The following is a 144,179-nucleotide window of genomic DNA, read 5'->3' as shown; positions in this document are numbered from 1 at the left end:
TTTAGTGCCGGTTCATCAACAGACGGCCTTTGCCGGATCTGTTTTTGTAGAGAACGGGGAATAACACCGTCCTGAAACAAAACCACAAGCGGTTAGATGAATAACTAGCCAAAGCAACAACATAGCAACGCATATAGAGAAGGTCAGGCGGTCTAACCTTTTTAGCCGCTTGAGCGGCAAGTTCTTTCTCCAGATTCTCCTTGCGGATATCTGAAGCCTTCCTTGCGGGTGTCTTGGCGGAAGGTAGCATCTTCTTAGCTTCTTCTGCAAAACGAAAATACATCCGGTCAGAAATATGGATCTTACATTGCAATAAAGAGAAAAAGTACAGCCGGCGACAAATTGACCGGCTAGGGTTCTTAACCTTTGGTTTTCCACATTTTGCTAAGCCCGCAGGCGGACAAGAAACACTCGTCCTTGAAAAATTCGTGTTTGGGCACCCAGTTCTTGGGTACCCTTATTATCTCTCCGGATGTGAGAGAGGTAGAGGTAAGTTCGAAGAAACCGGAGTCCAGAATGGCCACCCGGTCGGTATTAGGGACAGAGGGCAGCCGACACTTTTTCCCTAAAAGCTCTGGCTTACGGTTGTAGGTCCGGTATTCTTTGTTCTCCTCTTCAGACGGAGCTTTGACCAGGTAGAACCGGTTCTTCCAGTCCGACCACTTGGACGGCTTGTCCAAGGTCATCATATACTTGGGGTGAGTAGTCAAGGTATACCAGGCCCTCCAGCCGCCTGGGCTCCGGCTCAAATAGTGCATGTGGGCAAACGCCTCCCAGCCGGGGTTGAGACCCTGCATCTCGCAGGCGGCGATGTACCCTAAAATATTCACCCAATAATTTGGGGTGAGCTGCCAAATGCCAAGGCCATACCCCCTAAGTATAGCCCTGATTGTGCTATGAAGAGGGAAGCGAACGCTGGCTAAGAAAGCCGCCTCGTAACATCCAAACCAGCTGTTAGCATTAGGCTGGTCATCCTCCCATACAACCGTCCCAAACTCCCCCGGCACGGTCATCTTATATCCTTCACCAAGAGGCCGCCTGGTGACAAAGTCTTGAAGGGAAGACCGCATGAGGGCACGGTCCCTCAAGGAGACGGCGATCATGAGAGGATCGTTTCTGCTTTGCCATGAAGGCCTCTCCGCCTCCTCGCTATCTTCTGATACGGTTAAGTAGCTGGAGCTACTGCTTTCGACCCAACCGTCATCAAAGCCGGCTGGGGAGTTGGGAGCGTCATTGGCAGCACCTGGCTGCTCAGCCTCCTCAGCCGGAGAGGTCTCCTCGTAGGAGCCTAAAATGCTATCGCTCGGGGGGGCGGGGGTACCGCCGGATGGTTCTCTAACCTCCCCGTCTGGTCGTCGAGTTTCAGGCGATAACTCGTTCGAGTCCCCGCCTCTGTAATTGGGGTCCATTGCTGTTCCCCTAATTCTGGCCATGGTGTCCTGCACAGACACGGAGTCGGTCGATACAGGCGTTGAAAAGGGGAAATCCCAAAGATCAGAGGCGGCAGATCCAGTTCTAGACTCAGCCGTACTAATTGACCGGCTAAGTTCACAACTATGGTCCGGGTACGGGTATAAAGGGTCCATCTACCTATGGAACTTGTAAACAAAAATGCAAGCAAAAGACTCAAGCGGAAATACATGGAAAAACAAGAAGGGAGAGAGACGGTACTTAGAGAAGAAAAGTGTTGGAACCTCAAGAAATTTCTTGGGGATGCTTGCGAAGACACAGGCGGTTTGAATACCGGCTGGGTTGTTTGAAGTACCCTCTCAAAAATCTTTTGCTTGCTTACTACTGCACAGGCGGTCTAAAACCGGCTGCTCTTAAAACAATCAAGTCTCCGTGTGCTCTGAATTTCAAGTACCGGATGCTCTGAAATGCCGGATGCTCTCAAAATTCAAGAAATTTCACGAAGTTTGTAAATGAGGCTTCGTGTGCTTCCTCCCCTATTTATAGGGTTTGTCCCGGAAGGCGAAGGGGCGCGACTCTTCCCCTTCTGCTTTTCCCTCTTCCTTCAGTTAGAATTTGAAGGGGTTTCCAAAAAAAAATAAAAAAATAAAAAAATAAAAAAAAAAATAAAAATAAAAAAAAATATTTTATTGCTCCGTCAGCTCTCTTCTCAGGTGCCACGTGGCACCCTGCCACGTCAGCACCACCTGAGAGGGGCAAATGTTTGGGGTAATTTAACCCTAGCCACGTGGCCCAATGGCAGTGCGACACGTGGCATCTAGCCATTGGTCAGCAGGGCTCCAATCCCCTGCTGACACGTGTCCTAGGAACCCTAAATGGGGAACCAATGTTCCCCACTATAATTAGTGGGGGAATCCTCATTAATGGGCATTAAATTCCTTAAAAAAAAAAGAAGAATACACTCATAAATACAATTTACACTAAACCCGAGCAATCTTAATTGCGGAATTCTCCCATTACGTGAGAAGTAATTGCTCTTTTACGCACTTTCTTCCTCCCGTACATCACTGACTTTATCGTCGGAGGCGGAGCTCCACCCAACCGGAGTCTTCGTGGTTTTGCAGGTACAGGCGGTCGAAGGGCATTCTTGGAATAGTAACTCTCCCGCAGGACACATCAAAAAACCCCGAAACAACACTAATTATTTTTTATTTCCTAAAAAGTAGTGGGCCCATAGAGAGTGTAGGAAAATAATTTTGTATTAATGGTCCCATTTTATATTTAGTAACGTCCCACATATTATGGGACGGACTGAATTGAGAATTGTGTCAGATAATGTGAGATGGAGGGAGTACGTTCGAGTAGGGGTGGGACTTCGGTATGGCAGTTCGGTTTGACCTCAGTTTGAAACGGTTTCGGTTTGAAACGGTTCGGGTTAAAACGGTTTCATTTAGACGCTGGGTCGGTTCAGTTCGGTTTTGATTAGTCACAGGTCGGTTCGATTTCGGTTTATTTTTGTACGATTTAAATTCGGTTCGGGTCATAAACGGTTCGGTTTATAAACAGTTCGGGTCATAGTCAGATCGGTTAGAAACGGGTCGCTTTAGAGGCGGATTTACTCGGGTCAATGCCGGTTCAGTTTTTAAACGGTTCATGGGGATACCGGGAGGGAGGAGATAAAGGCCCCGTCTTACTTTAGAAGCAGAGACAGGCCGGTTAATAATCGAGTCGGTTTGAAACAGGTCGGTTCAGGGGCGGGTTTACCCGGGTCAATGCCCGTTCGGTTTATAAACAGTTCGGGTCATGATCTGACCAGCTTGAAACGGATCGGTTCAGGGGCGGTTTTACCGGGTCAACGTCGGTCCGGGTTCATATCGGTTCGGGTCATGAACGGATTATTTTGAAATGGGTCGGTTCAGGGGCGGGTTTACCCGGGTTAATGCTAGTTCGATTCATATCGGTTCGGATTATACTCGGTTTGGTGCTAAAATCGTTCGGGTTAGTTTAGTAATCAGTTAAATTGGATCGGGTTGAAATCGAGTTCTAAAAAGTGGTTTTGACCAGTTAGCGCGTTTTGTTTTATATCAAGTTGGGACTAGTATTTCCATTTCATTAGCGGGTCGGCATAGGTTGGTGAAAAAAATAATGGATCGAGTAGAAATTGGGTTTTAAGAGATTTTTGACCGGTTAGCTATTTTCGTTTTATATAAAGTTGGGACTTCGTCACTTTATTTTCAGACATCGGATTATATACAATTACACAAATCTTCATTTATTCAATTATTCTATATCATGTTAATATGTTATGTTTCAAGTTTGGTTATACTCTTGTTGTTGTTTATTCGATATTATCATATTAGTTTATTACAAATTTATAATGTATTAATGTATTATTGTTTCATTATTAAATATATATTATTAGGTTATCAGCTTCTTGTTGGATTGTTTTAGATATCGTGTCATGACCATGTTTTGATGAGTTGCTACTTTGAATACGATAAATCGATTCAGATATCAGATTATATAGAATTACAGAAATTCTCATTCATTCTATATCATGTTAATGTGTTATGTTTCAAATTTGGTTATAGTCTTGTTGTTGTTTATTAAATATTAGTCTATTACAAATTTATAAGGTATTAATGTATTATTGTTTCATTATCAAATATTATCAGGCTATCAGCTTCTTGTTTTAATTGTTTTAAAGATCGCGTCATAACCATGATTTGATGAATTGGTACTTTGAATACGATAAATCGATAATTGATATTGTAATAAACTAATAATTTAATGTTACAGAACTATATTTGGATGTTTAATTAAAATCACGATTATTCAATTTCCCATTAGTCTAATAAAGTAATAATTGACAATTGTTTGTAACTATTCCATAATTTTGGTGTTAAAGTTATATTGCTGAATTATTCTGTTGTCTTACCCTCTCTAATCACCTTTTAAGATTACGTGCCTACAAGGCTGCAACATATATATGTTGCAACTTGCAAGTTAAAGAAAACGGGTGGGGAAGTAGAAGTATTCAATTAGATCGATCATCAACTGTTTTAAGTTTTAATAATCAGATACATTTATCGATTATCTATACATACCAATGATAGTATGATACCAATCGTACCATACATTATTATTTATTACATATACTGATATACATATAACTAATATACATTAAATATGTCATATTGAATCAATTCCAATTTCCAAACATTTGTGTTTCTTACAATTTATAAGTTACATAAAGTTAAGAGTACAGTAGTGTTTTTATTAGTACGTAGCTATGAATAAAAAAAACCATACTATCCAAATCCATTATCCCATGATCCGTGTCACCGTCTTATATTAAATATCAGCCATTGATTTGCATGTCATCTAACGGCCTATCATCGCACACATTCCAATTCACGATCCGTGTGTTTTCTTTTCCACCAATCAGATCACTCTTACCATCGTCTCTTTAGTACTCTTTTTGATTTCTCTCTCGTTTTCTTAATCCTCTTCTGTAATATTATCAATAATATGCTCACTGCTCTCTCGTTTTCTCTCTCATCTCCTCTTCCTTCTTCCTTTCTTCTTCTTCCTTCTTCTCCCTTCTTCCGTCTATGTTCTCCTTTCTTCCATCTCGTTTCTCCGTCTCCGTCCACCGGCAGCACGCACGACGGTTTTTATGGTCAAATTCGACCACGAAACTCTAGATCTAGTTGTTTCATGATCAAATTTGGCCTTTTAAAACCAAATTCGAGGCCAAATTCAGGATTAATATATAAGGTGTTTTCGTTCTTCCTTTTTTTATTTTAGTTTTTCTTTTTAATTTTTTTTCAAGTTGTGGGCAACGGAGGGGGCCGAGTTAGGGTGGGTGCGGCGGCGGTTAGACTGGGTTCGGGTGGGTGGGGAGGGAGGATTTTTCGAGGGAGAGAGGGAGTTTTATGGTGGGTGAGCAATTAGAGTGAGTTGGGGGGTTTCGAGGATGTTGGGTTTCGTGGGGGTGGGTGGGGTGGGGTTACGGTGGGTTTGGGTTTTTTTTCGATTTTTTTGTATGGGGTGGGGTGGGGTGTGTTACGGTGACGGTGGTGGGTGTGGTTGGGGCTGGGTCTGGTTTTTTTTTTTTTTTTTTACAGTGACGGTGGTGGGTGGGGTGGGGTGGGGTTTGTTAAGGGGGTGAGGTGGGGTACGTTACGGTGATGGTGGTAGGTGGGGTGGGGTATGGGTCTGGGTTTTTATTATTTACGGTGACGGTGGTGGATGGGGTGGGGTAAGGTTTGGGTCTGGGTTTTTTTATTTACAGTGGGTGGTGGGGTGGGGTGGGGTGGGTTACGGTAATTATGGTGGGTGCGGGGGTGGTGTTAGGGTGGGTCTGGGTTGATGTTGGTGGGGTGGGGGTGGGTTACGGTAACGGTGGTGGGGTAGGGGTGGGTTACGGTAACGGTGGTGGGTGGGGGGTAGTGTTAGGGTGGGACTGGGGTGACGGCGGGGGTGGTGTTAGGGTGGGTTACGGTGGTGGGTGGGTGGAGGGTGGTTGGATTGGGTGGGTGGCCAAATTTTTTCATTTTTTTATTTAATTTATAACTCCTAATTTAGTTATACAAGAATATAATTTTAATTTTATAATAGCAAAAAAATTTACAAATTTAAATCAATAATTATAGTAAAAAAAATTGTACTGTTAAATTACATTAAACATCAAATATATTTCGTGGAATTCTAACAAATTGTTAAAGGCTGTAAATAGTTCAATTTGAATGGAACGGGTTGTAAACGGTTCGATTTAAATAGTTTGTAATCAGATCGGTTTAAACGGGTTGCGGTTTGAAAATAGTTCGGTTTAAACGGTTTAATGGGTTATAACAGTTCGGTTTAATCGGTTAGCGGGTTGTAAATGGTTCGATTTAAACGGTTTTTTTCCTACGGTTTAAACGGTTTCGGTTTATAAACGGTTCGGTTTAAACAGTTAGCGGGTTAACATTAATCGGTTCAAACGGTTTCGGTTTATAAACGGTTTGGTTTGTTATTGGTTTATGGTTCGTAACGGGTTAACATTAATTGGTTCGGTTCGGTTTCGGTTGACATTATACGGTTCATTTCGGTTTTCGGTTTAAAATTAGCGGGTTATAAACGGTTCGGTCCGTGATGGTTCGGTTCGGTAACGGACGGTTTCACAGTTCGATTTGAAAAATCCCACCCCTATGTTGGAGTGATGACTAAAACTTTACATTCGTTACTTACCACGTATGTATGCCTATGTCATAGTCTACTATCATGTGATGGTGACACATGGAGAGATGACAGGCGACTTTGTCTTGAAATTTTAATAATATATAAAGATAGGTATAGATATACAATAACATATGTTAAATGTTACAAGCGTGTGGATAGAGACGATCAATACAAAGTATCCCAGTACAGGATTAGTTAAAACAGAGTAGGAAAGAAAGGAAAATAAAAATTCCTATAAAATTATGTAGTTATCTCTATACAATAGAAATGTGAAATTAAATTTAAGATAACCTAAGAAAGGTACTAAAAAAGTCAGTTGTTAGATGCTTTCAAAAAAAAAAAAGTTATTTATTAGATTATTTTTTATTTTGGCAAATAATAAATTAGCTAATAAAGACACTTAGGTCCCATTCTCACCAACTAATTAACATTGTTGGTTTTTGGACGCAACAATGAATTTGATGAAGACAAATACAAGCAATGATGTATAACACAAAATTTTAAATTTTTGTCGTTGACTGATTGGAGAAACTTCACGAGGAGATCAGATATTACATTCCCTCTTCAATCGCACCATACAAGCAAAAACCTTGCGTTAACCATATTATTATTCACATGAGGTTTATACACTTAGACGTTATATTGAATATAGTGACATTAATTTTAACATAATAACTTTAATTTTAACATAGTAGACTTTATTAAAACTTGTGTGACCTTGAATATAATTGTGAACTTAAAGTACGACGTTATGTTGAATATAGTGATCCTAATTTTAACATAGTGACCTCTATTATTCATATCGACCAATATATAAAAAATGTGATTGAAAAAAAAAAATTAACTTCTTATAGTCTTTATGATGCTACAATGACTTTTATTTCAACAAAATAACCTTTGTTTTAATATAGTAACTTTTTTTATTAATAAAATAACCATATTCTCTCTAATATTAGTGGTACATAATTATCAATATAAACCAGGTTAACTTAAGAGTTTGTAACCATACAAAAAGCAAAAATCGTTGAAGGTATGTTGTTCTAAATAGGATTGAATTAAATGAATTTGTACTATTTTGGACACTTCTAGTGATGTGCATATTCTATGAAATATGTGCAGTGTATATATGTAATATAATGATCCAAATATTGACTAATCAATAAGAGTACTACGTAGTACGAAGTACATATGTTCACACACACACATAATATCATATGTTCACACACACGCAAAAAGATATTATGTGTGTGTATGAACACCCTTCGTCATTATTTGCTTGCCTTATTTTTTATTTGGACGGTTTCTTAAAAAATGTCCTTTTTATTAATAAAATAACTTAATTGATTACTATTATATCATATAGATATTAAATGTAGAGAGAACAAATAGAGACAAAGAGAGTAAAATTTTAGTTCAAGTCTTTAACAAAGTTACAAATTAGGCTCTATTCACTTCATCTTAAAAAAATTAATATTCAGTAAAAATAAGTTTCGTTCAGTAAAAATAACTTTCGTTCAGTAAAATTAATTTCATTTCAGTAAAAATAATTTCAGTTCACTAAAAATCAGTAACTTTAAAGAAGAAATATAATAGAAATTCAGTAAAAAATAGTTTCTATTCAGCAAAAATAATTTCAATTTAATAAAATTAATTTCAGTTCAATAAAAATAATTTAAGTTTAGCAAAAATCATTTCAGTTCAATAAAAATAATTTCAATTCAAAAAAAATAAGATGAAGTTAACGGGGCTTTAGATATTGCATATAGAAAAAAAAACAAATAGAGTCGGAGAAAGTAAAATACTTGAATCGAAAAGTTATCCATCCCTAATTTGTCTATAAAAAGATTATATTACATGTACATTTTCAAGCTCAAGATATTCTAAAACACGATTTATTCTATTTCTCAAGGAGAAATGAAGAAATCAACAGTCCTGAAGTTTTTTCTTGTCCTCCTCTTGTCACATGCAACATCAATAATAGCTCAAGAAGTTGGTAAGTCACATACTTAAATGAAACTTGTTGATAGATCATCAAATAATTCATTTGTCCAAAATGTATTGTCACAATGATAGTATAATTTTTAATATTATATTATTACTATAACTAATTTTAGACTGAGATTGTACATATACGATTCCCTATTATGTTGACGATGTTTTACAAAGTTTTATTGAACAATGGCAGAGGACGAGTCGGAATTCAACTACATTCCAGGGGATAAAAGGGGGCCGGAGAACTGGGGAAACATCAAAGAAGAATGGGCGAAATGTAACACCGGCAAAAAACAGTCACCCATCTTCATATATCCCCAGCTACCGGAAAGAATCCCGGAGTCGGAGAGGATCCTAAGGTTTTATCAACCCGGTCGTACAACTCTCAAAAATAGAGGCCACGATGTTAAGGTTAGCTCAACTTTCTCAATCTTAGCAATCAATAATCGGGCTACGTTATAAAATCTAAGGGTTAATTAACATACGAAGTACAAGTTTATAAATTGAACTAAAGCTCATGTTCATGTACTAACCACCTTCCTTTCGAGTTTCATTGAAATTGCGCCTATGGTATTAGCCTATTGCCCCCTACCTCCACAGCTTCATACATGTAACGTTGTCAAGTAGGCTTATTGAATTGCCTTCAGTAAACAACTAACACAATAATATCAAAAGTAATAATTCTCTTATATTGAGTCACGTTACATAAAAAATTGAGTGGTTAAAAAGTTGATTTGCAGGAAAAAAAAACAAAAAAAATGTGTTTGGTATTTAGCTTCTCACTAACTTTCATTTAATGTGGCCAACGATGGAGGTTACTTCGTTAGTGCTATAGGAGTTACTCTGTTAGTGTTACAGGGGTTATTTCATCTATGTTATAAGGTTTACTCAGTAAATATTATAGGGCTTTTTTTGTTCTCTGACAAGAGGCAACCATGGCCAGCCACTTACAAAACGTATTGATATATAGCTTCTAAGAATAGAAGTTGATTTCATTAGTTAAATCAACCCTTATGCATAATTGTATCTAATTTAAATTTTTTTGTATTGCTATAACTCTTCTTGTAGCTTGACTGGACGAACGGAGGTGGAAGGATTCGAATCAATGGCACCGATTATATCCTACAACAATGCCACTGGCACTCTCCGTCGGAGCATGCTATCAATGGAAGGAGGTTTATGCAATGCATTGGCTAACATATTCTTTTCATTCGGAATTAGTTGTCATTAAATAATTTAGCTTGACAATTAAATCCAAACATTTATTTTATTTCTAATTGTTTAACACGTAATTTACTAATATTTTTCTAACAATACAAGTTCACTTTCTTTTGTTAAATTTTTATTTAACATAGGTATGCTTTGGAGGCACACTTTGTACATCAAAGCTTAGACAACAAAATCGCAGTAATTGGATTCCTTTACGATTTTGGGAATCCTGATCCTTTCCTTTCTTCGGTAATCAATTCATTAATAAATAAACATACGAGTAGTTATTCCTTCAAAAAAAAAATAAAACATATATAGGAGTAGGTAATATAAATTGTATTTCTAATAACCAACAAATAAATATTACTAATCGTTCTCTTGACTAGTGTGAGGTTTATATGATCACAGATTGAAGAAGAATTAAGTTTGATCTCAGATAATTCATTGGACGAAATAATGGCTGGTACAGTTCATCCATCAGAGGTTCAAATGGAAGGAAGTAGTTATTATAGATACATGGGCTCACTCACAACCCCTCCTTGTGATGAAGGTATCATTTGGACAATTGAAACCAAGGTATGTGCCTATTTAATATGAAAACATTTTCGATCGTTCCAATATTAACATTTGTCATATAGATATATTCTTTTAACTCTGCATATACCTTAATTGTTTGCTCCATATTCTTATTTGAAGTCAAAGTTTATCAACTTTGACCAATAAACTTTGACTATAAATTTTTGCTGATTTATAAGAAAAAAATATGGTCAAAATTTTTATTTTCAAATTATCAAACGATATACCCGAGCTCAAACTTGAGTACTTGTTAATGACAAGCTAAGCTCAAAACGAACTTCTAATGAACCAATACTGACTTGTTAGCCAGTGGCGGAGCCAGGATTTATAATTCGGGGGGACAAATTTTGGAGGTTAAAGTTTCGGCAAAAATCTCAAGAAAAAAATTGATAACCTAAATTGTTTAATATTTATTTGAAATCACATATGCCAATTATTTCTATATGGAAAAAGAGGGGTAAAAAAGTTTTATTGTATATTAAGAAAATTATCCAACAAAAATGAATAAATTTATATTTGTAAATCCTGTTATGTAATCACATAATTGATAAATACGAATTAATTACCTTATCATAAAGTCAAATAATTATCGTTAAAACAAATTGATGGTAGATATGAAGGGCCAGGGTTTGAGTTACATTCGAAAAAATAAACTCAACTTTTTCAAATCAATCATATTATTAATATGTATTTCGTTAAAACACAGTTACAAACAATTAATTAATAGTAATCTATTTATTAGAAATGTAAAAAAAAAATTGAGTTTAAGCACACTTAGTTAAGCAATAATTAAAAACAAGAAGTAGGAAATAAGAAAAAACATTAAAAATCCTAAAACAAGAAATAGGAAATAAAAAATCAAATTAAAAAGGTTGTTGAAAATTAGAGTATGTAATAAAAAAAACAGGAAGTAGGGGAAAAAAAAAAACAAAAAAGCTGAAAAACAGTAGAGTAGGGAATCGAACCTAGGACCAAAACACAACCTTACTAAGGACTCAACCACCAAACCATATTCAATATTGTGATATCTACTGTAAGTATATGTTATTTATAGCCTTTTACTGTATTTTCTTGATTTTTTTTTTTTTTTAAAAAAACTTTTTTTCCGAAAATGGGGGGACAACTGTCCCCCCTTGTTCTAATGTGGCTCCGCCACTGTTGTTAGCTAGCCAATATGGCTCAGCTCGGGACCACCCCTTACACTTGGGGTTAAAAAAAATGGTGAAATGATCATAAAGACTGACAATAAATAAAGAAAACAAAATACTTCGTACAATTATAGTTGACCTATTCTTTGTCATTAGGAAACAATTTGAACACAAGTTGATTGAATAGATAGAATGATAAGGAAATAACAGAATTCAACATTTTATTTATTTATTTATTTTTTTTTAATTTTTTTTTTAATTTTTTTTTTTGACGTATGCAAAATGAGACAAGTATCAAGTATGTGTAGAAAGAAATGTGAATAAGAATTTAAGAGAACTGAATGCCATACAAATATATAAAATAATTAAAAATGTAAACCTCTCTTTATTTAGGAACTCTTTTTGTATTTAAATAAATAAAACGTTTTGATTTTTTACATTATTCATCTAATTCATTTTAACAAATTTTTGTGATTTATACATAAGAATAAATATAGTCCTGAGGACACTTGTTTAAATCGTTTTAATGAATAGTTTATTACTCCCTCCGTTTTTGTTTTTTTATTCTTTTATTTTTTTTATTTTATGCTAGAGTTGGAATTGCGAGGAGTTTTAGGAGGTTTAATAAAATAAGATGTAGTGGGGTAGATAAGGTAATTATTTTATTGAAAAGTAAAATGGTATAGAGTAAGTGGGGACCATTGAAAGAGTGAGAAATGATAAAGAGTGAGTGAGACCATTAGTGAGTAAAGATATACGTTGTAATACAGAGGGAGTAACATTCAATCGTTATAATTTTTACTGATTCATAACTAAAGATATGACTAGTCAAAGTTTTACATTGACATATATATGTGTACAAGAGAAACATTTCACTTATTTAAATACGGAGGGACAGAGTAGATTTAAATTTGATAGATTGATAGTCGTACAATACAAGAAATAAATTTTATACACTTATATATGGTCTTCAACATTCATAATGAAAATGGTAAAGATGAACAAGGAATGAACATAGATAATAAATCTAATGACCGGTTCAACTAAACAAATTAAACAATAAAGGCTTTGAGAGCGACTTTTTTTTTTATCAATCCTTCTCGATACCTTATAAATTAAGTTAGTTCGTGCAGAATTTAATGGAGAATAGACAAAATAGTCTTTGTTATACGTTTTTTATTCTTTTTTACTTGATTTGTTTCTTTTATAAAGTTTGTTGATGCACAATTTTAACCATTAATAACTTTATTTCTCTATGAGTAAAAAGTACAAAAGTTACAAATTCTGATAATACTTATTGAGACGATTCTAACAAGATCTCAGATAAATATCTTTTTCCTTACGTATAATTCATAAATACGGTCAAAGGAGTAGTTAATAGTGTAAAAGTCAAAGCAGCCAAGTAAAACAGAACGAAGGAAGTATGTTATACCATACCAAATCATCTTATCACATATTCACATTACTCCCTTTTAAATAGAGGTTTAATTATTATTTTATTTCATTTTCACCAATTCGTTTCATAACATTGTAAATTGTCAATTTTTTGTATAAAAATTAAGGTAAATGAAAGAGAAACTAGTAATGTGGACTGGTTTAAGGAAAAAAGAAAAAAAAAGGAGAATAAATAAGAGAGAAAAGTGAGTCATTAAATGTGGCCAATGAGAGGGGCAGGTTTCCTTTTAAACTCGCCCCACTAATTAATATCCCTGCTAATTAATAATCATATATATATATATATATCCTTAATAGAATGTGCTTAGCTAATGTTGTTATTTTTTTTTTTCCATATTTTCCCATAACTTTATTTCAAATATACATAAGAAATGCATGTATTCAATAATTTTTCACAAAATTTTATACGTTTTGCTATTATTTAGCCTATTCATCACTCAGAAGAAAAAGCTAGTGAAGTTACATTTAGTACTCCTAGCTTGTGTCCATTTTACTGGGCCGATTATCCTTTAATTTGGAGTGTGTTATTTTATTTGTCATATTTTCTTGTTAAGATACTTTTTTATTCATAAATTTTCTCTAGATTTACATCTAAAACAACATTTTTTTTTTCTCTAATTTTTTACTTGCATGAAGTATCCACATTAGTATGGGGTTAGTGTTATAAGTAGTTTTCAATGTGTAAGTTTTTTTAAGTGGAAATATTCTCCAACATGGAAAGCATAATATGTTTTGGATGACTTTGTTAACTTGTGTGTGCTATGTGTCACTGACATGTTTTTGGGTCTATTTGGTTGGACTTTGGTCATGGCTTTGTTAGTGGATGATTAGTAGTATATTTATCAAAATATTTACTAATCATAGACTATCACGTGGCACGTGCGCGGGTTAACTATACTGGTTATGTTAATTTAATATTTTTAATTAATTAAATTGATTCGTTTGGATAGGATCATATATGACAGTTATTTTGAGATGAATAACTATAATATATATTAATCTCTATAAATATATCTTTTGCCAGTGTTAAAAAATCAGTTTTTATCTTCTTCTTTCACTTTCAACGTTTCTCACAAAATACCATGTCCATGGAGAATGATGAATTTATGTTGTATTTTTCATTCTAAGTAATAGGAGAATCGTGGGGTAAATTAGCATTATTGTTCCCAACAACATTATATGGGAGGGCTAATATTATCCTAAGGACAGAGTAAACTCGTCTTATTTTTTTTTTTTAGATAGTTTTAGTTTTCTGATTTGTAATTTTTATAACAGTAAGTAAATACATAGGAAATGGTGTAAGATAGAAAATATTAATAGAGAAAATTCTGTTCATGTTGAATAAAAAGATTGTTTATGTAAAGCATGATGCCTAAATTAAAGATTCATATGGTCAATATTTTAAAAGTATTGTGTTTCTTTTAAATAAAGGCCGAGTAAAATAATAAATGCTTCGTATCTTATAAATTTCTGTAATGTGAGCAACTCGGAAATCACACAAATGAGCTTCAACTGTATGTATGTACGTCTGTATAAAAGGCGTGTACATTGTACATAGCATATTAGTATGTGGCAATTATTCATTGATTTTGCTCTAATGGTTTACTTGTCACTAACACAGCTTGGAACTGTTTCAAAAGATCAAGTGAAATTGCTGCGAGATGCTGTTAATGATGTAAGTTCAAACCCTCACAAGTTAAACTTATTCTACTGCTCTTTTCTTTTGGTGCATGAAGAGCCTAAAGGTCATCAACTATTTTCCGCAATAAAAAGACTCAATAATGTAGACGTGATTTCATTATCCTAGGTTGGTCTTTTTGATACAATCACTACACTTTCAATTTGATATAAAATTGTCTCTTCTTCTACCCCTTTTATAGAATGCAAGAGAAAATGCAAGACCATTGCAGCCTTTGAATGGTAGAAGGGTGCGCCTCTTCGATGCAAGACTCCGTGTTGACGACAACAAGACTCTCCGTACACCATATGCGGCATCTATGTAAATAGGTCTGCTAGGCTAGCACCTTCCATGAAATCTAAATGGTTCAAAATGAAAAATGGTATTTATGCTAATTTTACGTATGGATAAATAAAAGGGCATTGGTTGATTATAAACCCTATGCCGAAATATCAATAAGGAGACATCCTCTTCATGTATATAAAGTGTTATTGTGTACTGCTACAACCATCTTTGTACCTAAGGGAAAACTTGTGGGAAACTATTTAAATTTTACTCGCTTTGTTGTTTATTAAGTGTCTTAATTTGACTTGCCCTTTAACTAAAGTATTTTGCATTACATATACTCATAATATATAAGCTGTGGCGGATTCAGGAATTTAGCTATGGGGGTATGGAATTAGACTTGTTAAAACAATTTATAACACACAAAATTGGCATATACTAGAATTTCAATAACTTATTAATTCCACACTCTTTTTCTTATTTAGCATTGCATGTAATCCATCCCCCTTAAATTTTGTTCATAATTGAACAAAACAAATAAACCAATTACTAGTATATAAATTAAAGGTTACCCTTATATAAAGATTTCAGCCATATAATTTTGAGTTAACGACTATACATATACACTTAGTATAAAAGAGGAAATTTCCTTTCTTTCTCTAAAAAATAAACGCTCTCCCTTCTCTCTTCAACAAAGAAAACTCCTTTTCCCTGTTTCACATGCCGCCGCCGGCCAGAGCAACGCTGCTCATCTACGGTCGTCGGCGAGCATCCTTAAAAAGTCTTTGGTCAGGTTTAGCGACGCTTCTTCCCAAAGCTAACCCATACCAGGTCTTAAAGAAGCAGTAAGCGAATTTTAGTTCGCCACCATCGTCACTGGTTATCGGCAAAACTAGAAGGTCATGGGATTCGACAACCTTGGGTCCTTTTCAAAGCTTTCCCAATTGCCGCCATTGATAATTTCACCGGTAAAGGTAAAGGTTAGGGTAAGGGTTTCTTGTTTGGATTAGGATTTTTTGCTTACGGGCTATCGAATTTGGTTAGACAAGGGTTTTGGTTTTAAATCGGAGCTAACTTCATCACTGTCGTGTGTAATTTCGAATTGAACGAAATTAGACGGTAAAGGTAAAGATTAGGTTAGGGTTTCTTCTTTGGTTTCTTAGCCTTTTTTATCTTAGCCTACCTGTTACCATGTTTAGCTTCTTGGTGTGTATTAGTCTTCTTTTCAGTTTGTGGGAGTTAAGTTTATGGTTTAGTATGTACTGTGGCTTTCTTGCTATTACGTATTGCCGAAAATGTGATGTGCTTCGATGCAACCTTCTTTGTTCCATTTGGGTTTGGTCGTGTGTACTCTTGTGGTTTTACTGGGGTTTAGGGGTGTGTTAACCTCTTCTTTCAGTGTTTTGGCATTCGGGCTCGGGTAATTTTGGCGTTTGTGGTTTCTTGTGGACTGTTTTGGTTTGTGAGGTTGATCTTGGCTTGTTGTTTGTGTTGTTACCTCTTTTGATTTCTCTAATCAAAAAATATTTGGAAGTTTATCCCTTGGTATCCTTCATTTCAGTTTAGCAATGGATTTTCAATCCATTACTTTGAAAAACCTTTTATCTCAACCCTGCTCCCCAACATGGGGGCTCTCATAAGTTTCTTGTGCGGGTTTTTAGTGTGGTAATGATCTTTTCTTTAGAGAAGAGATCAAAGATATCCACAATTAAAGGTACCAAGTCCCCTTTTACTTGTAAAAGTGACTCAGTTTGAGCTGTCAAGTCAGGGTCGTCTTGTTTTCCTACCCTTTTTACCTACTATTCAGGACTATTCGTTTGATTTGGGGCTTGTGTTGTTTTTTGCCAAAAACTATGTGGTCTCTGCTGTTTCGTCCATTTTTCAGGTTTTATGGAATGAGGGATACGAAGCCAACAATGGTAAAATTTGGTATCTCCTTAAGCAAGCTCGAAGTCTTCTACTGGGTTTTTTGGTTCAGCTGGTTCTTGTAACGATGTTGTATTGTAGTTGTATCTGTAATGTTGGTACCATGTTGGTACCATTGAAGCTAGTAAGGCTTCATTGGGTTGTTTACCAAACTTGTAAGTAGCATAATTTAATTCAGTTTAACTAATCACATACACTTAGTATAAAAGATTTGTAAACAAATGAAATAACATCAAAAGTAATTACTAGTATATACTTTAAAGTTTCAAATTACAAAATTTCCACCTTTCAAAAAAAATTTCAAAATTGAGAGTTAATGATTGGTTATCTTTCTATGATGATCTACTGATTTAGATTGGTTCTTCCATGTTCTCATATATTTACTAGCCCTATATATGCCAAAAATCATGTAATTTTTACATTTATTTTCTTTAACTATTTATTAAATATTGTCACGCATATACATTGAGAGCTAATACACGTTAAAAATTAAAAATTAGACAAAAGAAAAACTTAATTTAGAGCTTAGGGACATTAAACCTTTTTAGTATGATACGTAAGATCGGTTAAATTAGGATCTGAATCCTCTATCCAACTATTGTATCCCATTTTATATCCCATTGAATTTAATTGGTCCAAACCATTTACATAATTTATATACTAGTTCTTATCTCTCTCTCTTTTTTTTTCCCGAATACAATTATGTTTAATTCAACCCTTTTTTTTTCCTTTATACAATTACTTTTTCCCCCCTTACAAAATTAAGACAAAAATATTCTCAATTTTTTCTTGTACAAGTATGTTATATACCTTTAAAAAAGGTGTTGATCTTCTTGATCATTATATGTTTGTTGGGCTCCAATTGTTGACATTTGTCCCTATTGTTCCGTGTGAGTTCCGGTAACTTGTGTCTTGGGATTGACAAAGGTTTATCGGCAATTAAGCACCTGCACTGGCAACGTGAATTAGCTAACCCGGGGAATTATTCGGGGATAACCGCTCCGATGTTAAAGTTAGCAACTGATGAGAAGAGTAAGAAAGGATCGGAGACGAGAAAGTGTTTAAGAGATAGAGAGAGAGAGTGTGTGTGTTAGAGAGATAAAGATCGTACCTTAATCATGAATTATGCTTGGGTATTTATAGGAAAACAACCAAGCTGGTGCCACTTATCGACATAGGTGGCATATGGACTTAGTAAGCAGCAGGTGCCTACTTGGTCATAAGCAGCTCTCAACATGGATATAATAGGAGCTGTTATGGAGAGTATGTCGATAATAGTAATAAATATAGTAATAATATTGAGTAATTCAGTAATAATCATGGCGGTGTTGGAACCATCCTGTACAACTAGCCCCTCAAGTGATGACGTCTGTGCAAATAACGTTCTCGCTTGTCGGCGTCCCAGAAAGGATTGGTGGACGGTGCAAACATCGCAAAAATTTTATGAAAGAATATAATTTAAACAAAGTCAATCATTTCATCCTTAGGAGACTAAGTTCTCAGTGAACTCAATCATTTCAACCTTAGGAGACTGAGTTCTCAACGAACTAAATCATTTCAACTTTAGGAGACTGAGTTCTTAATGAACTCAATCATTTCAACCTTAGGAGACTGAGTTCTCAATGAACTCGATCATGTCAACCTTAGGAGACTGAGTTCTCAATGAACTCAATCATTTCAACCTTAGGAGACTGAGATGTTGCATTAAAAATCTCCGATTTGCCCACCAAGTGAGCATATCCGAAGTGGGATGTGCTCAATTGGAATAGTTAGGCTGGCATTAAAAAATCTTCGATTTGCCCCCCTAGTGAGCATATCCGAAGTGGGATGTGCTCATTTGGAATAGCTAAGCCGACATTAAAAATCTCCGATTTTCCCCCCAAGTGAGCATATTCGAAATGGGATGTGCTCATTGGATTAATGAGTTTGAGAGTAAAAAAGAAAGGGGTATAGTGGGACAGTGAAAAAATGAGCGAGAAAACGTTTGAAATAGTAAGGCACGTGTCAAGGATCTAAAACGGGTTGTTGAAAAGGCACTTTTTCCCAGCCGTAGGATTACTTGTAACAAATGTCACATCAACCACCACTGTTTATTGATGTATACATACCCAAAATGAATAATTTTCACACATTTCAACTCTCTTAATTATCGTAAAAATTTTCTCAAATTGTACCAGAGATCAGCGAGCATAATTGCGCACCTAAGGATCAAATTTTAAAAGAAAAATCCTGCATTATGATTGATGCCTATTCACATGAAGTTTGCTAGTGGCTTGATTTCGTCGTATAACGAGGAATCGGAACTTTAAGAGGTAAAAACCCTAACTTTCATTTGTGTTTTAGTCAATGCTTGCCATTTGAGACAAATTTTTGCAATTATTCCTTTTCTTTAATAATAAGCCTGGATCCGGAAAAAATTCGAATGAAGGGTAAAGCCGAAGAGGCTGCCCGTTTACACCATTATCCTCAGCGCACGAGAAGGAAGCTTCCTATCGGCATAAATTTCTTGGCAACGCTGAAAAGTCTCTACGTCCTAATAATCCTGAGATTTGAAAACGTGGAGATTGTTAATATTAAACCTCTAAGTGTGAGGAGGGTAGCCCGTTGTTGGGGATCTGACTTCCTCTATGCCCATGGCCCTTTAAAGCCTAGGACTTTATACTTTTAAAAGTGTGCTAGGATTTGATTTTCTGACTGTTTAAGGGACCTTGAATTAGAATTGATTCTATCATTACGCTTTTTTGTAAGAAACTAGTAAGGAGTCGCCAATGAGTTTTAGGAAAACTCATAAACCTCATTTATGCCCTTCTCCCAAGTAGAGTTCAAGGGATATTCAGCATGAATCATAAGTTTACCCATGTCCAACTTGGTCTACTAAACAAAAAATGAGTTCGGGAGCGAGGGTACTAAAATAATGTTCCCTTTAAGGGGGAATCTCTATCCTAGCCCAAGTGTGGGCTCTACTATCTCTTCCTTTTTCACAATTTCATCACCAAAAAATATATGCAACTTGATACCTAAAACTTAGTTAATTGATTTTATTTACAAGCATTAATAACATAAAGATTACATCACAACAAATATCATTATTCTTTGTTATTCAAATTCGTGAAAAGAACAAGAAATAAACAATATTCGCCTTGACTTAGGTGATAAAACAATCAATTAATTATTCAAATTCTAGTCTTGATTAACGCAAGAATACTATGTGAAATTAATTAATTAAAGTTTATTTAAGGTAATCAATCATCACTAATTAATTAATTAAAAGTTGTTTAAGCAAGAAAAGAAAGGTGGTTTATCTAAGTGCTCAGGATTTTACCACTTCTCCTTGCTAGATATTCGTTTAGAACACTTATGGACTGCTTCTTGTTCGAGAACCTCCACCATAAGAACAAATAATTAAAGGGGTGAGTGTTTGGGAGAAGGGGATGATTAGTGCATAAGCTCACAAGTTCCTGCTGACATGTTAGGTTAATTTCTGTGTCTTTCAAAGCTCATATTGAATTCCTATTTTTAGGGAATGGGTGAGTTTAGGGTTTTGAACATTCTGCCGCAGCAGGTGGCGCGCGCAACTCAACAGGTTGCGCAAGGCTACTGCGCGCAAGTGATTAAGCTGCGCTGATCATGGCAGCGCAACCTATGGTCTTGCGCGTGCCTTTAGGTAAGATTCAATTCTGTATATTTATGAAATTCTGAATCTTCCGCAAGCACACCACTAGAGGTTGCGCTTGGTGTCACGCGCAACCTTCTGAGTTACACGCGCCGGGCCAGCGCAACTCAAGGAGTTGCGCGCGGTTTTTCCTGCGGCAACCCTAGATTTAACCTAAGCGCTTTTAATTCTGTCAAAATTAGGTTTAATCTCGGGATTAGGCATAATTACTGATCGGGCTTAGTATTAACAAGCTTTAGTTCATTTTGTTTTTGGTCAGGCTAGTTGGGTTATGTGTTTAAGCTTTAATCAGTAGTCCATAAGCATTCCTCACTCCAATCCAACACAAAGTGGAATTATTTATCGCCATAGCACTTCTGGTCGGGACAGAGGACCAAAATTAGATGTCTACAGTTAGCCCCCACTTTGATCGAGTCTAGAATAGACGATGATCAAAGTAGCCAAGGAAATAAATACAAGACTTATTCTGCAAAGTTACTTAAGGGTAAGGAATCTTTCAATAGTGTTGAGAATGTCGAGACTATTTTCGATTCGCTAAGTGTTCAAGACAAGTAGTTGCTAAGACCAGAAAAGGTATCTTCTAGTTTTAGTGCGCTAAAGAATCTAGATTAACCCTTTGCTAATGTAGAACGCTTTTACAAGTAAAGGCTGTCCTGGGTGATGTCATGTTATGAGAAGGTACCGGGTTTAAAAAAGAGTAAAGAGGATGATACCTTCTCAATATGTCATCGGTGGTCTAAAGTCCCTCGATATGTCATTGAAACTTTAGTCCATGATTTTAACAAAGTAAAAGATGATAAAATGAGAGTGTGTCGTCATTTGTAGCCTAGCACTTGAATAAAAGATTGACATACGCTGCAAAAACAGATACTCGACGTTAGAGAGAAATACATGTTTCGTGTTTGGAGGCAAATATCCAAATCTAGTGAGAGAGAAAAAAAATCAGCAGCTTTCTCAGCAGTTTTGTCCACAAGATGAAAACACGCGTCTTAGGACTCGGGCACGTGTCTAAATAGGTATGGCTTTAGCAGGGGCGAATTCTTTATACAGGGGGTGGACGGACACCCTAATTGTCCGGTAAAGCTAGAGTGCTTCCTAGCTAACCGTATTTGCTTCCAACGAGGGGTGTTTGACCATGATGGTTCGGCGCGCTCGTCTATTCGTTTAAGCTAATGCCTAATGACAGAAATAAAAATTTTACCGTTTTCGAACGGAAGACAGATCACGTTGCTAGTGCAATTTTACGCAGCACATACGCCATACAATTTTACGCTGTACGATATGCCATACAATTTTACGTTGTATGATAACGCGGTATTTTTGTTATGGACGCCAAAAATACGAAAAACGTGAAATTTCTAAAAGGGCAGTATAGGAAAATGCCAAATTGTCTATGGGGGCTTTTGCGTAAAACACCACTACGGGACATTTTAAGATGCTTCACAAAAAACATCCAAAACGTATGCTTGGGGAAGGCACAAAGCACGATGTGCATGCAGGATGATGCAAAAAACTATCAAAGAAGAAAAGAAACTACTGGATGCAAAGCAATAAAAGGTTTTTGAAGGTTTTAAAAACTTCGCGAGAAAGCTTGTCGAGGCGCGAATTAAACGAGCTAAAACGTTTGGTTTGGAAGACTAAAAAAAAACCAGAAAAATGGTCCTTTTGTCTAACCAGTATCCGCGCAACTTTGAGGGTTGCGCTGGGGGTGTCGCGCGCAATATTAGAAGTTGCGCGTAGTTGTCTCGCGCAACTTTGTGAGTTGCCCGCAGAACTTAAACAACGAACAATTCTGAAGAAACATGATCCGCGACTCGTGCTCTTCTTCGTCATTCGCCATTTTCGATCTCTTTCTCTAGAGCTTCATTTTCGCTATCGTTTTGAAGCTAAGGAAAGTAAATCTTGCTCCTTGTTCATTGTACCAAATTTTGAATTCAGTCAACAAAATGGGAAAAATCGAAATAAGAACCCTAAATTTTGAAATTGGGGGTATTCGATTCGACTTGTTTTCATGAATTAGTTTGTTCTATGTCGTTGTGACATGTTTAAGGAATATATTGCAACAAATTTCATATGAAGTGGTCAAGTATCGAGTCATGTATGATCATACACAAGCATATATGTTTTTTCTTTATTTGATTTCTAAATTTGTGCTTGAACTTATTTCTTTTTGCTCATATGGACTATACTTGTCAATTTTTATGTAAATTGAAGTGTTGGAACGACAATTATGCATTAAAATTAGGATTAAAGCTTTGAACTTTTATAATGGCATGAAATAGTTCTTGTGGCTCATGCTTAAGTTTCAAAATTAGTTTTATCAATGCTAACAATAATCGATAGTTATTATTATTCACTTATAAAACTATGATTTCAAGATTTACATAAAACTAGTTAGTTTAGGAAATTCTTGAAGATATCATCGAACTGGTGTAATTTGGTTATATTTCGGGCTTATGAGCCCCGTTTTCGAGTGTCGTAGCCCTTAATATTGGGTGGCTTCGATGACTTGTCTGTTTTTAAAAATTAGACCCTTTCATGTTGCTCAAAATGGGTCTAGAAATCCCGTGTTTCGTCTTATTATGATAACAACCACTAGTAGAAAATAGTAAATGGGAAGCGGTTCAAAACCATAATTGGAAGCGGTTTTGAACCGCTTCCCATTAGGGGGCTTCCCATTGTCGCATTAAATGGGAAGCGGTTCAAACCGCTTCCAATTTGAAGGGAATTGGAGCGGTTTAATGTTGAACCGCTTCCAATTATGACTTTAAAAAATAAAAAAAAAATTTGATTTTTTTTAACAAAAATTAATACACAAATAAAGACATAAGTATAAAAATTATATTTTCATTAATAATTAATTGTAATATTACATGATAAATATTCAACACCAAAAAAAAAAATACAACCAATATTAAAACCACCCTAATCCGCCACTACCGCAGTCGAAGCCACCAGCCCGCCACCAGCCGACGCTAGCAGCCCACCCCCGCAACCAAAGCCAACAGCCCACCACCGCAATAGACGCCAGGATCCCACCACCGCAACCGACACCACCTCGCATCCAACCTTCAAAAAGCAAAATTAAATTGAAATACACATAAAAATTACAAACCCAAAAACGTAAAAAATTAAAATACCCATAAAAATTAAAATAGCCATACATATTGAAATACCCATAAAAATCAACATCTTTATCTATAATCAACAAAAAAAAATAAAATTAAAAAATTAAAAAATTAAAAAAAAACCCAGAAAAATTAAAAAAAAAACGCATAACAAAATTCATACCCAGAACAAATTAATACGAACCCAGAAAAATTAGTACGAAGATTACAAACCCATAAAAAATTAAAAAAAACCCAAAAAAATTACGAACCCATATCCAAATTAATACGAACATTACGAACCCAGAAAAAAATTAAAAAAAACCATAACAAATTTGAACCCAGAAAAGATTAATTATGGACCCAGAAAAAATTAAAAAAAAACCCAGAAAAAATTAAAAAAAACCAAATTTAAAAAATATACAAACATTAACTAGATTAAAAAAAACCCAGGAAAAATTAAAAAAAATCTCAAAAAAAATTTATATGAATCTAGAAACAACAAAAATTTAGATCTAAATTCTAACCTGAAAAGCTCAGTGGTTGCTCGGTGGGTGTTGAGGGCTACTCGATGAAATCGGAGAGATCTGGGTAATGGGAGGATGAAGAAGAAGAAGAAGATGAAGAAAGGAGAAGAGAGAGCAGACGTGAGAATGGAGGGGAGAGAGGAGAAAGAAATTAGGCATGAATGAGAAAGAAGATGGAGATAGAAAAATGAGACGAGAGAGAAGAAGGCCGTGAGAAATGAGAGGAGAGAGAAGAAGAGCATGAGAAATCGGGGGAGGGAGGAGAGAGAAGAAATGGGATTTTTATATTAAGCATCTTTTGGAAGCGGTTCACTGTACAAACCGCTTCCAATTACACGATTTGAAAGCGGTTCACCCATAACCGCTTCCCATTTGCTTGATTTGGTTTTTTTTTAATAGGTGTTTTTGGAAGCGGAATTCCATAACCGCTTCCCATTTTTGGCTTCCCATTTACTTTAATCTACTAGTGAACTAGGATCTTGGAAACGATTAAACGAGTGTGTTTGAATAGTTTTCGACCATTTATAGTTTTAACAAAGGAAACTTGCTAAGTCTAGTATTATTGGCCATTCGTTAGAAAAAGTAATGAAATGTTGTTCAACTTTTTTCTCTATTCTCGCTACTTTTGAATCCTTTCCTTTGAGCTCAAATATTGTTACTGATTGAAGCTTGAGAAAGTAGATATTATCCTCTTTGCGAAATTACAATGTTTTCAATATTTTTCATTCGTGCAACAATAGAGAATTTAAAATGAAGACCCCTCAATTTTGAATTTAGGAGTCTTTTATGTTTTAAATCATAAATTTGTTTGTCTTATGTTAATAAAGTGTCTTGATACAATTTCATGATGAACGATTGAGTATTAAACTTTCGTATGAGCAGGCATGTTGTATGCGTTTGAATTCTATTTTGATATGCATGATTTTGTTTCTTTTGCTCTATACTAGTCATACTCTCTAATCTTTAGAGTAAATTGAAGTATTGAAACAACAGTTATGCACTAAGATTAGTTATTGAAGTTGAACTTGAAAATGGCTTGAATGTGATATGTTTGTAGTTTGTCCCATGGCCAAGTTCAGTTGCAAACTTAGTTTTCAAACTAACATAATGATTTTTGAATAATTATGATGCATTTGAAAATTATGAGGCTCAAGATCTACGTAAACTATTTATAGTTTAGGTGATTTTCGAATGTAGCTCGAATGGCATGAATATCTCATCTTGTTTATTGTGGATACTGGAGCCCCCATGTGTCGGGTTATGCGCATTCTTATTATTTCTCAAGTCATGGAGCCCCCAGTTTGGGGTAGTTCTAATGACTTGCTACTGTTTAGATCAATCATATCATCATGATGTGGGAATGGGCCTATGTATCCCATGTTTTGTGTTTTGAGAACATTTTAGGATAATGACATGGCTTATGCATTTTTAGCTAAAGTCATGTTTAAGGAAGCAAGTTAGTTCTTTGCTTGCTTATAAACCAAAAACAATTGTAGTTAAGGTTTAGTAATCTTTCCTAATGTCAAAACGTTCGTAGAGATCATTGTGGTGATATTATTCTCAAAGTTGATTTAGAACATCAAATATTTTCTTCGCTCTTATCAATCTTTGATTTTGGTCTTGTAGGTGGTTCATTTACCATCCCTAAGCCAATATTCGCTGGATAACTAGGCGAGAACATGTTCGAGTTAAGAAGAAGTCGAATCTTAGTTCATTATTTTTGGAAATATTTATGTATATACATGTATTGTCCAAAAGGTTATGGAAAATCTGAAAATTTATTTATTTTGAGAAAATGAAACAAAATTCAGAAAGGGAATTTTGAACACTATATATATATATATATATACATATATATATATACATATATACATATATATATACATACATACATACATACATATATATATATATATACATATATATATATATACATATATATACATATATATATCTGTATATATATCTTCTTTTTTTTGAGAGAGTAGGAAACACATTATTTCGAACTAGAATTCAAAATTTGGAGAGGGTCCAATAAATTTAATGAAAGTTTATTTTGAAAATAAGGTGAAACTACTATTTCTAGTATGCAAAATACATAAACATGTTATTTTCGAAACTGGACTCGAAATGGAAAGAAAAGCCTAGCTCGTAATTGAGTGTGACTTTTTTGTCCAAAATTGATGAAAGTAAGTTATAATTTGCAGCTTATTTCAAAAATGATATGAAAATATGATCAAACTTTTTAATCTTGTTATCTCTTGTTTTTAGTGTTTGTCATCATTGTCATATTTTGTTAATTGAAAGTGAAGTTCTTCCAATTAAACAGGCACCATGGTTTGAAAATGAATACTTATCAAATATAGGTTTGATGGAGATAATTTATAAAATCATTCGAATCACTTTCCAAAATATGGTCTTAATACAAAAAAATGTTAGAATAGACCTATATTTTTGTAGCCCCCAAGTGTAGACTTAGGTGTTTTTTGCAATTCATGTATACATATACTGGGGATGTTTCTCATGTTCGAAGCCCCTGGATTTGTATTTCCAATTTGTGAGATTTTGCATATGTTTATCATGAATTGTTTGATCAAGTAGGAAGCAATGTTCTTCCCTTTGTCATTTAAGTTATTAAGATGGTTCGTAATAAGCTTTGCATGACATTGATTTTGTAACATAATTAGCGTGTTAAAATCTGTAAACATAGAGAAGTAGGGATGTCCTGGCTTTATTGAGCCCCCATTGAGGCAAAGAGCAAAAAAAGTTACCATTTTTGGAGTTTTTAGTTGCCAATGGGAGGGATCATCCTGACTTACCCCCCAAAAAAGAAATGAACAAAAAAAGACGGATTTGCATAAAAAAGGAAGGGGAATCCAACTTTCCTATAGAAGAATAAAGATAGAAAAGTAGACATGTTTTCGAAAAGCAAGGATTATTGACTTAATAGTTGTCATCGTGATGACTTGGCAGAGAGGTATATGGGTAATAGCGATAACGATCATTTTTTCATGTAGCGATTATGTTAATCACTACAAGAAAACACCTTATTTACGACGGAAAAAATCCGTCGGTACACCTTATAATTCCGTCGGAAAGGGCTGTTTCCGACGAAATTCCGTTGGAACACGTTGACGGAAATCACTTTGTAGGAATTTTGGCTTATACCGAGGGATTTTCCGTCGGAAAAGTCCCTACCGACGGATTACAATTTGTCGGAGCCTGAATTTGACCAGAAGTGGAAGTCCGTCGCAAGGTTCCGACGGACTTAATTCCGTAGGAAGAAATATGGCTTCCGACGGAAATTTCCGTAGGAAGGAGCTTCTCTTCCTACGGAATTTCCGTCGGAAATCAAAGTAAAAAAAAATAAAAATAAAATTCAGTCCACCCACCTAGATCCACCACCTCCCCCCTCCCCTGCTCAACACCGCAATCCGCCCCACAACCACCCCTAACCCACCAACGTTGCCACAACACCACGACTCATACCAAACCCCACCGAAACTACCCCAACAACAGTCCACCAAATACCACCGACACCACCACAATCCCACCCACACCAAACTGAAGCCACCACACCACACCAGCCCCCACCACCACCGACACCACCACACCACACAACCACGCAAACAACATACACCAATTAACCCCAAAAAATCGCAAAAAAAATTAAACATCGAAAAAGAAAAAAAGAACGAAAATTAAACATCGAAAAAGAAAAAAAACCAAAAATCAAACGAAAATTAAACATCGAAAATTAGATCTACAAAAATTAAACATCGAAAATTAAAAAAACGAAAATTAAACGAAATAATAATTTGACCACTTACCTTGAATTCCATCAAAACCCCTAAATTAGCTTGAATTTGGGTTTTAAAGGTCAATTCGACCATGAAAACTCTAGATCTAGGGTTTTCATGGTCGAATTTAACATGAAAAACCGGGTGGTGGTGTGTTGTTGCGCAGCGGCGGTGGTGGCGGCTTCGTTGGGCAGTGGTGGTTGCGAAATGAAGGGGAAGGAGATGGAGGACAGAGAAACGAAGGCGGCTTCGTTGCGCAGTGGTGGTTGCGAAATGAAGGGGAAGGAGATGGAGGACATAGAAACGAAGGCTGCTTCGTTGCGCAGTGGTGGTTGCGATGGAGGACAGAGAAACGAAGGGGAATTGAAGGAGGGAGGAGGAGAGAGAATCAAAGGGGAAGGAGGGAGGAGGAGACAGAGACGAAGGGGAAAGAGGTAGGAGAAGAGAGAGAAAGGGGAAAAGGAGTGGAGAAAGAGAAAAAGAAAAGGAGGAGGGAGAAAAGGAGAAGAAAGAGAATAAGGGGGGGGGTTAAGGGAATTCCGGGTTTTTTTTTCCTTTTTTTTTATTTTTTTATTTTTTTAATTAAAATCCGTCGGAAAGGGGTAAAATCTGTCGCAATCTTCCGACGGATTTAATCCGTAGGAAATAAATATGTTCCGAGGGATTTATTTTCCCTTGGAATTTACAGCTACCTACGGAATTTTCCGTCGGTAGATATTTACCGAGGGAATATTCCGTCGGAAGAAGTAAATTCTGAGGGAAAAAAAATTCGTCGAAATATTTCCGAGGGAATTTCCCTTGGAACTTATCTTTTCCAACGGATATTTCTGACAGACCAAAATTCCGTCGGAATTTTCGAATTTTCCGACGGAATTTAAGTCCGTAGGAACAATTCCGTCGGAAAACGACCTATTTCCAGTAGTGAATCAATGTTCCTTGCTTAGAGAGGATGAAGATATCCCACGCAGGCGGACATATTAATTGCTTATGATAAGTAAGATGGCCAATGCTCAAGAGTTGTAAAAGACATCTAAAGTTGACGTCAAGATTGTCGATATATCAAATCAATTTACAGTATTCACTCGTTTTCTTTTTAGGAAATGTATATAGAACTTTGAATCACCTTGGTAATAAATAGCCCTATTATTAAAAGAAAATAAGATGATTGTTTTTGTAAGTGATAGTCATCTTATTTTTCTTGGTAAAAGATATGGAAAACATCGAATTTAAATTGATTCAATTGCTTTATCAAAATGATGTAATCAAACTAATCGCTATCAAATCATCCAAATTATTTGATTCTTTTATTTTTATTTTTTTTTCGATTTTTGCTCAACACTTCATGCACTTTATGTATGGGCATAACTACTCAATAGTAGGTCTATATATGCAAAGGCCTAAGGTGGGCCATATTTTCGTAGAATGATGATTTTTGTGGTACATGGTTATGGGCTACCTCAAGGACGGCCTTTACAAGGTTGTAACGTGGCTAGGCTCAAAGTTATATAAAAAAAAATGGACAGAATCAAGTATACTCCCTTAATCCCTTACTTTTGGTGCTTCCCAAATTAAAACCTTTCTAGTTCATTTAACAACACATACATTAGGTACCTTTCTCTTGCCTTTTTTTTTTCTTTTTTTTTTTTCCTTTTTTTGGCAAGTTTGGTTTTGGGTTTAGAACGATTTTTTTTTTTACTTTTGCATTAGATTTTTCCTTTTTAGGTTTAGACTAACCTTGTGTCCCCCTCTTATATTCCGTGCCCCCAAATTTTCATTTATATCTCTTTGCACCATTCCCATCCCAAGGTTTGGAATAATGTAGGTTGAATAAGTAAGGCTCAATTGAGGAGGCTCAAAAGGGTTGCCAAAAATGGGTTTGTTCTAAGGTTAAAAAACATGGTATCATCTTCGTGGAGTTTCAAGTTGCCTCCTATGTTCGTGTAATCATCATATCCTTTATTTGTGGGCCAAAGATGGACCTCTTTTCATTTGATAAATCTTGTAATCAAAAGCTCATCAAGATTCTTAAAGTGTTGAGTATGTATGTCTGTTTTGATATTGCCTGTTTGCATATATATTTCATTAAATTCGAGCGAATAACAACAAAGTGATCAAGAAGAGAATACAATAGACGTACTTGAAAATATAATTTTTATTCATTAATTAATGAGAGTACACAATAAGTAGATTCGACAGCATGAATCTCTTAGTCTATCATAAAGAAAACAAAAAAGGAATGAAACAAAACAAGACCTAAGGTGCTAAATCTTGAATTATTGACAACTTCTTGAGATCGTGTCTTCGAGCTTTGTCCGTTTCCAACGTAGGTGAGATCCGCTCTAGATATCTAGTCCATCAATATGATTCATGGTTTCATTTATCAAGTCCCTTTCAATTAATGTCCCTATAGTATAGACTTTACGAAATGTGTCTAAACCAAGGTATTGTGGCACTTGTATGGTGGAGACATATTATCTATGAACTTTAAGACAAGTTCATGATCTAGAGGTCTTTGTGAAAGAAGAGCAACCTTTGATCGCCACTTGGAAAAGAAGTCAATAAAACCTTCTTCTTCCCCTTGCTTGAGCAATTCAAGATCGCGTAAGGTAGTTGTGAGCTCGATGTTATCTCCATATTGGGCTAAAAATTCTTTTACAACGTCCTCCCAAGTGGAAGTTTGTTTTGCATCGAGGTTATAAAACCATGATCTAGCAGTTGGGTCCAATGAAAGAGGGAAAATACAAGCATATAAGCTATGCTCGACCCGTTTCAATGCCATCATTCCAAGAAAAGTCATTAAGTGAGTCCTAGGATTGTCCGTAACCTTAAAGGTTGGTAAATCCGTAGTCAAGAACTTTTCTAGGAGAGTCTTGCCACTAGGTTGTGGTGCAAGCTAATAATTGAAGAACTTAGTCCCTGAACTAGCTCAAAGGAAAAGTTTCTCCAAGGCCTCTAGTCTTTTGGCTCTTTCTTTTTCTTGCAGAATTTTTTCTTTTTCTTTCTCTACTTTTATTTTAGTCTTTTCTGCTTTTCTATAAGCCTTCATTTGGGCTTCTTCTTCTCGTAGGGCCTTTAGGTTTTGGAGTTCTTCTCTAAGTTTCTCCAATGCTATTTTGTCATCCATGATTGGACTAGGATGCGGATGTGGAATATGCATGATCTAGTAATATGTATCACGAGAAATTGAGCGCGTTCACTTAAAACCTTTTCTGCCAAGCATTCAAACAATGAACAAAAGTAAAAAATGTTTGTGTTTTTTTTATCCTTCTAATACGAATTCACTTTAAGCAAGTTTGTTTATGGAAAATGTCAATAAATTCACGAACAATCATCAATGGAATGTCATGATTTATGTTGACTTCAACAAGGTAATCATCTAAGGATTTTACTTTAGGTGAACTGTTTTCGAAAAAGGTAGAAGAGAAAGAAAAGAAAGTTGGATTGAATATGCTCATCAAATTTTTAGAAGTATTAATCAACCTGAACATACTCCTTAAAATGATCAATGTACTAGAATATGATACTTGATCATTTAGATTACAATAAAGATCTTTATTTTTTAGATTCTCATATTGCTCATGTTTAAAGGATAACTACTATAAGTTTAAATAGAATGGTTGACTCCGAACATAAACCCAAGTAATAATTAAATCATTTTATCGAATTTATCATTCATTATTCTCTCTTCTATTTTTTTTTTTTTTTTTTTTTGTTGAGAATAATAATTTTTTTTTTCAGTTTCTCTTTTGCATCATACTTTCTTTTTTTATTAGAACAATTTCTTGAATTTTTTTTCCGCTCTATTAATCATTATTTTTTTTTTTGTGAGTAAATCATCCCAAGTAAGGTTCTCGGGATTTTCTTTTTAAACCATAAAAGAGGTAAATAAATTATACTCTTAAATCAAGGTTGATTAATTACAACTAAAAGATGACGCCCACGAAAATAGACACGTTTAAAAATGGGAATATTGATGACGTCCTATTAAGGGATGCGAACATCTAATGACGAACCTTATAAGAAGTAATGTCATTAGTTCGATTAAAAATTACGTAAACGAATCATCATAATCGAAAAGTGTATCGCGCGCAATTTTCCGTCTTGCGCTAAGGTGGAGAGTGCAACTTCGAGAGTAGCGCCTGCCACATGCATATTTTTTTATTTATTTTTTTTGAAAATTAAGGATAATACAAGATTTTTGAATTTTGTAAATAAGAGAAAGATGGAAGACATATTTTTTTAAAAAAATAAAAATAAAAGAACGATTAAAAGACCTTTTTTTGATATTTTTAAGAAAAGAAAAAAAAAAATTAAAAACAACGAACTAAGTTACACAACATTGTTATTAGCACCAACTTAACAATTAACCTTGAAGCGGTAATATCGTTTTCTCCGTAGGACGTTGCTCGTAACGAGTCAAAGTTAACATTGAGCAGTAGGCTCGCGCAAGACTCAGAGTTGCTTGGAAGGCGCGCGCCACCTGGCAGGTTCGACATTTTTTTTTTCAATCGAAACGATTTTTTTAAATCCAAAATTTATTTTTTTTTAATAATTTTTTTTTGTCAAACCACATTTTTTCGATTTTTTTTTTTTTTTATCTCTAGGTAACAAGTTGGAATTAATTAGATTAGACACGAAGCATATAAGCACATAGACATGTAGTCACTTGAGCACATAAAAGGAACCGTCAAAGCATATAATGTGGTTCTATGGTCAAGGCTTGGGTGTCCAAAGGTACCATATCTTAAGAACGAAATTATGAATCAATCACTCAACGTGTTGACCCATGGCATGGTTCTCCCAACATATTGTTAGCAATATGGGTGGGATTATTGTTATTGATTTCGGGATAGAAGCCTAGTGTTGGCGACCCCTAGTCAATGAGCCAATCCCCAATGATTAGAAGGTGTTATGATTATGCATGATGCAATGTTGCTTGTTTGGCTTTTACTTTTGTGAAGAAGGAAGATATTATGCGTTCAAGTCTCGCTCTCTAACTAGAGATTATCCAAGTTAGCCCTCGTTACAACTCATAGGTAACCTAAGTTGAAAACCTTGAACCATAACTAAGAACTAATCTTGTAACCTCTAAGTCTGAAGTTGAGTCGCCATTGCGAGGTGGGTAGCCCGTCATTGGGGATCCCACTTCCTCTATGCCTATGGCCCTTTAAAGCGTAGGACTTTAAACTTTTAAAGGTGTGTTAGGATTTGAATTCCTGACTGTTTGGGGGATCTTGAGTTTGAATTTATTCTATCATTACACTTTTTTGTAAGAAACTAGTAAGGAGTCGCCAATGAGTTTTGGAAAAACTCATAAACCTCATTCATGTCTTTCTCCCAAGTGGAGTTCAAGGGATATTTAGCATGAATCATAAGTTTACCCATGCCCAAATTGGTCTAATAAACAAGAAATGAATTCGTGAGCGAGGGTACTAAAATAATGTTCCATTTAGGGGGGGGGGGAATCCTTAACATCCTTAATAAAACCGTCCCTGGCCTTATCAAATACATTATTTCCCCTCCCCCAAGACTCGGCAAAAAAATTCTCAAAGCATACATTATCAAGCCATGACTCTTTACATCGAAAGGGAAAGTTTGTTGGGTTTTGTAGTGTCCAATACTACCCGGAAGGAAACCCGCCCAAAGATCCATGCATAAATTAAAGCAACTAAACATACATGCTAATAATTAATTAACTAAACACATAATTAATTAACAATAAGAGAGAGAGAGAGAGAGAGAGAGAGAGAGAGCGAGAAAGAGGAAAATACGATCATACCATTGATGCGTGTTTTCCACTTAGCACAAACACGAACTCACCAACGGAGAAAGAGCCTCAAATGCAACCCCTCCAACGTAGTCAACCCGTGCGCCCAAACTTGGCTAATATTACCGGCTTGAGCAATATTAACACTACTAAACAAGACGATCTCTTTATAAGGTTTTCTCAATGGAGATGCCTTTTATAGAGTTCAATCCTTGCAACAATTTCCAAGGGAGACCTTGGGTATTTATAGGAGAAGCATCTTCATCCCTTTCATTTCCAATCAATGTGGGACTTTGCAAAGTTGAGAAATAAATATTTTTAATATAATTCTAAAATAAGTTAAAATGCAAACAACAAATAATCAAACAACAAATGGCAATCACAAGGGAGTGGTTAGGTGAGGATCATAAGGGAGAGCCAGATGGCCTCCTAGTTACCCAAGTCACCAAACCCACCAATCACAATAGCCATGACCGGTTAACACCCTTGGGCACCAAGTTATGGCCGATCAAGGCTATTTGACTTAGCTTGGGCTTGCTAGCCATACCGCAATCCCACTCGGCTAGGCTGCTCTTGTGCACTGCTCGGCATGGGCCTGCCAGCACGCACCGCAAGCCCACACATGCTGCTAGGCTGCTGTGCATTGCTCGGCTGCCATGCCGGGCTTGCTAGCAGGCCTCACTAGCTACAGCTCGCTACAAGCTTGGTGGCGTGCCGTGCTAGCAGACCTGCTACGAGCTGCGAGCATGCAGGCTTGCTAGCCACGCTATGCTGGTACTTGCGGCTTGCTTGCAAGCATGTGCTAGCCTAGCCCTCGTACGGCTAAGCCGATACGAGGTTAGGGCTATGCACTTTGACTTTATAATTCGTTGTTTGACTTATTTGTGCGTCTCGTTAATTCCTAGAATTTAACTCGACGTTCTGGTTTGACGCTCCAAGCTCGGAATCCGACGTTGGAATACGTATCCTCTAGTTTGACGTATTAATGCCTTCGGCTTAATTCGTCACCTTAGTTTGGTTGCACGTTTGGGTGTGACCCGGTGACTAGAGATGACCTCTAGCCCGACTTTCCGATCACTTAACTTCATTGAATAATTAACTACGTAATTAATTTTGAACCCTCTATCGGAATAATACACTTGTTTGAAGGACACCAATCCTTTCAATCTCCCACTTGTCCTTCTGGACAAGTGTGCTGATTGTGTATAGCCTATTTCCTATGTCTCTTCATGAACTATAAGGTAAGATTCTTCGTCATCCTTATTACGTTCAGAAGTGTTTCTCGATTACCAAGTTTGACTGTCAATAAGCAGATGATTTCTAAAATCCATCTGAGCACGACCATGCATTTTCACATTCTCGCTCTTCGAGAGGCCTTGTAAACAAAAAAGCCATGTTCCCTACTGTTAATAGGGGGACATTCCCAGTCTTGCATTGTCAGCTTCCCTTACTAAGAGGCCATAACCACCTAACTGTTGCCTTTATAATCCCCTTGTATGGCAGACGTTTGACAACATCAAAACGGACAAGTACTCAAACAAGAGAACTTACAATACTCATGGTTTAGGAAAGAGGTTCCGATAGCCATAATGAGTAATATACTTATGAAGATTGTTATATCTCTTAAAGTATTCTCATAGGTCGATCCGGTATAGTTCCAAACTAATACCTGTGCAAATGATTTATGACATACTTGTCCTCGTAGCACAAGAAACGATGCTATAAATCATACTACACATTAATCTCTCGTGGTCATTAGTTGTCCAACTTTTAAATGATCTCGATTAGGGATAACTTCGATAAGATATTCAATGTTCACTTAATAGGTGTTTCTTTATCCAAGACATTGTCTTGATACCCTATTTGAATATCCTCAAATCGAATGGACTCATTATTTAATCCTAAACCACAATTAAATAGAAACAGAGTGATAATAATTTGCGAAAAATTGAATTACTCCATAAATGAATGGTTCAACATAGTGTTTTACATTAAAATCTCCAAAATTAATTAAAACACTTATAACAGGAAAAATCAAAGCCAATCTCCAATATGCCTAATTCCCATTGCCTCAACGTGCTTGTTGTGTTTCACTTGAGGCAAAGGTTTAGTGAGTGTTTCGATTACATTGTTCTCTGTTCCAATCTTACAAATTCTAATTTCACCTTCGGACTTTCATTCCCTCATCATGTGAAATCGCCTCTTGACATGTTTGACCTTCTGATGTTCCCTTGGCTCCCTGGCCTGAGCAATAGCTCCATTGTTATCGCAATAGAGATCTATTGGACCCTTGATTGAGGGTACAACATCAAGTTAACCAACGAACTTATGAATCCAAACTGCCTCTTTAATTTCTTCTAAAGCTGCCAAGTATTCGGCTTCAATTGTAGAATCTACAATTGTGCTTTGCTTATCACTCTTCCAACTGAACGCTCCTCCATTTAGACAGAATATGTACCCTGATTGCGACTTGAGGTCGTCTCTGTCATTCTGGAAGCTTGCGTCGGTGTATCCTTCAACAACCAAATCTTTACTCCCTCCATAGACCAGAAATGTATCCTTGTTCCTTTTTAGGTACTTTAGGATATTCTTGGCCGCAGTCCAATGCGCCTGTCTTGGGTCTGATTGGTATCGGCCCGTAGCACTCAAGGCATACGATATATCCGGCCTAGTAAATATCAAGGCGTACATGATCTATCCAATAAGCGAAGCATATGGAATATGATTCATTCTTTCTCACTCATCAGGTGTCTTCGGACACTGATTCTTGCTGAGAGTTACACCATGAGACATGGGTAGGTGGCCTCTTTGGCCTCCGTCATACTAAATCGTGCCAATACCTTATCAATATAAGTACTTTGGCTCAATCCAATCATCCTCCTAGATCTATCCCAATAGATCTTGATGCCCAATATTTACTGTGCCTCTCCCAAGTCTTTCATTGAAAAACACTTTCCAAGCCAAGTCTTTACAGACTCCTACATCAGAATGTTGTTTCCTATGAGCAATATGTCATCGACATATAAGACAAGAAAAACGATGTCACTCCCATTAACCTTCTTGTAAATACAAGACTCATCTGGATTCTTAATAAAACCAAACTCACTAATGGCTTCATCGAATCGCATATTCCAGCTTCTGCTTTCCTGTTTTAGTCCATAAATGGACTTCTTAAGCTTGCATACCTTCCCAGCATTATTTGGATCTACAAAACCTTCCGGCTATGTCATGTACACAATTTCTTCCAAAATCCCATTAAGGAAGGCGGTTTTGACGTCCATTTGCCATATCTCATAATCATAATATGCAGCAATCGCTAGGATAATCCGACGGACTTAAGCATGGCAATTGGCCAAAAGGTTTCATCATAATCAACGCCGTGAATTTTCCTGTAACCTTTTGCCAAAACCAATCTAGCTTTGTATACATATACATTTCCATCTTTGTCGGTAGATAGGTATGTAACCTTTGGTCAAATCAACCAAGTCCCAGACTTGATTTTCAAACATGGAGTCCATCTCGGATTTCATGACTTCTTGCCATTTTGCAGAGTCAGGGCTCGTCATAGCTTGTTTGTATGTCGCTGGCTCATCTTCATCCATAACTAGGATGTCTTGATTCTCGATTAAGACAACACCGAGGTATCTTTCTGGTTGAGATCTTGGCCTTTGCAACCTACACAGGGTAATAGATTAAGCATTAGCAATGTCATTTTGACTTTGAGCATTGTCGGTTTGACTCTGACCATTGTCAACAGCTGCTTCTAAAGCACTTTGATTGTCTGTTTTGTCAGTTTGACTTTGTTGCTCACCTTCCCGAACTTCATCAAGTTCGATTTTCCTCCCACTTATCATTTTGGAAAGATGCTCCCTCTTTAAAAAGATACCATCTCGAGCAACAAACACTTTGTTCTCGGATTTGTTGTAGAAGTAATACCCATTTGCTTCTTTTGGATATCGACACAAAGAAACATTTGTCAAATTTTGGTGCAAGCTTGTTGGACATGAGTCTTTTAACATATGCTTCGCAACCCCAAATCTTAAGAAAAGACAACCGTGGAGGTTTCTTTATCCATAATTCATATGGAGTCTTTTCGACAGCTTTTAATATAATAGAGCACGGTTCAGTGTAAGTGTCGCGGTTAGAAGTGCGTGTCCCCAGAAAGAGATAGGAAGATCGCTAAGACCCATCATTGATCGAACCATGTCTAACAGAGTTCGATTTCTCCTCTCGGACACTCCATTCCATTGTAGAGTTCCAGGAGGTGTCAGTTTTAAGAGAATTCCATGTTCTTTCAGATAATCGTCGAATTCGTAGCTTAAATACTCGCCACCTCGATACAATCGAAGTGCTTTGATTTTCTTGCCAAGCTGATTTTCCACTTCACTCTGAAATTCTTTGAATTTCTCAAAAGATTCTGATTTGTGCGACATAAGGTAGACATAGCCATATCTACTAAAGTCGTCCGTGAATGATAAAATAGCGATAACCATTTCTTGTGGTTGTGCTCATTGGTCCACATACATCCATGTGTATAAGACCCAATAAGTCACCGGCCCTTTCTCCCAACTTGGAGAATGGCTGCTTTATCATCTTGCCAAGTAGACATCCTTCGCAGTTTTCAAATGACTATAAGTCAAATACATTAAGAATACCTTCTTGTATAAGTTTCTTGATGCGTTTGATGTTAATGTGGCCAAGACGACAATGCCACAAGTAGGTTTGATTCAACACCACGGTCTTAGCCCTTTTGGTGGTATCATTAACATTATAAACCTGTTTGTCTAGTGAAAGCACATAAAGACCATTTTCTAAATGTGTCGTACCATATAAAACATTATCGAGATAAAACAAACAACTATTGTCTTTTATCCAAAATTCAAAACCCTTGGCGTCCAACGCCGAAATTGAAATAATATTTTTGGCAATGTTTGGAACATGATAACAATTTTCAAGTTCTAAAACAAGCCTAGAGGGCAAAGCCAAAGTGAGTGTCCCAACGGATACGGCTGCAATCCTTGCTCCATTTGTCGACCCGCAGTTCCACTTCTCCCTTCACTAGCTTTCTACTTTTCGTTAGTCCCTAAGCATTGGAACAAAGGTGTGAGCCACATCCGATATCTAATACCCATGAAGATTTTCTAGTAAAGTTAAGGTTTATAACATATATACCTGATCCAGAAGCAACGGTGTCGTTCTTCTTATCTTCCTTGAATTTGAGGCAATCCCATTTCCAATGTCCCTTCTTCTTGCAGTAGAAACATTCAGAATCGGATTGAGAAGAGGCTACCTTCTTTTCCTTGTTGCCCTTGGTAGCTTTTGACTTAGGCAAAAAGGTCTTCTTACCCTTCTCCTTAAAGCCTTTCTTCTTGCCCGAGCGCTTGAATGGCTTGCCTTTCTTGACCATAAGCATATCATGCTTCCCCTCATCCTTGAGCATTTGCTCGGCTTGCTTCAACATTCCATGAAGCTTGATGAGGGTTTTCTCCATGCTGTGCATATTATAGTTCATTTTAAACTGATCATAGCCTTTGTGCAGCGAGTGGAGAATAATCTCAATTGCCATCTCTGTTGAATACCCAGCATCAAGCCTTTCCATGTTCTTAAATAATCCAATCATTTTTAAGTACATGTGGGCTAACTGGCTCTCCTTTTTTGAGCTTGCTCTCAAGGATCTGTCTATGGGTCTCAAACCGCTCAGTTCGGGCCTGCTCTTGGAACATGTTCTGAAGTTCAGAAATGATCTCAAAAGTCGTCTCCTTTCTAAAGGTCTTTTGGAGATCCGGAGACATTGTGGCCAACATGATGCATTTGCCATCCCAATTAGCAGTGTGCCATCGATTTAGGGCAGCCTGAGTGACCTCCTCACTAGGAGCGTCGGGAATTTCCTCATCAAGGGCGTATTCCTTTTGCTCCTGCATGAGAACTATATGTAAGTTACTTTGCCAATCAAGGAAGTTTGTCCCACTCAACTTATCTTTATCGAGAATTGAGCGTAACGAAAATTGGTTGTTGTTGGTGTTAGTTGCAGACACGTTTCTACAATTAAAAGAATTTGAAATGAAAAACCGTTCATAAATAAGCTTGAAATTTAAAGCATTCATCCAAATTTTCAATCTTATTAGGCATTTTATCCACACAATAAAATTTATCCCTTTTAGACGAGAATAAAACGATTTCAAGACCCAAAAAGTGATTAAGCATGCTTTGGCTTGTCTTAGCACTTAATATTTTAAGGTAAACAATCCAATGGCTAATAGCTCTAAGCTACTCTTGGTTCGATAAAACGTCGCATCTAATGCTTCCTTGATGTTTATCTCCATTGCCACGACATCAAAGAACTCTTTACTGATATCGTTGAGTTTAACCAACTAACGTGTATATGATAACTTGCTTTGGCAAGCGCACCAACATACCTTACTTCCCTAGGAAAATAGTTATGCCTTGCTTTGGCATAGCTCATTACTATTCTCATTAGTTTCGTAAGTGTCATTTTGGAATGGCAGATTTACCTCAATATTCTTTGGGACTTAGGGTTTCTATGTTGGTTGATTTAAGTGAACTAAACTAATCATTCAACATTCGAAATCCTAAACATGCATCTAACATAGCAATCATATATAAGCACAATTATATAAAACATAAGTAAAGATGCATTTAGCAACTAGCATGACCCCTTGAAACTTGAATCTTCAAATCTTCAAGGGCCTTCATTGCATTTTCTTGGCTTCGTCTTCTTAGAAAAGCCGTCTTCGAGACATGACCACTAATTATGCAACTACTTACAAGACTAGGACTAATCTAAACTTTGAGTTACAAAAATACTCAACGGAACGCAGTCTGTATTTAGATTTACAAAAATACATAACGGAACGCAATCCGTATTTACTATCCTAGTCGGGCCCCACTAGTTGCCAGTTTGTAAAAACTTGTGATAAAATATCTATTCCATTCATCCATTCATAATCGTGAATGGCCCATGCATTTTACAAAATAAATCAAGTAACAATGCAAAACACGCGCAAACTAGTAACTAACTTAGGTGGTTAATCCAATTAACTTGCCTAACTAAAACTAGTCAAAGTTGTTATCCGATTATGTGAATTAACGCAATAATAATGGCTCAAACAATTAATGAAGCTCCCACTAAATTCTACATCCAACTTAATTAAAATTAATCCAATTAAAATAAATTAAGCGGGGTAACCCAAAATTTTGTCAAATTATTTTGCAAGTGCTGGGAAAAACCGAGGCCTAACCTCGTTTTAATTAAATAAATAAATAAAAATAAAAATAACGCAAAATTGCAAAATTAATAGCCAAACGACGGCCGAGTGCCTGGCACCAAGCCAAGAGGCTCGGTTGCTAGGCACCAAGCCCGGCTGCCATGCGGGGGTGCTGCCCCGCACAGCCACCTGCTAGTGGCTGACAGCATCGCTCGCGCGTTATGTTGGCCATAGCAGCGTGCTTGCAACGCACGCTAGTGCTGGCCGCGCAGGCCAAGATGTTGTGCAGGCTGGTGCTGCCTAGCAGCTGCACACCGTACCACACGCAAGGCCATGCCGCACCAAGGGGTGCCTGCTTCCACACTCCAGTGCACAAGCACGGCACATACTCTCGGCAGCCACATGCGGCTGCGCAAGCAGCCTAGCAGGCCAAGAGTTTATGCTCGAGGCTTGATGCCTCGTTTTGCGTGCTTATGCCTCGAATTTTGTTCCAATTTTGTGTGACATGAAAAATTAATTCTAAATTATTTTTAGAACTAATATTGAGCAAAAATAAAAATAAAACAAGTCCAACTTAAATAATTTCAATTTTAGTGCACAAACCAAAATTAATTCAAGAACCATTCTTCTAATTATTTTTTGCTCAACTTGATGCTACAAAATTGGGGATTATTCTCACAATTAATTTAATCAACATAAATTAATAATGAGATTTGACAAAATATAGTTCAATAAATAAACACAATCATTCAATGAAAAATTTATTCAATACTAACTTGTGTAAATTTTGAATATTGTGATCTTCCAATATGAAGAACAATAATAATCCAAGCACAAGTTTGAACATTTAAGATTTTAATCAACTCAAAAATGATTAAGACCAAAATTAGTTCATTATGGAATTTAGAAAGTTAAGATCCAACCAAATAAACAATTAAAGATTGAATCTTTACCATTTTAAGGGCTTCAAAAATACATTTTGCATCATAAACAACTCCAAGCAATTATTTTGCAAAAATGTGAAATTGCAAGTTTATGTGAAAAATGAGCTCACCAAATTAAGCACCAATTACAACTTCATAAACATGCTTAATAAGGGTTATAATTGCAGTAGATTATTGGTATAATCAAACACATAATCCAACAATTGCATGCCATAATTAATCAAGGTTTAAAGATTTAAAAATTTCCGCAAAAACGAAAAACCCCTCAAAAAACATGTTTCTTGGTGGATTTTGGCCTCTGGAACGTTTTTTTTAATCACTTTGTGGGTAAAGAACGATGTAGAACGTTGATTCTATCCAAAATTCACTATTTTTAGGTCCAAATCAGGGTTCTTTAGCCAAAATTAGCATAAATACGAGATCGAACTAATTAAAAACGAGATTCTAATCTAATTAGAAAGCAAAACCAGAAATCTAAATCCATTTAAATCACCTTAATTAATTATTAGTCACAATAATTAAATGTACGCGGCTCCGATACCACTGTTGGGTTTCGTAGTGTCCAACATTACGCGGAAGGAATCCCGCCCAAAGATCCATGCATAAATTAAATCAACTAAACATGCATGCTAATAAATAATTAATTAAACACATAATTAATTAACAACAATAGAGAGAGAGAGAGAGAGAGGAAAAGACGATCATACCCTTGTTGCGTGTTTTCAACTAAGCACGAACATGAACTCATGAACGGAGAAAGAGCCTCAAATGCGACCCCTCCAACGTAGTCCACCCGCGCGTTCAAACTTGGCTCATATTACCGGCTAGGGTAATATTAACACTACTAAACAAGAGGATCTCTTTATAAGATTTTCTCAATGGAGATGCATTTTATAGATTTCAACTCTTGCAACAATTTCCAAGGGAGACCTTGGGTATTTATAGGAGAAGCATCTATCTCTTTAATTTCCAATCAATGTGGGACTTTGCAAAGTTGAGAAATAAATATTTTTAACTTAATTCTAAAATAAATTAAAATGCAAACAACAAATAATCAAACAACAAATGGCAATCATATGGGAGAGGTTAGGTAAGGACCACAAGGGAGAGCCACATGGCCTCCTTGTTCCCCAAGTCACCAAACCCACCAATCACTATAGCCCATGACCAGTGAACACCTTTGGGCACCAAGGTATGGCCGGTCAAGGCTATTTGACTTGGCTTGGGCTTGCTAGCCATACCGCAAGCCCACTCGGCTGGGCTGCTCTTGTGCGCTGCTCGGCATGGGCCTGCCATCACGCACCGCAAGCCCACACGTGCTGATGTGCATTGCTCGGCTGCCATGTCGGGATTGCTAGCAGGCCTCACTAGCCACGGCTTGTTGCGATCCTGTTGGCGTGCCGTGCCAGCAGGCCTGCTGCGAGCTGCTAGCATGCGGGCTTGCTAGCCACGCCATGCTACTGCTCGCTGCTGCTGCTCTCGCAAGCACCAGCAGCCCGTATGCTGGTGCTTGCGAATTGCTTGCGACAGCATGTGCTAGCCTAGCCCTCGTACGGCTAAGCCAATACGAGGTTAGGGCTATGCACTTTGACTTTATAATTCGTTGTTTGACTTATTTGTATGTCTCGTTGATTCTTAGAATTTAACTCGACGTTCGGGTTCGACGCTCCAAGCTCGGAATCCGACGTTGGAATACGTATCCTCTAGTTTGACGTATTAATACCTTCAGCTTAATTCGTCACCTTAGTTTGGTTGCACGCTTGGGTGTGACCCATTGGGTTTAGTATAAGGAAAGTTGTGAGATTAATATAATCAATCTCACTGATCGGAGATGGCCTCTAGCCCGACTTTTCGATCACTTGATTTCACTGAATAATAACTCCGTAATTAATTCTAAACCCTCGATCGGAATAATACACTTGTTTGAAGGACACTAATCCTTTCAAAGTTACAGTTAGAAACTAAAGCGCAAGTAGAAACCATAATTGGACAATGATCAGAATATGTTTTTGGGAGATGATATACCTAAACTGGGGGTGTGATAGAGCCAACTAATCAAGGCACCAATACTCCAATAGTGCTATGAAAAGATTTATGACTAATGAAGAGGATGACAATACATCTGACCTATTATTTAGGCAGTTCCAATGTGTAACATACTAACATCTCTTAACCTGTAATGTAACCTCAATTACCTATTACAAGAATCATTTTTGGAATTCAAGGACGGCGAAGAAGTAGTCAATGTGTACTGCCCTGAAATGTGGAAAACCTGCAGCGATTCCGAGCTGTCGGTACTCTTCCTCCATCCGGTGCCTGCCTTTAGCTCCATAGATTGTCATGACAAATATGTCTCCGGAAAGAAGGGCTCGTGTCCGATGACTGTCATCTGAGGTATCAGGTAACACTGGTTCACAGGCAATCAATTTCCCTCCTGCAGGAAGAGCCTCGTAACAGTTTTTCATGATCAGCTTGATTTCGTCGTCACTCCATGTTGTTAGTACCCACTGCACAACATTATACCATATTCATATTCCAGGCCAAGTTTGATCCAAATTAGGAGTATCTTGCTTAAAGCAGTTATATCATGCCGAAACAAGGATCATATATGTGCATTCTGGTGCATCTATTGCTTAAAGCAGGTTATATCATGCCGAAACAAGGGTCATATATGTACATTTATTTAAGGGAGAAGACAAAACTATCAATTGAGTTACAGAGTAGGTGAGTTTGTACAAACACTAAAATTCAGAAACCAAATCATACAACAGAAATTTGGTGCCTTTTCATGGAATAAGCTAAATTAGAAATGTAAGAACAGTCACATAAGTTAATCACCGCTAAAAGTACAATATTTAATACAGATTTGTGGTTCTCATTCCTACATCATGAACTCACTACTACTACCATCAAAACAAGCAGCCGCGAAGATAAGATATTAAAAGGCAACAATTCCAACCAAAACATGTGATACTTGGCAAGATTTTCATTTTTCTGGTCTCTTTTTGTCAGATACTAAAGTGTAAGATTTAAAAAATGCAGGCAGTGTAAGTTTAAGCATCTAGTTCACCAACGTTGTTGTCAAACAAACTGGTTACACACTTACACTACACGTTCTGTCAAATCGAATATCCTATGTTGATTGCAAACGATAAGCTCAAAGTACATAACATCACTACCCCAAACAGCCGAAAGATTCAACATATGCTATGGTTGAACTTACTCAAAGGTTAAAGAGCAAAGAGCATTATAGCCAGAGCAGAAATATAGCAAATGGCATCATCCTCACAGAACTAGACTCGTTTATAAGGAATTCCTTCTACCATGGACACGTTGCCGAAACTCCATAATGTCTATGATAAATCAAGAGTAAAAGAATTATCCTACATTTAGACACCATACATCATACAGTAGTGGTAATAAGTTTTGAACAGATGAACATAAACAATACACCCTATAGATAAGTAGTCCCCAAGACCCCAATAATAGTAGTAGCTTGTCTTTTTATCAAATTGTCATACACATACACCTCACCAATATGCATATAAGTCTATTTTCAACAATAAATGTTGCAAGGACCATGTAATAGAGGTAGACAATTCATGTGAACAAATTTGTGTAGATGTAGAAAATTATACAATACAGATATTACTAGTCTGTAAAAGAAGGTTGAAGAAGACAATTGATACCTTCATGAAGATTGCATCACCCAAAGGAATCGACTTGAACATGTCTCCGCCTACATGAGTCACACCTACAACTCACAAGTAACAATTATCACTTCTTTCGTCGCTTCAATATAGTAACAAACACCATCATAATAAGGTATAACTATAATGTATAATCTCTTCTTAACACTGCACTATGACACTAAATTTTACTTTCAATTTTTATGATCAGTAAACCCGAAAGCGAACTAAATGATTCTGCCATCTGATTAAGACTCAAACGACTCCTTCAACATACATTTATCAACCAAGATTAAGACTTATTATCAATATTTTTTTTTTCTATGAATTCAAAGAATAAAAATTAGAGAACTAACCTGGGATTTGAGGAGCTTGAGCAACAACCTCAGGAAGTTCAAAGTTAATCCCTTCCTTAATACAACTATACTTACTCATAATCATCTTCAAACAATCACCAGCACTCCCACCTACATCCACCAATCTCACCACCCCATCAAACCCATCATACCCACCACCAACCACCGCCTTCATAAACGGTACCGACACCCCAGCCATTGCCCGTTGCATCAGCTCATTCATCTCATCATTCCTCCCGTAGTAATCATACGCCGGCTCCCCATTCGCAACCTCGAACGGGGTCTTCGACGTTGGCCCCACCACCGCATGATCCACCAACGTCCACGCCCGCACCAACGCATCTTGGTGGTGCTGCAGCACGTACTCCCCGTACGACAACCCATCACCGCCGCCGCCGGCGACCAAAGTCTGGCTGACGTCAGTCAAAGAATATCTCCGGCGACCATCGCCGGCGAGTGATGGGTGCTCGGAAAACACGCCGTAGGTGGTGAGAAGGCGGAGGAGGCGGCCGAGGTTATCGGCATCGGCGTGGGGGTTGTTGGGGAGGATAAGGGGGATGATCTCGGCGGCGGTGAGAGGGGTGTTGGCGCCGGATGACCAGATGGCGGCGGGTACTTTGAGGCGTACGACGGCGTTTAATGCCATGGGTATGCTTATCATGTTAGCTAGCTCCATGATTTTTAGTCTTGCTTCGTTTCGAGCCTCGGATGTTTCATCGATTTCCGGCTGCGCTGCGGTGGTTGTGGATTTTTCAGGCGACATTATCTGTTTTGTTAACTACTCCGTATGATTTGAAGCAATATATAGCATTTGAAATGGTAATAATTCCAAATAGAAACTATTTTATTTAATTGCAACTAAATAACGTTACCTGCTTCCCATTTTCTCCACTAACTATCTTTATATATTCGATTATTCGCTATCTTAAAAAATCCATACTAATCTATGACTTACTATAGACAATAATAAAACCACGAACTTAAGAAAATCAAACAATTATTCAAATCAATAATCTATTTGTAACATGAATATCAGAATATGCCACCCTTTGTCTATATAGGTGCACGAGTGAATATGCCACCGTAATAATAACACATATAATAACGTAAAAAATTCAAAGAGTGTATCCTCCGTATGTAACCACCCTTTATAACATCTATTTTTATTATTTAATATCTATATAGGAAAGAAATATTACACAATACTGTAAAAGATTTTCCTTAAAAAAAAAATATTAGAAAAGCTTTAGTGTATCCTTCCAAATATATATTGATACCATAAACAAGAATATTCTAATATCTTATTCTAAATTATTACGTAAAATATTATGCAAAAAAAAATGTAATTTCATATTTAATTAGTAAAGTCTAGCATAGTAATAATGGTAAATGGTCAGAGCATAATTTTGTTAGTAATATTATGGTAACATATCACCCGTGCATAAATATACTCCCTTAATTAGTAAACTATTATGCCACTTATTATGGTAAACTATTTCCTTATTTCTGTTAAAAGTTTACTTCCTTAGTTCTGTTAGTAATATTATGTTAACATAGGACCTGTGCTGCCTTGCATATATATATACTTCCTTAATTACTAATACCTTAATTAGTAAAATGCAATTTCATATCTTATTTGTAAAGTCTAGAAATATTATGGTAACATGATACGACCATCTTTTTTTTTTTTTTTTTTCAAAAGTGATACGAGCATCTATATACATAATGATTTACATAAATTAGTCAAATATAATATTTTTAATAAAGATGATGACTATATAATTAATTATGCAATCTTAGACTTAACAAAGATAAGAAAAATTGAATAAATTTAAGAAAAGTCAGTTAAATCATGCAATATTCTTTTTACCTTTTATTTTTATCTCAATTTTTCCAAAACATCTTACCTAACCATTATAAAAAGTATTAATCTAAATTTTTGAATCACAAACTTTAAACGATATTTCTTCTAATGGCACAAAATTATACACTTATACAAAATTTCAATCCGTCAAATGAAAATATTACTATACAAGCTAGGGTTATCTACTTATGGACTATTCCATCTTTTAATAATGCAAATGATGTACATTCTCTAGAGATGGTTCTATTAGATGAACAGGTATGTAGTATAATGTTTGTCATCATTTTTTTTTTTTTATATGTGTATATGTTGTGCTAGCATTTTATGGAGTTTCAATATTTATGTTTTTTTTATACTTCTTATTATTTTTTTTATATAAATTAGGGAGGAAAGATCCAGGCTTCCGTAAAAAACTCCTTGCTTGTGATATTTCAAACTATTCTAGCGGAGGGACAAGTTTATAATATTTCAAAATTTGGAGTTGGAATTAATAATGGATCATATAAACCGACAAGACATGCGTACAAAATTATTCTTAAACACTTAACTACAGTCAATCAGGTGGAAGGAACAAGCATTCCCATTTGTGGTTTTGATTTGAAACCTTACGATTCAATAGTTTCAAACAAGCTGGACACCAATATTAAGTTATTTTAAATAATTTATGTTCGTCTTACTTTATTTTTACACATATTTGATTATTTTTTTTTAATCATGAAAATAGATTATATTGGATAACTATATACTAAAAGATATACCAGCAATGACACGTGCCATTTTCTGGTGAGTCCAAAAAAAAAATTAGGAAACAAATTTTATATACAAATTGAAGATTAAAAATATTTAATGTATCCTTGCACTATATATATTGATACCATAAGTTAAAGTTAAAAAAATAAAAATCAACTTCTTAACATAATTTGTGACATACATAGTGCTATATACTACTCTTACCATTTTTACAACAAGGATTATTTTTTGTAAAAAATATTTGTATATTTAATTATGTTTGAAAAGTTTGCTAGGAAAGATATGAATTTTTTTCTAAGCCAGTTGATTATTGAGAAGAAAAATAAATACCGCGTAAGAGAGAGTGGATTAATAGTGTGTAAAACGTAAATCTATTTACGAATTAGATACATAGTTGTAAGATATTCATTTGGTTAAAAGAAGAAATGATATAAATTAGATAGTGAAATATATATAAATATCCATATATGTGTATTTTAAATTATCTATTTTGTTAATAATAGACTCTTTCATAATTAATTCATTTTACAAAGTAGTAACTTAAATATATTTTTTTTTATAATTAAGTATAAGGTTAATAATTATAGAGTAGTTATTGAAAATTACCGTGCATGGCGCGGGACCTAACCTAGTTAATAATTAAATAACAGTTAAATAAAAAGCAAAGGTAAAAAAAAAAAAAAAAAAAAAAAGCAATTTAATATTGTGGGTCTTTTTGTCGTAATTTGTCCTGAATTAATTGTTACTAAGTTAATCCCGTGCAATGCACGATTTAAATAATAACTTTTTTTTTTTTGCTTATTTGTGTGTGATACATATTTAAAAAAAATAATAAATCGTGTGATCATATTAAATAATCGAGCTAACAAAATATATGATGTTAAATACGGAGTATTATAATTATATATTATACTATATACTTCACAATTTAAATAAAATTTAAACTTAATTCTAAGATGTTAGCATTAATTTACTGGTTTATCTTTCATTAATTTTTGTTTGAAGAACTAATAAAGAGTGAAAATCCCAAAAACATACAATTCACTATAAATGTATAGAGTAGCTACAGAAGGAGATAAAAAGTTTCAAAAAAAATGAAATAATTCAGCCACTTATTTATATATTATATTTTTTAATCCACGAAAAAATGTGTAGTTAGTCAATTTAATCATAAAATATTTTAGAAAATATGCAATTAATCTACCAATTTCAAACCTTTATTTATCTTGAAAAAAAAATGATGTCACCAAAAGTCTTGGAGGGAAATTTTTGTATGAGAAGTTGACAAATGGACAGTGATAATGTCAACGATTATTACTTTAGCTATATTTATAGATAGATTGCTTACCGTGAAAATCAATCTCAAATCAGACATATAAATTAATTTATTACTAGTATTCCACTAGTAACAATATGATAAGAGTATTTTGTTCTTGCAAGAAGCAATTATATGTAATTGTTTTGAACAATACTTGAGATTATTGTCTCTATTTAAAATAATTCTTAATCTTGTGATGATATTATAATGTTGTCAATATTGATGGAAATCATGTAATGCAAAATCTTACGGTGATTATATGATCGATAGTCGTCTTTTAGGAGTGACTTATTGCTATTTTGAATGATAATTTTTTAATGTTTTCTAATTCTTAAAATCAATTAATAGGATGAATATATATATATTTATTTAATTATACCTATGAGTCCAATACTTCTTAAAAGAATATTTTTTATATTTAATTTTGATCAAAATAGTTTATTATAGAATTTAATAAGTTTCTGTAACAAGTTAAAAAAAATATTGAAAGGTGCTTAATTTTTTAGCATTATTAAGGAGAACAAAGAACTTACTTTTTTTAGTCAATTAGAAAATAGGTTTTTTTCTTTCTTTCTTTTTTTTTTTATATGTATATAATTAGAAACAGATAACTTAAATTATTTTAAGCATTATATTATCAAGGAGGAATTGTAAAGTTGTACCTTGTTACATTTGTAGAACTAACGACTACTTATTTTTAGATACTAGGGGCGGAGCTAGGATTTTTAATCTAGGGGGCCGACTGTTTAATCAATATATAAATATATAGCTTATTATTACAATATTTTTTTTTTCTAAATCGCAAATTTATGATTTTTCATATTAAAAAAAATTCAATAATAAATTACATGTTAAAATTGTTGGCAATCTATTTTCCCATGTATAAAACTGGTGTAAATCCACTTGTTGACTATCAACTACTCACTATAAATGCATAGAGCAGCAAAATGAAATAGTCCGGCCACCAATTTTTATATTATTTTTAATCCACGGAAAAATGTGTAGTTAGTCAATTCAATCATAAAATATTTTAGGAAATATGCAATTAATCTACCAATTTTAAACCTTTATTTATCCTGGAAAAAAAAATGATGTCACCAAAAGTTTTGGAGGGAAATTTTTGTATGAGAAGTTGATACTTGGATAGTGATGAAGTTAGTGGTTATTACTTTAATTAAACTAGATGGAAGCCCGTGCGATGCACGGTTTTTTCATCTAAGATTTTTAATTATTTAATTTATTGTATTTAATAATTTCAGACAAAATTACAAAAGTTTAATATTTATTTTTTTTCTCTAATTTATAATGAATTTATTAAATATAAATAAATTGTAAATATGATATTTTTCCGTTATATAAAATCTTTAATGTGAAATGATAAATTTTTAATAAGTTAAATCCTAAATCATTATTCATTGTTTTACCATATCTTTTATTTCGATAGAATCACCAACTTCATCCACAACCAATTTACTACATCAATGGATAAAAATGTTAGCCAAACTGAAATTGATATAAATTAAATCTTTATATTTATATAAAATAAATCAATATATTTACCAATAAATGAAAAATTGTTGCGATATAAAATCAAATCTATGCATTGGAATTTTTTCATCATCTCCAAAAATAATCAAAGTCATCCATATATAAAGTATACAACATCTAATCGTATGTCACTACATAAACAAATAATCGTTAATTATCCTAAGTAAATACAATGTAACTAATAATTACATATATAAATTTAAACATAAGATTTTAAAAATTACCCGGACATTGATGACCTAAAACTAACACAAAATTACTAACACAAAATTCGCTTGATGGGGTTTTGCATTGATACGAAATTTTATTTATGTCGTATGATGTGTTAGATCTGCATGTAAAAAAATATTTAGTAAATAAAAAATAAACATAAAATCGTTAAGTATCCCAAATTAATACAATGTAAGTAATAATTAGAAATACAAATTTAAACATAAGATTTTAAAATTAAGCTAAAAATTACCCAGCCACTAATGACCAAAAATTAACACAAAATTCGCTTAATGGGTTTTTTTTATTGATACGAAATTTTGTTTGTGTCGTATGATGTGTCAATTTATAATGGTAGGTATCACAAATTTTAATTTAATTATAATTAACGAATAATCTGTATTTCTTATCATAAATACTATCAAAATTTATCTTTTAATGATAGGTATCAAAATTTATTATAAGCATTTATCATTAAAATATTTTTTAGTATATTTTTTTTGGATTTCTTATACTCGTAGTATTGAATTAATAAATTTATCTTTTCCTATATTTTTACTTTATTTTTTTCATTAAAATAATTTAATTCGTGGATTATAGTCTACGTGGCATTAAAATTTTAGATGTATCAAATCTAATTCGTTACTTTTATCTAGGTGGCGACATAATTTTTTAATTCAAAAATAAAATACAAATCTTTCTTCTTATTGGTCGAAATTAGTATATTTCTTACGTGGCGCTCCGAATGCTCTCCAAAATGCCTACTTTATTTATATATATATTAGATTTTTGCCAAATTTATTCATTCTTTATTCCCCCAATTCACAAAATTCTTTATTCTTAAACTTATCTCCAATCTTTATTCTGTTTTGCACACAATAAATTACCAGAATCAATTTAATCATTTTCCATTCAATTTCTTGTAATTCATGTTTTTGAATTTTGTAAAATAATCTTGCGAAATTCGTTGGGCCTTCGGTTTGTTGTGTCGTTGGGTAATTATTGTTCCAGATCTAGAAGTTGAAATTGGTGAATTGGTTCTAGTTGGTATACTGGCTTGGAGTCGAATATGGGTAATAGATTTTCTGGAATAACTCCAACAATGTCGTTATCCTCATTATAGTGTGGTAGTTAGATTTAGAAGTGGGACAATTACATTTGAGTTAGTATGGATACACTAGTTATTTAATAATGAACTGCTTTCATTTCATATTGGTCCTCCTCAACGACATATTATTAACTCATGTTGCAGGGGTCATGTTACATTAGAGTCTCCTAAAGAGTAGGAAACAACAACGACCTTTGTTGGTATATAGTTACATACCATTAACTTGGTCTATGGTATATATCATATTATCATTCAACTATATATACCACATTGAAGTATATATATATATACCAGCAAAGTTTTCCATGGTATATAATGATCTTTGTAGTACTACCAACACATTACAAAAATCTTACTAGGGTGAACTAACATTAGCACAATTGAACACAGTTGTCAAATACTGCTAATGGTTTTAGATTGTGGGTTAAGATCGAGAATAAAGGGGATTGCATCAATTTATGACATTGCTTTTGTAGTTGTCAATGAGGTGTATGATGAAAAAGAAATAGATTGTTGTCAATGAGGTGTAATTAGTAATAAGTATGATAGATTTTGGGAAAATACTACTTGCCACGATGTCAACCTAGTAGGACGTCGATGTATTTTCATATAAAAGCCAAAGGCCTTGTCGATCCTACATATGGAACCTCAACATCCTTATGACAAATATTTTGCATCCGCAACTGTTGTAATGTATGAACATGCATATAATAATAATAATAATAATTCCTTAATAGGAAAATATCATTTACTTTTTATGATAATATAGTTTACAAAAGTGTGCTATACCTATAGTCAAACTGCAAACCAATAGCCACTCTATTGGTATGTACCCAAGGTTTGATATACATACTAACAAAATCATTAGACTATATTATGGTATACCAACATGATCTGAAATAGCACCACCGAAATAGCAAAAGATAGTGCTTAAACGTAAAGTACTAGCATCACGTACTAGCAGCATCACCTACTACCATCATCACCTACACATGTTTTTTCAACCATAAAAATATTTACAAACTGGACTGTATTGAGGTAAATCATTTCCCTTGCCCTTTATCCCATGCCTCCATCAACTTATTAATCTCCTCCCGGCGTTCGTTGGACGAGCATAGTAGGTCACCCAAAACAGCAGGACTACTCTTCGAAATCACCAGAGCTCAAATCGCAAACAGGTGTTCGCAACCTTTAAATCGCCACCTTCGAATCGCAATTTTCGTCGACCTTTTACTCTATAAAACCCTTATGTTTTCTCTCTCCTCTAACAATCCTATTTTTTACTTTACAATTGCCTTTTCATTTACCCTTTTATTTTATTTATTAAAATTCATTTCTAACACCACCTAATAATGTGTAAGAGGGGGGGCCACTACTTTTCTCTTTCTCTTCAATTAACAAGAAAATTACCAATAAGACCTTCCCTTGAGTCCATAAGGACTAAAGGTACTATACCCTGAGAATTGCTCTTAAAAAGAAAGATTTTCGCTTGTGTAAGTATGTGAGATGTGGTAAGCAAAACAAAATGTTGGGCTTGTGTGTGTGAGATTGTCAATCAATAAATGTCACTGATTTAGAGTTGTTACAATTTATCCAAAATCCAAAAAAAAATACTCATAACTAACAGCTTAATTTCAAAGAGCTTAAAATACTTCTTCTGTCACACAATATTTGGAACATTAGAGCAGACACGTAATTTAAGAAAACTATAGATAGGTCCATTTAAAACATTTGTTTATTGTATAAAAAAATTTCTTTTTACATTTTATATTGCAAGAAAACAAGTGGGGGGTGGGGTAGTGAGGAGAGAGAAAATGTGGGATTTAATTGGGTTTTGAGGTTTGTATGGGGTGGGGTGGTAATATTCTATTGTTTTACAAAAATTTATGGGCTCAAAGAGAGTATAGGAAAAAAAAATTCATTAGTGGTGGTACCATTTCATATTTAATAACTTGTTAAAATGTCAAATATTATAAAACGGACGAAAATGGAAATTGTGTTAAGTATTTTGGGTCGGAAGGAGTAGTTAAGATGGTGCATTGGCAAACGTGATAATAAAAATGTATCAACTAAAAAAAAGGAGAAATCATATTATTTTTTTTGTTTAGAGAATCACAAAAGCGTGTAATGAGCACTGATTTTAGAGTCTCTAAGCTCTAACCACTACTCTTTACTCTCACGAATTTAAATATTGACAGAATGAAAATGTAGATTGTGGAAAGACATAGAGTGACCCACTAGTTTTGGACTTTTGGTGGCTGTCAATACTTAAAACTAGTTAAGAGTACAAATTTACAAGGGAAATTGTCATTGGTAGCCATCAAATTTTGCTAATTATCCTTGGTGGCCAAAAACTTTTTAAATTATCTAAATTAGCCATATAATATTGTAACTTTATTAATTATAACACTATGATCATTATTAGCCACTTTTAAGACTAATAAGTAACTATGGTTAACTTTTTTTTTAGGGATAACTATGGTTAACTTAAGTGTCATTAAGTAATACGATTACTATTAACACCCTTACTTATTACTTTCCCTCCAAATCATTTCCCCTTCTTTATATAACCCTAAATCAGAGAAAACCCATTAATCTTGCTTCTCCGCAATTCTTATACTCCTCCATTCTCGTAGTTCTTCAGTATTGAACCTCAACACTATTGGGTCATTCATTCTGCAACAAATACATCACAACAGGCAGGGGCGGAGCTAGAAGGGGAAGAGTGGGGACACTTGTCCCCCCATTTTCAAAAAAAAAATTAAAAAAAAAATTTTAAAAAAAAACAAAAAAAACGCAATTACAGAATGCTCTGTGCGACATTTGCAGCCAAACCCTAAGTCTTTCAATTTTTAATTTCTCTCTCTTCGATTCGCCCTCACCTCGCCAGAGTCGCCTGACGCTGTCCACCGTTCTCCGGCAGTTCGCAGCAGTGAGGCCAATGACGAGGTTCGACAGACGACAGCGCACAGCGGACAGCCTTCAATTCGTGTGAATCGTGTCTTCGTGAGTTCGTGTTTGCTGTTTGCAGCAGCAGCCCAGCAGCCCAGCACCGCGCCACCGCAACACAGCCAGCAGTTTGGACGTTTGGTGTTCAAGTGTAAAGTGTTTGCAGCAGCAGTTCGCAAGTCGGCAACTTCGCATTTACAGATTTACTGTAAGGAGTAAATCTGAATTTCAATGGAGGTATGATTAATTGATTATGTAATTATGTAAATCTGAATTAAGTGAATTTCATTACTTGTTTAAATGTTTAATTGTTTTATAATTTATATTTTTATTGTGAATTTGTCATTTGTGGCCTTGTGGGTATTGATTATTGATTTATATTTGTTTGATTGTTTGAATGTTTCCCCTGTTTGAGTGTTTGGCTGTTTTTGTGAAATGTGAATTTAAATTATTAATTATTGTAAATTATTGAAATGTGTAGTTGAATTAGAAATTTAAAATCTTAGGTTTTGTTATTATGTAATGATGTGAATTGTGGTCTTGTGGAAATTGATATATAATTTTCAATTTAACTAGGAAATATCAAAAGATTCACCAAATTCAAACAAATCCAAGGCAACTAAACAACCCGATCTTCGACAATTCTTGTTTAAAAGAACGAGACTCAATGAAAATGAGTCCAATAACTCACCTTCAGTTAGCTCCCCTCAAAGTCAAGAAAATAGTATGGAAATGGGTGGTTCAAGTAATAGTAATGTACCATTAGAGGAAGATTTGGTGTATGATGTTGAACTTCTTCCTCATGATCCGGGAAAAAGAATAAACATTATGGATTACCCCGCAAATGAACGAAATGCTGTTAGGAGGGGTTATATTCTTAAAAAACCTTGCCAACCAAAAACTCATGACTTCCCTACAAGACAAGTGTCTGGTTTGCGTCGCTTTAGTGTTCATTGGTTCAACAAATGGGATTGGCTTGAATATAGTATTGAAAAAGATGTTGCATTTTGTTTTGTATGTTACTTGTTCAAGAATGAAGTTGGTATTAAACCGGGGGGTGATGCATTTGTTGATGGAGGGTTTAGGGCATGGAATAAACCGGAAAGATTTGAGAAGCATGTTGGTGGAATTAAAAGTGCTCATAATCTTGCTTATGAGAAATATGTGAATTTAAGAGATGAAAAAAAGAAATCAATCTTGAATGTGATTGACAATGCAAGTGATGTGATTAAAAGTGAATATTTTATCCGCTTGAAAGCATCTTTATCTTGTTTAAGATTTCTTTTGGGGCAAGGTTTGGCATTTCGTGGACATGATGAAAGTGGGGAGTCATATAATAGGGGTAATTTCCTTGAGCTTTTGAAGTGGTTAGGAGAAAAGGTTGAGGAAGTAAGGATACATACTCTTGAAAATGCACCTAAAAATTGTCAAATGACTTCCCCTCCTATTCAAAAGGACATTATTAACTGTTGTGCCAAAGAAACAACTAGGTGCATAATATAAGAAGTTGGTGATGATTACTTTGCTATATTGGCCGATGAGTCAAGTGATGTGTCCCAAAAAGAACAACTAGCTCTTGTTTTGCGTTTTGTTGATAGAGATAGTGGAAAGGTAATGGAGCGATTTTTAGGCATTGTTCATGTTGCTAATACTACCGCTTTAACTCTTAAAGATGCAATCATGTCTTTACTTGTTGAACATTCATTGAGCCCATCTATGATAAGAGGGCAAGGGTATGATGGAGCTAGCAACATGAAGGGTGAAATAAATGGCCTTAAGACTTTGATTATGAATGATACTCCAAGTGCCTACTATATACATTGTTTTGCTCATCAACATCAACTAACATTAGTTGTCGTTGCTAAAAAGAATGATAGTTGTGGTTGGCTTTTCGAGATACTTGGAAATTTGTTGAATGTGGTTGGAGTTTCTTGCAAGAGAAGAGAAATGATTCGTCAAGATCAAGCTCAAGAAGTTGCTCGAGCCTTGGATGTTGGGGATATTGTGAGTGGATCGGGTTTAAATCAAGAACTTGGTTTGAGTAGGCCCGGGGATACTCGTTGGAGTTCTCATTACAAGTCACTTTTAAATGTCATCCTCTTATTTCCTACAATTATTAAGGTGCTTGTACAAATTGGGAAGCATGGTGCATCGGAAGATAAGTTCAAAGCTCAAATTGTTTTAGGACAATTAGAGTCATTTGACTTTATTTTTGTTGCTCACTTGATGTTGACTATTTTTGGATACACTAATGATTTGTGTGTTGCTTTGCAAAGAAAGGAGCAAGATATTGTAAATGCCATGGAACTTGTCACTTATACAAAAACGGTGTTGCAAAAAATGAGGGAGCGAGGATGGGATACTCTCTTAAACAAGGTAACTTCATTTTGCACTAAACATGGTGTTGTTATTCCCACTATGGATTATCTTTATGTTCCTCATGGAAGATCAAGACGTTTTGTTGAAGAAGCAACAAATGAACATCATTTTCGGGTTGGAATTTTCTTAAGACTAATTGATTTGCATCTTCAAGAACTTGATGAACGATTTAATGAGAGGAATATGGAGTTACTATTATGTATGGCTTGTTTAAGTCCTAAAGATAACTTCTCATCCTTTGATAAAGATAAGGTACTTAAACTTGCCTCTTTTTATCCCGAAGAATTTTCAAGCTTTGATTTGATGGCTCTTGAATATCAACTTGATGTATTCATGGAGAATATGCTAAATGATTAAAGATTTCAAGGTTTAAATGACCTTAATTCTCTTTCTATGATGCTTGTTAAAACCAATAAGCATAAGACTTTTCCTCTTATTCATTTGCTTATCAAGTTGATGTTGATTCTTCCCGTTGCCACGGCAAGTGTTGAAAGAGTGTTTTCTGCAATGACATGTGTCAAAAACAAGTTGCGAAATAGCATGGGTGATCAACTTATGAATGATTGTTTGGTCACTTTTATTGAGAAGGATGTCTTCTTACGAGTTTCCGACGAAAAGATTATTGATCGATTTCAAAGTATGAAGACTCGAAGAATGAACTTGTAATTTTAATGTAATGTTTATGTAATTTTTTTCATCATTTTGAATTGTATGACTAAGTATATATTTGTATTTTGAAATTTTAATATTAAGTATTAACCAATTTGTGTGTGAGTTTTTTTTTTGTTTTTATTTTTTGTTAAGCTTTTCGTAAGTTAAGCATTTTGTCCCCCCAAGTTGAAAATCCTGGCTCCGCCACTGACAACAGGTTAATATATATCAAATATGCTAATAATGACCCCCTAATTCTACATATAATTAATCCACAAAAAAACTCATTAAACATTATATAAAAAACCCTACATTCCAATTGAAAAACACGACCTACTATCACAAAACAAAGCACAAATCAAGAACATGAAATCAATTAACTCAATTGAAAACTTTGAGCTAGTACATACCTGAATATTTATGCAATAAAGAAAGGATCTTTATGTGCAAATTCAACCACAACCCACACGTTGTCCATCATATTCAATCGCAACCCAAAATTTTGTAAACTTCAATGGTTGAAAAAAAAAACCCCAATTCTACTCCGATCCACCTTTGTTGTAAATTTCAAAATAAATCTCGAATCCTAGTTCTAAGGTTGAAAAATTGAAAGGTGGAAAATGGTATTCGAATTTCAAATTATGGTGAAGAATGGAGATGGATGGTTTCTGAATATGAGTTAATGGAAGTGATGTTTGTAGTTGGAGAGAGAGGGAGAGTTAATACCTAGGTAATAATTTTATTTATTATTTTTTTTTTTTCAATTCAAAATTTAACCATAGTATAATTACTTATTAATTGTAAAAGTGGTTAATAATTGTCATTAGTGTTGTGATTAATAAAGTTACAGTATTATATAGCTACTTTAGATAATTTAAAAAAAAATTGGCCACCAACAATAATTAGCAAAACTTAATGGCTACCAGTAACAGTATGGCTTTTTGTGCAATTGAGCATTTAAAACATGCACGGTCCACAATTTAAGTCTACACAGCATGCATATACTGATTGAGACATTAAGTGATACAAATTTGAACCTTTGAAGTACACACTATACCAACTAATTAAATTCAGTGGATGTATATTTATTAACTATTACTAAAACAAAACATTGATCTAATGACATCATCTCCTCTCAAAATTGCATATGTGTCGCTTTCTTAAGAAATTTTTTCTCGCATAAAACCAAAGATGATGTCATTATTTTGTGATACTTTTTTTTTTGAAAGGATTTTTTTTTTCCTTTTGTGTGATACTTTGTAAACAAGCTAAGTAAATTCTTTCAACAACTTTAATCTAGAAAATCGAAGTATAGTAAATTGATGAATAGCAACTGTATTCCTTTCTTTTGATTTAAAGATCTATCATTCCCTCTCCTCAATTCCTTAACACTAATATTCAAATGTCTGGAAATTTCCTGAAAAGTCCAAACTGTATTTCTTATAGGAAATCTCCTTCCATTGAATTTATGACAAACTTGAAAAGATTCATTATATATACGAGTTCTATACTATAATTTTTTTATTATAACCGTGTATCGCACGGGGACAATCTAGTTCATCTCTAAATTAAGTTTTTAGTCATTAGCTCAGAATATTTGAGATTGGTCTGAATTCATATGAGAAAGTCCTAATACATCACCGTTATATACAAGTAAAATTGCATAATAGTCTTTTGTACTACTGAAAGTCTTATTAGTACTACTGAGATGTTTTTTTCACTACTGCTCAGAGTGTCTTTTTTACGACTGAAATCATATATAGTACTACTAAGAATGTTCAGTAGTACTCGCAAAATGTCTTTATCCACAAAATTGTCATTGTTATGTATTTGCTTGTGTCTAACTGTGAGGGCCTAGGAAGCGCTCGAATTCATACAGAGTTTCCGATAAACAATTGCATCAACTCCATAAGTATATGATGTATATAAGGAAAAAAATTTCAATATATTCCAGTTATACTTAATTTATGAGTCTATATTGAAGATGGTGCCGAGGATTATAAGTTCTCTAATACGGAAAAATTCCTTTACATTCCAGTTATACTTAATTTATGAGTCTATATTGAAGATGGTGCCGAGGATTATAAGTTCTCTAATAATTGCATGAACTCCATAAGTATATGATGTATATAAGGAAATGACCCGCTTGTATATTATGATAAAAATGTAGCTTTGCCTTGAGAATATTGGAGAGCAAAATAATTAATCTGCTTGAAAGCAACTATAGTTTAACAAAGCTACAAGTTTGAAAAAAAAAATTAAAAAAAAAAAAATTAACACGGATCTTTACATGCAAGCTACAAGGTATTGTAGTCAACTAATGAGAGCATTTGTAGCTTAAACTACTTTAAATATTTAATGTGGCAAGCAAAGACAATACCTTATAGTCGAATAGTCGAGTTGACTTGAATGTGTCGATAAGAATGGGCCTTGTCATATAAGTTGGCGTTTCATTATGAAAGCTACTTGAAACAAGGAAAAATTGTAAGGAATTACTCGCTTAACAGGTCAATTTGTGAACAACTACTCGCTAAAAAAATTTATCAAAAACACTACCCCTCAAATTTAAAAACTTTGGGTAGCTGTAGACATCTAAAAATTTCTCCTCAAAACCAAACCCGATGATGAACAACCTTTAACCACCATTATTGCTCGGGTCGGGTATTTGATCTCGGGAGTGCTTAAAATCCACATTCATTCAAACACATTTTACAAATCAGTCCACAGATCAGTCCAAGTGTTTAGTCAAAGCATTGTCCAACCCTCATTTTAGCCCAAACCCTTTTTAATCCATTTCATTTTATTTATTAATTAAGCCTGATTAATAAATATTAAAACCCAAAACCTGAAATAAATTCGGAACAACTTAAACGGTGCCTAATTATCACGTGCTTAATCTTAAACAAAAAGATAGAAATAAATTTTGACAGAATTCCAGAAAAGAGATTTGTCGTGTCATGGCAGAAATGTCGTGCCATGGTATCTCTGCCGTGTCACGGAAAATGCGCCGTGTCACGAAAATTTCTGCAGCGACGCGGCAATTTTCTAAGGTTTAGTGTTCGCGACACTTCAATTCTAGGGTTTCCGGACCTCACCCCTCTCATTTCCTGTATAAATACGAGGTTGATTTCTCAGTTTCGGGGGATCAAAAATCACTCTCTATTATACTCTAGCGTAAACATTAGCCTTCCATATTCTTTCACAATACATCCCTTAAGCACTCCTCGAAGTCCGTACTTTACTCAAAGCTCTAAACTTAAACCAAGGCGTGAAAGGTAGAAATGTTTGAGGGTTTGGCCCCAAATCAACTCTACTTTAATTTAAATTAATTTTCATTATTTTTTATTAATTTTCCTTGAAGTTACTAATGCGTTTATTATTTTATAGTTGCAAGCAAAAGCAATCAAAGTAAGGAATCATGTTCCTTTTATATTTCACGGTTTTTATTATTTTTTCATATACTAATCGTTATTTTTATGGTTAAATTACTTCCAATGAAGATGTTATTCTTCTTATATTTATTGATCACCATATTGCATGTTTAAAGGGAATATGTAATTAAATATAACGCTTAATAAGATAATTTGGACGATCGGTTTAGGTTCCTTTTTAATCTTATTGTTTAATCAAGTTATCACGATATTTAGGATTATGTGAGTGCATTAAGATTCAACCAATTTAGCTAATTTAGTTTGGAGCAAATTGAATCTTTGTTTGTATGCCTTTGAGATCGCAGGAAATACTTTTCGCAATAAGAATCGAGTAGAGGCCAATACGGGCAAATGTGACTCCCTGACTCACTTCGTACCATCATCCCCGATCCTCCTTTCGTGGTTCTGAACCATATGGAGTTAGTAATCTCATGGATTATGAATGGGGTGTAACCTTCACGGGTCAATCGTTGTTACCTATTGTTGTCCCTTATTCGTGGTTGCCTTTTAATGATTTGTGAACGGTTTACAAGTTCCTTAAAATCTTGTTGGCGGCACCCTACTTTCCTTATCCCTAATCTTATATATCAATTCCCACTTGCTAAGAGAGCCAAGCATATTCACAACATGCTTACGTAGGCGTGCTTTGAATGACGCCTACAATTTGGCGACTCCATTAGGGAGGATTTTTGGTTACTTATCGATTTGAGTGATCTGTATTTAATTAAGCTGAGTGCATGAGACTTGAAAGATTCTTGAATTGTATTCCTGTGATTAATTTGGCATTTTTTCATATGCATTGACATTTTAACGTCGTATTTAGGTCCGCCTCGTAGGAAAAATTGAATAAACTGATCGCGAACGAAAAAACAGAGGCACTGGATTAATTTCCTTACGACCGCGCAACGTCAATTTTGCCATGGCACGACACAGATTACTGTGACACGGTAACTTTTTCTGTGTCGCAGTAGTCTTGAAATTTTTTCAGTGGTTTTGTATTTTTCTCGTTATTAGCATCCTTCGTTTTTTCGAAAAACCGTATGTGTTCTACATACATTTTAGCCCCTTGGATTTAAGCTCTATCAACCCAAAAATGTTCATGACAATAAGGGTTCATCCGAGTTATTAAATTCACCCAAACCATGGAGTCGAGTTCGATTTCATCACGAACTTGCGGAGCCGCCCGTTGGCATACACCCTCAAGGGAGGCTGCCTTGCTAACGCGTCCAAACTCTTAACCATGGTACCCTTTTGACACCAAAAGCTTGACCATACTGGAACATATAACTTGACCTTAGGTTGCGAACTTCTCATTGCATCATCGTGACTAAGTGTTACTTGGCTTTATTGTTGTTTGCTAACCCCAAGTATGTTTGTTCATCTTGTTATTTTGACTAATGAATGACCGAGGGTTTTTATTCTACATAGTATCTAGTACGAACCTTAAAATTGAATAAAATCTGGAAAAAATCATAAACTGGACCTGGAATTGGTTACCGTGTCACGACAGATATGTCGTGTTACGGCAATTAGTGTCGTGTCACGGCAGAATGTACCGCACAACTGTACAGTTTGTCGTGCCACGATAGTTGTACCGTGACACGGTACCCAGGGAATGTTGTTGTAAGTCCTGTTTTGGTCTTCCGTGCGTAATTCTGTGGTTTGTGTGTCTTGTCTAGTGTCGCGTCTAGTGGTACGGTCATAACACAAGTCTCATAACCTCACTTAATCACTCGCGAGTCAAGTCAAGTCATGCACCATGTAGTTCATGACCGTACATTAGGTTGGTGTCATTTTTTCCGTTGTTTTTTTTTTATGAATTGAATAAGTCGAATGGTATCCTCCCATACACACTTTTTTTCTAATTTTTTTTTTTTTTTTGTTTTCTAAAACTCTTTTTATTTCCTTTTTTTCTTCTTCCTTTCTGGATGGTTCAAGATTGAGTCGAGTCATTAAAGGTGCGTTTATTTCAATATCGCATCACTTGGTTAAGAAGCAGGGGTCGATTGGTACAGCTCGAGACATCCAAGGGAACCTCCATCCTCATTACAAGGTTCATCACCGTCATATCTAGTCTACTTTCACTTCACTCCAATGGCTAGCAAGGAAGATATCAAGTAACTCAACAAGTCCATTGAGGCACTCACCGCCATGATACAAGGCCTTACCACTAAAGTCACTACCATAGAACAAAATATTGTCACTCCTACCACAATTGAAAAGGTGCAAGAAAAGGTGAACAAGATTTATGAAGTTTTCACCTACGTGCAACAACCTTCATGTAGACACCTGATTGTGTCTCCCCAAAAACAAAACCCAGTGATGAGTACCTTTCACATCTTTGATTATCGAGTTAGGTGAAAAGTTGAAGAGTCTCGTGAATTCCCTTTAGCCTTAACCATTTCTAACCTTTTTTTAAATTTTTTTAAGCCAAATCATTTATTTCGTGTCTTTAAACTCAAAATAATACATTTCGTGTCCGTTAAAATCATTCATTTCGTGCATCTTTATAAAAACGTCCAAACCAATTTATTTTGATCCATAATCTGGGTCTAATAATTGTGTAATTTGATGGGGTTTGAAAATATCTTTTCAACGATATATTATAAGCCCAAATCCGAGTTATAACGAGGAATTTATGGCCAAAATACTAAACTGGGCCCAACCCGAGTCTTACCTACGGACCCAATGATCATGTGGAGGGTTCATTAACCTTAATTCATTCCTAATCCCATTAGGATTTATTACAAGCTTCTAGAATTATCTAGAAGGTTGTTTTGAGTCCTAAATCTCTTAGGATTTATTATTAGCTTCTAGAATCCTCTAGAAGGTTCTAATTTATCCTGTTTTTGAAAAGATAAAATTTAAGGATTTTACTTTGGATAAAATACTTGTTTTTTAATAGGTTTAATTCTGATAAAACTAGAATACGTACGGAAACACGGCTAACCCGATTTAATTGGAAGTCAAAATCCGTACGGATTCTATCTTCTAAAAATATCGCTGGACGATGAAAATATCGCGGCGTGATGCAAATATCGCGCAGCGATATAAGCATCGCGACGCGATGGATCCATCGTCACGCGATGAAAGCTGTCTTACTCCGAGTCGAATTCTGACTCTTTTTCTGATCTTTTCCCTCTTTTTTCCCTATAAATAAGGTTGTTTTCCTTCGTTTTCATTCACCAACAATCATCATCTTAATCCCTCTCTAAGCTATAAGCTTCTCTCTCTCCCTTTCTTAGCCTTAACCTAAACACATCACACATCATACGACCTTTGCGAGACTTGGATACTCCAATCCCTTCTCGAAGTTGCCTTTGACCTCGACGTGAAAGGTTGATATTTCTGAGGGTTTGGTCCCTAATCTATATTTCAATTCTTATTTGATTTGTTTGATTTAATCTTTCTTGAAGTTACTAACGCGTGTATTGTTTTAATAGAAAGAGATACGAGGCATCAAAATGAGTAAATCTACTATCTTTATTCCTCGCTTTTGATGTAGAAATCATGCTTAGAATATTATTTTAATTCCTAGTATCATGTTAGGATGTTGATTTTGATTTCTAGCATCATTTTAGGGTGTTATTTTAATATTTCTAATATCATGCTTTTTAGTATCATGTTCAGGCTAAAGTTTTGATTTTTATTGATATTTGGTGACATGCTAGAGTTTGTTATTAATCCGTTTAGTATCATGCCTAGGATCTTGCTAATTATACTATTGATGATATGATATATTTATTATTATGATGATTGTTGTGTCATTAATTATTACATTTCTTGATTATTTATGATTTATTGTTATTGCTTTATCACGCCCTTTCTTGCAGATTTAAGGGGAATTCGTACTTGAATCACGCCTAATAAGATAATTAATAATTTGATTTGGGTTTAATATGATTTTAATTCAAGTGATCACCAATAATAGATTTATTTGTGCATTAATAATCAACCAACGTAGATTAAACAAGTTTAGGATTATTTGGTTGTATGTATGTTGATCGCAAAGCGCACATGAATATCATAAGAATAAAGTAGAGGTCGATGTACAGCGGGTTCAATCTCTTTTAGGTTAGATTTGTACCATCATCCCCGAATATCCAGTCATGGTTCTGGACCACTATAGAGTTAGCGACCTCTATGATCGTGAATGGGGTGTAACCTTCACACCCGTGAATGGTTTACAAGTTCTTTTTATCATTTATTTCCCCTTCCCCCTATTTAAGTCTAGCGTAGTATCTTTCCGAGTTTGCGCGATTCGTTAGTTTGTTCACCCTTTCTTCCACAAATAAAATGAGCATTCTTTCCTTTACATCTCGATCATGTCTTTTTTGTATTAAAAAAAATCAATTTAATTGCTGAACCAAACATAAAGTACACCAATGACTTGAGGCACCTTTGCAACCCGTTCATTCCCCTTACACCATTCACACATATATTCCATTTCTTCACTAACCATTTTTAGCCTCGTCTAATGTTTGGCTTTCATTTCTTCAACCCACATTCACCTAACCTTTGGATGGAAAGGTGTGCAATTTGTGTAACATTCAAAAGCAAGTTCAAAAAAAGAATGATAAAAATAAAATAATATCTAAGGACAAGTGTTCCAATGTCTTTCATATGAACATGTCTCGAATTGCGTCTCTAATCGAGTACTTGGCACCGTGCCTTAGAAACATAAATGCTAAGTCAGTGATGGACCGCATGATCCGGGATTTTTCACATTGATTAAAAAGAAAAAAAAAATTCAAAGCAAAATAAATGCAAAAATATATAAAACTTGCAAAAATTTCAAGTTCCAAAACACGATTGCACATCTTGGGGGTTTCTCTCGGGTCTTGAGCCTTTTCACCCTTTCTTCTTCAAACCATCAACTTAACCACGTTACAACCCTCAAAAGACCTCTTTGAGGTTTACATACACTTGTGCTAAGTTCGTTTAGAGCTACGTTTGACCTAATTCCTAATGGATATGTATGCAACCTCACATCGAGGTGAGGCCACATTCATATTCATGCATGATGCTCATCCCTATCCATATAGAGCTAGACTTGGGGACTTGAACCCACATCACTTAGCCTACCTAGCCTATAGAGTCATTTGACTCTTCCCACATCTATTTCCATCGCAATAGCCTTTGCAGCCAGCCTTAGAATCACTTTCACACACTTCATTCACACATACATAGTCATATCACTCTTCCCTTAGGAACCCTTTGTCATGAAATCTTGTTTCAACACTGCGCATACATTCAGCAAAGTCATCATCATTCTATGGCATTATCACAAAATATGCTTAGCTTCCTGACCTAAGTATATTTATCAAGACTTATACAAGATGTGCTTAGCTTCCTGACCTAAGTACAATTATCAAGACTTATACAAAACGTGCTTAGATTCCTGACCTAAGTACATTTGTATAAAAGGGTATCACATGAGGTTATTGTTCCTAGCCCCTTGGCCTAAGAACATGCGTCATGCAAAACTTGAGAATCTCAATCTGACATTCATCATTTTTTCTTTTTGGGAAAGTTGTAAAACTTATTCCGTTTTTATTTCTTTTTAATTCTGAGGAAGTTGTAAAGCTTGCTCCATATTTTGGGGAAGTTGTAAAGCTTGCTCCATTTTTATCTCTTTTTATTTTGGGGACGTTGTAAAGCTTGCTCCATTTTTATCTCTTTTTATCTTTGGGGAAGTTATAAAACTTGTTCCATTTTCTTTTTATTTCTTTTTATTTTTAGGAAGTTGTAAAGCTCTTTACATCTTTTCCGTTTTTCTTTATCAGGAGAAGGTCGGTACCCTCCACTTATGAAAAATTACGGAAATTTTTCGCGTCATTACATACACAATCACACACAAATAGTCACATGCACACACTAACATACACATCAAATAAATAAAGTGTCAAATGCATAAAGTATGAATAAAATGTACAAAGTGAGTCAAAATACAATAGTAATGTCTAGTGTCATCAACAAGTACATAATAAAATCCCTCAGTAAAAAATTTCCAGATCCAGATGAACTAGGAACGAACTCCGGGTCAGGCTCCCTCTGGCTTTGGTAAGAAAATGGCGCGCCGAAAAGTCCTTTCACCATCCGAGTACGTGGAGTTGCGTCCCTACCCGGCTCCACAACTCATGTAGAAGTCAAAGTTAAAGAAGGCCCTAACCAACCGGTGAACTGCATAGGCTGGGATGGCTGCCCCCACATAGGCATAGTTGAAAACACCGAAACCGAGTGTAAGCCCTGGTCCAGAGGAGAATTGACTGGCCTAAACGTGGGCTGTGTAGGCTGGAAAGGCTAAGTCGACTATGGCTGCTGCCAATGAGGCTGAGAATGGCGCTGAATTTTCAGAGATCGCCGGCGACGGCTAGGCTCTCCCTCGCCCGAGCCTCCATGCCTCGGACGCGAGCGAGACCTCCGCCGCTCCTAAAAGACAAAAATGAGGAAATGATCAGTGATGCAAAAGGCAAATTACAGAAATGAAAACATCCAAGTATAAACATACAACATGGACGCTATCCAGACTACTTCGACAGCTCGCACCACGCCACAACTTGATAATACAGTACTTTAGGGTGTAAATAGCCCGCATCATGCTCATCATGTCCGGACGCTGAACTTGGAAGCAAAAACATCAAGTCAGTAACAAGTAATATCAAACAAAGCCAAACTTCACCCGAAAACTTACTAGATCCAAGTCCTCAGGACAAGACTCCTGGTCCTGTCTATATCCCTCTGGCGCGTCAGCGACATGCTCCTCGACCATACCGATCGGCCCCGGATAGCAAACTGATTGGGATGGGATATGAAGCCTCCCACTACGACGAGTGGTCACCTAAAACATGATTGAATAATCAGGTTATTCGACGGTTTAAAAAAGTGACTACAATAAAAACATATCTCCCAAAGATCAAACCTGAGGAAGACGTGGTGGTGGAGCCAAGTAAGGAAGTAACTCCCGAGAATAGTCAGCATCCATATGCACAAGCTCTCGCCAGGAGATCCGAAGGTGACCTTCATTGTGTACAAGTGCCTCCAGCGTACGCACATGCAACATCGATGAAGGTGGAAGTACTGGCACCACAATGCGATCAGTATTATGTTGCCGAGTCACTCGCTTCCCCAAATACCAAACAGGGCGCGCAGTGCCAAAGAAGACAGCACAGTACATCGAGAGATCCAAAGCCTCCGGATGGCCCTTGAGGTTAGCCCAAGGGCGGTATGCAACCTCGATCGGAATATAAAAATAGATAAAAACAAGGTGAATGCCAAGACGCAGTGTCGTGATGGGAAAAAAAGACTAAACAATCGATCCTTACACAAACAATGGAGGTACCCCGACGCAATAGCCCTCAGAGGCTCGCCACCGAATCATCGCGTGACTCGCCCTGTCGGCGCTAGCTCGCGCCGATGGAAAAACCGCGAACTGCTCCCTGATGTCGTCGAGGAGCCAATCTCGGGAAGTACTCGTAGAACCACAGCTGCAACAAGAGCAATCTATTAGTTCATGAGCCAAAAAAGTAAAATCAAAACACAAGAAAAGGGATTGTCACCTCTACAACCCTCCAGAGACCGCAGATTGTAACAGGGGTCTGGTCGTCTAGCTGCCGACAACCCTCCTGCAGCAACAAAAGCAAATTAGCATACCCTAAGTTGGCCCAATTAAAGGACCCAATCTCAGCAATCCTGGCCAAGGACGGCAAGTAGCAAAGAAGTGCACGAGAACTCTTCTCCGGAGAAAGAGTCCTACAGATAAGAATCAAGACGAAAATCCGCACACGCTACTCAAGCGTCGTCCCTGGCATGTCAAGACCTCGAGCTAGAGTAGATACTAACTCTGACTGCTGACTCCGACGATCGCTCCGAGGCTAATAGCCTATACAATGGGGCCTAACCAAGCCCCTACATCACTCGAAGACCAAGTAAGCTCAAGTCTCTGTTGAACGGCTCGATCTTTGAAGTGTAAGCCGCTGATGATGCTAAATTCTAGGGGGGGTCACTATTATCTCCCCCCAAGCAAAATGAAAGGTGTTGGTAGTATCCCAAAAATACTCCAACAAGGTTCGAACAATGGTCGAACTGCAGCCTCAGGGGCTATAAAACCCAGAAACCGCCGTGTAAAAGTCACTCAGACCGGTGGACTCCCACAAAGCACGGGTAGCAGGATCCCTCGTGATACGATCGTGTAACCTGGGGATCAAATCTCCTGATCCCGAGCCGTGATGGCGAAGCACACCATCAACTAAACCAACATGCGGACTGTGAGAAATGTGGTTTTCACGGCAGAAAACCAACTGGTCTGGGGTCCACTCAGGTGGTGTCCACCTGCTCCTGCTGGTAGAAGCCCGTGGCTTGGGCTGTAAAACCTCGTCCTCCTTCTCCTCAGCAACTGAAGGAGTGTCCTCTCTATAGGCCCGACGCTGGCCGCGAGCAGAAACGTCTTTATCTCGTCGTCGAGGCATGCTATTTGGTTCAAAAAAGAAGTAAAAATCTAAATACTTAGCATCACTTCCTAAGTTATTTAGTCATTTGCTCAAAGACAGCTTAGAGGGTAAGGCTATATTTTCCGTTATACGCTAAATTTTTACCTCATGGCTAAAAATTAGCAAAATAATGGAATCATTTTTAGTATTTGGTTTCTCCATGACAAACTAATACTACAGTTCGCCTAGCTGCATGATACTATGTGCTCCATGGCAATGTAGTACATGTACAAAAACAAAGCATGTTCAAACATGCACCAAAACAACAGATCTGCATCAAAGCATTTTCTACAAGATCTACAGCAATTATATTATCATTTCAAGTGCAAATCAACAAGAGAAACATGAAGAACACCAAAAATCGTGCTTACAAATCGTGCTCACGTACAAGGAGTGCCCAAAAATGGTGGTTTGTCCATTTCTTCACCAAATCAAGCAAAATTAGTCTCAAATTTCTCACAAACCAATATATATTCATAAACAAGCAAAATCATAGCATAATTTCATCATAAAACCTCAAAATCGAAAACCCCCAATTCCATTTTTAGGGTTCTTCACGCGAAAACATCATAATTTTCGGCAAAAATCAACATAAATGCTGAAAACTTACATGGATTTGTGTTCAGATGTGAAAATAAGAAGCTATCCAAGAAATTTGAGCAAGTTTGGTGAAGATCCGAGCAAGAAACAGCAACAGCAGTCGCGAAAAAGGTCGAGCAGCGAAAAAATGAAGAAAATCGGGCTTTGCCCGAATTTAAACTAATGCCAAATTTGTCGTGTCACAACAAATTCACCACGTAACGGAAAAATACGCTGCGTGACGGAAAAAATTACCGTGTCACGGCAATTTGCCACGTGACGCGGCAAACTCGCGTGTTCTGTACTACTCTGCAAGCTTTCAGCGAATATTCCCGATGCTTTTTGACCAAGTTTGAATGAGTTTGTGTAATTATTTGGTAGTTATTTCTTCGCCGAAAACACGCGAGAAATTCCAACTGATATTTAAATGGAATCAAAATTACCATTTTACCCTTAGCAAATATCAATATCATGATTTCATCATTTTCTGGCACCTATATGGTCGAATATGCCAGCCTTAAAAGGCTCACCAATCATCATCAGACATTTTATCAAACACCTATTGATCATCTCCTGAGGCACGGATGATTCACGTTGCAAGGTTCTCGAGGCATAGAGACTTGTAATTTTTCATCATCAGACAAGTTTTTCCCGAGTCGCGGAAAATTGTCGATCGTTGCACACTTCTCGAGGCGTAGAGGTAGGCGATTGTGTCCCGAGGCGCGGACACTTAATGTTATTCCTGGAGCATGGAATTTCACTTGTAAGTTACTCGATGCGTAGGAGCTCACGATAGGGTTAACAAGGCGCGGAAACTATCACACGTCAATCTTCCCGAGGTGCGGAGGATCATAATTCAGTGAGTTGTTCGAGGCGTAAGAGCTCACAATAGGGTTACCAAGGCGTGAGGCGTGGAAAATCATCATTCAGTAGGCTGCTCGAGGGGTAGGAGTCTACGACATGTTGCCCGAGGCGTGGAAACTTGTCACCTTTCACTTGTGAGTTGCTCGAGGCGTAGGAGCTCACGATAGGGTTCCTAAGGGGTGGAAAATATCTCATATCAGTCTTGCCGAGGCATGGAAAATTATCATCCATTGGATTTTTCGAGGCATAGAAAACTACCAAACGTGTTTGTTGCCATGCGTTGGTGTCAGATACGCGTTCTATACCCTTTGCTCTTTTATCTGTGGAACTAACGCTATTCTGCAGGTACCGGCGTATACAGAGTGATTTAGGATCGCAAAACGTCTTAAATCATTCTCCGTCCCAATCGACTACTTTAACTATCGTTTTCGAAACTCACGTTTATACAAACTCGGTCAAAGTGGGGGCTTATATAGACATCTAAAAATGTCTCCCCAAAACCAAACCCGATAATGAACAACCTTTCACCGCCATTATTGGTCGAGTATTTGATCTCGAAAGTGCTTAAAATCTACATTCAGTCAAACACATTTTCCAAATCAGTCCACAGATTAGTCCAAGTGTTTAGTTAAAGCATAGTCCAACCCTCATTTTAGCCCAAACCATTTTTAATCCATTTCATTTTATTTATTAATTAGGCCCGATTAATAAATATTAAAACCCTAAATCTGCCATAAGTCCGGAATAGCTGAAACGGCGCCTAATTATCACGTGCTTAATCTTAAACAAAAAGATAGAAATGAATTTGGACGGAATTCCAGAAAAGGGATTTGCCGTGTCACGACAGAAATGCCGCGCCACGGTATTCTCTGCCTTATCACGGCAATTTCTGCCGTGACGTGGCAATTTTCTAGGGTTTAGTGTTCGCGGTGCTTCATTTCTAGGGTTTCCGGACCTCACACCTCTCATTTCCTCTATAAATACGAGGCTGATTTCTCAGTTTCGGGGGACCAAAAATACTCTCTCTCTTATACTCTAGCCTAAACACTAGCCTTCCCTATTCTTTCACAATACATCCCTTAAGCACTCCCCGGAATCCATACTTTACCCGAAATTCTAAACTTAAACCAAGGCGTGAAAGGTAGAACTGTTTGAAGGTTTGGCCCCAAATCAACTCTACTTTAATTTAATTTAATTTTCATTATTGTTTATTAATTTTCCTTGAAGTTACTAACGCATTTATTATTTTATAGTTGCAAAGCAAAAGCAATCAAAGTAAGAAATCATGTTCCTTTTGTTCCTGTTATATTTCTAACGGTTTTTATTATGTTTTTCATATACTAATCGTTATTTTTATGGTTAAATTGCTTCCAATGTTGATGTTGTTCTTATTATATTTATTGATTACCATATTGCATGTTTAAAGGGAATATGTAAGAATATAACGCTTAATAAGATAATTTGGACGTCCTGTTTAGGTTCCTTTTTAATCTTATTGTTTAATCAAGTGATCACGATATTTAGAATCATATGAGTGCATTAAGATTCAACCAATTTATCCTAATTTAGTTTGGAGCAAATTGAATCTTTGTTTGTATGCCTTTGAGATCGCAGGAAATACTTTTCGCAATAAGAATCAAGTAGAGGCCAATACGGGAAAATGTGACTCCCTGACTCACTTCGTACCATCATCCCCGATCCTCCTTTCGTGGTTTCGAACCATATGGAGTTAATAATCTCATGGATTATGAATGGGGTGTAACTTTCACGGGTCAATCATTATTGCCTATCGTTGTCCCTTATTCGTGGTTGCCTTTTAATAATCCATGAACGGTTTACAAGTTCCTTAAAAACTTGTTGGTGGCTCCCTACTTTCCTTGTCCCTAATCGTATATGTCAATTCTCACTTGCTAAGAGTGCCAAGCATATTCACAACATGCTTACGTAGGCGCGTTTCGAATGACGCCTACAGTAGCACTACCCTTTTTCATTTTCTGGCAACTAATTCCGGTGAGTGGGGCCCATTTATTATTTTTCCTCCCAAAAAACATCGTGACCCTCGTGTATATTAACCAACCCTCCTCTTCTTTGCAAAAACTCAATCCAAAAAACCAAATGTTTGTGAAAATCGCCAATTAAAGAAGGAAAAACAATTTGGTTTTCACAAAAATTTGGTGTTTTGGGTTGAGTTTTTGTAAAGAATAGGAGGGTTGGTTTATATATACGAGGGTGAAGATGTTTTTTTGGGAGGAAAAATAACAAATAGCCTCCATTCACCGGAATTATTGCCGGAAAATGAAAAAGGTAGTGCTAGTCAAACTTTTTAAATTTTGGACGTAGTTTTTTTTATAAAACTTTTTAGCGAGTAGTTGTTAACAAATTAACATGTTAAGCGAGTAGTTCCTGACAATTATTCCATTAAACAACCCATTGAAAAGGCATTTTCATGTAAGTGTAGGAAACAATCACCGTGAAAAATCACTGCCTTGATCTTTCTACTAGGATGAATCTGCCACCATAGCCACGAATTGTGTCTCAAATCTTTGTCCTTGGTGAGTTCAAGTTACTTTCATTGTCTCACTCCTTTGTGCTTAGTCATTATAATTTGAGATCATTTGAACGAAGATTATTAACGAAGAATTTTATAATGTACCCTTTATGTCCTTAATTTATACGAAGCACCAAGTATGTCACATTTCTTTTACGGTGTGTTTGGATTGAAGGAAATGGAGGGAAAGGAAGGGAAGGGAAGGAAAATGGAGAGATGGAGTATCTTTCATCTGGATAACAAATGAAGAAGGAAGGGAATTGAAGGGGAGAGAAATAGAGTAATTAAATTGTAGGAAATTGATCCCTCTAACAATGGAAAGATTTGGAAGGAAAACTCACCATTCTTCCCTCCCCTCCTTTTCTCTCCCGTCCTCTTCTCCTCCCTCCCCTTCTTTTCCTTCCCCTTTCTTTATCCAGACATATTGTTATGCTCCTCGACTTAAGATAGGTATTACGGAAGACTCGCATAGTCGCATATAATTATGGCTGAACTATCAACTATTATGTATGTAAAAATATGTGTACAAGAATCTTATAGTTGTTTTCTATTTTTTACACATCTAAACCCGTTTGAGGGGATGTAATCGATCTCTTATTGTTCACTGATTCAACAGTTGGTAATTGAGGTTACTCCGCTTTGCAGCAGCAATTGAGATTTGAAAGCTTCAAACTGTCTTGACAACACGGCAGAAGATCGCTTCAGTTTGTTAGATGGCACAACAAATGCATTCCGCAGCATGAAAAAAGCCAGCTCATTTGATGAACACCTAAGACAATGACAAGCTTAGTAGCTATAAATTTCCTTATAGCTTTTCCCCTCATATTGGCAAAAGAAGCAGCTTGACATATACTGATCTTCAGCAGAATTGAAGAAAGCAGGGAATAAACAAAATAAATGAAATGAAGAGAGGAGGGGGGGGGTGCGGGGGGGATAGCACCATGGCGAAAACTATAGTTCTAAAATGTGAGGTGCAAAAAATCCCATGCATCTCATAAAACGTAACATACAAGTAGTTACACAAAAATCACAGCTGCGATTGTTACATATATATGGAATAAGTATATGACTGAACTGCCCATGCACAAATGTAAACATCAGTCTAAATATTATGGAATACTAATCAGCTTCATACTCCGCAATCGATACTCTTTAGCAGATCAATTGGCAAGGATTTTTGAACTTTTGTGAGCATTAATGAATCCAATTAAGAAATAAGTGGAATCAAGAAAGATCTAGTGAAATATAACTACAAGCAAATAAAGGCAAGGAATAAGTACATTAGGATTCCAGAACTTTTTCCCTAGACATATGCATATTGATTACTATCATGCAATCTGACATTTATACACTCCATTACACAGCAGTATGTTCTTACCTATAATCATGTAGCAAGTATGGGTTCTTTTGCACGTTCAGTCACCCTCATGTACAAGCCCTGCAACAAAATCAAATTACGTGTATTAGTCCTAACGCAAATTCTAGGAATATCAGGAAAAACCACATGGTTGTAATGAGGGGTTTACACCGAAACTCCACGTAAAATTTACTTGAATTTTTAAGATCTTATGAGCTCTTCTATAGATCTAATGCGTCAAAATACAATAAACTACTTTAATACTCTTTTCCCAACACCAGCAAAACAATAAGATCCCTTATGTTGAGTAAGTGAATACCATCCCACATTTAGATACAAGAATAACATTTTTTGGAAGGCAGTCACAGACAAGGAAGAGCATGATGCTTTATAGGTTACACTGTTAACAGACCATAATATTTCAGTAAGATATTGACCAATCCATGGAAAGGTAAGATACAAACTGATTTAAATAACTGGATAAGATAACGCCAACTTACAAGGTTTTTAGATGCTGTAACCAGAATATTATGGACATACACATGTGTAGAGTGCCAAATTCAGTGTCTTTCACTTAGCAATATTGATACATATCAAGCAAACGTTAAACTAAGTTTTCCACAACAAAGATAAAACATCATCATGCAACTTGTGCATGGCCACAAGAAAAAAAAAATCCTCTGAAAGATAAAGAAAGTAAGGTCATGCATGAATTAGGTTTTTTAGGACAACAAATGTCTCAGTCAAAAAATTCCTGTCTCTTTTGAATATGAAATTAAAAAAAGCAATTTCGCAAAATGATTCCAGCATGAAAATATATCTATGGAAGAAGAGAATTACATTTGTTGTATGGATAGTTGCTCCAGTGGTCATAGTAATGTCCTGATCTGGGATCAGCTCAAAATCCATGTTCTGAAGAAGGATTGCAAGAGCTACAATTGCTTCCAACAAAGCAAACTGATCACCTACACATTTACGAGGTCCTCCACTAAATGGTATAAACCTGAAAAGAAATCAGAAAATGTAATTGCCAAATGTCATCTGTTACGACCAGCGGATTTTGATGTGGAATATACTATTTTCTGCTAGCTATTTTTTCTGAATTTCGAAAGCTATAAGCATTAGACTCATTTCAATAAAACGGCTAACAAGATGTGTACCTGAAATCAGTGTTTGTTTCATTAGGAACTGGACCCTCCAAATCAAACCTTTCTGGAACAAACTCTTCAGCCCTTTCCCACACCTTTTCAGACAGAGCACATGAAACAAAACCAATAAGCAGGAATACTGGATTGCTAAGGAATAGCTACCCTAATACAGTATAATTAGCACAAAGTTATACAAAATCATAATTTCACATTGATACCACACATTGTTCAGAAGCAAAGCTGGTAGAGTGATAAACGTGACCAACTGACCACAAGGAAACAGAAGTTCATGTACAAAGGAAGTACTTAATTCCTATACAGATAGTAATTGTTTACACAGCAGCTAAAACTTCAAAAAAAAAAATAATAATAATAATAAAAGTGCTTCAAATTGGTTCATATACATGGGTTTGAGAGTGTAAATATGAGAACAAAAAGGAGGTTAAGGCTGAATGAATTCTTTCATGATTGAAGTTATAGCTTATCATGCTGAATGTAACTAACTAAAACTCAGATCTGGAAAGGCTTGATATTTTGATTTCTTAACATCCACAGAAATGGTGTAGCTACTACTAAAACAGTTAAAGATAGTCCATTACATTAAGTGTACATTTTCCGGATAAAAAAGAAAAAAATTATTGCTTAACCATGAAAAAATAAAAAAAAATAATTAAAGCGAAAAATTAAAATAATTGTTACTGTGTACCAAGAGTAACTGGGAAAGCATGGTCCGCAAGAAGAGTAATGATCTATACCTGAGATGAATGATGGATATTGTATACTGATATCATTATATCTTGACCAGGATTGACCTTGTAATTTCCAGGAAGGGTGTCGTCAACTTGAGCTCTTCTTATCAAAACCTTTACCAATAGTGACGCAGAAAATTCTCTAAGTAGCCAATTTACATATTAGGAATGAGTCTATATTGCATGACCAAGATTGAGGACCTACTGGAGGATGTGGATACAGACGCATTGACTCTAATATGCAACGTGTCAAAAACTTGAGTTCTTTGGTATCTTCGTAGGAAGGAAGCCTTCCTTGGAGAACATTGTCGACTTCTTGTTTTGCTTTTGACAAAGATGAAGGATCCTGAAAAAGTTTACCAGAATAATTTCTTGATTGACCCCTCATCCAAGTTCTGTTTATGAAAAAAATTTCATGCCAGATATGTCTTAAGATAAACAGATGCAAGTTAATACCTTACTTAAAAGATACGCTGTCCATGTTAACACTGAACCAGTGGTTTCATGCCCAGCAACTAGCATTGACAAGAGGTCATCTCGTAGTTGTATGCTTGATACCTGCAGTCATGTATCATACATGAAACTTGAGAAAGATTGCAGTCCAAAGAAAATGGATTAATCAACTGATGCGGGCTTCCAGATGAGCTTGAAAGAACATAGACAAATAAAGCGCTGTCCTTAGTCCATATATCCAAGAAACTAAAAAAGTTTCTTTATAAAAAAGATATCTTACCGTACCATTTAAAATTGTCATACTCACATTCACCCTTCAACAGGAAAATATTAAATCTATTAACCTTAAGCAGAGTGATGACATGACAATGAAATTATCTACTGTGAGGAATCCAAACAAAGTAATGATGCAGCCATGCCTATAACTTTAATGCTCATAGATAAGTAATATGCGAGAAGGGTGGGAAATGAAAAAGTAGTTTACACCATTAGTTGGCGGCTTTTCTAGGGTATATGTATCAAGGAGTTGAAGAAAGAGCAGCATTTAGCAGTGAATAACTTTATAGTATGTTTGGCTCCTAAAGTAATCACAGAGTTCTGAAAAGAAGAAACCACAAGAAAATGGCATATCGCCTCTAACATTGCACTTATGCCTAAAACATTTCAAGCAACAAAGGTTCTTGCCATAATTTGGAAGACCATAATCTGATGCACAAAAAAAAATTTAAGCTTCTACACAGCAATACAGACGTGCCAAAAGTGGCATAAGCGTGCTGCACGAAATAACAATGCATTGGGGAGTTTGATGCCTTGTTATATGTCTGAAATTAGAGTGTATTTTGCCCTTTTTTTGAGAGACTCAACCTCTTCAGACCATTATTTTCTCTAGGCATTTTGTCTTAGTTTGTGGTAAGAATACTTATACTTTCACTAATTAGTTTGGGAAACTTGAATTTAATCACTATAAAAGACAATTTCAGTCATGATTCAAGCTAACCCTTCTAGCTCAATAGGGTAGTTTGGGTATCTTAAATGATATTTTCTAATCTATCCCCTATAATCTTCTTTCCCCTATACCTAATTGCAATCTTGTGATCAAATTAAGTGGTGTAGCCCTTAACTTAGGCTTTCTTATCATTATAATTTACATTTTTTTTCTCTAAAAAATTGCTTTGAATTTGTACTTAGTATTAAAAATCCTTTTCACACCTGATTTGAGTTGGCTTTTTACGCAATTGTGTTTGGTGGTTAATTCAATGTCTTTCATGGGTTCGACCCTATCTTGCCCTTACTAGTTAGTGAGACCAAGTTAGGTTATTATCCACTATGTTGGCGATGCTCTATCAAGGAAATAGTATTTTAGAAGCTAGGTAATGTAAGTATGAAAGTAATTTAACATCAACAAACCTCCTCCCTGCTAGCCAGCAAGAAACGTAATATACTTGGATCGGCTTCATTGACATATTCTTCATTATCTATCTTTTCACCTTCAGCTTCGACGATTTCCTTACACTTTGCAATAAGCTCTTCGACAGTGTCTCTGATGATTTCAACTGCTTTCTCAGCTTTTATTTGTCTGGGAACAACTTTACACAAGGCTTTAACCTGTTAGAAAACAACATTAATTTATGGTGGCATACAGTATCCAGGACAAAGGCAAAAGAAAAACAAGTTGCGCCAACAAGAACTTACCTTCCAATATGGTAGAATATCAGTAGAACGATTCTCTGCCTCTTTTAGTGCAGTGTAAACAGCATCAATGACTGGACTATCAGTAGTCAGCGACTCAAAATTGTAGTTGAATAATGATAGGCCAATGACATCGAGCGTAAGTTGTGAAAATACGGCCTCCATGTTCACAGATGTACCACTGGCTGCACTGGCTTTTAGCTTCTCCACCATCCTTTCAGCACATTTGCAAAATACCCGCTCAACTATTACTGATAGATACCTCTTGTGAAGTGACGGAACAACAGCCCTGCGCCTTGCCTATGAAAAACTTAGACTACCATGCTCAAGGGTTTGAAAATTTTCTAGAACCAACATTGCCATAATAACATGACTATATATTAGTAGCTACCTCAATATCACTCACTCAACAAACCTCAAAAGTAAGCAGAAGTTAAATGAAATCAAACAACATTAAATAGCATTAGCCGTGCATGTTAATTTCCATACCTAACTATAGTATGCTTAGACAAAGGACAGATTAATAATTTCAATAACTATAGAAGCTAAGTTGAGCAATGCTGGTTAAGAAAACGAAATCCGTACCTTAAAGCCAACCTTGGAAAAAATATCAAAGGAAGCTCGTGGTTAATAGGCTTTTGGACTCTTTAATTTACCCAAGTACCCGTGTCAAATCTACAAACCCCGACATTGGTATGAACACTCAACACTTCGATTTAGACCATCAAATCCTATATTATCTGATTATATACGCAGCATTGTAATGTAAGTCCAAAAAATGATCACAATTCTCATTTACGAATTACTAATACTAGTACATGTAAAGAAGCAACTACAGGGAAGGTTTTGTATGGACCCGGTCTACAATAAATTATTACAAATTAAACAACAACATAAGATAAGCAACTTAAAATCATCAAAAACATTCAAAAGCAGTAAAAGTTACCGTCCAAAGCGAGCCTTCGGCAATGGCGAAACCGGAGCCAAAAAGGAACTCAGAAACCTCAGCAACAAGACCTTTAGCATACTTGGTCCCATAATTCCTCAAAACATGCTTAGCAATAGCAGGATCACTGACAACCACAAAATTCCGGGGGCCGGCAGCTAAACGATAAATGGGTCCATAAGTGTTCATCCATTTAAACAAGGGAAGAAAGAGGGCACCACCAAGAAGCTCAGAAACATCCTCGAGCTTAGCACTGGCAATGGGTATGCCGGAATCGTCTTGGGTGAAGGTTAGTGTTCGGGTTAAGGAAGTGAGCCAATCTGGGCTGACCCATGACTTAAATTTGGGTTCGGGTTTGGTGGGTTTTGGGTTAGGTGGTGGTTGTGGTGGTTGGGAGAGGGAGAATTTGATGGGGTGGAAACGAGGTGAGGTGGGTTTGGGGAGGAGAGAAAAAGGGGTGAAAGAAAAAGAAGACATTGCTTGATTTTTTTGTGGTGGTCTGGATTGGGTTTGGCGGGATTACATAGTACGAGTAATATTATCACTATCTTTTTTTTCTTTTCTTTTTTTTATAATAAAAATCGATTTATAAATAAAAAGTCATACGACATATATAAAGAGATTTGAATATAAAAAATAAATACTTGTACATGATAGTTGAATCAGATAAAAACATTCATTCAGCAGAGTTATGATCGTTGTTGCAAATCGTACCTTCTTCATATCCTCTTTCATATCGCTGTGATTTACAGCCTATTTCAACGAGAGGGTCTATCGATCTGTTGTAGTCGTGAAGAAAATTTTTGTCTGATTCATCTAAATGTAATTGAATGATTAACCTCTTTCTCGATCCCGCACAAATCTTTACCCATGAAACAACTTGTACCATACTAAACTAGAAAAACAAAAACAAAAACAAAACTAGAACGAAGCCTACTATAGGGGCGTTTACTACACTCAAACCCACTATAGGAGTACTTACTACCTTCAAAAAATGTAGATTTATTGAATTAATAACAAAAATATAAAGAAACTAAAGAGAAAGGGTCGGAAATAGCCAAATTTCCGAAGATATTTGACTATTTCCGATCTATGAAACACTTTTTTTTAAGAACCCTAGAGAGAAAAAATAGAGAGAGGACGGCTATATTATCATTATTTTTATCAATCCGAACATCTAAATATTTATATGGGGGTTGCCCGGTAGGACATTCATCTACCACCAACATTTCGATTAGAGCATGCACAACCATAGTTGGACATTAATCTCTCCTATCTATATCCCCTCTAAGCTCGGGGACACATTCAATCTTAGGATACGGGTTGGGCTTGTCGGATTATGACTACTCAATGCATAATAAGACAACTCACTCAGACTTGACTCTTCAATGCATAATAAAACAAGCCACTAATTATGACAATTTATTGGTTAGGAAAAACAAGTCAATAAAATCTTCAAACTTACAAATTATACGGATTACGAAATAAAATAAGATTGGTGAGTGACTTGTTGAAATATAATTCTTAATACAAATTTTACTTTAACATCTATCCCTAACCTCTAAAAGCCCCAACACAGTGAGAACTTATAGGTGAAATTCCCCTAGTAATAGTGTGAAGACAATAATGTCCCTAAAAAAGTCTAATTACTATTTTGCCCTAAAATTGCAATTGGCATGCTCCTTTGATTATGGAATTCTTCCCATTATAGCCTTTAAAAAAAATTAAAATAATTTAGCTTTCTTCTGTTTTGTTGTTCCTTCTTCACTTTTTCTCACACAAATAAACACTTTTTCTCTCCTCCTCCTCACTTTTCAATCTCTCTCTCCTCAGTCCTCACATATAAGAGGTGAAAGAGTAAGAGAGAAAAAGAAAGAGAAGGACATTGCATGATTTTGGGGTGGTTTGGATTGGGTTTGACAGTTACTTAGTACTATACGAGTAATATTATCACTATCTTTATCGGTTCATCTAAATACTCCGTATTACCAAGCTGAGTTTGATCTAGTTGGTAAGTTTGTGGGATCAAACCCCACTAGAGACACTTTGCGGTGAGATTCTTTTACCCTTCACCCCCACTCTCAAAGTGCCTAGCCCATTAACTCGGGTTTAGAGGACCTGTGAGATGTTTCGGCCCGGTATAGCCCTTCTTTTTACCAAAAAAAAAAAAAAATCTAAATACTCCATATTTGTAATTAGAATAATTCTCCCTCCATTTTTCTAAGTGCTCCATTAGTAATGTTGGCACCATTCATTGGATCTTTTATCAATGTTTGTGATTTATACGGAAAAAATATAGTCTTCTTAATAAAATCACCTCAAAGAATAGATTATTAATATTCAATTATTATATATTAAACTTATAAAAAATTAAAGATATTATTAATCAAAATTTTGTATCGATATGCGTGTTATGTCACTATAGGGCAGTTTTAAAAAAAGAGAGAGTAATTTTTTTTGCGTAAATGGAGAACAAAAATAAAGTTTTACTTCGTATGTGATGAAAAGAGATGTGAATCGCTAAACCACACGCGGTATTTACCGGATAATGCCCGTATTTTAACATGAATTTACGAATATGCCCCTTTATAAAATGTACCCCATTTCAATTTCACTTTATTTGACCACTCTCTAACTTGTTACCCCACCAGCAACCCAACATTCATCAATAAACAACCACTAGCCACCGAACATCCACCACCCACTGTCCACCACTCCACTTTCTTAATCAAGAAAATTGATGTAATACCCTGAAAATTCCTTTCTTTTAAAATACACTCTTACTCTAAATAAAACTCATTTTTAGGAAATAACCAAAATATTACCGCTACTGTGAAAACGACTAAAGCTATTTTAATTCAAAGTCACACAGCGGAAGACTAACTTTTAAAAGCTCAAATGAAATAAAGTTTAATAAAATCAAACTCAAACTTTAAAACCAACTTACATTAAACCAATAACTTGGAGTCATTAATGGCCCTTTTTAAAAACCAAACTAAAAATCAAAGCAATAATTAATGTTAGCGTCAACGATTACATAAATTGTCCAATACAATTAATAATAAACAAAGAAACATATAATCCTCTTCACTCAATCCCATCATGCTTGATATGCTCCTTCTACCTGTACTTCTCTCTATTTCAACCTCACTACTCGCCATATAAAATAGGTCATAGTAGGGCCAATCCAAAGAAAAGCTAAATACAAACAACAAAGTACGAATCAGCAAAAGTTGAGTACATATGCACTAACAAGAATAATCACACTAACATGAATATCCTAGCAATAGACAATGAATAATTAAATAAATAAATAAATGAAACATGTTTGCCATACAACACAAGTCAACTTACCTTTGACTCATGACTCTACTTTAATATATTAATATATAGTTTTGGATAACGCATCGAACGAGTTTCCTTCCTTAAAAATAGCCCATCAAAATATTAAGCTTCCAATTAGGGAGCTACCCCAATTGACACCTACTATGTCACCTTGTGACGGAATTCCAGCGCATAAATAATAAAAGAAAGTACAACGTTCTGTATCCCTGTAGAAGTTATGGTTAAATGTAAAACCCCATAACTCCCCCCCATATGTTCATATTCAAGGTATATACGTTCCAAGAGTTTTGGTGCGTATCCTCTTACACTTTACGTGATTTACCAATTTAACTTGTGATGATTCAATCAATCAATCAAGAACAAACATAATACAATCAACACATACTTCTAATTCATTCTTGAATTAATTAGTGAGCACATACTATTTATTTTAATTATTGTTTCTTTGCCTAGTTTTAGGCACAAAATTGCACGATTACTATATTGGTGCATAAAATGCACAATTAAACTTCCTTGACTCAATCTCAACTTATGTGAGTGAGAAATAAACTAGCTTCTTGACTCGACCTCAACTTATGTGGGTGAGCAAATAAACAAACTAACTTTCTTGACTCAACTCCAATAATAAATGAGTGAGAATAAAATCATGAATCATGCTTAATAATTATAACTTTAACCCTTTTCAATAAACATAAGCCTTGCTTATTAAATACTAGCTTTCTTGATGATGAATAATAAATAATACAACATGATTCAATTACTTTCAACTTGTATCAAGTTCATAATCATAATTTCAACATACTCACATGCTTACATATAAGACATGAATAATCAAGCAATCATTCCAGGTATCACAACAACAACTTAACACGATACTAATCTCATACTTGATACCAATTTAACTTCCTATCATGGTACTACGCATAATTAATACATCTTAGGCGCATACGTACCTTAAATCATCTATCCAACTAGCCACAATGCTAGAAATCACTTAACTTAAAGTCTCCTACTATACCAAATATATAAACTCAATTACTCCCTTGATTACACAAATTTCCAACAACTTTTAAACACTTTAAAACCTCTCTAATAAGTTAAAATTTTGGTTTAAAACCTCTAAAATTCTTTCTTTAAGTGGGTAATCAAAACCACAAAGTAAAAACTCAGTTATAGTGTTTATATAAAAATTTCAGCATATTTTTTTAAGGTTTAAACCCCTCAGATAAATCCGAAAATTCCATTAAAACCAATTAAAACCTTCTCTACTTATGGGTAATTAGACCCTTTTTATTAGAACACAAAAGTAGTACATAAATAAAAGTTCGAGCATTATTATATTAACAAAAACCCATTAAAACTCCATAAAGATACAATCTTTAAGCTTTATTATCACTTACAATCAATGGGTAAATAAAACCCCCAAATTAATTGCAAGTTAGAATTCTAAAAATCAACTCTTTTATAATTGAAACCCTAACTTTTAATACTTTATAAAATCAGAAATTTAAACATTTTATACTCTACAATTTGCAATCTTTAATAATCAAAACATAAATGTAAAACATACTAATCATGTTTAAACAATTAAAATCAATACCCAAAATATATAATTATAGGAATAATAATTAAAACAAGGAGGAGAGAGAAGGAAGGACCACCGTGTGGTGGTGGCCGGTTGGCCGGACTGCCGGCGAAAGGTGGCCGGATGTGGTGACGTGGCAGCGGGGCCGACGAGTTGTGTATTGTGGCAGCCACATGCGTGAGGTGGGGGATTTGTTTCCCCAATTTCCCACGCACAGCAACAAAGAAAGAAAGGAAAGAATAAGAAAAAAAAGAAAAGAAATAAAATAAAATAAAATAAGAAAAATATTATGAAATAAAGGGAATAGGAGAAAGTAGGGGAGAGAATAGATGGATATTCTTATATATATATATATATATATATATATATATATATATATATATATATATATATATATATATATATATATATGTGTGTGTGTGTGATACAATTAGGGTTTCCTTGTAGAATAATAAACATAGTATATCTAGAATATCCCAGAATTATCATAAGGGTATAATGGACATCCACTAAATACATATATTATATAACACTCCCCCTTGGATGACCATTATCAAATAGTGTGCCTCATTAAAACCTTACTAGGAAAAACCCGATGGGATAAAAACCTAGTGAAGGAAAAAGAGTGCAACACTTTCATAATATGCCTTGACATGCTGCCTCATTAAAAACCTTACTAGGAAAACCCAACGTGGGACAAAACCATGGTTAAGGGAAAAAGAGTGCAGCGCGTGTTTTCTCTCCCTGATGAATGCATAACTTGAGATCTTCCAATGTAATGATCCAATGCCTTAGTAACTTCACACTTGTAGCTAACTATCATTACTTGATGGTTGATCTTCCCTGATCAAAATTGAATCTTCACTGTAAAGCATCTTCGTTTATCCATACTTGTGAGAGCAATACCCATGTTGCGTTTACCACTATCTTATATGAAATTTTTGTTTCAAGTTGCCTTACCATTAAAATTATGCCTACTTCTGAAGGTCGTAAAAATAGCTATTGATAATCAAATATTGATATTAATTTATGGCAACCCGTGATACCTTGATATCATTATCTAAGTTTATATGAATTAGTAATATATAACATAAGTAATTATTATATACTTTACTCAGGGTTCTTCTGGACCATAAGAAGATGATTCTTACTATAATATATCTCATTACTATTCTTCTTTAGACATTTTGTATTTTATACGAGAGTTCTCCAATGTGCACAAAATCGATTAACTCTCACATGGTTAAACTTCAGGTTGATATCTCAATAACTTAGTCACCAATACTCTCCATGAGTTTGATAACAATATCAACATTGTCATTTTTTTAGAATATAGAATTTGAAGGGCTAGATATTTGAATACGTTGTATGTAAGTTCTTCGGGAACTTTTCATGCACGCATGATACATAACATGTAATTGGATCGTCATCATATAAACTTTCATCACAATTATAAGCCCATCGGAGTAATTATAAACTCATCATATCACAAACATTCACATATAACACAATTGTTGTTGTATAGAACTATTACTAATGCATGCAATATGAGATGTAGAATTCATGATAACACATTAAACAAATTATATATGTAATGAGTAATGCATCAAACTACATCCTATACATACAGTGAGTGATGCATAAATCTAAAACTCAAACATGCACATAAATTAAAGACTCAAAATGCAAACACTATACAGTGTGGATTTCAGAAATCCATTTTCTAATTGGACTACTGGTCCATGATAAAGTTTTGATCATTAGCATTCATATTTCATTGGACTTCTCGTCCATGATAAGCTTTTGATTTATAATCTTAGTTTTCACGTCGACATCAAAATGGACATATATTTCTATCCCTTATGCATAAGTCCATTCCTTCTGCATATGCATATTATATATCGGTTCCATCATATTCCGGTATCATATAATTCCTCAAGGTACAATTTTAATTTGCATGCTATTTTACCAATGATATCTGAATACGTTTCTCATTGGTACCATCATAACTTTTCTTACATCATAGGCCATCTATTGTAATAATTCAGATATCTATACCACTTTTGGGGTATTTCATACACTATGGTATTTATATTCTATTACAATATTAAAAGTGTTAACTGCACTATCTTGCCACATATCATATCTTTATTTTGGAACCGATCATACAACCCACACTTCGGGTGTAGTGATTAAAGTATAATTGACAAGATTTTATCTCAATGTATACACATAATATGACCAAAATGTATCTTCAACGCTACGCAACATGAGTCATAACTGAATACAAATCAAATCATAAATGTGCAACATATCTTGATAATATATAGACAAAAGTTGGCATATAACTTTTCAAACTACCATTATAGGGATCATCAAATTCTTTTCGATTTCCAACTTTTGCCGATTCTTTTTCCCCTAAGTTGGTAAAGTATCTCATTTATAAGGGCGTCTAATTCTATACCAACTTAGTATATAAATTTGCATTAAAATTCATTTCATTGCGAGGATCACAATCAAAATTTATCTCTCAGAAGATTTGTATTAAACAACATTTATCTCTTCTGGAGAAGAATTTCAATGAAGAATCATTTTTACATTAACTTTACATTGTATGTGTATTTATTATTACAATTTCCATAATATGTTCTCTTCTGGAGATCAATGTCAATGGGGAGACATGTGTTGTGCAGTTGTACATTTTTCCTTCTCCTCTTTCTAATGTGCTGACATATAATAGCCCCAATAAAAAGAATTGGTATACAAGCGTAAATTACTTGCTTGTAATTCTACTAGGTGGTGATCTTCGGGATCTTTGAAGACTTAAATAGTGTATTTGGTGAGCTTCTGGTCACCTAATACTTGACAATAATACATAAGTTATTTTGGTAAACTCCTGGTCACCTACTACTCTTTCGTATATATAAAAATCAAAATCTATTAACTCTTGAAATTTTTATCAACACAAAATTATTATAGCTCAATCTCAATGTTATGTCTTGTCATTTAATTCATTTCATAAATCTAACATTGAGAGAGTGTCAGCACATTATCAAATGAAACTTCAGGTTTTCATAACGGGTATTTATTGAACCCGGATGGCCTAATTTAATTATCACATCCAATCGTTTATCTAAATTTAGATTCTGGTCATTTTTCCAACACTAGTGATCACTTAAATTTATTTTATGCATGGCCATGACTATGATGTGATATTAGAACACCAACATGTGTTTCTTTATATAATTGGCAAGACAAGCAACTAATATAATACTTGATCCAATATGAACTTATACTATACTAGAGCTTTGACTATAATCTTGATACATGCTAAGCTTGTTGGACATTCTATACTCTTTTGGAGTATTCTATATAATCATGGTACATATCCATTTTACTAAACATAATCTCTTTAAGAGATCTATCAGAATGCATCACTTCCTCAAATTTGCGATTGTCAATAATTGCTCTTTTTTTGTTTAGATTCTTATCTCTGGAACCTATTAGGCTTGGCTACCACGCTTCAGGCGTGCTTTAGGTTCATCAGTAACTAATATTGTCCTTTTAGGACATCAATATTAATTGGGGCATTTACAGTTGGTATATAACCAATATCATCTATTCATATCCATCTTCGATTTAGACGGTGTCGTTCTAAATATTAAATAATTTTGTGGTCGCTCCTATTAAATAAAACATTGATACTTAAACTAATATATGTACCAAACTGACCATCAATGTATCTTATTATTATTCATGTGCAAGGATTACATAATATAATGAAATAATTACTATCTCCCCCTAATCCTTGTATACGGGGTTATGGAATTAATCCAACAACCTTTAAAATCTCTTGCACTGTTTAAGTCATAAATTCTTTTGGAAATAACATGTATCAAGAAAAGTAAAATTATTCTTGTATAAAACTCTTACTTGTTCCTCAGCTCTAGCCAAATTATATTAATCTTTATATCACAAATTCTTAAAACTATGAACATAAATAATACATTACTCAAGTAAGTTACTCACAATGTCATGTTTAATATCTTGAACTCATAACACTTATTCTTGCTCATATAGATATTCTTATGAACTCTTTCATATATAATATATAATTAAGGAAATATCATGTAAGCATATATGTTATTCTTTTAACTACACAAATTCTTATTCATTCAAATCTCACCAAAAGTTCTATATCTGGATAGAATACTATTCAAAACTTTTGTATATTCTCTCATGACATGGTATGAGTAGTATTAGCAATCTCATCATTCATAAGGTTAATTAAAACAATATTATATATCATCAAAGGACCAAACAATACTCATGAATTTTAGTTTTTGATAATGACGTAAAATATCTTTAAATAAATATTCATATGGTCAATAAAATTATGGCACCATTCAAGTGTAAGTAATATCACTCATAAAAGTAAAAATAATATTACAATCATCGTTAAAGACTCCAATGCATCACCATAACAAAAAATCGACTATAAAGTTTAATCTACACTCATCACAATCACTTAATTCAATCAAAGTTAGGCTCCTCATGAAGCTAGATATATATAACCCAATATGTATACTACATACATAACAAATTAAATCAAAACTAGTTTGACTTTCGTTAGCAATGCACTTAGCCACATAATAATTTAATATACCAAACCAATGCCACCTAAAGTACAGAGCATAAGATACAAACATATATACCATGAGCATTAAATATTATACATACATTGTCATGATTAATTGATAATCTTAGATTATTAATAGTAAACTTAACACATACACATAACAAAATAATGTGATAAAACTAATCATGTGTGATAGTCCCAAAATTTTAGCAGGCGAAATCATGAAATTATAATGGCATAACTCGTTCACTACACCAAATAAAGAGTAAACACTAAAAACAACAAAACATATCCAATATAAAACTAGGATTTTTCTCAAAGTTAATCAAAACCAAGGAAACAATTTATCCAACTAGATGCAGTGAGTTAAGGAAATAATTCCCAACCAAATAGTGCTTGGTTAGGCAATGAATAACGTATGTATAAACAAAACTTTCAAGCAAGTTTAGGGGTTTTTGGTTCTTGAATATAATACTTCAGGTTTACAAATTATATAAAAGTAGTCATGAATTTACCAATACTCTTAACAATCTATGCGTACAATTAGAATATTCAAGCAAATAGTGGTTTTTGGGGCTATCCCAATATAGTACTTTAATAGTTCAAATGAAATCGGCATAGTTATCATAAAGATTATCATTTAAGGAAAAGAGAGAAGATGAGCAAATCATCTGTCGGCATAATATTAGGTGAATAAATTAAACAAGCCCCCAAAACAAAAATTAACTAAACCCACTATAATGAGTATTAAACATGTTTCCAGGCTTGGATATCCAAGGAATCCCATAACAAACAATCTGCTTATCTAAATAAGATTAATACAAAGTAATAGTAATTTAATTCTTCCAATACAATAGTTAATAAAATGATTAACGTGGGAAAAATTAAGATCAAAAGGGAAAGACTCTTGGTATAAGGACATGTAGTTTTGACAAATTTAATAATTTGCGGAAACTCTAAACATCATTGCCGGATTACACACATATTTTAATTCTGGATTTTAATTATTACAAGTGTAAACTTACCTCTTGATGCGTGCTTGAATATTTATTCAATCAAGAACGATGTTAGATTTCAATGGTAATTCCTCCGTAGACTTATCTTTTGAGGTATGGTTTCAATCAATCGTAAATAGCTTTTGAATCATATTCTAACAGAAAATTTATACAAATTGATGGGATATGGTCTTGCTCAGTCGGCTAGGGTTGGTGCTGATAACGTGTTATGAAATAAAGGGAATAGGAGAAAGTAGGGGAGAGAATAGATGGATATTCTTATTAATCAATGATGTAGGAGTACACACACATATACACATATACATACATATATATATATATATATATATACATGTGATACAATTAGGGTTTCCTTGTAGAATAATAAACATAATATATCTAGAATATCCAAGAATTATCATAAGGGTATAATGGACATCCACTAAATACATGTATTATATAACAAAAAAGAAGTATTACCTTAGAAATATTATGAGCCATATAGGGTAGGTTTGGGCTTGATATATAAGTGGGCTTAAGTTATGAAATATTTGACCCACAAGGGTTCAAATATAAGAATTAAGCTTAGTTAAATGAAATGGGTAAGTCCACTAGGAGTATATAGGAATAACATACGATTATTTAGACGAGTCCAAATAAATACTAAACGTTTAGCCCAAAATATATTTTACTTTTATAAAACTCAATAATAAAAATGCTTTAGCCCTTTAAAATATTTAATTAAAAAACTTGAGCCCTTAAAGATATATTTTATAATTAATTAAATAATTTATAAATACATAAAATTACGGAGTATTGCAATTGATTTATTCATTACTACTTGGCATAAGCGGTGAATGGACGAGTTTGAGGAACCGATGACCCCACTGGAGAGGTCGCTGGAGCATACAGAGTTAGCGAGTCATCTAAATTTATGTTGTTGTTTTAGTATCCCCCTAAAATATTCTAAAATTTTAGGCGTTCCTCCTTGAACATGCAAAATATTCAAGCATTCCCTTGTTTTATTTTTTGCGTGGATTATTACTTCTAGTTTTCTTTTAACGTTCCACGGGGAACACGTGAAATTGTAGAATTCCCCTCAAACATTCTTACATTTCAGGGATAAGAAGATGCGTTTGCAGTAATATTATCAAAATAAACCTCAGTATAAAACAATTAAAAAAAAACATTTGTTTTCGCAGCTTTAGCAAAATCCCATGTAAATGGGTTCTCTTGATGATGAGATTTGTTGAATACGCAAATATGAATGAGATCTAAAGTAAATATTCACCAGATATTAATGGTTTCTTTTATTAAAAAAACAAAATTAGAGTGAAAGAGACTATGTTTTTAACCAAGGGACTGAGTTTTTAACTGACTTTTGGTATGGTATTAGGTCCCAAAGGTGAAAAAAAGTGAATGGTCTTAAAAGGTGAAAAGGGTTAACTCTATGGAGTACTTGGATTGAATCAATCAATACTACTAAAGTAATTATTAGAATTATCTCAAAATTACATGTGTCGCGTCCACAACAAAAAATTTCCCGCCATAAACTTTGTTGTTGTTTTTTTCCTTACAGAATAAATATATATATATATATATATATATATATATATATATATATATATATATATATATATATATATATATATATATATATATATATATATATATATATATATAAGAATCTACAACCTAAACAACCCAAAAAATTAAACAATTACAATAGCTTTAAATAAATAATAATTAAAATATTTTTTTCTTTGCTTTATAAATACATTAGAAAAGTGAGATTGCTGATTAAAAATAACGAACAACGTAACGTAGAGTCATAGCAAGGGTATGTAATGTTCATCTTATTTTCACTTATTTAAGTTCTAATAAGTTCAGTTCAGGAATAATAAGTTATGATAAGGGATACCCAAGTTCAAATTACAACTAAAATAAGTATTAATAAGGTTTAATAAGTTCAGATAAGATCAGATTAGTTCAGATAAGTAAAAATCAGGTGAATATAGCATGCCCTAAATTAGTGAATTTTCACAATTTTTGTATGCGGCCTACTGTACCATGCGGCTTGCTTACAAAAAATAATGGACCCCCATTTCTATTCCCGGTTATTTTAAAGCCAAAAATAACGGACCCCCAATTAAAGCCATTTTTTTCCCACTTCTCACTCCTCATTGTATTCCCCTTCTCATGTTTTTCTCTCTCCTACCTTCTATGGATGATTTCTCTCTCAAACCTTCCATGAGGATGGTTGGTACAACATACAAACAAATTCATGCAAGAATTTACACAAAGAGCAAGTAATTTGAAAACCCCCAAATCGATTTTTGGGGTTTTTACGTGAGATTTTTGGCAAAATTCTCAAGCAATTCCGCAACAAAAGCATATAAACAGGGTTATTGGGTTTCTGAGTTGATTTGGTGTAGTTGGGGTTGTTCGTCTTCGTCTTCGTCTTCTTCGGCGCCATTGGAGTAGCTTCAAAGAAGATGAAGAAAAGGGTTACTTATAATATGGGTTAACTATTGAGGGGTTACTGATAGTATTGGTTACTTGAAATTTATAACATGGGTTACTTGAAATTAAGGGTTACTTTTGTTCAAAAAAAAAAAATTAAAAAAATTAGGGTTACTTATTGTAGACATCTAATTGTGCCTTCCCAAAAACCAAACCTAGTGATGAGTACCTTTCACGTCTTTAATTATCGAGTTAGGTGAAGAGTTGAATAGTTTCGTGAATTTCCCTTTAGCCTTGACCATTTCTAACCTTTTCTTAAATGTTTTAATCCAAAGTCATTTATTTCATGTCTTTGAAAATCATTCATTTCGTGTCCTCTTTATAAAACGTCCAAACCAGTCTATTTTTGTCCATAATCCTGGTCCAATTATTATGTAGTTGGATGGGGCTTGAAAAGAGCTTTCCAACGATATATTATAAGCTTAAATCCGACTTATAACAAAAAAGTTATGGCCAAAATCCTAAACCGAGCCCGAATCAAGCCTTACCTGTGACCCAATGATCATGTGGAGGGTCCATTAACCTTGACCTTATTCCTAAACCAATTAGGATTTATTACAAGCTTCGAAAATCTTCTAGAAGGTTGTTTTCAATCCTAAATCCATTAGGATTTATTGTGAGCTTCTAGAATCCTCTAAAAGGTTCTAATTTATCCAATTTTCGAAAAAATAAAGATTTAAGAATTTTATATCGGATAAAACATCTTTTTTTCAATAATCCTAATCTCGTTCAAATTAGAACACGTACGGAAATTTGATTAACCCAATCTGATTGGAAGTCGGATTTTGTACGAATTCTATCTTTCCAAAACCATCGCTCAGCGACAACATCATCGCGCCGCGACAAGTTTGTCGCGCTGCGATGGACCGCGACAAAGCTATTGCGCCGCGATGAGAAGTGTTTAACTTCAAGTCGAATTCTAACTCTTTTCTGATCCTTCGACCCTCTTTTTTCCTTATAAGTAGAGGTCGTTTCACCTCATTTTCAGTCATTAACAAGCTTGATCACCAATAATCATCATCTAATCCCTCCTCTAATACTTTCTCTCTCTCTCTCTCTTGATTCTTTTCTTAGCCTAGCCTAAACACGTCCTAATACACATCCTTGATACTTTTCCCTAATCAAACACCATACCTCCTTCACGAGCTTTGAATACTCTTAGCCAATCTCGAAGTTGCCTTCGACCTTGACGTGAAAGGTTGATAGTTCTGAGGGTTTGGTCCCAAATCTATATTTCAATTCTTATTTGATTTAATCTTTCTTGAAGTTACTAGCTTGTGTATTGTTTTGATAGAAAGAGATACGAGACATCAAAGTAAGTAATTCGATTACTTAATTGTTCTTTTGATAGAAATCATGCTTAGAATATTATTTTAATTCCTAGTATCATGTTAGGATGTTGATTTTGATTCCTAGTATCATGTTAGGATGTTGATTTTGATTTATAATATCATGTTAGGATGTTGATTATTATGATTTATAGTATCATGTTTAGGATAATGCTTTGGTTATGATTATTTGTGACATTCTAGGGTTTGTTATTAATTCGTTTAGTATCATGCCTAGGATCTTGCTATTAATCGTGTTTTGATGATTTTGATTATGATGATGATAGTTGTGTCAATTATACATTGCTTGATTATTCAAGATTGATTGCTATTGCTTGATCACGCCTCTTCTTGCAGGTTTAAAGGGAATTTGTACTTAAAATCACGTCTAATAAGATAATTTAATAATTTGAATTTAGGCTAATATGATTTTAATTCAAGTGATCACCGATAATAGACTTGATTGTGCATTAATAATCAACCAACTTAGATTAAACAGATTTAGGATTAACTTGATGTATGTATGTTGATCGGAAAGCGCACATGAATATTATAAGAATTAAGTAGAGGCCAATTTAGGGTGAGTTCAATATCTTTTAGGTTGGATTCGTACCATCATCCCCAAATATCCAGTCAGGGTTCCGGACCACTATGGAGTTAGCGATCTCCGTGATCGTGAATGGGGTGTAACCTTCACACCCGTGAACAGTTTACAAGTTCCTAAAACTTGTTGGCAACTCTTTTATCTCTTCTTTCCTTTTGGACGCCACCATGCCTAAAAACATGATCACAGTGGGGCTTAAAGTTGGGTTTGAAAAATTCCCTACACTTATATATGGGTTACTTGTTTATGTCTTCTGTTCTGGGTATTAGGGGTTATTTGAAATTAAGGGTTACTTATAATATGCGTTATTGAAATTAGGGGTTACTACTTGATATTATGGGTTACTTGAAATTAGGGGCTACTTGAAATTGGGGTTTACTTGAAATTAGGGGTTAGTTAAAATTAGGGGTTACTTGAAATTGGGGGTTACTAGAAATTAGGATTTATTTGAAATTGCGCGTGAGTGTCAGACTCCGTTATGCGCGTAAGACTCCGTTATATTTGCTAAGTTGGCAGCGGGCCACACTGTGTGGCCTGCTGCACCAAAAATTTGCTACCATTCAAATTTCTAAATCAATTCCACTAAAAATTTATTGTTGCAAATAGGAAATCACCAAACTAAAAAAGTTTTAATTATATATTAAAAATTAGAAAATCTTCTATATTCCCTTGAATCTTCATTCGTTAATCTATAAAATGAATTTTTCCTTTCCTACTATGAAAAGGGATTCTAACTCAATTCTAAATTCTAATTTTGTCAGCAAACTACCAAAATAAAGATACCCTATATTAACGTGTCTCATCTATAATAATTTGATAACGTAAATAGATATTTAATTGTATATACAAAATTTAAATAAATTTATATAAATATTTTTTCTACTTAATATCTGAGCGTTACTCGGGCAAAGAATGAATTCTAATAAATCAAAATATATACTTCCTCCGTAAACGGTTATTTGCAACATTTACCAAAAAAGGGTGCTATCTATTATTTGCAACAAAACTATTTCTTTCCTAATATAGTAACTTTTTTACGGTAAAATGACCAAAATACCCTCATTTAAAAATTATTAACATATAATACTACACATAATTACAAATTATTATAACCCTAATCTAACTTAATTATCTAAGCTTTTCCCCCAAACAAATCAGATCAATCCCTAATTTCATCTCCCCACCATCTCTCTCCTCCATCTTCATCTCTCAGTTTATCATCATCTCTCATCTTCTTCGATCTTCATCTCTCAGTTCATCACCATCATCATCTCTCATCATCTTCTTCATTTTCATCTCTCATCTCAGTTCGTCGGTGGCTGTTGGTGGTTTGTGGGTGGGTTCGGTAAATCTGGTGATAGTTGTTGTTTGTGGGTGGTTTTTGTGGTTCGTGGGTGGGTGTTTGTGGTTTGTGGGTGGCTATTTCGTGGTTCGCGGATGGTTGCTTCGTGGGTGGGTGTCGGTGGTGGTGGTTTTGGGCGGTTCGTGGGGGTAGTTTCTGGATGGGTTTGGTTTTTGGGTCTCAGATCTAGTGGTTCTAGGGTGGTTTTCGTGGTTCTTGTGTGGTTTTCGTGATTCTTAGGTGAATTTCGGTGGTTTGTGGGTGACTTTCGGTGATTTGTGGGTGGCGTGGATGGTGGTTCGTGGGTTCTGGGTGGCGTGTGGTGGTGGTGGTTCTGTGTGGCGTGTGGTGGTGGTTGTTTTGGGCGGTTCTTTTTAATTGTAATTGTTTTTTAATTTTTTATTTTTGATAATAGTTAATTACATGTTCATAACTTTCAATAATCATGTTTAAGAAGTTTTGCCTAGGAGTCCGCGCTAACCCCCTTTGTTGCAAATAACTGTTGACGGAGGTAGGAATAAAAAAAAATTCCTTCTTTAACCGATAAAAAATAAAAAAATAAAATTCCCAATGCAAATCTTATGCAGTTATGCTAGACTGCTACTCTGCTAGAGTGGGAAAACATTGAAATATTTAAAGCGGTTCCTCCTTCCTCTTTTTTTTTGTTTGTTTGTTTTATTTTTTTAATTTATTTTCTTTCTTAAAAATAAGTAATATTTCTGAAAAACCTGCCATTGGCCCTCTTCTTCCTTCCAGAAAATTTTCTCTTTCCTCATTGCTTTTTTCTTCAAAATTCAAAGATAATTTTTTCGCGAAATCTTCAAGATCTTCTTCAATCTCTCTCCTCTGATTGTAGATCTTCGTTAACCTAATTCAAACTTTCCATCACTTTCATTTCATATTTCATGGTTTAATTTTTTTGAAAAAAAATCTGGATTTTACGATATATTTTGGAAAAAAATTGAGAAATCTAGGGTTTTTTAATTTTTTGGATTTGCGGTTTGTGTTGTAACTATTGTAAATAACGATGAAATAGTTTGAATCGATGAAAAGCTGAAGAAATTTATTGTGGATTGATGTTTTGAATTTTGGAGAAATGAAGCGTGAGTTAGCGGCATTGGAGATGCAGTCTCCGGTGATTGGGAGAACGACTCGTTCGAGTAAGCGGCTTTCTGTTGGTGGTTCGAGTCCAGTTTCCGAGAGTTTAGTGTATAAGAGAGTGAAAAGGTCGACGGTTCGAGCAAGAAAATCGGAGGTCTTGAGTAATGGTGGTGGTGATAATGGTGCGGTCGAGATTTCAGAGGCGAGTGAAGGTGTAGGAGATCAAAATGGAGCTCATGATCCGCAACCGGAGGAGAAAATTGGAGTGCCGGAGGTGCAGGAGAGAGAAATTGTTGTGGCTGCTGGGGTGGATAGTGAAGTTGTGAAGTCAGTGTGTGATGAGGAGGTTAAGAATGTTTATGAAGTTTCGTCGATGGCGGTCGAGGAGAAGGGTGTCAATGAGAGCTCTGTAAATGGTGATGGTGATGGTGATGGTTTGATGAAGAATGAAGTGTGTGATGATGTGGAGGTGAATGGAGAGCTATTTGAGGAGCAGAATTTGGTAGCTATTAAGATAGATTATCAGGATGCAGTTGTTAATGAGGTGCATGCTAATGGTGGTAGTATTGAAGTTGAGAAAGTGTTGGAAGGAATTTCGACGAAATCTCCATTGAATGCTGTTAATGGTAAAGCCAAGAAATCCTCTATTGAGAGATATCCAAGGCGTTTTACGCGATCAGCATTGAAATCTAAGGTGGATACCGTGAAAATAGGGAATGATTATGTCGAGCAGGGAAATTCGAAGGCAGTAACGAATGAGGGTAATGGAGAAGTTTGTAAGGAAATAGTCGTCTATTCTGAAGCCTCAAGGAGTGAGAGTAATGGGGTAGTAAAGAATTCATTATTAGAGAAATATTCAAGAAGGGTTACTCGCTCTGCTTTGAAGCCTAAAGTGGATGATAGTACCTTGCGCTCTGTAGAGCCTGCCACTCTTGATAACAAAAAGGCGGTATCTGCTCCTCTAGATACGAAAATGGCGGTTGCTGTCACTTTAGATATAGAAACGTTGGTGCCTGTCAAGAATAGTGAGAATGCAGAGTGTGATGCTGGCAAAGATAGTGAAGAGCCTAGCTCAGCACCTCCGAGGAGGAAATTGGAGATGAAAATGTCAAAACAGATATCCCATGGAAAAGTCCCGAGCAATGTTCAGGAGCTTCTTGCCACAGGTTTATTAGAGGGATGTCCTGTTTATTATGATGGCGGCAAGGTATTATAACATTAACTTACCTTTCCTGCTATTCGTATATATAGAATATGGATGTTTCATTGATGTGGCATCTGATTTAATGTTTCATTTAGTTGAAGCCGTCTGCTTTCATTCCTTTTTGGCTATTTCCTCAAATATATTTGGAAACTAAATGCTCATAGATTTAGACTGTTTCATTATAGGGTTTGAAGCTGAATGGAAGAATTAGAGGTATTGGCATACTATGTTCTTGTGGATTGTGCAAAGGATGCAAAGTGAGTATTGGCAGTTGAGGCATTTACCATTATCAGCTATATAATATATAAATTCTTTGCTTATGTTAATTTATCTTGTAGGTTATCCCCCCCTCTCTGTTTGAGATTCATGCTTGTAACAAGTACAAACGGGCGGTACAATACATATATCTTGAGAACGGGAGAAGTTTAATTCATATACTAAAAGCATGCAAGAACACTCGTCTTAGTACATTAGAAGCCACAATTCAAAATGCTATTGGTCCTTTGCCTGAAAAGAAACTTATAGTTTGTCAGAATTGCAAAGGTGAGTTTCTACCCTTTTCTAGCTTTATTGAGATGTATCAATTTTGAATTTCAAAATGCATATCTCATGATGCTATGTCCTTTGTCCCGGGCTTTTTTTTGGTTTTAGAGCCATTTTTCTCCATGGATGCTGAAAGCTCAGAACCAGTCTGCAGCAAATGTGTTATGTTGAATCTGTCCTCAATTGGCCCAGTGTACTCAACTCGTAAACGGTGTAGGTCTGATTTTGAAGCTTGACAATTCTCTTCTGTTCTTGTAGGCTAGTTGCTCAATTATGCACCTTATATTTTTTTTTACTCTACTGCTCGTTTTTGCATTACTTATAAAATCTCTTTTTAAGCTAAGACCTTTGAGTTTGGAATAATAATTTGTACGTTAAACTGGAGAGCATGAGTGGGATTACTGTGTTTGAAGTCTGAGTTTGATAGTTTAACCTGCATATAGGCTCTAATGGACATGTGATGCTTGTTGGCTATGTTACTCGGACTCGGGTACCCATGTCTGACACGGGTACGTGTCTAATTGTCCAACTCGGCTATTTTGTGAAAATAGTTCTATGATTTTGAACAAAAATGAAGTGTCCAAGTTTCATACCCATATCCGAGTGTCGAGGGTCCGACATGGGTACTTGAGGTAAAATGAAGAGTTCGAGTAACATAGCTTGTTGGAACTATGAAGATTTATATTTTCAAAAGTTTTATGCTTACAAGTCATATTTCTTTTCCTATTACCATGCTCCTTTACGTTTTTTCAATTTTGAAACATTCATCATACTTGCTCCTTTAATATTGTCATACATGTTCTGTTATGAATAATAGTATAACACTATCTTAAATTCTTGGGCATATTAATGTAGACCATTTTCCTAGGAAGTGAGATGAGTGTGAGTGGTGGGCCTTGTATTTCATTCAACACCCTTGTACCCTTACCTTAAGGACTTGGACTTCGATTATAGTGTGGCAATGGATCATGGACTTTTGTGAACTACTCATGGTAACTCTTTGGCACTTGGCTGGGCTAACTACTGTATATTGACTGGATTACATAACATATTGGGCTTGTTTTGCTATGAATTAGTATAACTTAGGCATCATTAATGGCAGAAATTAAGGGTGAACAAGATACTTTCGAGAGGCGAATTCTCTCACAATTTGGCTTAGCTAAGCTAACCCAAAATACTCATTCAATGTAATGATCTCTCCCTAATCTTCTGTTATTTATATAGCAAACTCACTGCCTGCTTTCTTTCCAAGATACTCTAGCAAACTTACTATCATGTTGTAGTGTTTAGTTGAATCCTACAAGATGCTCTGCCCTCTTTCATATATCATAAACAGTTTCTGTAGGTTGATCACCTTTTTCAAGTTTCTATATCTAAAATACTTTTTCATCCTAAAAAAAAATTAAAATTAAAAATAAAAAAATAAAAATTAACTGATAAACTTTTTATCCAATTTGATTCGTTTTCCGTGGATCTATTAATTTATAAAGAGGCAAGTACGGACCATCAATGCTAATATTGACATGTCTGGTGCGTCCGAAGTCTTTCAAAAGTTTATGGATTTCAGAAGTTAGTAGAAAATGAGCCTTCTTTTTCTTTTAAAATTACCTCATTTTTTGCAAAATGGTTTAATTGTCTTTCATTCCAACCAAAATAGAAGTCTATTCATCTTGCCAGGAAGATGGTGGGCTCATATGCCTCCCCTTTGTTCAGTTCATTACTTGTTCATTCTGTGATTATTTGGAAAATTGAGTGACTATTACGTTTAGAGTTATCATTTTGTTTTTTTCCTTTTTTCCATCTCTGTAGTTTAGGGGTTATCAATCTCTTCTGTAAATAGTCAAACCACCATTCTGTCCTAGCTTTTTGATGCTGTGCTGGCCTCTTTTAAGGCAAGTTCAGTATCTCAATCTTCATTACCTTTATGTATAGATATATTTGTAAGGCTGCCCTGGTTCACGAACTCTTTACTGTTATGTTCTTTGGTTTTTCACCTCAAGTATATGTGTAAGACCCTAATTCAAATACCTGGAAATGTGATTTGGTCCAAAGATATGCAAAATAATTGTCATATTGTGGAATCTAAAACCTTGATTCATATCTGTTCCCCAAGGTAGTTGCTGCATGTTTCCGATTAGTGTGGCTTTGAAAACAGTCCTGAACTTGAGTGACTAAAAAGTTTTTCTATGTAGCTTTGTGATTAATTTAAAATTATCTTTTTTTAGAGTTTTCCTTTTTTTCATTTTTTCTTTGGCAAGTGTACTTCTAACTACATTTCATGACTTGTGTGCTGCTGCTGTTTATTCTTATAAACTAACATTTCATAAATTTACTGTTAGCCTTCAGCAGAGTTGGAATCCCTTTTTACACTCAGTTTGTTTGATGGAGAACTCCTAATACAGAGAGTTTTAAAGAGTTACTTTTCTGATCCATGTGTATTTGATGCTAATGATAAAGCTGTTAGAGTTTATCTTCCATGACTTTGCTGTCCTAAAATAAGTTTTCCGTTCCTGGGGGTCTTGTCTTTAAAAACCCTAAGTTTAATAGGACTTGCATAGTCATGTCGGACATGGGTATGTGTCCAAAGGTCAACTGTCTTTATTTTTATTTATTTATTTTTCTTTTTTATGATTCTGGTCCAAAATAAAGTGTCAGGTGTCTATATCCATATCCATGTCTGAAGTGTCAAGGATTTGACATGGGTATATAAGGTGAAATGTAGTGTTTGAGTACCATGGATGAAGACTTTGTCATATTACAAATAAAGCTAGGGGCAATGCCATGGTGGAACTTGGGTTTGACTGTAGAGAGGTTTGTGTATATTTTAAAATTCAGTTTTCATATCACTGGAGGAATATGTGGTTCATCGAATTGTATTGTGGAATAGGAATAAAAAGAGCTGTGTGGCTTATCTTGTTTTACTACCATCATTTCCTAATAATTGGAACATTTACTACTATAGGTGTTTTGAAAAAAGGTATCATTTTTCTTTTGTGTAAAATTTTAGAGCTTAAATTATTAACTTTACCCATAATTGGCCCACAATACTCTCTTGTTAGGTTTTTTGTGGCCTAAATTTCATAAGACCACACTTTTATTGTTAGTGGTTTATTTTGAATTATGAGCATATGGCATGCTTTAGAAATATCGTGCTTAGGTATGTTTAGATCAACTTATTTAAGTACCTTATTACTTGTTTCAGATTACTTCAGGAAAAAATTGAGAGCATTAGACCTTGTTGTTTTATTTGTGAGTTAGCATACATATAAGGTTAAAGTTTTGTTAAATGAGGCAATCAAATTAGACTGGATAAGTTAAAAAAAAAAAAATAAGGTGAATAAACATAGCCTTAGTATTGTGCTTATTGGAAAGATTCACGATTCCTCTAGATTAGCAAACTTTAGAGGTCCTGGAAAGATTCACGATTCCTCTAGGTTAGCAAACTTTAGAAAGGTATCTAATGATGAAATTTGACGCATTTTCATCAATTCAATTTCATGAATCTACACTTGTCGACTTACATCATTTATATATATTGGTGTTAGGGAAATAATTTGGGAGTGATCCACCAATATGATCTTTTAATGTTTCATCCTCCTAGACACTCTGTGTGTGGGGACACAATCTCCCTATTCACTACTACGTTGTGAGTTTTTTCCTACAATAGTGAGAGCCATAATTGTGTAATTCAAGCCTAATAATTTAGTGTTTTTGTACTATCCTACATTAGATAGTGGATATTTGAGTGCTTGTTATTCGTGTATGTTTTGCCTCTATTTGAGAATTTTTACCACGTTAAGTTCCATGTCTTGCTTATTTCTTTTCTTTCCTTCTCCATTTATTCTTCTCAATGTTTACATCTTTACTTTTGCTATGCACTCACAATGACACAACCCTAACGTTTCTCTCCTCTCCTCTTTATCTTCCTTTAATATACTTTTTTTGTATAATTTCATGGATTGATTTGTCCCTCTCTCCTTGCCTATATTCATTTACCAGATGCATGTGTTGCTATTTTAGTGAAGCGGAGGAAGTGTATTTTAATACCTGTGAAATATAAAGTGAAAAAAGGCCTGGTTGGTCTTGTGGTATGTCCTAAAATGGGCGAAAACTTCACCCTTTTTAGAAAATATTTATATTTTTAGAGAGAGTGACTACTAAATATTTTTATGAAAATTATTTATAACTTTTTATTTTTCAGCGGGGATCTTGGGATTTCTGGCTCCCAATATTTAGTAGTAGTCTCTCTCTCTCTCTCTCTCTCTCTCTCCCCTTGCAAGAGAGGCTGCTGAAACCCAAACTTTGACTGCATGGGTTGTATGTTGTTAGTGTATCATGAATCCTGCTATAAGCGGTGATCTCAAATTCCTTACTAATCATTAAGCAGCAAGAAATCTGGGATTGTTATATTTGGTTTTATATCTGTATGATTTGCCAATTTCCATTTTATTTTCTGACATGTTTTGTAATATATTCTGATGTATATAATGATATGTTCCTAGACAAAATCCAAGTTGGTTGGGTATTTTTTTTTTTGAATATGTGTGTGTGTAGAGCCACAAAGGGCAAAGGACTTAGACGGAATTTGATCCCGAGTCTTGGGTACCACCCCTCAAGACTTTAACCACACGCATTGGAGGTTGTTGTCCTATAGAATTTTGTGGGTGAAGTTTTGTTGTGTACCTTATAGGATCTTTTAATATAACATGACATTTGATGATGTCAATTTGGCAATAGGGCTTTAAATGCCAAAAAGCGCTTTTGTTATTGTTGCTGTTCCTGCTGCTGTTGCTGTTGTATCTACTAATTATATGTGTTCTCCTTTTTTAGGTCATCAAAGTTTGTTTTTCCTTCTCAATCAACTTCAGCATGTGACATGGCTCAAGATAGCAGCCCTAAAAATTCAATTGAAAAGTTAGTATCCCTAGTTATATCTTTTTATGATATTTTCTTGTAATCAGCTTGTACCTGACCTTTTAGTTGGGCCCTCTTCTTTTTCTGCTAGTGAATGATCGCAGGTAGTTTTACATATACATTTTTTTTTGCTGTTAATCTTCCATATTACTCATTTAGTTATGTTTTTACCATAATGTTGGATACTTTTATGGTAAATCCAGCTCAGGTGAAGCAATTCTTACTCCAAAGTTGCAAACTTCTCAGGCTGATGTGCCTTATGGTGTGCTTCAAGGCAGAAGTCGAGCAAAATTAGTAAAAAAGTTCGTACTTCACGTTAATTCCTAATTTTTCTTTTGTTCAGCTTATGCTTTCTTTGTATTATTTACCTTTTAATATTCAGTGGGTTGCATATTTTGATGCAATATGAATGTGTACAGGTGTTACCGTAATGGCCTGTAACCTCACATTTGTTTGTTTCTTTGGTGTTTACAGATCAGCAGGTGCTTTTCTTACGCCAAAATTACGCAGCAGTTCAAGGATTGGAAGAATTTCAGAAACAAAGATGTCCGAGGAAATAGTAAAAAAGTATGGGTTACCTTCTAACTTTTTTCAGCTTTCCGCATGCTTACATAATCACCTTTGGACACAACACAACTACAAACCAAAATCTCTGTTGCCATTGTCAGGGTGTAGACTCTAGAGTGCTCTAAATGCATCTAGCCTTACTCTTAATTGGTCAAGACTTTTATAATGTAGTCATGGAAACTGGAAAGTACTAAAAGTAAGTGATATTTTCATCAATTTTGAAAATAGTAGGCAAGAAAAGGGGATATGAGTGCAGAGTCAATTTGTTGATATTGTTGCATGTGATTGACTGGCCTATTTTGGAAAAGTAATGTAGCATAATTAGCTGTCACAATTAGCTTAAATAGGAAGGAAGGAAGTCGGATTGAGAAATGCTATATACAGAGGTGATCAGTGAAAAAAAAAATCTTGACGAGTGTTATTATTGAGTGTTACCTTTTATACTCTGGGAGAGAACAAAGCCTCTCTAAAAGATTATATGATGGTGATGTCAAGCCCAGGATTAGCTTACCCATACTTATTAATTCCTCTCCGGTTTTTTCTTTCTATCTTTTTATGAGACAAATCTTATTTCTGATTATCCTAATTTTAGACCCAAACACCCAAACCCTATATTTCAACTCCCATTTTTCAACTCTTCAGTTGACAGGAACCGCAACTCTATTTGTTGAACCTAACCTTCATAGCAAACAAATCTACACAGGCTGTGACTACTCAATTCAGTTTTCAACCGAACCCATTCCCTTTATTAGTCTACCCAGCGTATGCAACATTTTTCTTCTCTGCCCTTATTTAACCAACAGACGTACACTTTTAACTCCGAGGAAGACCTGCAGCTCACACTGGGTTCAGTTCTGGCTAGTTCTATCAATGGAATGCTGACCAACATCGTAGATTCTGAGAAAATGAAGCTGACTACTATCCACCATAAGGAAAAAGTAGAAGTTTGGGTGGCCGCCTGGCCGGTAAAGTAATAGACTGGTCTATTGGGGAGGGATAATATAGGCTGTTCATATTTAGTTGTTAGAATTAGCTTGAAGAGGAAGGAAGTCAGTCAGATTGAAAAATGCTATATGAAGAGATAAGCGAAAAAAAAAATCATGATATTATTATTGATTGTTTCCTTTAGTATTTGTTTACTTTTTGAGGGAGAGCAAGCCTCTCGAAAGCTTATGTTGTCTTTTATTAGCTATTTTTTTTACAGAGATTAATCGTGGTCATCTTGTTCATTTATCTATAATTTTGATTTTCCAATATGTTACACTGTGGTAAACCACAATGAGTTCATATAGAGAATACTTGCGAGGAAGATTGGGGGGGATACATTGCTTTGAATCCTTTTGATTAAAGTTGATTATAGTGAGAACTAGTTTTGGATGAGGTTATTCAAATGTTAGTTTTTCTCTTCATTAGTTCATGTAAATGCATGTGCCGTTAGTCTTGGGATTTGAGTCTGACTAAAAATAGACATCTTCTTGAATATTAGCCATATTTACTAAGTCTTAGGATTCAGGGAATTCAAATTAGACCATAAAGAAAACTCCGAACAACTTTGGAAATAAATAAACTTATCCAAGTCTACTTTTTGACCTGATTCAATGTTGGTTCTTATACCAAATCCTCAATAAAGCTTTCATAGGCTGAAATGTGGGTTTGTCAATTTACTTGGTTCACTTGGCTGATAAATTGGCTGCTTTTGTTACAAAAATTAGGGAATATATCATGTAAAGAAACTTAAAACTATTTTCCTCAATTCCTGGCATCTATTATATTGAATTTGGGGATGGAATGAATTTCAATAGGTACCGAAAGAAACCTGATTTGCCAGAAACTGTTGCGCTTTGCTTGTAAGGTTTTGAATCTTTATGTATCTCAATTATAACATGCAAAAGCACTTGAATGAAAAATACTACCTCCATCCCGGAACAATCAAATCAGTTTGACCAGTGCAAGATTTTACGCAAAACAGTTGACTTTTTATTTTATTGTGTGTAAGTTGGTAGTGGAGTATTTCTTAAAATTCTTTATTATAGTTAGCGGGAAGTGGATCATTGCTTTTTGAGGGATGTGAGTGAGTATATTACTATTTTCACTTTATTTTAGATAATATGTAATAGTAAATAAAGTGGTCTCCGCATAGAAGTAATAAAAAAATAGTGTGTCTTTTCCTTTTATAGAAGTATTGCAGGTACTAGGAAGGTTGATAAGCTACTGCTATGGCTGATGTCAGCTTGTGAAATAGGCTGTCTAGTGCTTTTGCTGCATGGAAAATTTTGTTAAGTATTGCGCTTTTCATATAAGTATTTAGTTTCTTTTGCACCATCACAGTTACATATCTTATTCTGAGTCATTGCTGAAAAGAATATGATTGGCTGGGTCTCTGGGTGAGAAAGGTGTAAAGTGCTTTAATATTAATTGCTTTTGCATTGAGTATTTGATTCTTTACAGAGTGGTTGAATGAAACAAAGGTTCTGTCCCAATATGATCGTTTTCTCTAAGGAAATAAACCTCCAATTGGGCTTGGCTTGCATATTTTAACTTTTGGGCCTTTTGTAGTTATCTAGTGTTGCTTACTCTTGCCTACCTCAGTGGGCTGATAAATTTATTCATTACTCAGATTTTCTGTCAGCCCCTTTTCTTGTTCCTCAATCTAGGTTTTTATAATCAGCATAAGTATCGCTATTTCTTTCTAACATTGAATCTCCCTAATTGTTGGAAAAGTGTGGTTAGTTAGCTATGGCAAGGTAAGAAATCTGCTATCTACTAGGTTTATTCTTGGGTACAATGTAATTTTCATCATAGCATTAAGCGTTTCTCTGAAACATGAAAAAAATTACATCAATCATTGTATTTTTCATCATTTCAGTGCACAAGATTCATCTATGTCTCCAAAGACTTGTATCAGTCCCGTGGTGGGAAAATCTGCAGGAACTAAGGATCACAAGAAATTGAAGAGAAGGTATGGATCATACATTCAGCTTTATTCCAAGTTTGCATCTTTGAAAAATTCATACATTTTGCTGTGATGTCTATGAATATGATTTGTTTTATCAATTTGAAGTAATTGTTTGGATCTGATTCTTTAAAATTGTTTATCGGTGTGATTAACTCATATTACAGTAAGTCTTGGTGTGTGATTTGATTTGTTTCCCTTAATAGCATGGATCTCATCTAGTTTGTCAAATTAGGTCATCTAAACTAGCCTTGTCTCCGAAGCCTTCACCTGGAAATGCTTGTGCAAAAGTTAAAACAAGGTACATGTTTGAATTCCCTTCAAGGATAAGTGAAATCATCCCTGCAGGGTTTTGATTGATTTGTTTTTGACTCGAAATATTTTCATCTTGTTTGTTTAGGTTAAGAGAAGAAGTTCTGACACCCAAGCCTTCTAAAACTCCCACAACTCTTAAATCTTCAGAGAAGAAGACTAGTGGGAAAATTACAAGAAAGTATGTCCCCTCTCCTTTTTCTTGCTAATTTATATTGTTGTAGGTCTCAGACTCTCAGTTAGAACTGCCATGCTTGATGTTTTGTATGAGTAATTGTCATATCTCTTTAAATCACGAGCAGCTATATCTATGTGAGCTCAACTGTGATGTTTTATGTTTTGTTTTCATGCGCTGATTATACTTTTTTGTTGTTCATTTGACTTTTATGTTCAGAGATCTTCGGCTGCATAAGTTGGTTTTTGAAGATGATGTATTGCCTGATGGAACTGTGCTTGGCTATTATGCTAGAGGGCAGGTTAGTGTAAATTGGGATCAGTTTTAGACTTCCGAATATTGCTGCAATCTTTCTAAGTTTATAGGTATATACTTTTTTTTTTTTTTTTTAATAAATTGTGCAGAAATTACTGGAGGGCTCCAAAAAGGGTTCTGGAATTCTTTGTAATTGCTGTGATACGGTGGTGCGTTGTCTGCCTTTAATTTGACCTTCAATATTGTCATTTTCTTTGAAGCTTGTTTTTTCACATGAAATATTATTCAGGTTAGTGCTTCGCAATTTGAGGCACATGCTGGTTGTGCTTCACGCAGAAAACCGTAAGTTTCATTATAGCATTTTGTGGCTTCTCATTTGGAGTTGTATTGTGTTTTTGCTCAACCCTTTATCCTTGTGAATGATGACAGGTATTGCTATATATACACATCTAATGGGGTTTCACTGCATGAGTTATCGGTAACCCTAATTAAAGATCGTCGTCATTCTGCCAAGTACAATGATGACCTGTGCTCTATTTGTGCTGATGGTGGGAATCTTCTTCTTTGTGATGGATGTCCAAGAGCTTTTCATACGGGTAAGCTATGTCCTATATGTACTTTTTCAACCTTGGGCCTTGAGGGATGAAAGGCAATGCTTTTTTTCTTCTTTTCTTAAGGATTCTGTTAATAATAAATGTTCTTTATGTAATAGAGCTCATTCAGCTATCTGAAATTCCAGCAATTTGTAAGTGATTAAGAAAAAAGGGGTGGCAATCGGGTCGGATAGGGTCACTTTCAGATTTGTGTCACTTCGGGTTTGGGTCAAAAATCCCCAACATGAACCTGACCTGTCTAACTTTTCGGGTCAGAATCCCTGACCCTAACCTGATTTGTTCGGGTTCAGGTCAACCTGATAACAACCTGCTTTGACCTGATTTTGTTAACTATGTTTATTTTAATATAGAAAGTATTAAGGCAATAATTATGACTTTTACTAAAATTTTTCACCCCATTACGTTCATTCGTAATGTGAATTTTACAATTTAATATGGTTATATTTAATATTCATATTAAACTGGAATCTACAAAATACAATTTTAGATGAAATATGAAGTTACATTTTCAAAATATAGCAAAATATGATCAATATGAAGCTTTAAACGCATAAATTTTTAAACCATGAAAAAGCTCTCAACTTGCATGTCCTGCAAAAAAAATTAGAATAATTAAAAAAAAAAATAAAAACAAAACAAAACAAGGATGAAAGGAAAATTCGACATCAATCAATAGAAAAACAAGTAAAGGACACAAAATCAGGGAAAGATAAAAAGAACGAACAAACACAAACGTTTAAAAAATTGACAAAACCAATATATTCAAACAACAGAGAATTTTCAACTAAGGAACAACGACCAAAATAAAACACAACAACAACAACAACAACAACAACAACAAAGCCTAAGTCCCAAAAATGAATTTAAACAACATTAAAAAGAACGATGCGAGTAAAAACGAAGTTTTACCTTAAGTTGATAAAGATTTGAGTGAAAATCTGAGTGAGAATCTCACTTAAAGAAGTTGAGAGGAATTGGTCAGAGAGAAGTTATGAGAGAGGAAGAATGAAAGATGTGGGCATGTGGCAGTGGGTAGAGAATTGAAAATTTTAACGATGTGATTGTCTTCGTTTTGCTATGTGTTACTTGCATTTGAAGTTGTCAAAGCTTTTTCATGAACTTATGAAAGCTTTTTACCACGATTTGATGAATTTGTAAACATGGGAAGTACCCCTTAGAAATCACGAGGATGATTTATTATTACTATCTCTGATAGTCCATTCCTTTTCATGTCTGTTTTTTTCACCTCTCCTGAATTTTTGTACTCTCAGGAGTTAGAACTTAAAAGGATAGTACATGCATCCAAACCCTTGTGGACTTATTTAGACATGATGGCATCAAAAAGTAGATATGCAAAAAGTACTTATTAATGGGCCAGCCCAGTTATACTAATGGATAATGTTTATGTGATTGCCTAATGAGAGCCTCTTATTGTGTTTGTCTCTCTTGGTATGATTTTGTCTTGGCATGGTTTTGTAAAGAGGGGTGAATACTTCATGTTTTTCCGATTGATTAAACAAGAACCTTAGTACCTTACTGTGGATGTTAGTATAAATCCATCATTGCCCTAATTTTTTGTTGATTACACTTGTATTTGGATGAGGTGTGGACTTGGTTTATATACCTCAGTGGTAAAAGAAAGGCTGTTTGCATGCACTACTTGATTCATAACACGGCAGAGGTTTTGTTTCTCTCTGTTATGTTGTGATACTGATGTTCATCTTCCTTTCATAAGTTGGTGTAGTTTCATAAACTATCACTGGTCAAGTATTCATGACTTTCGGTTTCCTTCCTAACAGTTAAATGCATGTGTTTAGTACCTTCATGTCATGATATTAGCCATATAGTAACTTGACCTCTATAATTGTTGTGTTCTGTGCTTTTATATATTTTTTTTAAACGCAGAGTGTGCATCTTTGCCAAGCATACCTCGTGGAAAATGGTATTGTAAATACTGTCAGAATATGTTTGAAAGGGAGAAATTTGTTGCGCATAATGCTAATGCGCTTGCTGCTGGAAGAGTTAGTGGAGTTGATTCTATAGAGCAGATAACAAAGCAGTCCATTCGAATTGTCAACAACCTTGCATCTGAAGTTAGTGCCTGCATATTGTGCAGGTACTACCAATCTTTCTTTTCGTGTTTTTAGATGATCTTTAACATGCAAGTACAAGTAAGCTTATATGAGAAGGGTCAATGGTGATTACTTTTTAGTTTTTTGTTCAGTTTGCCTTTTATATCCCTTTTCATGTGTGTTATGCATGGATGTGGATGTTGTGGAGTCAAACAAATGCCATGTCAACCTGATAATATAACTTGTTGAGGCTATTTCCTGATAAGTTGTGGGAGGAGTGGCATGTGTGGATGAGTTGGTTTTGTCAATGCTGCATCTATGCACCTGTTCTGGCTGTAAGTTCAGGCCAAAATGAATATTTTGATCATAACTTAAAGCTGAATGTTAGCATTAAGCTTCCATATTTTGGGTTTCTCATGATAAGAAGAGATTTGCCTGTAATTAGGATCTTAACTTTTTAGTATTTCATTAATTTGGGTTGTTATGTATGCATGCCTATAACTTTGCTCTCTTTAAAAATTGATCTTATGTATGCTATAGTGCATTTAACTGTAGTTTGTGTGAACTATATCTGCTACAGAGGTTTTGACTTTTGCAAGACAGGATTTGGGCCTCGTACAATTATCCTCTGTGACCAGGTATCTTTCTCATTTCATTGTTTTTTCTTGTGCCTAAACCATTACTATTAACTTAGTGGTCCAAGCATGTCTTAGTTTGGGTAAAATCTTTATTATGAGCTTGGCTTCAAATTTCGGATGCGATCTCAATGTCAGTGGTGTTACTACTTTTGTGGGCCATGTGAACAATTTGCTGTTGTGAGACCTGCGACCTAATATCTCAGTCATGCTTAAAAACCTTTACAATGCAGTGATGCTGTCGGGGATTAATACCATGATTCTGGGCATGTCTGTTCAGTTGGGTGCCAGCTTTTCTTCACTCTTGGTTTTAATTTAAAACAAAATTGTGAAATACCCTCAAATCATATACAATGAAATTCTGGCCAAGATTTTGCTCAAATGGCCATATGGACTTGGTGGCATGTGGCAATTCTCTAGGGTTTATATATGTATTATCATTTTTAGTCCAAGGTTAATATATTTTGTGCGTAAAATCCCCTAATTGTGAATTTGTATCCTTCAATCTTCTGTGATATACCAAGGGAAGAAAAGAAGCTTCATTAGAGACCAAACTGTGGCATATGGCGGTTCTCTAGGTTTTTTAATTTTTTTTTTATACATCTATTCTAAGTCTGAGCTTCTTTTGTTTTGTGCATAAATTTCCCTAATAGCGTACTTGTATCCTTCAATTTTTTGAAATATTCCATGGGAAGAACAAACTTTCTCAGCACCCTAACCTTGGGAAAGTGGATAACTCTTAAGAGTTTCTGAAGATCCTCTCTGACTTCATAGCTTGCCATGTGACTCATGCCCTTCCATCCACTGCCCCTTGTGTGTCATTACTTTCCTTTTGTGCTGGCTGTTCTTTCTCCTCTTTTTTCCCCTCACTTTTTTCTCTTTTATTTTTTAATTCTTCTTTGCTACTTCCATTTCTTATTATTTGCAACGATTTGACATAAAGTGTGAGTAGAAAATTTCTAATCGTTGCAAATAATATGAAACAGAGGTAGTATATGTTTTAAAGAAATGTTCATGTTGGAAGCCAAAGCTGCCTTCTTGTGCAGAATCCTCTACCATTGGGGAGCAAGTGCTCAAATTTCTTTTCCCTTTAAGGCCTTGCTCAGATTGGTATCCTTTTTTTTTTTTTTTTTTTTTTTTTTTTGTTGGGTGGGGGGGTGGAGGGGGAGGTTTATTTTTGTGGGAATTAGGGGGTAATTTTTCTTAAGAAATAGGGTGGGCATGTCTGGGAAATATTTATCAGAGTAATCATGACTTGTGTTTGGTGTTGTGGTTTCTATGTCTCAAATGAAAGGATGAAACCCTTTTATAGAGATCCAAGTTGAATGTGATGCAACAAACTCCTTAACTGCTTTACATACAACATTAGAGGAAAATAGAAAAGAAAATTTCATTTTTGTGTGACCCAAAAAAAAAAAATTGGAATTCAAAGTGGAAAATAATTTGAGAAAGATTTAGAACCCTTATAGCAAGCAAAATTTGATTATTAGAAGTCAGAATTCTCGAAAATCAAAACATAAAAAAGAAACAATATATTCAGAGTGCAGATAAACTTGAACTCAGAAATGATAAATTATCAAAGATGAAAGTAATGGTTTAAAATGACTTCAACCATGGAGGATCCATGATCCTTGAAAATACAAAAAAGAAAAAGAAAAATAATTGAAACCAAAATATCAAAATTTGTAATCACCATGAAGGTTGAGGGATAAAGATAAGAGGAAGGAAGAGATGAGAAAGAAAAGAATGAAGATGGTGTCAGACAACCAGTCAAAATAGCCAGAGGAGGAATAGATATTACGTGTTTGGAATAAATAATAATGGTTCTTTGGAAATGAAAAGCCCAAAAGATTTACTTTTATGGATTTATCCAGGTGGATGTTTCAATCTCACAATAAAATATCCCCATATTTGCTACAACTCATTGCTCACAGTCCAGGCGACCTCTTAGAGGTATAATAGGCATTAGATTTCTGGGATTAATTCTTGAATTTATTGTCTGACTTGATTTCATTTAGGGTATCACTCCTTGTTGCTCTCTTATGAGAGAGTGATATGCATTTGCAATATTGACGCCCTCCCAGTCAAGGAGGCCCGTTAGGTAGAATATGCATTAGATTTTCTGGATCAATTCTTGAAGCAATTTAGTCTGTGATTTGTATTCATTGAGGGTAACAATCTTTGTTGCTTTCATATGATAGACTGATGCGTATATTTTCTGTATTGACAAGGGAGGGGTGTAGTTTTCATGGATTTACTGAAGTCAATAGTTAATTGCAGATCAGATGGAAAAAAAGGTTGTGAGTGTGGAATAACAATATCAACTGTTGGGGGTTGGAACCAACATGGTGCCCAACTAGGTAGTGAACACATACACAAGTGTGCTCGGGGATGTGGGACATGTTTTATATGCCTGTTTATGTGCCTGCTTTGTAAATTTGCATCGGACTGGAGTTCCATCGATTAAATGAATAATTGAATGTCAAAGAATTACCTAATAAAATTGTGAATTGAATGCTTTTGAAGTAGAGGCTATAGTACGATTTCTATTGAGTTTTCCTTTAGTCTTTGATCAAGCTGTTTGCTTATTTAAAATTAATTTTGAATTCTTCTCTTGTCAGTGTGAGAAGGAATATCATGTTGGTTGCTTAAAGGATCATAATATGGCAGACCTTACGGTATGCATCCATCCAATAATATCATACACATCTTATGAATTATCTCCTCCTTTTCTTATCTGCAATTTGATTCAAGCTTGAGATGATGGTGTCATCATGGTTCAGGAATTGCCGGATGGGAAATGGTTTTGTAGCATGGATTGTAGAAGGGTTGAATCTTCTTTGCAGAATCTTCTGGTTCGAGGAGTTGAAAAGCTTCCTGAATCTCTTGTGGATATCATCCGGAAAAAGAACATGCACATTGGTTCTGATAGTGGATCTGATTTGGAAGTAAGCTGGAGACTTCTCAGTGGAAAGGTTGCATCTCCTGAAACTAGACCTTTGCTCTCGCAGGCTGTAGCTATTTTCCATGTAAGGCTTTTAGGTGCCTTTATTAAGAATGTCTAGATTATTCTAATAATGTTGTTCTGTGTTGACTTTATGTTTCATAGGTGTACTTGTGTAGTATGACTATGGAAAATTAATTGTATTCTATCTTCAAGAATAGAATTTTTGGGCTTGTGCTTCTTTATTAGAATTTCAAATTGTATATGATTATGGCAATGATATATAGGTGTTTTTTTTTTTTTTTTTTTTTTTTTTTTTTTTTTTTTTTTTTTTTTTTTTTTTTTAAAAAAATAATCTTCTTAGTTCCTAAGCTCTTTTCTTCATCCTTCAGGAATCTTTTGCCCCAATCATTGATGTGGTGTCTGGACATGACCTTATACCTGCAATGGTTTATGGGTAGGCACTTTTTCCTTCTAAAATGAGTTCCAATTGCTGCATTATATAGGTAAACCTTAACCTAACACGATTGCTTTGTTAAATTCAATTCTTTCTGACAGGAGGAATGTAGGTGGCCAAGAATACGGAGGGATGTACTGTGCTGTGTTAACTGCCAAGTAAATAAGCTCTCTTTGTTATTCTATTCAACACATTATGATATTGTGACCTTTTGGCAACTTGACTTTTTTTTAAATCACTACGTGCAGCAAAGTGGTTGTATCAGCTGGAATATTCCGAATTTTTGGTCCAGATGTTGCAGAGCTCCCATTGGTCGCAACAAGCAGTGGTAATCATGGCAAAGTAAGTAGTCTACTGAGAAGTAATGACTTGTCTTAATTTTTTGTACCCTTTGGTATGGCATCACCTCCACCAGTAATGATATCCATCCATTATATTTAGGTTATTTTAATATTGAGATCTGTTGCTGGTGTGACACTACAAGTTTAAGTTTAGCTTTGCCCCCACAAGATGTCCAACTAAATTTGCAATTTTCAAGTATCAATAACGTAAAATACTTTTATCTATTAGTCAGCCACGCTTGGCAATGCATTACTAATTAAACCATTAAATTGTTACTGGTACACAATTATAGATTTTAATGGTCAAACAAATGTCTTGGCATGCATGAAAAGTGCTTGTGAGGGAGTTATAAAGACTAGTCAGAGAAATTCAATAAAATATAGTCCTTGGTCCTGCCTAAAGTAAACACACTCAAGATCAGGGAAGGTATGGGGGACTAGATCAAATGGTCAGAATCCCAGTTGGATTAACTGTATTGGTTTAGAAGTGGTATTGTTTTCTATCAAGGGCCCTGTTCTTGGAACATTTTAGGCCCTGTTTCTCGTGTCTTGTCACTTTTTAATTGTTCTAAAAACCACCTTCTCTTATTGATACACTTGAGCATTAGGTTGCCTTGAACCATAATAATCGTCACTTTTTGCATCCTACACTCTTGGTTGTGTTATTACTGTATCCTAACCCTCTTTTTACAAGTTTGCACATCTAATGACTCTTCCTCATCTTTATTCTTTAATACATCCTATCTATGGAGACATTGTCACCTTAATTTATCAATTGCTTTATAAACTATGAATTATTAGGTTGCTTCCAACTCAGCTAAAAGTAGGCATCTCTTTTACTTAAATTCATCCTTGAACTGGTGATATTGCACCTTCATAAGTTAGGCATTTCCTGATAAAGTGATTAGGCGTTCTGAATGTTCATCAACCTTCTTGTAGGGTTATTTTCAAACACTATTTGCATGCATAGAGAGACTCTTGGCATTCCTTAAAGTTAAGACCATAGTGCTTCCAGCAGCAGAGGAGGCAGGATCTATCTGGACAGATCGTTTTGGTTTCACAAAGATGACGCTCGACCAGGTAAAACTTTCTGAATGTTTGTATTTTTACCTCCAATCTTCTACTGTATTGACATCAAATAACAATGCTTACTATTGCTGCAGCTTCGTGAATTGAAGAGAAATTTTTGGTCATTAGTACGATTCCAGGGAACCTCTATGCTTCACAAGTTGGTTCCAGATTGCCGTGAATGTGGAAGTCTAGCTGAATAGTTAGCTTGTAAATTAGCAGAACTTGGTAGAAGACCACATTCTAGGGAATCCAATTTACCCGTATACAGGCAGGGATTTCATTTTTCGTTGATTATTTAGAGTAGATTTCCAGTTTTAGGATCTGTTTTTCCTTTAAATTTATGAAGAATGGTTTAATTATGGGCACATTCTGTATAATTTATTTTTTTACCTTTTAACGGTAGCAAAAGCTCTGTAATTAATTATGCTTTTCAGCTATTTGACAGTTAAGGTCAGTTTTTACAGTAAAAAAGAAGAGAAAAGAGGAAAGGAGGGTAGGGGGAGAGTTGATGGATGGGTTGTATTATTGTTTAATCTCCTGGATTGTGGAATGGAGTTGTTTTATCTCCTTTAGTTTTAAAAATAGTGCAAAAATTTTGTTCAGCTGCTCAGCAATTTTTGAGCCTATGATAAAGTTGTGTTTTGCTGTGCAAAATGCTGATAGCTGTTGCATGGGTCAACTGATTTATTTATTTATTTTTTATTTTTTGAGTATGGTTCATGATGCGTATTAAAATGGGCCCTTCGACAATACTACGCTCGCGGTTTCTTTTCTATTGTCCTGTTTTACTTTTATACGTAGTATCATAGTTTTCAATGTACACTTTTAAACATAACTGTATTCAAGTACTTGCATGTTATATATAAAATACAAAAAATTTAGTACTTGAAAATTATACATTGTAAATTTGTAATGAATCAAACAGGTATGACGACTAAATGTTATTTTCCTTTATAAATTCTTTTTGGAAAATTGATTTCATTTGTATTCAGACAATAAAAAAGAAACGGAGTGGATTATGATTTTTTTTTTTCTATATTAATGGGTACAAATTTCTTATAGATGATAGTTTACGTAAGCTAACGTAGGCCATAAATATAAGTACTAAAGTATGAGCTAGTTTTCTTCGAAATGAAAAAAAACAAGTATTACCAGGAAAGATTTACATTGAGATCCATTCAATTACTTTCATTTATTACCACTTACCAATTAGGACGTCAAGAACTTAGTTGACATAGGTTATGTTTGGCAAAACTAGCGGTAGCGGGTAGCTTTTAGCAGTCGAGTAGCGGGTAGTTGTTAGAGTAATGAGTAGCTGTGAATTAGTAGTGGGTAGAGGTTAGTTGTCAATGTAGCGGTTAATAATGGAGTGTTTGACAAAAATTGCTGTTGAAATGCTAAAAAATAGTTTAAATATATGCATAATATTTAAAAAGTAAACAAAATTTGTCAAAAGCTACCCGCTACCTTTCAAATGCTAATATTTAACGTTTGACAAAAGCTACCTAAATGGTACCTCCACCACTAACCGCTACATGACACGTTACCTTACCAAACACACTTAATTTTTTTTTACTAATGTTTTAATTTGATCCACACGCTAACTGCTACCTTAAATGCTACTGCCAAACAGGGTCATAATTGTACTGAAAACATGCATTACCTATAGCACACATAATTAGGAGTACTGGTAAAGCAGGGAGGCGGGGACTCGTTCATACGACGAAGATACTCGTTGTACTGTGGCCTCTATGGGCATGCATGGAGTTACGGCTAGAGATAGCATCCACTTTGGTGATTGATTTTAGGTGTGTATGGGTGCGACACTGCAACTTGTGCCAATGTGTTACTTCAACTCAATGGATAGGTGGGTTAGGGCCGGGACTTAGGGTTGGGGGTGGGAGTGGGGGGAGTATGTTTGTGACTTACTACATGGGATCAAGCATCAAGGGCTTAGGAGTAAGTTGGCAAAAGTAGCTTAGGGTTATGATGGAAGATGGTGGAAATTCCACAATGAAGTTTAACAATTTCTTACGGGGTATTTCATTATTGAAATTCAATTCAAATCATGTTAAAATCAGGTTACGCCAATTAATTTTACATCAACTAATGATATGTTCAATTCACCTCATGATTCGAACTCATATTATCTTAGCTAAAATTACCTAATTTTATCTGAACTTATTGACCAAAACAGATGAACAAAACCGGTCCTAATAATTTTAGTAATTTGAATTAGGTCAAAACATATTGGCCGGTGCTAGATATCCCTTTTAAGCTAAATTACTACAATGTTATAAAAACCAATAATTAGTTCAATTACCATCAAAATCAAGTAGATTGAATTACCACCATATCTTGAGAAGAAGTCAAAATGTACTTGCTGAGAATGACACCCATACGCATCTAGCACCTTGCATTTCTTTCATCACCTCCATCATTCTCCCTTTCTGTTGTTTAGCGTATCCATCTAACAATCTTCTTTGCTGCCCATTACCCTTTTTCCTACCCTCTTTACTTTCAAGCAAGAAAAGAAATGTCATATTAATCTATTATTTCATTATTAATAATAGTAATTCACCATTGCATGAATTCATTTCTTTTACGCTAATCTCCCTACACTACTCCTCACAAAGTCATCACATGATCACATACTATATAAGAATTAGTCATTTCCCTTCATTGCTTCATCATCTTTAACCCGAAACGAGCCGAGCTTTAATCATGAAACTCAAAGGCTTGTCTTTGTTTTGGCTCTTAGCCTTTGTCATTGCACTTCTTTCTATTGCATTCACCCTTTTTATGAACTCTTCATCTTCTAATTTACCCCTTGTCATTAATAAACAAGCGCGTACTTTGGATGACTTCCTAGGTGTTCTTAAGGAATTTGGTGACGGTGTTTGGAGAAGACATCATCATCATCATCACCACCATCACCACCATCACCCGAAAAGGCCACACGAGACATGTAGTGAGTTGAAATTGGGGTCTATGTTGCCATCTTTATACCGCGTTTCTCTTACTTTAACGGTTGGTTTACATGGTTGTGGTAATTTTAGTAGTGTACAAAAAGCAATTGATGCTGTGCCAGATTCTAGCTCTTCTTCCACTCTCATCATTGTAGACTCTGGAGTATACAGGTTAGTCCAAAACTTAATATACATTTATAAACTTATTCCGTTTTTACTTTTGAGTTGACTTTTACACTATTCACATACTTCATTTTGACTAATTTTAGTAATTCATAGCTAAGGAAAATCAAAGTAATGTGGGATATTGTTAGATTTATATCGGTTAATGCTTTCATAATATATAATTTTTATTGTATTTAATAATTGGTAATTAAAAATATTTATGATTGAAATAATGCCTTAGCAAGCGTGAAATGGAAATGTTGCAAATAAAATAAAAACTACAAATTGAAATGATAGATAAATGAAAGTTATTTAAGTGCCATGTAGCTAATCACCTAGGTCAAATTATAATACTACCTCCGTTTTATAATTTTTGCATCGATTTGACATAAAGTGTGAAGTAGAAAAAGTCTAATAATCATTGTAAATAATATGTAACAGAAGTAGTTGTTTCTTTTATGCTTAGAGTTAGATGAGTTAATTGCGTGCATGATATCTACGTATGATGGCAGGGAGAAGGTGACGATTAATGCTAACAAAACCAACTTGATAATCCAAGGTAAAGGTTATGAAAGCACAATAATTTCATGGAATGACACTTCGAAATCGACCGGCGGCACGGCTTACAGTGCCTCAGTCACAATTTTTGCTCCAGGATTTACAGCTTACAACATCAGCTTTCAGGTAAATATATAGCTTGGGCATGCACTTATTGAGATTTAGCAAGTAACTATATTAGCAAATTTTTAATGATTTTGAATTCTTAATTAAACAGGACAATCGTGTCTTAAGATAATGTTGACTTGTTGAGAAGCAAATGGCCAATGATAAACTTTATTTTACCCGTCTATATAAAGAAGCAATGTAAATAGGGACATAAGTCAACCTTGTCGATAAAGAGTTACAAATAGGTTTTATTTATTCACTATGGTGTGTGAATTTAGACACTTTTGATCGTGTAAACTTGAAATTCTAATGATTTCTAATCATCTACAAGAAGGTAAACAAAGAATATATTTTGGGTAAGAAAAAAAGTAGATATATACAATCTTAGTATCCACTATTTTGTTGGATGACCCCTAGGACTCTTCATTAGCATTATACAGATATCATAAAATGGTATGGAGTTTATGATTACGAATTCATGCATCATTCAGTGTCATAATAGGCATAGGCTTACAATTTGACTTTCGAAAAACTGAATATGTGTGAGTCAAAGTGTAATACTTAGGAAAACAGAAAGAGTAATCAAACGTGTTATTTGGAGACCGTGAAAAAGCAAATTGTGCAAACAGTTTGAAACGGAGAGAGTATGTATATTGTTTTTCACGCACTAGGAAATTATGTACTTCGTATATAGTACTTTGTAATAACCTTGATTGGGTGTTTGAGAAAAGAATACAGCACCTCAACCATCTCCAGGAGATGAAGGAGGGCAAGGAGTGGCACTAAAAATATCAAGTGATGAAGCTGCCTTTTATGGTTGTGGATTTTATGGGTCTCAAGACACACTTAATGATGATCGTGGCAGGCATTACTTCAAGGATTGCTTCATTCAAGGTTCTATTGATTTCATTTTTGGACAAGCTAGATCACTCTATGAGGTTATAGTTAACTCTATACTCTTCTATCGTTATTTTTAAGTGTTACATTTTGCCTACAGGTTTTTTCTTAGCGTTACTCTTTTTAATATTATACAAGTATTTCTTTTATCTCATGGTGCTTTCACTTCGCTTACTTTTGAATAACCTCATCCCCTACACTTCTTATTATCCCCATAACTCTATTTATATCTTATATAATGAATTCCACTCAACCTATTAAAACTCTTTGCTACTCAGATGTTAACAATTTAAAATAACAAAAGGTGTAATATTACCTCTATTTCATATTATTTACAACTTTGGGTATTATTTGAGATATAAGATATTCAAAATTAAGTTACAAATAATATAGTACTGAGATAGTAAATTGTTATTTGTGACATGTAATTAAGATATGATTGGCTAATTGATTGCTATCCATTTTTTTTATTTTTTATTTTTTTTTTATTTGGGGAAAATGTTAGGCAGGAATACTATAAATCAGAATCTACTAAAAGTACAAGACTATGAGGAAACGGACCCATACAAACAAATTCAGAGCAACCACGAGTATCCCATCTTGCTACAAGGTGGGCGACTGTGTTACTTGCCCTTCTAAGATGAGACGAAATAAAAGCATTAATACACTTAGATAACATGCTAATATCATCATAAATTAACCAAATCGGTGAGCAACCTCTGGAACCGTTTTTGATTGCAGCACACACAGAAGAAGAATCACCTTCCAGCCAGACCTGCGACACACCCAGGCGCCTAGCCACCAAGAGCCCAAAACGCACAGCTCCTGCCTCAGCACACTCTACCTCCCACACCCGCTCAAGTTTTCTAATCGCAGCCCAAATGAGCTCGCTCTGATGGTTTCTCGCCACTGCTCCTAACCCCATATAGGAAGTACCGACATGAGCATCCACATTTACCTTTATAAAACCTTCTGAGGGACGTTGCCACGCATTTAAAAAGGGACTTGCACTTCGAGGTTGGCCGGTGAAGACTTTCTTCGCATACATACAATAGTCTGCAACAAGCTTGACATAGCTGGCAGCCGTTTGAGAAGCATTTAGAGACAAACCCTCATGAACCAACTTGTTCCTACGAAACCAAAGGGACCATACCATGGAACATAACACACGTAACTTATCCCGATCTAGTTTACCAACAAGCCACACAAGCTTTAAACGGAAAGAGGAGTTTGGAGAATCATTCAAAATAAAACGAAATTGGCTGTTATTCCAGACCTCTAGTGCTGCATCACAATCAAATAGCACATGAATGATAGATTCAACACCACCAACACACGCCCCACATAAATCATCCCTCGCTATATGCCTTCGAAAGAGCTCTTGCTTGACCGCATCACACCCCTTACACATCCACCATAAGAAGTGGCTTAGTTTTGGAGGACCACCTAGTCTCCGAATAATGCGCCAAGACTCTTGTTCCTCATCCCCAACTCCATCATCCACGCCATAAATATGACCCACTCTTCCTAGCCAGTATCTAGATCTTACATTGTAAACGCCATCTTTGGAAGGCCACCAAAACAACGAATCAACAGGCATAGAGTTAGCTAAGGGTATTTAGAGAATGGACTTATAATCGTTAGGTGAGAATAAGTCTCGCAGCGCCTTAGTGTTCCAGCAAGCAGAAGGAGCGTCAATTAAATCTGAAACTCGCAAACCTGGATCATAATGTGGACCATGTGTAGGAGCTTTTGCCGGTGTCCCTGGAAGCCATGCATCCAGCTAAACATGAACATTCATTCCATTTCCTGTCCTCCACCGAAGGCCTTCGAGTAACAAAGATTTGGAACCCCACAAACTACGCCAACTATAACTCGGATCAAAACCTCTATAAGCCTCCAAGATCCGGCAATGATTGAAATAACGAGCCTTAAGAATTGCGTGGAGCAATGAGGACTGGTCCGAATAAAGTCTCCACATTTGCTTGGCAAGAAGAGCTTGGTTAAAGACTTTAAGGTCACGGAATCCCATGCCACCCTTCAATTTTGGCTTACATAAGTTATCCCAACTAAGCCAATGCATTTTCCTATCAGAATCCGAGGAACCCCACCAAAACCTTTCCAATAATGAATGAATTTCATCTAGGATTCCGTCCGGAATTTTAAAAATACTCATCACGTATGTCGAGATTGCTTGAGCAACAACTTTAATCAGAGTTTCTTTCCCGGGTCTCGATAATAACTTCTCTTTCCAACCTTGAATTTTCTTCCAAATCCTTTCTTTCAGCCTAGAAAAAATCACCTTTTTTGATCTTCCAATGATAGTCGTCAACCCTAAGTATTTCTCATGCTTTACCACTTCCTTAACTCCCAAAATGTCTACAATTTCTTGCCGTCTTGATAAGTCCACACATTTGCTGAAATATACATCCGTTTTGTTTAGATTGACACTTTGTCCGGATGCTCTCTCATATTTGCTGATTAAATCAGCTATCATAGAGCATTCTCTAACATCTGCTCTAGCAAACAGTAAACTATCATCTGCAAAAAATAAATGTGACATTCTAGGAGAGCCTCGACAAATCTTCACCCCATAGATTAGATTGTTACTAGCCACTTTAGATATCAAAGTCGTAAAGCGTCGGCCACCAAGAGAAATAGATAAGAGGAAATGGGATCACCTTGCCGCAAACCCCTTGACGGAATAATAGAACCAGACATCTTCCCATAGATCTCGACAACAAAAGAAACAGACGAAAGCCAGTCTACAAACCGCCGCACCCAATCATCGCCAAAACCCATTTTGTACATGAATTTTTCAAGAGAAACCCATTCAACCCTGTCATAAGCTTTAGTCATATCCAGTTTCATAGCAATCGAACCAGCCTTACCTTCACCCTTCCTCTTCATAGCATGAAAAATCTCAAATGCAACTAAGGCATTATCTGTAATCAATCTTTTTGGGACAAAAGAACTTTGATTTATAGTGATAATGTCTCCTAGGAAAAGTTTCAACTTATTTGCCATAGTATTTGAGATAATCTTATATAACACATTACAACAACTTATCGGACGAAATTCCGTAATGCGGTTAGGATTGTTGCATTTGGGAATTAAAACAACACAAGTTTTATTGACCTCCGATAAGTTAACCAATCCATGCCACCAGTTCTTCACAAAACAAATATAATATCAGAACCAACAATATGCCAAAATTTCTAAAAGAATAAAGCATGCATACCATAAGGACCTGGAGCCTTGTTCGAGTGCATTTGAAATAGTGCGACTCTGATATCCTCATCTGTAGGCTCAGCATTCAAAAAATCATTCATTCTATTTGTGACTACTCTGTCAATCCCCTCTAATGCATGGTCAAAGTTGGCAGGTGAATCCGATTTAAACAGTTGACGAAAATATTGCGTCACTAAGCTCTCCAACTCCTCCCTACTCTCCCGCCACTCTCCATTATCATCTAGTAAGCCCTGAATACTGTTGAAGCGTTTACGTTGGCTTGTTTTTTGATGAAAATAAGACGTATTTTTATCCCCGTCTTTCAGCTCATTTGCTCTTGATCGGGCATGCCAGTAGGACTCCTCCAATCTATGCAAGTCGTCTAACTTTGCGGCACGAGATGGGGACTGGTGTAACATGTGCGCATCAGGTGCTCTACCCTGCGCCACATTCAATTTCTCTTTGGTATCTTTAATCCTCTTTTTAATATTACCAAAACAACGAGCAGCCCATGAAGTAAGCTTCTCTGCACATACTGACACACGAGTAGTTGCTTACTCACCGATGCAGCTTGCCCAAGCCTCAGCCACTACCTCTTCGCATTCTACACTACACAACCACAGAGCTTCAAACTGAAATATTTTTCCTTTTCCCGTCGATCATAGGAGTTGCTAGCGTTGAGCATAATCGGGGCGTGGTCTGATCGATAAATAGGAAAATGATATACTTCAAACCATTAGAACAAAGAACACAGTCCGAGTCGCCTAAAAATCTATCTAGACGCTCCCTCATGAAAGTCTCCAGGGAGTTCCCTCTATGCCACGTAAAAGAGCTACCCTTAAATCCCAGATCTCTCAAGCTACAATCATCAATAGCACCCCTGAACGCATCCATAAGCCTTTCCCCACGAGGTACTCCACCATCTTTCTCAGCCAAAGAAACAACCTCGTTAAAATCTCCAAACATGATACACAATATCAAACTTTTTGCTTTTAGATGGGTCATCAATGACCAAGTAAGATGTTTGTTTTCCTGCTTCGGCCACCCATACAACCCTACAGTTCTCCACACCGGGTTATTATTATGACCGCAAATATCAGCCGCAAAATGATGAGTAGAAAAAGAAGTAGTCGACACGTTGATGTCCCTCCACCAAAAACCAATGCCACCTGAGTTTCCAACACTACTAAGACAAACACCATTTACAAAACCACAAATATTTCGAATTCTCTCTAAAGCGACACTAACATTGTTTCCATTAGGAAAACTATGTTTGGCCTCTTTCTCCAACACCAGTCTTGGAGAGCTTTAACTGTCTAAGGGTTGCCAAGCCCCTGACAGTTCCAACTTAAAATTTTCATGGCTGTTCAAGAGTTTGGCCATCGCCAACACCCTCTACTTGATTGATCTTGTCTCTAGAGCTAGCATCCCCCTTCACTTTTTTCACCATATATGTATCAGAAATGGAGTTATTGGATTCAAATAACTGATTTGACTCCACACGAGTCCTTTTTACACCCTTTTTACTGCCAAAAAACAACTCCTCACTATCCAACATAACCAGATCCCCATCCCCCACTCTTTTAAATCTCCTCCACTTCCTACCCCAACTAGGCTTCGGAGGATGATAATGAGAAAAGCTAGAAATTTGTGATCCGAGACCTTAAGTCGAGATGGAAAAGTAGTAGGACAGATGTCTGGAAGTTGTTTACTTGCTACTGACCCCCCTGACTAATAGTCCTATCCATAAGGCTAACATGAAATGTCGGAACTATGAACTTCTCTTCAGAAATTTGACAAGCCTTTGAGCTAAGTGTGGTCGGTCGAAGAGAAGCACTCAAGGACTCATGGGGTGGATCTGCTTGGTGCTTTGAGCCACACAAAGATACCATTGGAGAAAGAGAGGCTTCTACAACCTTAGGGACATCATTTAGAGGAACCTCAATCAAGGATTTAGACTTACTAGGAACAATCTTAACAGCCATTACTGACAAAGACCTATGATGGTAAAAATTGAGCTCGGTTCCTAGCATAAGGCACTGCAAGCTAGTGGATGAAATATGAAGAAATGAACCCTGACATTGACGGGAAACATACCTATACTTGCGCAAACTATAACCCGACTTAATTGACTCTAGGAGGGGACTCACTTTCCACTCTCTTAGAAGTCGTAACATCTATCATTGGGGTGGAAATAGGCTGAGAACAACTATAGAAAGGGCACTGAACTTCACACTCCATAACAACACCACAACACAACTTTCCAAAGATTGAAACAGAAGAAAGTGGTAACAACTCTTCCAGAAACACACCAACGGCAGGGTAACAAACCACCTTAAAAGTATACAAGCTGCCTCAAAAACACAAAGGAACTCAAAAGGTGCAGCGAAGAAAATAGGATAGGAACACCTATCTTAAGAAAACATGGGAAGCACCCAATGCTTGCCTAGAGGTGGTGCGTGGTTCGGAAGCTTTGCCTCTGTTTTCGACCTTTATTTCATAGACTATTATCACACTTAAAAATATCTTAATACTCTTTTAGTTCACACTTTTTTTCTTTTTGAAAGACTTATTAATTGATTGCTATCTTAGGGAAGGTCATTGATCATTGATAAGAAGGTATATGTGGAACAAATAAAATTATTTGCATTGTCATCATTTATGTAACCCATTGTAACTCTTCTTAAATTCCTTTAAATCTAAAAATTGACTCCCTTCATTCCTCCTTTGAAAATAGGACACTTGTCTAGCTTAAGTCACCCATATGGGAAAATAATAAGCCATTTTCTAAAATTTGGTAAATTTGACAAAAAATTCTCTACCCCTACCTATAGACTACTTATTTTATCCCAAGCTCTTAAATTATTTTCCTGAAAAAAAAAAAAGAACTCTTTAATTTACTCCTTTTCCATGATATCTAGAAGTAATCTTTTTTTTTTTTTTTTTTTTTTTTTTTTTTTTTTTTTTTTCAATCTAATTATTCAAAATACCCTTGTGATAAGAACTTTCAACATTATAGTACCTCTAAATGATGTTCTTACTTTAACAGTAGTTGATTAGTGTCACGAAAAAAACATTTTCATTGAAATATATGTTTGTGGGTTTTAGTGCCTCAATTAGAATATTCTTAAACTAACAAATAATGAGACAAGCTTATTCAAATTAAATGGTTGTATTTTCATTGTAGAATTGCACGATTAACTCGATAGCTGGGAATGAACAAGGGGTGGATGGATCAATAACGGCACACGGGAGACAATCAAAAGATGAAAACACAGGATTCTCCTTTGTGAATTGCAACATTGGAGGAACTGGTAAAATTTGGCTTGGTAGAGCTTGGGGACCCTATTCAACAGTTGTGTTTTCCAAGACATACATGTCCGAGGTTGTTTCTCCTGATGGATGGAATGATTGGAGAGATCCCTCTAGAGACTCGTACGTATATTTTCTCTTTTTAAACATTATTCAGAAACATATAACAAGGATACGATAAGAGAAGTAAAGTTTACTTTTAATGAATGAATGAATAAAGATAAATGTAATATACTTCCTCTGTTTCTAACTATTAGTACGTGATTCTAACAGGACTGTTTTCTTTGGAGAATATGAATGCACGGGTCCAGGAGCAAGTTACGCAAATAGGGTTTCTTATAGTAAGCAACTAAACCAAAATGAGGCAGCATCATATTTGGATGTATCGTATATTGATGGAAATGAGTGGCTTCTTCCTCAGCAAAAACTTTCATTCTATTCTATAGACACCGTTAAAGAAGCTGAATCTATGTAGAGTTAATATACAAATAGTTGTATTAAAATAATTTAATACGTACAGAGTACTACTTGTATGTGCTTACAATCGAAAGATTTAAATCTTTGTAGTTTTCTTTTTCTTTGATTGGGTTTTAAAGAATGATTTCAAGGTGAACTGTAAGTATGATCTTTGACATAATATATTCTAGCAGAATCTGCAGAAAGCTTACATTGGATATATTAAATTGTGCAATTCGTGTCTTTGGAAGTGCATTGAAAGAAACTTGTTATTTTCCAGCATTGTGATGATGAAGAAAAAAAAACCAAGAATAAAAAGGATAAATAAAATGGAAAAAGAAGAAGAATTGGAGCAAAGACATTGGAGGAAGAGGAATTCTACTGTGAGAGGAAAACAGAGAAAAGAGGGGAGTGAGGAGATTGACATTTTAACCGGAAACATGAAACAAGGTATTGTTTTCAAATGAAAATGATGCTTAATGTGCTATTTGATAAAATAATTTAATTGAGGTAAATAATTCACAAAAAGAATGTAAACTAAAGTACTTTTTGACAAATTTACCTTAAAACAAACAAGAAATTTTAAATCACAAGGTCCTCACTTGTTAACAAAAAATTCCGATTGGAAATTCTTTGTTGTCTGAAAGGTAGAGGAGAGCAAGAGAAGACCGAACTTGACCACCAAAACTTATTTCAATCGATGAAAAATTATTGCTTCATCAATTGACGAATGACATATGGAAGGATTCCACCATGGTCGAAATAGGCGAGCTCAACCTACAAAACAATGGCATACAATTATTATTTCATAATTTAGCCAAGCACCGAAAATAAAAACAATCGAATTTTAATTAAAGGATGTTAATTATAATCACCTCTGTGTCAAAGCGGAGGGTGCAAACAAAGGACTTTCCATTGTCAGTTTTTACAGTGACATCTTGTCCCGGTCTAATCTCGCTAACTTTTGAAGGGAGGTCAATTGTGTATCTCTCGTGACCGGTTAGTCCTAATGTTTCGGCATCTTCACCAGCCTTGAAACATAGAGGGATAACACCCATACCTACAAGATTACTTCGGTGGATCCTCTCAAAACTCTTAGAGATCACTGCTTTCACACCCTGTAATCAAATTATTTATTCTCTATTATTAGGCATCTTCATAAGAACAGGAGCAAAGAAACCTAATACACCATTAAAATCCACTTACCTGCAACATTGGACCTTTTGCAGCCCAATCCCTAGAGCTACCACTTCCATACTCAGCACCGGCTATGACAATGGTTTCATGACCAGCCTCCTTATACCTCTGCAATTAAGATTGAGATTGAATGTATTAAGTCTCATGCAATTAACTTTCATTTCTAACAAAACTTAAAAGCCAACATAAATATCATTTTTAAAACAATAGAAAAGAGATTTAGTTTTTACCATAGCAGCATCAAAAACATACAACTTATCCCCAGTTGGAATGTGAATTGTTTTTGGACCCACTTCTCCATTCAAGAGCTTGTTTACAATGCGAATGTTTGCAAAGGTACCCCTTGCCATCACTTCATCATTGCCTCTACGGCTACCATATGAGTTGAAATCTTTGCGATCAACCCCACGTTCAAGTAGAAACTTGGCTGCAGGACTATCCTTGTGGATGCTCCCCGCCGGTGAGATATGATCGGTAGTTATACTGTCACCGACATTAAGAAGACAATAGGCATCCTTTACTCCAAAAGGTCCAGGTGGATTCAAGCTCATATTCTTGAAATATGGGGGTTCATGTATGTATGTGGAGTTTGAATCCCACTTATAGAGGGTGCCAACAGGAACTTCAAGAGAGTTCCACATGGGGTTCCCCTTAGTGATAGCTTCATAGGTACTTTTGAACATGTCGGGCAATACGCTTGATTGCACAACCTACACCAGCATAAAGAGCATTAAATTTCATTTCTCATCATTGAAAACAATTACTAAAGAGCATATTACAAAGGCCAAATACCTGAGCTATCTCATCATTGCTGGGCCAAATGTCTCTGAAGTAAACACTCTTCCCATCCTTCCCAGTACCAATAGGTTCTTTATCGAAATCAATATCAACCTATAAAATGCAAGATTATTGGGTTAATTGATATTTTTAACTTTGTGTCCCCTACAATAAAATAAAATAATTGAAGATCTGAAGATGAAAGAAATGAGAGAAGAAAAAGAGAAAAATAGTGAAACCATTGAATTCTGTGTTACTTTATTGGTTCTGCCCTTCATAAATTGAATTATAAGCAGTTGGAATTCTTAGTCATACTTTTGTTTCACTTTGTACACATGCACAGATAAGTGGATGACTGTCCCAGAAGAGAAAACCTACTATGGTAAAAAGCTACACACTCATACAAACTATATATCCCAGAAACATAACACATGATCTGGACAGGACATTAAAGAAGCCCAGATTGCAGGTAAACACAAGCACTGGGCAAAGTTGCCTAAGAAGTATGAGCCCCTGACAGCAGTGACTGCTGGATTCAGACCCATTCTACATGAGTTGTCCCAAAAAATCCCCTAGGAGAGAGGCACTAAAACCACTCGTAGATGTAATCACCCACAGAAGCAATACATTTATTATAGAATCAATATCCATCCACAAGAATTCTAGACACATCTTTATAATCCAATTCACCCAAAGTTGTATCCAGATAGCAAAATGTGTTAAATTTTCTTCACCTCTATATATTCCTTCATGGTTGTACATCACATTCACCATTAATCTAGAAACTCAAGTGCAGTAACAGAACCACATATAATAAGAATACCATCCATTCATCCAACACTTAGGTTTACCCCCTCATCAAAACAAATTCTTTTAATACTTTACACAGCCTTGAAATTTAAAACTCTAAAAGACATAGATATTTAATAAGTATTAAATAATGATGCAGTTCCACAAATTCAACAAAGCTTCAATTTAGTACCTCAGGGAAATGAGGAATTAATGCATTATCAAATACACAACTAAAAATAAGAAAAACTTTGGATGCCATAAACAATCTGAGCTCATCCCTACATCTGTGTCAAGGTCTATGTATCTTGACTATCATAAAGAACCATTGAATCTAGATACCATACATATCCGGAGGTAGTTGTGTACTTACAGTTCCAGCCAATGCATAAGCAACAACCAACGGAGGAGAAGCAAGATAGTTGGCTCGTGTCAAAGGATGAACACGCCCTTCAAAATTACGGTTACCAGAAAGCACAGCTGCCGCAACAATATCTGGATAAACGAACCAGGCACACAATACACCATGGTAGATTATAAGCATTTCTTAGTTGTTAGAAAGTAGCCCTAATACGAGCATTCAAGTTAATGCAATGCTTAATTTAATAATATGGCATCACAAACAAGACATAGACTATACAAATGCCAGTGTCACTGGAAATTCACTATCAACTACTGTATATAAGCATGTGTAATTCTTTTTTACATTTTAAAGACCTATACATATGTAGCTTTGCGGATTTCAGAGTGACCTCAAGCAGACTTGTAACAATAATCATGATATAGAAAAGAAACTGTGGTAAGAGAACAAAACTATTACAAAAACCATAAGTAAAGTCAACATTTTTACCCAGAGTTATATTTGGATTACATCAAAGAAGTTTATGCTAGAAAGTAGCAAAACAGAGTAACAGACAGAGCTAAAGCATAAATTAACACACACAATAGACATACCATTCTCAGAAATAGCTGCAGAAACAGATTCATGTAGATCACCGGAGTTTCCAATACAAGTTGTGCAACCATAACCAACAATGCTGAAGCCCTGTTGATCCAAGTATTTCTGCAGACCACTATATACAACACAAACCAAAAAAAAATAAATGATCCATAAACAAGCATTTTGATTAACTTTATTGAAAAATTATGTCATCAATAAATGAAAAAAACCATTACCTCTTTTCCAGATATTTTGTAACTACTCCAGATCCAGGAGCCAGACTGGTTTTAACCCATGGCTTGACCTGATGAAAAAATTATTATACAATTGGCTAAAAAGGATGACAAAAAAAGCAAAACAATCTACCAAATAGTATCTAACCAAATTGGCAAACAAAACAATATTATGTACAATTTTTTTGCATCACCTAGAGGGCAGTGAATGAAACACTCCTAACTTAAATAGTAACATGTTCAGAAACAAAAACCAGACAAAAACATACAACAAAACAGTGTAAGGTTTGGCACAAAAACTAGATTAATGGTACTGTGCTACTGTACTACTACTACCACCATGAGTAATTTTTTCTCCCCTTTAAGAATAATTTATGTGATAAGATATAGCCGTTAATAGAATCTCGGATACAAATACTAGTACATGCCTACTATAACATGCCATCATACATTGAACTCGGCAGTTTTTTTAATTCTAATCAAAAGAAAACCACATACAAGGGAATAGTAGGTGCAAGAAAATCCTCAAATTCAGAGCTTGGTAACATATAAATCTATAATACTAGAACCACCAATCTTACTCACAACAGTCTACAATTTACTTCATTGGCAAAACATTTAACAAGTAGGAATCTAATTGTGTTACGAGATTAATATTAGTTATTTTTTAGGTAGTTTTAATATATAAAATAATCATCACTTAAGGAACTTGTTCAATTCATTCAATTGACCACCTTTCAAATGGCAATAAACCAAGGAATTTAAAGAAACATATCATGGAATTGTTAATGCATCATCATTCTTCAATATGATAAGGATTTAACGACCCCTGTCAAGCACATACAAAAAATACAAAATTCAAATCCTAAGAGCAAGACATAAATCATAATCATAAGAGGCAAGTAAACTAACCTCTAAACCCAACTCAGTAGCTTTCTTTGCGACCAAAGCAGCACCCAACATAACACTTGGGTTTGATGTGTTTGTGCAGCTTGTTATTGCAGCTATAACAACACTACCATGCTTCAGTTCAGCAGTCTGGCCATTGAATGAAAATTTAACAGCTTTATCCTGCTCTTCTTTGGGAATAGCAAATCCCTACAAGATAACAATGTAATAGGTAATGAATTAACACCAAATGAGAGTCCATAATAACAATATATACAAGAGAGGTATAGTGAAATGAGTAGCACAAGAAATTAGAAAAACAAGTTAACAAAATTAAGCAGATGGTTTTACCTTAAAACCAACTTTATTGTTAAGACACCCATGCCAATCAGCCTTCATTTCCTTCAGGGGAACGCGGTCATGTGGCCTATCAGTAACAGGTCACATCAGCACCACACTATAGATCCAATGGAAATATTTATGAGAAGCGTACCGTTTTGGTCCTGATATGCATGGCTCAACATCTGCTAAATCCAACTGAAGATATGATGAATAAACTCTTTCTTGTTGAGGCTGATACAAGCATAATTTTATTTATATTAGAACATATATGCCAACATCACAGCCAAATGATAAAGCTATAAAAGTTTGACAAGTTTCAACCTCACTATAGTCAACAAACATTTTGTTTGCCCGTAAATATTGCTCAATCATAGCAACCTGTAATTAAAGAAACACAAAATTTAGTGATGGTCAACTTGATGTGAAAACTAATACTTCCTCTGTTCCACAAATATTGCAACAAAGATGAAATTACGCATCCCAAAACACATTTTATATGCTAAATATCTATAATATTAGAGTAAAAATTATAAAAAGTTGATATTGTGAAAGTATTTTACGAGACGAATCTAACAAGACCCCACATGACTAAATTTTACTTTACGTATAAATCATAATATGTGGTCAAACAAGCGTGATGGATAGTGTAAAAGTCCAATTGTTGCAATGTTACTAGAACGGAGGAAGTGTAGCTTAAAAATGCAGAAATAAAAGAAAGAGATAAGGTATATGTTGTAACTCACAGTCTCATCACTTCTTCCAGTCAATTTTAGGTACTCTAAAGTAACATGATCCACAGGGAAGAAACCCATAGTTGCTCCATATTCAGGAGACATGTTGGCAATAGTAGCCCTGTCAGCAAGTGACAACTGACCCACTCCCTCTCCTGTAAGTGCAAGAAGAAATATAAACTTCTGCAATGACCCTACTAATTAAATAACCACACTCCACATATAACCATCCACCAACTTACCATGAAACTCTACAAACTTGCCAACAACACCATGCTTCCTCAACATTTGGGTTGCTGTCAAAACCAGATCTGTGGCTGTAACACCATCGCGTAGTTTACCAGTCATCTTGAATCCAACAACACCAGGTAAAACCATGCTCATGGGCTGTACAATCAAACCCACACGGTGTTAGGGAGTAAAATATCCAAACCCTCTTTCATAAGGACTTCTAAACCTCAATAAAAAAAAAAAATGAAAAAAAAATAGATGATCAATTGAACCTATATACTTCTAACTTCTAAGATATTTTAGTATTAACACAGGGAATAGTAAAATAGCATGTATAGCTTCCTTTTCTTTTCTATATTTTAATTCAGAGCAGTTGTTTATGCCTTGTTTTCTAAAAAAACAATCACATAGTACTACACGTGGTTAAGCAATTCATCTAATAGAAAGCTTCTATTACAGAGCAGAGAGAAGCGGTGCAAACAGTAAAAAAAAAAAAAAAAAAAAAAAAAATCCAAGCACATGTGACAAAGTACAATTTAGACCATCCAAAAAAAAATCTAAGGTAATAAAAAGTGGAAATGTAGGAAGTGCAAGTTAATGGGAATTTCCAATGCCCACAAACATGGGAATCAAATTACCAAGCCCCCCCTTGGTACTCAAAATTCCCATGATTTGCAATTGCCTTCTGAAAAACCAAACAAGTTTCGTCAATTCCTAGGAAATTTGATGTGGGATTTTAATTCCAATGACATACAAATGCCTTTGGGAATGAAATTCAATGTCAACCAAACAACACCTGATACCAGACATATGCACAACATTTTTTTCCCCTTATTTTCTATTATATAATGTCACTTAAATCGACTTGCGTACTTTATTTCAGCCTTGACAGCAAATTTTGCATTATGATGTAAAGCAGGAATCTTATTAGCACCACCTACCTGGCCAAGCATAGTTGCCTCAGCTTCAATTCCTCCAACACCCCATCCAGCAACACCTAGCCCATCAATCATGGTTGTGTGTGAATCGGTACCAACAACACTATCGGGATAAAGAAGTCCCTCGTTGTTGAAAACTACCCGTCCAAGATACTCCAGATTGACCTGTAATTTCATGAAAACACATCTTGAATAGTTAACATAGTTTGCCCAAAAAAAACCAATCCCAAAATCAAGATTTCAAGGAATGAAATCATTAGACCTTACTTCATTAACATATTGGCACTTCTATAAAAAAATGTAGAGTCCTTTCAAGTTGGTAAAATTTTGGGTGTCAAAGAAAAATAAGGGAACTTGAGTATAAGCAGTATTATTACCATTAATTACTTTGTTATACGTTTTACAACAAACTATTACCTCCTCTTTAAATATATTGCGCTTATAACAGTTAGACTTTATTCTAGTCGTCCAGTTCAGTAAGTAAACCTTGGATGAACTTATAAAAATCAGCCTATATTTTCTCATCTCACCATAATTGTGCTCATAAAAGTCATGTGTTTAAATATTGGGTCAACAAAAAGAAATAACTAAAATTTAACATTTAATGGAACAGGAGTAGGTGGAATCTCTATTAAATCAACCAAATCATAAAGGACTATGTTATATGATCAAGAAAACAAAAATACATCAGAGTCCAATATTAAAATAAAATAAAAAATTTAAATAGTAATAATAAACATAAAAAATAAGAGAAAAAAAAAAAAATCTACACCAACTCTCTGGTCTCTCAGGAAGGCCCAGGAGCATTCAATTTCAATGAAAACTATTATAATATAAAAGCAAAGAGGAAAGAACAAAAGGACAACATGATTAAGCCAGTATGTTGCTAGCAGTCCACAAGGACAGTAAGCACTTACATAAAAAATTATATGTCCTACTAAACACTCCGGTAACAATGAAATAAATACATACTAGTAAAAATCAGCCCTTGCAAATGATCAAAATCCAGGAATTACTCTTACCTGGTGCACAATTCCAGAACCAGGTGGAACAACAAGCATGTTACGGAAAGCAGTTGATCCCCATTTTAGGAAACCAAATCTCTCTCCATTCCTCTTAAACTCGAGTTCCATATTTGCCTGGACTGCGTTTGCAGACCTTGCTACATCAACTTGAACTGAATGATCAATGACAAGATCCACAGGAACCTGCCATGCAAAGTAAGGAGAGTAAAGTTAAGATTACAGGATAATTTTCTTTTAAGTACAACTACTAGTTATATGGTTCTTAAGAAAATGAAATATTTACAAAGAAAGCACAATACTAGTTCAAGGCACAAAACATGGTAATACTCTTCCCATTTCTTTGTTGGGTTAAAGACATAGTTAAAAACCAAGACTGCTATAATAAAGCACAGTGAATGGCTTATATATTATACTGGGTCACAGCCACTGAACCACAATTTTCAGGTTCATCATAAACACAGAAAAAGAAACGGACCAATGGGTTGATCTTGTTAGGGTCACTGTTAAGGTTCTTCATGGCATCCCTCATTGCAGCCAAATCAACCACCGCTGGCACTCCAGTGAAATCCTAGAAACAAAAACAAAGCTTGAGGTATTTGTGTATTGGTCACAAATCTTCATACATAAACCAATACAATACCCAACCTTAGTAACAAACCTGTAAAAGGACACGAGCAGGCTTAAAGGGGATTTCGACTAGCTTAGGTGCTGAGTTTTCCCAGTCAATGATTTTCTCAACATCATCCTTTGTGACTTGAAAGCCATCACAGTTGCGAATGGCTGACTCCAATAGGATCCGAATGGAGTAAGGTAACTTCTCTGGGATATAAAACAACCAAGTCAAGAAAAATGTTAATTTAATCAAGTAAGCATTTAGTCATAGTCAAAGACTATACCAACAGAGTTCTAAAACCAAACTTACCAACTCTTGGATCATTAAGGCCTGGAAGACTGTAATACTTTCCAAATTCACCACCACCTGATTTGGGTAGACTGGTGAAGATTCCCTTGTAAGGATGCTCAGAAGCTGAAGAATTGTAGAATCAAAAGATTAGGAGGTTATCATCAGTTTTGATTAAAGGTTATTCAGTTTTAGTTAGTTCTTTGTTTATATTGCATAACCTTTAATGGTTACTCCGTATTTAATTTCATTCAGTACTTTCGATTCGAAAATTCAACAAATACCGAAAATTTGAAAATCCACAAATTCACTGCAACAATTCAACAAGTTGATTCCCACATCATATGGTGAAGCAATAATTGAATCAAAATTGAAGTCCAGATATTAAAACACTGCGAAAATCCGCAATTTAAAAGCTACACTCGGTTATATATTGGAGTAAAACAGCATTGTCTTGGTATTTTTAATTTTACAAAAACCTTCTTTGTTATTTTTTTTTTTTTTTCCTTTTGTTTGCTGTTGCACGATAACAATTCGACTAGTATCTTGGTTATTCAAAATGACTTTCTTTATAAATAAGTCAAAGATCTGTTATACTTAATGGTTAGAGATTCTTGTTTATTTATGAATAATACTCTGTAGCATAAATGGCACAAACATTATTCTAAAAGCACATAACTTTATTATACAAGCAATTTGTGATAATTAAATAAAGCACTACAATCGGAAATGAATAATAGCATAAAAGGCACAAACATCATTTTAAAAGCATGTAACACTATAATATATACATTTTCAAAAAAAAAGAAAAAAAAAAATTAGATAATAATAAAAGCACTTTATAACATCATTGTCATTGCATCCGATTACATCTAAATCTACGTACAACCGGGCGTAGCATCTACCAATTGGCAAAACCAAAAGGTTTTGCATCTTTCGATCATTCTTAAAGAGCATATTTCCATCAACATCAACTGATATAATACTATCGATGAATAAAAAGTCAATTACTTAAAATATAAACAATCCATGGTATGTATAAATCAATCTTACTTGTTCTTGAATCAACTCATATCATCAATCAATAAATTAAACTCAATTAATAAAAAATAATAATAAACAATCCACGATTTAATTAATTCAATCTTACTTTGTCAAAAAAAAATATTAATTCAATCTTACTTGTTTTCAGATTGAACCACAAACATTAAATTAATAATTATTATATAAATAATCCAACAATCACAACATCGATTTTGAACAAAAATCAAATTTAATAATGGGTGAATAATAAAAAATTATACCCATAGTTGCGATTCTTGGTTGGAATCGTTCAAGAGGAGTAGAAGAAGATGAAGCAATCTGAGTGACCGGAGATCGCCAGTTAATCACGTGACAGCACCGGGAAGTAGATTGGAAACTCGATGAGAATCGGTAACCGGAAACCGACTGAGATTAGAAGAAGAGGAGAGAAATAGAATGAAAATGATGAGGCAAAATGAGCAGGTGTTATTCTTAGCAATCGGGAAATGAAAGACGTCACTGATATTATATCATGACTTAGGTGATTCAATTCCACCTACTACCACCACTGCATTTAATTTTTAATTTTGAAAATTTGTTAATTACTACTTAAAAAAAAAATGGGCCTTTGTGAACTATTACCCTTAAAAAATTGTTAATTACTACCTAAAACTGATTAATTTTAGTAATTACTACCATTTTTTCTTAATCACCCTACTCAAGTTTTTTTATTTTTTAATTTTTTTGAACGCCCCTACTTAAGTTCTTAATGACATTATTATCCGTCTAAATTGTAATTAGTGGCTTTTAAACCTTTATTAATTAAATTAACCCTTGCACCATCATTTCACCACCTCCAGCAACCCCCTTTACCACCTCCGGCAGCTCCCCTACCTTAAAACCCACTCCCCTCTCGATCCCCACCACGAAACCCACCTTCCTCTTGTTCCTCACCATGATTCCCACCCCCCTCTCGCTCCCCCACCACGATTCCCATCCCCTCCCCTACCCCCACCACGAAACACATCCCCATTACGTGGTTGGGCTGTTTCCGGGGGCTAGAGAAGGGGAGGGGCGATAATCGCAGTTGGGGAAAGGAGACACTAGTAGAAAAAATGAATTAGGCAACGCACCTATGGCACCGGTTCTTGAAAACCGGTGGCAAAGGAAATGGGCGGGTGAAGCTAGGAGACTTTTGGCACCGGTTCCTCTTACAAACCGGTGCCAACTACAAAAAAAAAAAAAAAAAAAAAAAAAGAGAGAGAAGGGATTTGGCACCGGTTCTAAACAAAACCGGTGCCAACTGTTTAAAAAAAAACCGGGTTAATATGTTGCTAGCTTAATTTCTTCTTCTTTCTTTTGCCCCTGCTTTCCCTCTTCTTCGTTCTGCTCTTGCACTCCATTGAAGCAACTGGCATTTTCGCATCCCTCTCCATCTCGTTTTCCCTCCCATTTTCGCATCTCCTGCTCATCCCTCTCCTTCTCGTTTTCCCTATGGTTTTCGCATCTCTTGCTTTCCCTCTTCGTTTCCCTCATCCCTGCTCTTCCCCCTGCTCTTCCCCCTGCTTTCCCTCTTCGTTTTCGCATCTCCTTAAGCATGCACTCCATTGAAGCAGGTCTCTCTCTCCATTGAAGTGGTTTATGTGCATTCTCACTCCATTGAAGTAGCACCTACATTGAACCAAGCCTGGGCTCCATTGAACTCACACCATTGAACGTGGTATATATTCTCCATTGAGGCCGATTATGAGCTTTCTCACTTCCATCAAAACAAGCTTCGAGGTAAGGTATTTCTTGTGGTTGTGCGATTTCATTGATTTTTTCACAATCTAGGGTTTTTCGTTGATTTTCTGTTATTTTTAGTAATTTCAAGGTTATGGTAATATAGGGTTTGTAGTGTAATTTGCATCTGTTCAAGACTGCTTTGTAGTGTAATTTGCATCTGCTCATTTTCGTTATGAATTGGTTCAAGAGCAGCGTTGTTGAATTCTGCTAATGTAAGATGCTGGTTTCTACAGAGGCTTTTGGGTATGCATGGCGTAGTTGCTGCCATTTGCTCGAGACCGAGACTATAGTTGAGGTGTTTCTCATGCTAATTTTTCGTATTTATAAGTGTTGGAATACAAATTTTGTATAAATTCTTTCTTGTATGGTGAGTTTTATTAAGATCAATGCATAACCCCAGACTTTTGTTTTTTGTTTTAAATTTTTATAGATTCATATGTGAATTGAAGCACAAGTTTATAAGCTTGAAGACTACACATTTAGCTCAAGTGAGAAGATAGAAACAATACATCCATTGTACTTGCTATATTGGTATGAATTATACACTTTACTAATAAGCTATATTTCTTTCTCTTTATTGTTTTAATAAAAGTTTTTTCATGCTATTACGACTTGTGTATTATTTAATGACAAATAAATACAACAATATATGAAATGCTTGCATCATCATATGCCTAGATACCCGTTCAAGGCTTTCTCATTAGGAGAAAGTCTTGAATAGTCCCCGGTTGGGACTGTTCTTGAACGTTTACTCTCACTTAGGTGGTGAATGTATGTCTTTTTTTTCGATTTTAAGGAACATCTTGGCTTACCATTTCCTCACCATGTTCTCTGGGTACATATGTGGGTAAGTTATTACCTACATCTTGTACTTGGAGAACTGGGGGGAAATGCTGCCGGATTTTCCTTAAAATTGGAAAGTCGACATACATTCACTAGTGAGATTACACGTTCAAGGATGGGTTAGGTTGGAGTGATAAGGACCCTTTGGAAGCATATATGCATTTCTGTATCTATATGAATGTTATATGCATGGTGTGTGTTTGAATTTGATTTACATATATAATAGATGTAGCAATTATACATTATTCGTAATATGTTGTCGTGTTTAGAGACAATTTACTTAATGGAGAAGGATCGTGGCTGGATGTATGGTAGACGTGATACATTGGAATTCTTTGATGGGGTTCAAGAGTTTTGCGAGAGGGCTTCATCTTATCAGCGCATAATGGGTGTCGATTGGCTCTATTGTCCTTGTGTTGATTGTAATAATGTGAAGGTGGTCAATAGTGTTGATATCATTAGAGATCATGTACTTTGTCGTGGGTTTAAGCTTAAATACCATGTGTGGATTTGGCACGGTGAAGAAGGAGAGTACAGTGGGGATGTTAATGGGAATGATGTGCATGATGATAGAAGCAATGACATTCGTGTGGACGAGGAATACAGGAATGATGAACATATTATTGATAATGGTGATGAGGATGGATTTGAGGATGATCAGGTAGATGAGGTCGAGGATGAAGGGGTGGATGAGATGATGCGTGGTGTTGAAGGTGACGTGTTTGAGTCATTATCGGAGGCTTCTTAAAAGCCTTTGTATCCTGGGTGCAAAAAATACTCCAAACTATCAGCCGTGCTAACACTTTTTAACATTAAGTCGAAGCATGGGTGGACGGACAGTAGTTTTACTTCTTTGTTGACCGCGTTAAGTGAGATGTTGCCCGACGGGAATGAAATTCCTAAGTCTTCAACGAAGCTCATGTGTCCATTTGGTTTGGAGTATAAGAAGATACATGCATGTCCTAATGATTGTATTCTTTATCGAAATGAATATGAACAATTGGAGGAGTGTCCACAATGCAAGAAGTCGTGCTACAAGCGCATGAGTTGCAATGTTGGTACGAAGGGACCTCCTGCTAAGGTGTTGTGGTATCTTCCCACTATTCCAAGGTTTAAGCGTCTATTCTCAACACCAAAAGACGCTAAAAACTTGAGGTGGCATGCAGAGGGAAGAAAGAAAAACAGAATGCTGAAGCATCCAGCCGACTCCCTGTAATGGAAGAACATTGATATGAAGTTTGGGGAATTTGGTGATGAAGTCAGAAATTTAAGGCTTGGTTTGTGCACGGACGGGATGAATCCATTTGGCACTCTTAGTACCCAACATAGCACATGGCCGGTACTTTTAGTGATCTACAATTTGCCTCCTTGGTTGTACATGAAACGGAAATACGTAATGCTTTCACTTTTGATAACGGGGCCAAGGCAACCTGAAACGACATAGATGTTTATCTTGCGCCACTTGTTGACGATTTGAGAACGATGTGGGATGAAGGGGTTTCCGTTTTTGATGCTCATAAGAATGAGAAGTTCACATTGTGTGCAGCTCTTATGTGGATCGTTAATGATTTTCCTGCATATGGCAACTTGTCTGGTTACAAGAACAAAGGAAAAAAATCATGTCCCATTTGTATTGATGACACCCCAAGCATACACCTTGATAATTGTCACAAAGAGGTGTACGTGTGTACTCGAAAGATGCTTAGGCGCGATCACCCGTACCGCAGGCAGAAAAAGGCTTTCGATGGGAAAGCGGAAGAAGGGACTGCGCCTAGGCCATTGACTGGTGAGGAAGTTTATGCTCTAGTTAAGGGTATACAGACAGTATTTGGGAAAACATAAAAAGTTGCGGACTCAACTGCTCTCTTCAAAAAAGAATCAATCTTTTGGAAGCTTCCGTACTGGAAAGAACATGACGTTAGGCAATGTCTTGATGTAATGCATATAGAGAAGAATGTGTGTGATGCTCTCGTGGGAACGCTAATGAGTATTCAAGGCAAAACAAAGGACGGAAAGGGTGCACGGTTAGAATTGGAAAAGATGGGGGTTCGTCCAGAATTGTGGGCTCAGAAAAAGGTTAGAAAGGGAAAGGAACAGGAAATGGAAAATGAAATGAGTTCGAAAAAAGGAAAGGGGAAGAGCAAGGGAAAGGGAAAGGCCACGGATGCGTCGAAGAAGAAATATGCGGGAAAAGCCAAGGATGATAAGGCTTATTTACCTCCGGCTTGCTACACATTGTCAAGGGTAGAAAAACGAATGTTTTGTGCATGTCTGTACGACATTAAGGTTCCATCAGG

At 35.4% G+C, this 144,179-nt stretch overlaps 7 protein-coding genes across 8 annotated transcripts; 4 read left to right on the top strand and 3 right to left on the bottom strand.

Annotated features, from left to right (window-relative positions):
* Positions 1-8,461: 8,461 nt before the first annotated feature.
* Positions 8,462-15,277, top strand: LOC110738485 (alpha carbonic anhydrase 7-like). Of its 2 annotated transcripts, XM_021918898.1 has the most exons (7): positions 8,465-8,629; positions 8,822-9,039; positions 9,697-9,803; positions 9,984-10,086; positions 10,246-10,413; positions 14,638-14,691; positions 14,897-15,277. In XM_021918898.1, exons 1-7 carry the CDS (start codon positions 8,551-8,553, stop codon positions 15,017-15,019), a joined length of 852 nt encoding a protein of 283 aa, XP_021774590.1. In that variant the 5' UTR covers positions 8,465-8,550; the 3' UTR covers positions 15,020-15,277. The 2 variants fall into 2 exon arrangements, 1 of the variants encoding a protein (XP_021774590.1); XR_002514628.1 differs by lacking the exons at positions 14,638-14,691; positions 14,897-15,277 and adding an exon at positions 11,572-11,742 and having other exon boundaries at positions 8,462-8,629; positions 10,246-10,712.
* Positions 15,278-44,027: 28,750 nt separating this feature from the next.
* Positions 44,028-47,502, bottom strand: LOC110738484 (caffeic acid 3-O-methyltransferase-like). The gene is made up of 3 exons (XM_021918895.1): positions 45,995-47,502; positions 45,639-45,703; positions 44,028-44,456 (listed from the first exon to the last, which is right to left on the bottom strand). Exons 1-3 carry the CDS (start codon positions 46,755-46,757, stop codon positions 44,157-44,159), a joined length of 1,128 nt encoding a protein of 375 aa, XP_021774587.1. The 5' UTR covers positions 46,758-47,502; the 3' UTR covers positions 44,028-44,156.
* Positions 47,503-56,473: 8,971 nt separating this feature from the next.
* On the top strand, positions 56,474-58,477 carry LOC110738518 (zinc finger MYM-type protein 1-like). The gene is made up of 2 exons (XM_021918928.1): positions 56,474-57,231; positions 57,340-58,477. The coding sequence occupies exons 1-2, from the start codon at positions 56,474-56,476 to the stop codon at positions 58,475-58,477; spliced, it is 1,896 nt and encodes a 631-aa protein (XP_021774620.1).
* A 16,683-nt stretch (positions 58,478-75,160) lies between these two features.
* Positions 75,161-81,666, bottom strand: LOC110738483 (carotene epsilon-monooxygenase, chloroplastic-like). Its single transcript, XM_021918894.1, has 10 exons — positions 81,025-81,666; positions 80,082-80,378; positions 79,797-79,994; positions 78,393-78,494; positions 78,142-78,282; positions 77,943-78,050; positions 77,200-77,282; positions 76,880-77,042; positions 76,061-76,120; positions 75,161-75,451 (listed from the first exon to the last, which is right to left on the bottom strand). Exons 1-9 carry the CDS (start codon positions 81,499-81,501, stop codon positions 76,067-76,069), a joined length of 1,623 nt encoding a protein of 540 aa, XP_021774586.1. The 5' UTR covers positions 81,502-81,666; the 3' UTR covers positions 75,161-75,451; positions 76,061-76,066.
* A 15,739-nt stretch (positions 81,667-97,405) lies between these two features.
* On the top strand, positions 97,406-118,222 carry LOC110738482. The gene is made up of 23 exons (XM_021918893.1): positions 97,406-99,693; positions 99,876-99,947; positions 100,029-100,233; positions 100,342-100,450; positions 105,064-105,147; positions 105,351-105,449; positions 105,622-105,714; positions 108,581-108,673; positions 108,903-108,968; positions 109,068-109,160; positions 109,374-109,455; positions 109,559-109,618; positions 109,699-109,751; positions 109,839-110,005; positions 111,929-112,139; positions 112,676-112,733; positions 115,352-115,408; positions 115,514-115,759; positions 116,067-116,131; positions 116,233-116,289; positions 116,380-116,473; positions 117,412-117,552; positions 117,636-118,222. Exons 1-23 carry the CDS (start codon positions 98,482-98,484, stop codon positions 117,741-117,743), a joined length of 3,525 nt encoding a protein of 1,174 aa, XP_021774585.1. The 5' UTR covers positions 97,406-98,481; the 3' UTR covers positions 117,744-118,222.
* A 1,959-nt stretch (positions 118,223-120,181) lies between these two features.
* LOC110738480 (probable pectinesterase 15) lies at positions 120,182-129,564 on the top strand. Its single transcript, XM_021918892.1, has 5 exons — positions 120,182-120,683; positions 121,190-121,361; positions 122,075-122,281; positions 128,659-128,906; positions 129,057-129,564. Exons 1-5 carry the CDS (start codon positions 120,268-120,270, stop codon positions 129,256-129,258), a joined length of 1,245 nt encoding a protein of 414 aa, XP_021774584.1. The 5' UTR covers positions 120,182-120,267; the 3' UTR covers positions 129,259-129,564.
* A 131-nt stretch (positions 129,565-129,695) lies between these two features.
* LOC110738479 (putative aconitate hydratase, cytoplasmic) lies at positions 129,696-139,769 on the bottom strand. The gene is made up of 20 exons (XM_021918891.1): positions 139,536-139,769; positions 138,253-138,357; positions 137,989-138,149; positions 137,806-137,898; positions 137,328-137,513; positions 136,309-136,470; positions 135,379-135,523; positions 135,149-135,291; positions 134,727-134,783; positions 134,557-134,636; positions 134,415-134,490; positions 134,088-134,273; positions 133,179-133,246; positions 132,957-133,075; positions 132,376-132,497; positions 131,229-131,327; positions 130,667-131,146; positions 130,446-130,544; positions 130,115-130,357; positions 129,696-130,016 (listed from the first exon to the last, which is right to left on the bottom strand). The coding sequence occupies exons 1-20, from the start codon at positions 139,537-139,539 to the stop codon at positions 129,948-129,950; spliced, it is 2,697 nt and encodes an 898-aa protein (XP_021774583.1). The 5' UTR covers positions 139,540-139,769; the 3' UTR covers positions 129,696-129,947.
* Between the last annotated feature and the right edge of the window lie 4,410 nt (positions 139,770-144,179).

This window comes from Chenopodium quinoa, unplaced genomic scaffold (genome assembly GCF_001683475.1).
Source record: "Chenopodium quinoa cultivar QQ74 unplaced genomic scaffold, ASM168347v1, whole genome shotgun sequence".
NCBI classification, from domain to species: Eukaryota; Viridiplantae; Streptophyta; class Magnoliopsida; order Caryophyllales; family Amaranthaceae; genus Chenopodium; species Chenopodium quinoa.
The sequence above is the reverse complement of the archived record's forward strand: the minus strand, read 5'-3'. Positions and strand labels throughout refer to the sequence as shown.

Bases quoted from the DNA above. Each gene is read 5' to 3' on its own strand.
- LOC110738480 (XM_021918892.1), top strand. From the start codon at position 120,268: ATGAAACTCAAAGGCTTGTCTTTGTTTTGGCTCTTAGCCTTTGTCATT. The intron at 120,684-121,189 runs GTTAGTCCAAAA...GTATGATGGCAG, and splicing joins GTAGACTCTGGAGTATACAG to GGAGAAGGTGACGATTAATG. The intron at 128,907-129,056 runs GTACGTATATTT...TGATTCTAACAG, and splicing joins AGAGATCCCTCTAGAGACTC to GACTGTTTTCTTTGGAGAAT.
- LOC110738479 (XM_021918891.1), bottom strand. The intron at 135,524-136,308 runs GTAGGTGGTGCT...TTGATTGTACAG, and splicing joins AGGCAACTATGCTTGGCCAG to CCCATGAGCATGGTTTTACC. The intron at 134,491-134,556 runs GTACGCTTCTCA...TGTTACTGATAG, and splicing joins TGCATATCAGGACCAAAACG to GCCACATGACCGCGTTCCCC.
- LOC110738485 (XM_021918898.1), top strand. From the start codon at position 8,551: ATGAAGAAATCAACAGTCCTGAAGTTTTTTCTTGTCCTCCTCTTGTCA. The intron at 9,804-9,983 runs GTTTATGCAATG...TATTTAACATAG, and splicing joins CATGCTATCAATGGAAGGAG to GTATGCTTTGGAGGCACACT. The intron at 10,087-10,245 runs GTAATCAATTCA...ATATGATCACAG, and splicing joins CTGATCCTTTCCTTTCTTCG to ATTGAAGAAGAATTAAGTTT.
- LOC110738482 (XM_021918893.1), top strand. From the start codon at position 98,482: ATGAAGCGTGAGTTAGCGGCATTGGAGATGCAGTCTCCGGTGATTGGG. The intron at 105,148-105,350 runs GTTAGTATCCCT...TGGTAAATCCAG, and splicing joins CCTAAAAATTCAATTGAAAA to CTCAGGTGAAGCAATTCTTA. The intron at 105,450-105,621 runs GTTCGTACTTCA...TGGTGTTTACAG, and splicing joins CGAGCAAAATTAGTAAAAAA to ATCAGCAGGTGCTTTTCTTA.
- LOC110738518 (XM_021918928.1), top strand. From the start codon at position 56,474: ATGGGTGGTTCAAGTAATAGTAATGTACCATTAGAGGAAGATTTGGTG. The intron at 57,232-57,339 runs GTGCATAATATA...TTTTGTTGATAG, and splicing joins TGTGCCAAAGAAACAACTAG to AGATAGTGGAAAGGTAATGG.
- LOC110738484 (XM_021918895.1), bottom strand. From the start codon at position 46,757: ATGTCGCCTGAAAAATCCACAACCACCGCAGCGCAGCCGGAAATCGAT. The intron at 45,704-45,994 runs GTTAGTTCTCTA...TGTGAGTTGTAG, and splicing joins TCAAGCTCCTCAAATCCCAG to GTGTGACTCATGTAGGCGGA. The intron at 44,457-45,638 runs GTATCAATTGTC...AATGTTGTGCAG, and splicing joins GTGATGCAATCTTCATGAAG to TGGGTACTAACAACATGGAG.
- LOC110738483 (XM_021918894.1), bottom strand. From the start codon at position 81,501: ATGTCTTCTTTTTCTTTCACCCCTTTTTCTCTCCTCCCCAAACCCACC. The intron at 80,379-81,024 runs GTAACTTTTACT...AGTTTTTCATAG, and splicing joins CCGAAGGCTCGCTTTGGACG to GCAAGGCGCAGGGCTGTTGT. The intron at 77,043-77,199 runs GTACACATCTTG...ATTTCTTTTCAG, and splicing joins GAAACAAACACTGATTTCAG to GTTTATACCATTTAGTGGAG.